The sequence below is a fragment of the Chelon labrosus genome, assembly GCF_963514085.1.
Source record: "Chelon labrosus genome assembly, chromosome: 20".
Taxonomy (NCBI): domain Eukaryota; kingdom Metazoa; phylum Chordata; class Actinopteri; order Mugiliformes; family Mugilidae; genus Chelon; species Chelon labrosus.
The window spans coordinates 10,690,626-10,833,102 of NC_140353.1; the positions used below are offsets into that span (position 1 = coordinate 10,690,626).

Genomic DNA, 142,477 nt, shown 5'->3' on the forward strand with positions numbered 1-142,477 from the left:
GTCACAGCTGAAAAGAAAATGTATATTTATGTACATATGCCAAGTGTTTTTTCTGTTGCTGAGGCCAGTCCCAGTGTGCGGTTTGTTATGGCTTCTCTTGGCAATGTAATTGTAATGGAAACAAACTAAAAAAAAAAGAATAATAATAATAATGACAAAAAACGTGTAAGTCCTGAAGATGCTCGATCAAAACCAACTGTCATTGTGTTGTGTTCAACATGGACTCTGTTTGAATGTTTCTTTTATTTCTGGGGAACGTCTAAACTAAAAAGCTCAATAATACCGTTTGTCACTGTTGTACTGTTTCTGTTGAAATCTGAATATTGTGTCTTGTATTGTAGGAAATCCAGAAAACAAAAGTAGCAAAACAAGCAATAATTTACAGTTCTATAATACCAGTATGTGTATTTCATGTTCTGTACTTATTTCTCGGAGATGGTCTCTGTCTCTTACAGTATCCGCTTCTATTTGTGTAGTATAATAGTCATTTGTTTCACATAGAAAAATACATAAAGACTTATTCTTAAAAGCTACGTTTAGTGTTGTTTATTGTAGGTGATTCCACGCTGGGGGATGCAAACACAGAAACATCAGATCAATTTGAGTTAGGCAGATAGAAAAAGAGAGCTAAGCATCAGTTTCCCTGAAAGATAAAAGTAGGAAAGTCTTAAAAGAGGAATTTAAAAGTTGTCTAGCAACTGTTTTCTTTACAGCTATGCAGCATTGTGTATACACCGACCAGGCATAAGATTATGACCACCTTCCTAACATGTAGGTCTCCCTTGTGCCTCCAAAACAATTCCACATTTCTCATCAGAAAATGGACATGGGCCTTCTGAGGGTGTCCTGTGGTGTCTGGCAGCACAGTGTTGTTAGTGGGAGGCTCTATGGATCAGGATTGTTCCACTGCATCCCACAGATACTTGATCAGTTTGGGCCAAGTCAACACCTTGTGCTGTTCTTCATGTTTTTTGTTCCTAAACTGTTTTTGTGTGTGTGCCTGTGTCAGGCTGCATCCTGCTGGGGATGGCTTCTGTCATTGCTATGGTATATTACTGGTCTGGTCTAGGTGGGTGCTACATGACTAAGTAACATCCACATGAATTAATGCCAGGTCCAAAAGTTTCCCAGCAGAACATTGTAATGTCACAAGATGTTATTTACTTCACCTGTCAGCGGTGATAATGTTGTGGCTGACTGGTGTATATACTTTTTAAAAAAAAATAAAAAAAAGAATCCAAGAGTGCAGCTCAAAATAAGCATTTGCTAAATTTTTAAACCCAAAATTAAAATTTCATTACTGAGTAGTTAGCCAACAACATTGAACTTATTTTCCACCTTGCAGAGAGGTGTCAACGCTAACCGCCATCTTTTTTTTCGACGAGGAGCTGAACTCACAACTTGAAAAAGCGATTTGTTTTTCATGTAGTGGACAAAATATTTTTGTTAAACTAATATGGGGAACGTGTTCGCCATTGGAACGTATTTCTGCCTATCATAAGTACAGAAGAGCCCTTTGTTACTGTGAGGACGTTAGCATGCTAACATTAGCATGTTTTTTCTTGCTAACATACATGTTATTGTGACAACTTCAGAAGTAGAAATTTTCGGACGTTTGTAAGTGGCTGAGGCGAATGGTAAGTTGACATACTGTCATTCAGTTTTATAGAGTTGTAATTGTAATTTCACGGGACACCTTTGAAAAACGTTGGTATTCACTGTATCCTCATAAAGCTACCTCTACGTTAAGATACCCGACAGTTAGCTTGCTAAACTGTTAGCATCGGTAGCTTCCAGTCACCAATGGTCAACTTAAAGTTAGCATAGATGCTAGCATGGTTATACACCCATTTATTTATTTTATTTTTGCTGTTTCCCCCTTTCCATATTCCACAGTTTATTCCATAAAATGTTTGAAATCACTTAGTTTGGTAGGGAGATGTTTTCCCCACAAAGCAATAAATCACAGACAAGCTGTGAGCTGAGCAAATCCTTGTTGCAAACAGTAAAGACACCAACTCTTTTCAGCTAGCAATAGGGAAATTCAGTGTGACTGTGTGGCAATGTAGCTTTGACCCGCAGTTCGGCAGCCTTTTGAATTTTACAGCTGCAGTTTCCCCCTGTCAGTCGTGGACAAAAGATGGATGACTGTTACAATAGATTTCTGTAACACGCTGTCTTCTTCGATTTCACAAGCACGCCTTTTGCACAAAGGAGGAGGGAAAGCATTTATGTACATTGGAAGGGGAATATATGTTAAAAGCAGCAACATAATGACCTATATTATCAATATTACCTGTGCCTCTCCTGGCATGCTTCATGTTTAAGAGGTAAAAAAGAGTGGAAAGCTCTCTGGTAGAGGGCTGAGTAACAGCTGTGAGATGAGGCATACACTCCACCTCCTTGTGTCTTGTTCTCAGTGACACAAAAAGCCTTCTCTTCTCCGTTTGGAGAATGGGGAATTCCTCTTCACAATGACCCTTACTGTTGAACGTGATGATGTGTGTGCACCTGGAGGGGGGAGGGACAGATCAGGTTAACATGGCTCTTGTGGGTGTGAATTGGTCCGGTACCTCCAGATTCCTTGAAAGGTACTCAGTACTCTCCAGATTTAACACAGCACAGATGTCTCATTTGACCAACAAAGACCAAGTGGTTAAACCCGGCTTCCACCGTCAAATTCCACCGAATTTTTCAGAGAAGATCTTTGGGGCTTCTGATGAAATTCAATAGTTGTCCATATTGTCATTGAAAGTTTAACTTTTTCCATGCGACCTGATAACACACTTCTTTTCCATTTTGCTCGTTTCACATGTCTTGTACGTGGCCACAAGATGTCATCATGATTTTCGGTTCTGATTTGGAAGCCAGTATTATACACCGATCAGGCATAACAATATGACCACTGATGGGAGAAGTAAATGACACTGACTGTCTTGTGACAATACAATGTTCTGCTGGGACACTCTTGGACTGTGTGGATGTTACTTAGACACGTACCACCCACCTTGACTAGACCAGACCAGACACCCCCACCCCATAGCAATGACACTCCTTGATGGCAGCAGCCTGACACAGACATACACACAAAAACAGTTCAGGAAACAACAAAAAAAAAAACATGAAAAACAGCACAAGATGTTGACCTGGCCTCCAAATTCCCTAGATTCCTAAATGGTCAGGTATCTGTGGGATGCAATGAAACAAGTCTGATCCAGAGAGGCCCCTCCCCTCAACCCATAGAACCCAATATTCTGTTGCCAGACGCCACGGGACACCCCCAGAAGGCCCATGTCCATTTTCTGATGAGTCACAACTGTCTTGGAGGCTTACACAATATTAGGCAGGTAGTCATAATGTTATGAATGACTAGTGTAATTTCTAAACCAAACCATTTTTGTCCCTTTAAGTCCCTCAGCGTCAGTCAGTCTGTCTGTCTGTCCAGATCTCAACAATGAAATAAATGGAGTGCCATAATTATGATATGTTCTAGACATCCGTTGTCCACAGAGGATGAGCTCTACTACTATGGTGACATTTAATTTAGTTCTATCATCCATCCATAGCTTATGAGCCAAACACTCAGCAGGTTGTTTACACCATCTGCAGTGGACTGAAGCCAACACAATACCAGGATGCCATTATGAAAGCCGTATTCTTCTCTATGAAACTCGACCTCCATCTTTCAGACCGACTATGAAATAGTCCGCAGCTACAGCCGAAGACAGAGGCGTTGGGGACACCATCACTGCGTACTGTATTCAGGCTGTAAACATCGCTTTCAGCCCGTTGGGTGAAGCAGGACAATGTGTGTCTGCTCGAATGAAGTTTAGTTACGCTCTCTCACAAAGGCACAGCACTGACTTGCTTTACAGACATGGGCACCACCTAGCCCCTGGGGGTAACACGAGCCTCTATCGTGATGCCTCGTTGGCACAGCTTTGGGTAAAGCCAACCAGCTTGTGTCATAGGAGAAAGAAGAGGGTCGGACAGTTGAGAAGAAGAGCATCATTACAAGTGAAATAAAGTTTCCTGTTCCGTGGGCAACTTTCTTATAAATGTTGCCAAGTGTTTGAATGAAGCCTTCTGTGCTATTATAGAAGAAAAGGAAAGGCTGTCACACGCTGTATCTTTTCAGCAAACACACCCAGTATAAGTAGTCCACAGGGTTAATTTTCAACTACATACATAAAATGGGTTTGTGTGAAGGTGAAAGGATTTGTGATAACATTGAAACCACATATTTTGTCTGGACTCGCACAAAACGTACGCACATGTAATGTCTCCATAAATGGGAGGTAATGATTTAATTCTTTTGTTCCCTGGCCGTGGCTCACAGAGACGTACACACTCACACAGGTGTGCACGACTGATGGGATATATATATACCGGGTTTTTGTTTTTCCATCCTCTCTGAAGTTTATTCGAGACGTCCCTGTAGATGCACAGACAGACTGATTTCTGAGACGCAGCAGTTGGGGCGAGAGACGAGCCGAGCCGAGCAGACAGATTCTTACTTTTTGATCATTGGCCGCGGCACGCCTAAGGGCCGGGCGGAAGGACCTGAAAAACCAGCTGCCTCAGATTATTACTCCCAGCGAGGAGCAGCTCACGGCACTAAGTGAGCAAGCGTGGAGCCTCCTCCTCCTCCTTTGGAACTCTCCTCCTCCTTTTCACATAAACACTGATTCCCACACAAACCACACAGGTGTTTCTAAAGTCATCCTTTGTGTGCGTCTTGCCCGGTCCGTTTGTACCTGTGGGACTCCCTTTAGCAGGATCTGGGACTTACTTTCTTTGCTCTTTGTGAGTGGCTGACGCTTCTCCACTCCCTCGTTTCTCCCTCCACGGACCTGTCGTGACTGTCAGCCCTCCACTGGTGGACTATGCCCCCCTCGGTCAGCTGAGGGAGGGGGCTCTGCGCTGCTCAGGCACCCGTCTGGAGATAGCTTGGGCTGAAATCAAAGAGCACATGGTTAGGTAAGTCACAAGGCTCAATCACCGCTTTTGAATTCTTTTTCTCGAAGGATTTCATTTTAGAGTATCTAACCGTTGTGAGTCATTACACTGTGAGCTGGTTCAGGCTTTTCTGTGTGTTTGTCTGTGTGTACGTGCGTGTGTGTGTGTGTGTGGTATGTGTGTGTGTGTGTGGGAACGGGGGTTCTCCCAGACAACATGGCGAGACAGCAGGTGAGTCTCAGGTGAAAGGGAATAGCTCACATTCCAAAGAGCTCTGATATTTAGAGGGATCCAGAGTGAGTGCTAAACCAGCGGAAAGATCCACAGAATCACGGGGATTAAATTCCAGCTCAACATCACTATCACGCTCACATCTCCGATTGATAAGTGACTGTTTGATGGAACACCTGCACTTATCATCCCATCTGTTGCCACTACGTTGTAGGAAAATGTGACTACTGTTTGTACAGTCCTGCAGCGCTAATTCAAAGCTCATCAGGTTTTGGAGTGAATATGTTGTAGGTGGCATGAGGGTGACGTGTTAATTAGTTTTGGTCTGTGCAGTTCTAACAATAGAAAGATTACCTATTCTGCTCGTGTTTAACTTGTCTTATTAAAACGTGCTGCAGTTATTTTTGTAGAGGTCAGTCGTCGCGTTTATCTATCCAGATTGAGTTTAAATTAGACTTGAACACTCTTATACAATATTTTACATTAGGTACTGTATTTTGTTTTTTAATTATGGGATAGCAAATGCACAAATGATGCATTAACGAGGCCGTTTTCACATGAATAACTAAATTATCTTCTGGCTCTGTGGACAACAAGTGCAGCTCCTTTGTGTGTACTCTGCTTTGTTATCACACGAGCTTTGTTTGAAAATATGCTTTGTTATCCAGCCTCAGAAAGCATACTGTACATACCGGCAAACGAAAAACACCACGGCAGACATGGCTGCTGAAGTGGTCATTAGAAAGTGTGAGATTTGCATCAGGCCTGATCAAATGTACGCTGCTTGAAAGGAAACTCTAAAAGTGCACGAGCGTATTCTGATTTATATGATGCTGGCATTAATCATTCAGCTTTATGTCAAAAATCAGTCCTATTGTTGGAACGGCTGGTTTATTCTACTCATGAGGGAAATCGTGATTCATCAATCAACGCTTGATCCCAGAAAGTTTGAGTGGCTTTCTGCTGGTAAGACACTTGACTGACAGATTATTAATTACAAAATTTGCTCCTAATCAGTTAAGTACAGCCAGAAAACCTGTTACGGTACGTCACTGTTGCATGTTTTTAAGGTTCCTACTTAGACTAGTTGCAGATTTAATTATTTATTTATTTTTTAAAGGCGATTTCAGCACTAGGCCTCTGTTACTTCACCATATCTGGCTATTTCAGCTGGACTCGCTTTGAAGTGAACTTCACCATGTTCTGCTTCAAAACGCTTTTAATTTGCGCACATATTAGCTTTGACTCGATTTTGGTAATCTCCCAACTGACACCCATCAGACTGGTACAGTCACATTAAATTAGAAATGCATCCATAAAAATGGCTGTAAACATGCATTAAGCTCTTTCACATGCTAACACATTTTTATTTCATTATCGCACCATTTCAATTATGAACTTCGGATTATCTTCTAATACTTTATTTTTAAAATCCTGCTTTTGCAAAAAAAAAAAAAAACCTCTGGATGAATGTCGCACCTCTCTGGATGAGAATCACTGACCCATCAGGATGTGTCGATATATCAGGGAGAGAGCAGCCTATGTAATGGTATATTGCGTCACTACTGCACACACCTTCTTAAATTAGTTTTGAAATCTCTTACGTCACTGTGTCCTTTATCTCAGTCTCAGACGGCTACACTATGTGCGAAATACCCGTCACTGCTGCTGTAAATCCTTCGCTTACTCACTGTAGTCACTGAAGTCGCAGTTAAATCCTTCTTTTGTGTGACATCTGGGGAAAACAAAAAACGACATTTAATATTCACACGTGACGTGACCTCTCAGCTGTGACTTCACACTGCAAGCCTGCGCCTCTACAGGAGCCAGCAGGCCTACCTGTGTCTTATTAACCTGCTCTAGAGTGGCTGCTCAAATATTGACTCAAGACCGTCATTTCATGAAGGTCATACTTTGATTGTGTTTATGGACGTGTGCTCGGGACATGGCGTTGTATTTTATGTGTCAGCGACCATGTGCAGACGGGAATAGGTAGAACAGCTTCCTCTGTTTGTTTTTTTTTTCCAGAAAAGAGGAAACTAAATTGTTCCTGTTCCGAAACAGACCAATAAATGATTTGTTTACTGAGGGTGGAAGAGAGGATATTGAATCGGCAGTGTTAGTGAATGGCTGCAATTTGCGGAACAACAAACAAGCTATTATTACGACGACGAGAGGACAGGACAAGAAGGAAATGGACACCAACGTTAGAACAAAGCGATCTAATTAGATTTAGTTACAAATTCCTGTGTCCGTCAAAATATTGATTGAATATCATGTAGTAAAATAGAAATATCCCATTATTTACAGTGATGTAAACCTATCTTGGAGGGGATCTTGTGTCTCTTTTTGGCATGTTTTGCAATTACAACCTTAACCTTCTTAGACGTATGAAGGCCTGCTTGCCACGGCATTTGAGTCTCTTGTGATTTCACATTTCAAATTGTACGAACAATACTCCATAACTTCTCGTAGGTGCCCCATTCAATCTACCCTATGACAGATTTCATTACTAGTTTGCCTTTGTTAAGTTTGGTTTGGACACTCTCACACTGTCTGGGGCCCTCCACGACCTAGGATCGCCGCTGGTTGATAGAAATCCGTGCAGCTAAACACATACAAAGCGCGTGAAATAATAAGATCTTTCACCTGAATATGAGTTGCAAAACCACAGTTGCAAAATGTTCAGTAAAATACTCCAAACAATGTACAAGCATAAAAGTATGGTTAGACTATTGTTATTAATACTGATTATATACATGCTACCACCATTTAAATATTGCACAGTAGCTGGTTTCACTCATTTTATATGCAGGTGCCTTAATATGCTCTAAAGCAATTAAGATAAGAGGGTAGAGTTGTACTTTACACCACTGATAAAATCCATAATATTCTTGGAAGTGTCCATGCTGACCATGATGTAAGGGATTAATATTCATTATTGTCAACTTTATAGTTAATGGATTGTCAGTATTGTGACATTACATGAACAGGAGCCTTCATTTAAATCTTTTTGGGTTCAGATTTTTGTTGACAACCTGGAAATACAATACTTTTCCTACTTCCCGTGACTCTCGCTTGACGCTGGCCTTTACTGATCGACAGTGAAGGCCATGTTTGAATTTGCCTGACACTGCTATTTCTGCTATTGTAGCGTTAAAGGATGTGTGTTTATGGCTTATGTTATTTCCGATCTGCCACAGAGCTGTTCATATGAATATCCTGTTTGGTTAGTATGCCAGAAATGTAGTTGCTGGTGAACATGCCATGAAATACCAGTCCCATATCCGTACGGTAAATGCTAGCAGCCAGTTAGCTCATCTTACCATGAAGACGGAGGTAAGACTGGGGATTAGAGCTAACCTTGCTCCGTCATTGTCAACATAATACATATACGGCACCTGTTAAGCTCGCAAATTATCATGTCAATTGTTTAGGAACAGAGTGAAAACAATTAAAATGAACGTAGTATCATTTTAATTAGCTTAGCTTGATGAGTAACAGTTTGGCAATGTGCACACCTCGAGGCAGTCACAGTAGACAATGTTTTATTTAACCGGTGCCAAGTACAAGGACTTTAAGTCCAGCTGAAGTAATGAACTGGCTTTAGGATAGTGGGCAGGATTAGCTGCAAATGGATTAGTTCAAGGTGTGTTTCACGCAGGTGTTTCCGCAGCTGAGAGCTCTCCACATTCTTATTTGACCTTTGCCACACAGCACCAAACCAGGGCCTAACCTGCAATCAATCTGATGTATCACCCTCGTCCGTCGACACACCCTATTCTGTGAGGGTTGACACATTCACTAATGCAGCACCTGGCGCGACGCCGCCAGTTCCAAGTGCAGTGATGTTCTGTTTAGATCTCTGAACATACCGTGAAGCTCTTTATAGCTCGGTTTTGCGCCAACATGTGTAGGCTGTGAAGACACATGCGTCTCCTGGGACAATAAACACATTTATCTGTCTATATTTTGCTTACTCCAGTCATACCTTTACCTCTTCTGTATTAAAGCTGGTACACATAATGTGTCACAGAATCATGATCTTTGTTGATGATTGAAGCGACACCCTCGGAAAGCATCTTCTAGGATAGCATCTGTCCGTACTGTATATTAATAAGGGTATAGCAGAAATAATGATAAAATACTATACATATATTCTCCTTTAAAAAAAATTTATGAATCAGCTAATTAACTGCGCCACTCCTCATCAAGCCTACCCAGATGATTTACTGTGCTGGCTACTAGAAATATACAGTATTTTATCAGTGCAAAACCAGTTTGTTCACTTGAAGTTAGCATGAAACAAAATTAATGTATTAAGAGTTTTTGTATGATTTGACTTAAGCCATACATTACTTACGAATTTAATATTTTAATGATATTTTAGAGTTCCTGAAATGCAGATGACTCATCCTGCACTCGGGAGCGTGGACTAATTCTGTGTCCAGTTTTCCCGGTTCCTCCCCATGTGTTGCTCATTCACTGGCAGCGGTGCCTGCTCAGACCATTGAGGCAGACCTACTTTTTGGGTAGGAGCTTGGCCCTCAAATATCAATGTGTCAGCTAAAAGATACAAATGCTACATTTAGCTTCATTAACTCGAGATTTTATTTATTACATTTACTGTTCATACTGTCAACAAATGACTAACTATGAATTCATATAAAGAGAACTGATAACTTCACTCTTGGACCATATAAATGCAATTGACTTGACTATGTACAAATAAAACTGACTCGGCTAGATCGGTTATGTAACCTCACCAACACTAGCTGCATACTGTATTCTCCACTATGTTACCAAAGCAATGGTGTAACCAACCTTAAAGACCATGCAATTAGTCAGTCACTTATCACAGCCGTCACCTGTGCAAACAGCAATCATGATATATGCCATTAATAATCTCTGCGCTTAATAGTATGTCAACACCTGGAGAGCCATTGTGCAATATTTGTAGTTGATAAGACGTTTGGTACACACGAGTGTCCTGATACCATTATTGGAAATGCAGCACTTTTTTTTTTTTTTTTAACTTTCATTTAAGTTAGACTTCATGTTGGGATGAGTGTCACATATAAAGTACTTGGTTGTAAGCTGACCTTTCACAGTGCTTCCAGGATATGCACGGATGGCTGATATGTAAGCTTTTACTCCCCGTCGACGGTCAAAGCTGTGCATGTGAGCCACTTTTTCCCCGCACATTGTATGCGGAAACACTGATATAACAAATAAAGGAGCAGGGAGGAGAAATCTAATCTCAAAACCTCTCTAAAAGGAAGTGGATCATAAGTACACATTCAGTGGAGAATAAGTGCTTAAACTGTGAAGCCTTTAAACAAAATCTTTTAAGAGACCTTTTAGGAAAGACGTTTATCTGTTTCCCTGATGATAATAAGACAAAAAGATTGTGATTTCATTTTACAGAGCTTACAGGCTGCTGGCTGTAGTTATATTTATCATATTGACATGATTTGATCATTTGATCTCATCTAACTTGAAATGCGGAAAATGTACTTTCACTTGTGTAGCTCTTGGTGAAAGTAATCGGACTACTACTTTAAGTGAGAATGAGAGTATCTCTCAGGTGTCAAGTTACTAATCCGCCAATTTTTTGTGAGAATACAAGCACATACCTTGTGACATTTATAATATGTTATTCTGCCTTTGTTTTGTATGTGAGCTTGCTCATAAAAAATACATTACTATATAATGATAAGAATAATTAGCTGTCCAAGAGTTGGGAAATTCACAGGATGCTTTAAGAAAACAATAGAAGATTAATAATTCAGTGTTGTGATTACTTAAAATCTTCTGTCATGATATTGTAGAGACAGCATTGATAGACCTCGACCCTCATTCAGTGGTTTATAAGTTGATACTTCATGCTGTCTAATTGAAGGTTTTGCATTCTTCTTTATAAATTTGACAGCACTCAGCAGATCAGTTATTGTGAATTTGAGACGAAATACTGTGACGGACTGGTTTTGTGTGTGTACGTGTGTGTGAATGTGTGTGTTTGGGGCAGCTCTTCCTTGTGCATGGAGTTTCATTTGTCTTTTTATAGCTGATGCAAATCATGTCCGCTTGTGGCACCTGTTGCGACTGTGCCGCTGCGCTTCACTCCCAGCAGGGCCGCTTAAATGTCAATTTGGCTATCACTCTAAAAAGCCCTAATTGTAAGATGTTCAAGCAGTCTTTTTAATTTTTTTATGATAATTAAAACAGTGTGATCTGAAATTAAACATCCGCCACAACCGCAAACTCTTTTATTTTTCTGGTAATATAACTAATTAATCATTTGTTTGGAGAGGATGGTTTTAGGATAGTGAGAAATATATTTCAATGGGATTTACAAAACAAAGGAATAAAGAAAAAGATGCAACATATTGGGCAACAAATCAGATTAAACAAGGCCCTTGTATTAAATGCCATATATCTACGACACTGACTCAGTGACCTCATTCTCTTTTACATCACACTACGTGAAGAGACGGTGAGGAAGTCCTGTGATGACGCTCGTACAGTTCCAGTGTGACAGAACTGGAAACTAAACATGTCTACGTGGAAATTGCTCCCATAAACCTGCATGCAAATGTAATTTGTTGCTTTTACGAGTCTTCAAAACAAGAGTGACGGCAGATGTGACTGTTTTATGTGGAGTTTGCATGAGTTGCTATCTCTGTACTATCCCGCCTCAGGAGAGATATCAGCTAACGGGGGACAACCCTGACCTAGAGCTGTGTGCAGATTGTTTCCTGAACAGTATCAGGGATCTTCCTACGTGACTGAGGATCTCTGCGTGACGCATAGCGACTGCAACACAGTTGATCAGATGAGGATTACAGTGTACTGAGATTAATAAAACATGGCTGCCCTGATTTCTTGCTGGAAGCGAAGTAACATCTGAAGAGTTCTGACTGAGAGAGGACACAAATACCTGTAAATATCTGTGTATCTGTGTAATTTCTTTGACATTTTGACACTCTACATTACCTATACTGGCCCAGAATTGCAAAATCGACTCATGGCTGTGGCTAAGCAAGACCCTGAACCCAGACCCTGAGTTGTGTGCTTGTATAAACAAATGTGTCATTGACTGTAAAGCATTTTGAATACCATTAGGTACAAAAGCACTATGTAAATACAAGACCATTTACTATTACACACATACACACACACACACACAAGAACAAAGTTGTTTTACAGGTATTCTTGATGTTGACGATAATGATGTGAGTTTCCTGGAAAATTATTTCAAAATATTGCTGACTCATCCTGCACTCGCGGGTGTATACTAGTTCTGCATCCAGTTAAATGCTTACATTTTGGACAGGGTGTGTCCTCCTTAGCTCTGTCCAGCTGTTTCACTGAAAAGATAGGATATCTTTAAGGCAAAGGCTAGTGTTAATTTAAATGGCATGAAAAGACAGTGTCAACAATATGTTGTTCTGTCTTCTAATTACTATCCATACTAGTCTGTGGAGCTCACATTCAAGCTTCTACTGGTTTGATGTTTGGACAGGGGTAACCAATTAATACTGCATTGTTAAAACTGGTTAGTTGGTGTCCCGGAGACTTGGCACTGTAGATCCTAGCAAACATAACTCATACCAGATTAAACACATGTTGCCATGCATTAAAAAGGACTTGGAGCTCTTCAGGCAAAAACATTTACCCTTTTTACAAGTGTTATCTGCTGTGAGTATTTCCATGAGTCTCTGTTAGCTGAGCACTGTAGCACAGCACTGTAATATACTGACATATCTGTACATTGTTTCCACAACTCTGTTCTGCACCTATCTGCATGATAATCTCTAACCTGACCACTAAAACAACAAAGGCGTTCATAAAGCTTGCAGCGGTACGCACACCTGATCTGTGATCTATAGGCCGACAAAGGGAACAAGGACACGTCCGTTTTCTGTCATTTGAATGTTTTGTGTTAGCACACGGATGAATGACGGTGCATCTTTCTGCTTTGATTCTACACAGCATGAACACGTGTTATTTTAAAAGCACGATATCTTTCACATGTATAAAGACGAGGTCATAGAGTCGACACTGATTAATGCTTCTTATATAATACTCTGGCGAGGATCCTCATTCTTGCGGTTCTTTAAAGCGTTCACATTTCACTATCGCAACACCCTCTGCTACGCCTAACTACTGTTTATAAAAATGTGTTGCTCTGATTTGTATCTCCAAATCTGTCTTCGCATGTCATTTCCTCATTCTTTTCCGGTGTAAATTGGCAGTAGGGACTTTTTCAGAAAGTAAATGCTATCATCTCAGAGCTGTTTAGCCATGATTTCGCATATTAATTAGCTAAAATGGTTCTCTCCGGGTACTCCGGCTTCCTCCCACCATCCAAAGACATGCTCATTAGGTTAATTGGTGACTCTAAATTGGCCGTAGGTGTGCGTGTGAGTGTGAATGGTTGTCTGTCTCTGTGTTAGCCCTGCGATGGACTGGCGACCTGTCCAGGGTGTACCCCTGCCTCTCGCCCGATGACAGCTGGGATAGGCTCCAGCAGACCTCCGTGACCCTTAACAGGACTAAACGGGTATAGAAGATGAATGAATTAGCTAAAATGTTTTTTTTGTGTGTCTTGACAGGTAATTTCTGAAGATGCAAGCTTCAACCGTCTCACCTGTGACCAACACTACAGTCCCTTCCAACACAACCACCGTCACAAAGTCCAAAGAACAAATACTCATCCAGAGTAAGGACATCTTTTGTGTACACGTGTGGGCATCTCTCCACATTGTGTTCATAGTTGTGTTTTTTCCCTTTTATCCTCCCTAGTTAGACGTCAAAACACACCCTAGTGATGATGCCATTGTCGTAGACACCATCAGATCATGAGATGGTCCCTAACGGCGGAGATTCCGATCAAATATAATACGATGACTCAAGCCCCATGAACAACAACCTGTTGTGCCATGTTGCCTAATCTACATAGTTGTAGGGGAGTGGCACCTGTGCATTTAATAGAAAATATTTGGTCCGTTTGCATGTTAGTAATTCTGTTGCTAAGCTACGGCACACTATTTTCGCTGGAAGCAAAAGAATTAATTGTACCACGAGGAGTATGTGGAATGTGATGAAGGTGATTTTTTAAAAGAGAGGAACGCTCAAAGGCAACCTGTCACGGTATTCATCCTTCCTCCTTCAGGTTCTGGGGCTATGATTGCTGTCATCGTCTTAGGCATCATAATCGTCTTCGCCGTTCTACTAATCATCCTGAAGACATACAACAGGTGAGACCACATTCTTACCAGACGAGAAAATACCAGCATAAGAAATGTCACAAGCTGTGAAACAGTTGCTATTCTTATCTTATTCAGGGAAGACTAGATACCTGCTGCTGTTCATCTATATATCAGGCTCGGTCTGAGCAATAACCGTATCGTCATATTCTTTGCTTCGTGCCCATGTCCGGGTCACTTAAGAGGCAGGCAATACAACGAAAGAGGGACAGTCCCTTCTCAGATTGTTTGGTTTGAAGTTTATTAGGCAGCCGAGAAGGATACGGTTTCATGTTTCAATAAAATAAAAACGGAAATTAATGGAAAGAATTTGTTTATTCAGGTAGATGTTTTTGAGATAATTCCTAATTATAATGCAATTTAATTACATCTAATGTAATTAATGCATCACAAGCACTTCCTTGGATGTTGTTTTTGTGTTACTGAATTATCCATATTGAGGAATAATTAACCTGTAACCTGCATTAGCAGCAGGTTTAGCTAAGCTGTAGAAGGGTATGTTTAAGGTTAAGGCTAGTGTTCATTTAGATGGCATGAAAAAACATTATTTTGTTGCACTGGCTGCTAGAAATTTAAGAAAAGAGTTTCTGCATAGAAGAGTTTGTTATATTATACGTATAAAATCTTTTTTTTTTACATTACCTATACTGGTCCAGAATTGCATTAGGTAATAGGTACAAAAGTGCTATATAATAGAAGACCATTTACCATTACACACGCACAAGAACAAAGTTGTTTTGCAGGTATTCTTGATGTTGACGATACTGACGTGAGTTTCCTGGAAAATGATTTCAAAATATTGATGACTCATCCTGCAGTCGAGGGTGTATACTAGTTCTGCATCCAGTTAAATGCTTAAGTTTTGGATAGAGTGTGTCCTCCTTAGCTCTGTCCAGCTGTTTCACTGAAAAGATAGGATATCTTTAAGGTTAAGGCTGGTGTTAATTTAAATGGCACGAAAAGACAATGTCAACAATATGTTGTTCTGCCTTTTAATGATCATCCATTCAAGCCTATTAGCTTCTACTGGTTTGATATCCAGCAGAAGCTTAATTACATTTTACTAAAAGAATGATGTAATTAAAATACCACAAGCACTTCCTTGGATGTTATTATTGTGTTACTGAATTATCCATATTGAGGAATAATTAACCTGTAACCTGTGTTAGCAGCGGGTTTGGCTAATTATAAGCAAACTCTCTATTATGTTGTCTTCCCTTTGAAGGTACCTCAAACTCGTACTTAAGTAATATCTATAAACACAAATCAGCATTTGAGTGAGCGGATACATTTAATTAATTACCTTAAACAAAGCCTTTGTAGTGGTTTTAAATTGAGTGTAAGCTGTCCCGTTGTGGACGTCGTCTCTCAATTTCAACTCCATCCTTGCGTCTCTCAAGTTGCTGGTCAGACTGTGAATGATAACAGGTCAGGAAGTCTTGTCTTGATAGTGAACAAGATAAATATTTCTTCTTCTTCTGTTTGTTTTTCCTCTGTTTGTCCTCTGATGAATAAAATACCTCATAGTTCCTTCAGGAAAACACATTAATGTCTGCCTAAAGTAAACCCTTTTGACGAGAAGGCAATGTCTTCTGTAGCTGCAACCAGATTAATTTCAACAAGATATGTCATTTCATTTATCTTCCTGGTCTCCATCTCCAGGCGGACACATGCATCCAGAGTCCTGGGAGCCAGTGGGGGCTCCAAACCTCGTCCGAAGTTGTCACAGTCCACCGTTCAGAGCAGCTTGCCTCTGAACACCATGCCCATCAACTCCGTGTCGGGCAGCATCACCTACTCAAACCCGGCCTCGGAGAACAGCTTCCAGATGCCCGGAGCGGAGCTCAGCAGCGTGGAGGGAAATCACATAGAGCAGTTCAGCACCATCAGCGACTCCACTGTAGTCACCATACACGACGCTCCATCGCTAGGAAACTCGTAGCACCAAGACTGCTGGTTCTGTCTCAGAGCGTGCATTGACTGATGTGCTTTCATCCCCGACCACATACTGTGCTGACTGAATCTGGAGGACATCTGTGACATTAGTGTTTTCACTGACCACCAACTGAGCCACTGCTGGTGACGACATGGACGACAAGGTGTATACAAATACACATTATGAACAAAATGGCACCAGAAACTGTGGATAAAATGAAGGATTTTGTAACGGTGGCAAAACTTTCTTTTGATGAATTTCTCTTTGATTAAAGATGAAAGTGTTCAGAGTATAGATGCCATTACTGTACTCTTTGCTGATATTGCATCACCACTAATGTAAATGGAGAAATGTGTAGTAAAATCTGTAATCTCTCCAGGAAAATGTTGGTCTTAATTGTGTACATTTCTTGTATTAAAGCGATACTTTGACTTTGTGAATAAATAAACAGAATAAGTATAAATTATAGTGAAGAAAAAGATAGTATGAAGGAAATAAACTGCATCTGTGTAAGAAAATATTGCAGATTTATTTTGACAAGTTGTATTTCTCTTACCTTGCATCACTCTCTTTCTTCTTAGTTTTTTAATCTATAAAATATCAATGCATCTTTTTTTTTATTTTTTTTTATTACCAGACAAAGTGAAGAGACCATAGAGATATTTTGTGAAAACAAATGTCAGTCTAACTTACTGATGTGAATCTGTTTTTTTTTTTTCTTTTTAATCTGACACCAAAGTATTTTGCACTTTATTTTCACTACTCCCTTTATTTGTATTGTCTGTGGTTCTTTATTAAATGAGATGACATGAAAATAAAATGTAATATTTCTAACTGTGGGTGGGCTGTTTATTCATTTTTTTATATAAATAAAATAATTTGCATGGAATAGGTTAATAAAAAAAAATAAAAAATGACGGACGTGGAAAAGGGTTAAAGTGATTTGCAGCGCCCTCCGCTGGTATCTTCTGGCCACGCAAGCTGCATTCAAGATGACAACAATTCGTTGCAAACTGTTGCATTTCATTAACATTACTGTCGCCACATTACCTTTCCATAACTGTTTCATTTTAAGTTCTGGGATAGCTTTTAATAACACATATATACATATATTTGAAACTATCGATGTGCCTCGACTATCGATGTTTAAATAATATTGACGAACAACTAAAGAGCGGTCTTGAATGCGACTTGGAGAGCGACTGTTTACATCGCGATGGTGACGGCAGGTGAGTTGCTAACAAGCTAATTTATCCTCACAAATCATCATATTTGAGTTGAAAGACTGAGTTTGTGTTTTTAGCTTGAATATTTATGCATATTTAGTGTAAGTATCTGCTTCCTGTTTGCTGTAAACAAGGCAAAGCTAGTGCAGTATTAGCTAACATCGCCCATGCTAAGGAAGTAAACTAGCTAAAATCAGGTGCTAGCCTCATTGATCTACAGTTTTAAACCGATGATAACAGTGATATGACAATATCAGCAGTATATCCAAGTAGGATATGAACAGATGTGAGTGTGCTGTGTTTCAGTGGAGCTGCTGAGCCTCCTGCTGGTGTCAGTGCTGTGGGGCTGCACCAATCCTTTCCTGAAGAGAGGCACAGAGGGGATAGAACATGTGACAAAGACAAACAGGGTCTCACAGATCCTGGCTGAGGTCAAGTTTCTTTTCCTCAACCTCAAGGTAAATGTTAGAGACCACCTTATTAATGCATGTTCTGAATCTGCCATTCATGTAATCCTTTTTAAAATTGCTCCTTCTGCCTTGTGTCTGCTTGTCCAGTACCTGGTCCCATTCCTCCTAAACCAGAGTGGCTCTTTGGTCTACTATTACACACTGTCAACCACAGGTGAGACACAAAATAATCTAAAGGGTGCACTGGGAAATACAGGGGTTCTAATATACCTGACCTTTAGACTGATGAAAATGATGCATGAGGAGCACAGGTGTAGCGGTAGTGGCATTACAGGTGCAGTTCAGTTTCTATGAGGTGTTTGCCATTAAGAAGTGTTTTACCTGCACTAGATGGTGGTCAGAACGAGCCCAGATTAGAGGCGCAGATAGGATTAATGCATTCATTGTTAATGCATCACAGGCACACAACAACACAATCTAATCTTAGCTTCCACCGTCATTGCTAATCATCTAAGCAGTTAGATCAGCTCAGATTTCTGCAGGGTAGAATTACCGTTTTTATCAATGGAGTCTGGTGAGTGTGAGACAGTTTCCAGAGGTAAAGCTGCAATAACACGCACAATAGTCCTTTTTTTTACAATGGCTGCGTCCCAGTTAAGGGAAATCCTGCAACTGTAAATGCTAGATCTTTGTCATGGTTCACACAGAAGGCAATTCAGACATCATTTATGTTATTTTTTCTGCTGTGACAAATCAAAATGTCAAAAAAACGTTTGATTCTGGAGGCTAAATATAATGTTGCCATCATCAGTGTTCTTGATTATTAAGCATCCCAATGGGAGAAAGTCAGGAAAGAAAGGAAAAGACTTCTAAACCAATATTTTTAACAATAGCTCTGTTCTTCTCAAGCGTCTGAGTACGAAATGGCAGCGTGACAGTGAGCCGGCATGCGCAATATGCTGCATGGAACTCGGTCATTATCCGTTTAATGATTTTACACCTGTGTTAAAAGGCCAGTGGAAGGAAACAGCTCAGGCTTAGGCCGTGTTTTATCACACAAACACTCGAATCCCGGAATAATCTGCAGATTATTTTTTCGATCTTGAAAATGCCATAAAACAGTACAAAGAATGCCAGTCACGATTCTCTGGGGACCAGGTTGACCTTTTTGAAATTGCTTTTTCGTTCAAGCCGAAACCCAGTGATATTAAATTGTGTTAGACAAAGGGGAAGCAGCAAATGTTAATGTTTCAGAATCATCCAGATGCTTCGGATTTTTGCTTGAGAAATGATTTTTGTAATTAACCAATCAATTAACCTCTCGTGGTTGAAGGAGGGGCGCCCAGTAAACTGAGGCTGTAGTCCTCAATGCAGTGATGCAAGTCTGATTCCTTCTTGCTCCCTTTGCTGAACGTTATCCTCCATCTTAATCAAGTTACCTCCTGTCTTTCTCCACCGTAACATTAATGAGAAAATGATGTGGAAGGCGCTTTAACCTGTCAAATTATTGAACCACAATTTGTTACCGTTCTCCAGAGTTATCCCTTGCTGTTCCTGTGGCCAACTCTCTCACCTTCCTTTGCACTCTGCTCACTGGCAAGTTACTGGGCGAAGAGTTTGGAGGCAAACGTAAGTCGCTCACGCTGCCCATAAGGACAGATCTAGCCCCTGGGAGTCTGCAGTGCTCTCGGGGGACTGATCCACTATATTGGTTAACCTTCTTTTTTTTTTTTTTTCTTTCATTCTCTCCAGAGGCCATCGTGGGGATGTTCCTCACCATGGCCGGCATCACTCTCTGCGTTATAAGCTCCATTCATGACACAGACACAGAGAAACCAAACACAGTATGATCCAGCCTGTGCACAAATGGAGATTGAGATTAAACCAGATTCTGTGTAGCAGTTACTGGACCCGGACTGAAGAGGGGGGCAATTTAGATTCAGGCTGCACCTCCTCAGAGCGACGTGGGAGGATTGTGCTTAAATGAACTCCGCTCGAGATTCAAAAGACCTGGTCAGAAACTCTGAACACCGAGTTAAAGAGGAGGAGGAGGAGGAGAAGGAGGAGAGTTCATGTAGGGTTCACCCCAGAGCTAGACCAGATTTATGGTTCCCCATAGAAATCGCCGCTTGTTAAGTTTAAGCGCTCTGCGGCCCCCGCCATGTGACTGGCATCTGCAGGGACGCTACGGAGACCACATACAAATAAGACGGGGGGTTTGAAATGGACCAACACGCCTGAATGAGCTGCACAGAAACACAGTCATATATATATTCTTATCGTCACAGTATTTAATCGATACAAGACACTGTATAGAAGACTGTTCCACGGTCATCGCTAATATTTTCTTAATAAAGTGTTGGCAACATCACTCTTCGTCTGTTATCTTCACATACAACTAGGTGTAACGTTTCCCCCCAACATATGCTTCCCTACGTATGGGATAAAATGCAGCATTGAACATTTACAGACAGTGTGACCACAATATCATAAACAGCTTTGAGCGTCTGGTTGTTAACAGGCTTGAGTCATGTGAGTTTGAGGTGTGCACCACCCACAGATGTTCCTACTAAAAGTCTAAACTCTAAGCTACTTGGATGAGCGGTGAAACATCTTGATTCTGAATCGACTGGTCGTTTTTTTGGGGACAGGTTTACGGCACAGTGCTGGAGTTTATGAAGCTGTGTCCATTTGTGACCCAGACTCTTTCTAAAAGGAAAAACTAAAACGAATGAATGATGTTACTTGGCTCATTACGACAGATAAAGTACTAGCAGTTTAATCAGTCATTCGCTCCTCTCTCACTCACACCCCGGTACTTCCTGTCTCTCTACGCTAATAACTATCGAATAAAGGCAGGAAGTAGACATTCATTTAGCCGCACTGTGGAAGCAGCAGTCGCTCGGTTGTCGGCCGTTACGACGCTGTGACGTCCTGATGGTGGTGGTTCTGTTCTGCTGTAGCCGACGGGGCGTCCTGTGGCCTCTCCTGTCGCGGCAAGATAATAAAATCGGCATTAAAAACGAACCAAAAGATGACTTCAGTAGCATCGGTTATGGCGGCGCCAGTAAAAAAAAAAAAAACGTCATGGTAAATCTTGCCTTTTCTTCCCCGTTCATTCCCTGAGAGGCGGACGACGAAGGCCTCGACTTGGAAGACGTCGCCTCCAGCTCAGGCTCCTTTTGAAACACAAAGATGTGTAAGTGCTTTGTGTTCGTGGGCTTATTGTTTGCTTTTGTGTGGGTGTACGTACCAGTATTTTGTCGGCTGTGGCCTCCTGTTCAGACGGTGGTTGATTTTATAAAACACACACAGAAAAAAGACATGAATTATTATTATTATTTTTACTGTCTAGATGTAAAAACCCACTCAAACGTACTCTACCTGCTCTCCGTTGAACTGGTGTGGGTGTTCTTTGTCGTTGTGCTGCTCACTCTTTATGATTTGTGCTTGACTCTTGAGGACGAAACAGACAGATTTTTAAACAAATGCAGTATACACACCGTTGTTTTTTAGGAATTTACACAGTACAATGTCTTTTTGTTGGTTTTCTTGGCTGGTGATACGATTAAATTCACATCATCCGTCACATTTTACTGAATAAGAAGTTTTCCTGTGCGCTGTTTGGCATTTAACTAATAATTGTGTCTTTTTCTTGGACTCCCAACTTTCCTCTGAGCTTCATGTCACCTTTATGTAACCAGGTCTGTCCCGCTGAGAGCAAAGATCTCTTTTACGAGGGCGACCTAGTCATTATCACGCTGAAAATGTCATGAAAACGTAACATAGAAATGCTCAGGTTAAACATTTGCACACGGACAAACGGGACTCCACATAGCCAGAGCAGAAAACCTTAAAGCTATCTTTCTTAATTCAGTTCGTACCTTAAGAACCAAGTGTTTGGCTAATTAAAACACAACCCATATAGTTTATTCTGGGCAGTTTTACCATCACCATTTTATCGTAGGTCATTGTATGGTCAAAGGCAGAGTCTTGTACTTAATTAAAACCACCGATCACTGTGTAGAAATGCTCTGTTGCAAGTTAAAGTCTCTGTCTCTGCCGTTAACTCAGCCGTTTGTTCAAACAGTGGAGGGGTTTGGATTACAGTTACAAGTGGATTACAATTTGTTGATTACGTTTGGTATCATTAAACCAAATCTGCACATTAATCAATAACATAACTCATCTAAATTAAGGCATCTCTGTCCACAACTTGCTCTCGCTTCTAACCATACTTGAAATCTAGAAATAATTTAATATGTCAGTCAGTGCATGTTAACGTACACTGCAGTATGCATAGAACTTTTGTACAAGCGTCTGTAAATTTACTACATTGATTTTAGGAGAACCAGTGGCTGTGGGAGCAGCTGGGCCCGAGTGTGTGTCTCCATTTAATTAATTTTCTTTCAATCAAATTGAATTTCAACAACATAATATGTCTCAGTGTCTGCTCATTATGTAGTCATTTCCCTCACACTAGACTTGAGAGATAATGGATGTCGTCTTTTTTTTTTTTTATAAGAAAGCTGGGGGTGATAAACGCTGCCTACCTGCTGCGTGCCGTGCAGAGGATCCTCTGTGTCCTTCACTTCCTCGTCCTCCACTATTTCTGCAACTCTCTTTAAACGGAAACAGAGAATCACGTCCACGTTTTATGTATAGCGTGTACGTTTGCGGTTGAGGGGGTATTATATTTAATTATGAGACCAAAGTGACGCAGAGGTGAGTGACTGTAACCTGATCAACAGGAAGCTCTGTAGCTGTATTTTCATCCTCCTGCACCTCCTCTGCTCCTCGAACCTCCTCTCTCCTTTTCCTTGCTGCCCTTTTAAACACGCTGGGTTGACCTGTCATGAAAAAAAATAATAAGATGCTGATAATTAACTTAAAAAAGAAATATATTAAGTTGCGTAAACAGTTGATGGGATCCCTAACCAGATCCGTTGCCTAGCGGCGCTCTCGTTTGCATCCGGTTCTTTCGGACCTTCACCGGCCTGGCGAAGAACACGGAGGCCTCCTCTGCTCCCTCCCTCCTGCTCCTCTGCTTCGAGGCTTGCGGGGCTGCAGCTTCATCTCCGGTCGACTTCACCCTCCGACCGTCTGACTGAAATTCACCGTTGACAGCTGAATAAGCGCACAACGTACAGACTAAACAGCCTTCGGCTCTCTTCTGAAGGTTTGACACGCAACAATCAGTCCCAACGTAGCAGCATGGAGTGTGAAGACAAGACAGTGGGGTTATTTTTTACCTCTGGGGAGTCGAGCAGAGCTGAGTCACTGTACTGGTCTTCGGGACCGCTACCTGCCTTCCTGTTCTAAGGCGAAAAAACACAAAAGGTGCATGTTTGTGTTTTTCAGTTGCTTTTTTCTGACAGCTGTCCTTCAGTCCTGACTTGTGCGATGCCTGCGTTTATTTGATGAGTGACTGAGGGTAGAGAGTGGAATATTTACCTCAGCTCTCCTCAGCAGCCTCCTGTTTCCAGGGTAATATCTACAAATCAAAAGAAACTGCTCTGTCATGTTGAAAAAGTGGAAGATATATTTGCACATTATTATTATTATTATATATCACTTATTTTTTGAATGCAGGACACGTCATTACATGCACGCAGAGGACTTCGGCTCTGCAGAACAATACCTCTCTGCGGCTTTTGAAACCAGCAGCTCCACATATGGAAGTTTCTTGAACCTCTCGGTTCCCACGGCAACGTAGCAGTGGCCAGTCTCCAGCTCCCCAGCTGAGGACACAGTCAGTCCTTCCAAAGAGCACAGCCTGAAAAGGGATATTTACTAGATCTCTATCTCTATGTTTGTCTTCCGCAGAGTGTGTGTGTGTGGGCGTGTGTGTGAGGGTGTGAGGGTGTGAGAGTCGCTGACCTGCGCACTGCCCCGGTCCGTAAGCTGACCTTCTCTGTGATCAGACTCAGGATCTGCTCCAGGTCCTGCTGCATGCTCCGAGGAATGATGAATCGGAATGGCGGACACAGGAGGTCTCCATTACGGAAAACACTGAGGAGACATTTGCATTTTTAAAAAGCCCATAGTTCTGGTTTTAGGTTTTAGAAGTCTGGGCATTGTATTTAACTACACCAAATATTATGGAAAACCTTTCAATTATTGTTGTTGACATATTTCTTCTCCAACGTGTCAGGAGGCCAGGGAGTTAAAGTAGTAGTCAGTAGAATCTATTCTCGCTGGATCAAGAATGTGCTGTTTTCTCACGCTGTGTTCACACTACCAGTGATAAAAGTTACAAAGGCTTGGCCGGCCACACTGTTCTGGAGTCGCTGTAAAAGTGTTTCCCAAGAACTCGCTGACATCGCTCGGTGTCTCCGTCCCTTAAAAAAAATTAACTGGTTTTGACTGATGCATCGCGGTGCGGAAACCACCTCAACGACAGGTGTCAGGCCTCAAGCTCTCTGTTGTCGTGCTAAAGTAGATATCCCTGAAAGGAAGTGTGTCGCCACGCTTTAGGGATTATAAAGCAGCCCATGGCTTATCTAACAAAATAAATGCCTTTATTTCCCTGCATTTCCCTCGTTATCGCACTGAAATCAGAATGTACACCGATCAGGCATAACATTATGACCTAATGTCATGCAGATCTTCCTTCCTGGTGCCTCCAACCAGTTCTGACTCGTCAGAGAATGGGCCTTCTGAGGGATGTTGTTAGTGGGGGCCTTTGGGTCCTATGGGTCGAGGGGAGGGGCCTCTTTGGATCAGGCTTGTTCCAGTGCATCCCACAGATACTTGATCAGTTTGGGATCTAGGGTATTTGGAGGCCAGGTCAACACCTTGTGATGTTCTTCATGTTTTTATGTGTGTGTGTGCCTGTGCATCCTCCTGGGGATGTCTGCTCTCATCAAGGAGTGTCATTGCTATGGGGTGGGGGTGCCTGTCTCTAATAATTGCGTGTGTTTCTGTTGCAGCTTGTCCAACTCACTGTATAATGCAGGGTGCGGGTATAAACTTCCTCCATTTGGCTGACACGTTTGGCCTCTGGATAACTTTAGCCTGAAGGGGAACATTCAGGAAATCAGATTAATCACAGCTTCCACAGAACACCGCAATGCCGTCATTTTCTCGTCAATATATATTTGAAAAAACAAAACAAAAAGCCTCGTCAGATTTACGTCATTCCCGTTCTGCACATCGATTACACCCCACCTCCGTCGCTAATCCCCAACACGTAATGACTGACTAACTATTCCGCTCATGTCAGCTCCGGCGCTGCAGCCATGGAAACTAATGTCACTCCCAGACTCCTCCGATGGCACATTTGCGCGCCCGCGTCTGATCTTGAGGGCCTCTCTCTCGAAGCCCTCTCGCCCGGCGCTGCTGCTGCTCCTGCTCCATATTGATGAAATCTGGAGCCAATATCCGCGTCTGCCTCTGATAAAAGTGACCGGGGCAGAATCGGCCGAGCCAGATAATCTCCCCCTTATTGTTTTTTGGCTTTGAAGTGGCGGACATTTAATTAATTTACAGCGTGTCTGTGTGGAGAAGGAGGGAGTGTGTGTGTGATCATGGGCGGTAGGCCTGCCCGGACATGCACGTAGCCCTGATAACACTGTGTGGAAGCTCTTTGTTTCGCCCGCACGATCAAACACACTTCCTACATTACTCCACAGCAACCACAACACGGGCATGTGAGACTTTAAAAACCGAATACTTTAAAAGTGTGCTTTCCAAGTGGCAGACACCCAAGGCACACACACACTATTACTGTCCTCTGGGGAAAGCAACGCTGACTGTGAGCACACGTCATTCCCGCCGGCTTGTCAGAATACCAAGCAGGTGAGTGGCTTTGAAATCAGTTTGAGTGTTAACAGAGCTACATTGTGCATAATCATATTATCGCACACGACAAAAAGCCCTGCGTGCCTTTCTGTTTACAGCTAAGGATCGGGGGAGTTCTGGTGTGATTCAAAAATAATTATAATTGAAAGTCATGTTTGACGTTCCAATTTACTTGATGTGAGCAGCGTGCAACCTGCTCGGTGGTGCATTCCTCCCGGTTAGACCGGGATTAATGAGTGTTAGGAAATGGAAGCTGGCCGCTTTAGAAAATAATATCCTACCTGGGCTTCTTCGCGGGCAGCGGGCTGCTTTTTTGTCCCTGCGTTGACGTAACTGCACGGAAAAAGATCTAGTTTTAAAGACAGGAAACATACTATTACGTAGTATTGTAGGTAAAGCTAATGAGTTTCGTACTCACTCAAGTTTCTTGAACCTCTCAAAGCCAGCGGCGACGTATTGAGCCCCCGTCCGGAGATCGTGGAGGTCCGTGACCTTGTGGCCCTGCCTGGGTGTGTACAGGCTCCTCACGGCGAGAGGGGCTCCGATGCTCTGGGTCACCTCGTTGAGAAAGGCCTCCATAGTGGCCACCTGACGCTGGTTGACCACGAACCTCCTCCCAGTGTAGAAGGGGTCCCCATTCCTGTACACCACCACGCTCTTCACGGGAGGCAGGAGGCACGTAGCTGCGGCGCTGGCAGCCATCTCTGAGCCGGCCCCGTTGCTGTCCACACACATAAAATTTAAAAACAAAACAAAAAAGTGTTTCTGAGTCCACGTAATTCTCTCCGCTCACTTGAGTTGCATTACGCCACATACACACACACACACATTCTTCTGGTCAACGGCCACACAGTAACACAAACACACAAACGCTCAGCAGCCACTCACAAGCCCCGGTGCAGGATGAAGGAGGGAAAGTGCAGGGAAGCCAAAGGTGAAAAATCTGTCTCCTCTGTTGTTGTGGTCTGCCTGGACTCCCACTCACCACGTTCTGTTGCTCTCTATCCCCCTCACACACACACACACACACACACATACATACAAACACTACTCCACTGACGGCGGTGAGTATTTCCTGGTTGCTATGGCAGCGTGGCCGGCAATGACTGGCTTTGTGGGCCAAACCATCGACAGAAACCACAACAAAAGGGACGGACGGGGGGGGGGGGGGGGGGGGGGGAATGGGTGGGTGTCTATGTTGGAAGCTGAATCAATAAGATAACCTCTGCACTCAGTTTTTGGGATTTCCCCCCCACAAATAAATAAAATGACCGCTGTCAAATATATCACGTGTATCAGCAAGACCAAGGGAAACAATCAGCTGGTGCCAGGGCTGTTATTAAAAACCCTGAGTAGGAATCCATTTAAACATCAAACAGAAACTTAATTTCTTTCTGTGGTTGTTCTGAGGATATTAATACCAAGAGACACGGGAGACTGTCACTCTCATGTGATGAGCGACTGCTCGTTCATTGTAATCCAAGTAGGAAATCTGATCCATTTGATCTATAGCAGGAATCATTACTTCATTACTTTTCATGTTTTTTTTAAATCATTGTGTACGCAGTGAACGCGTAATTGAGATAAAGTACTTGTTGCCACATGGAAACGCCATGCAACAGAGGGCTAAAGTCAAAGATCCTCCCTCGACATCTGCTGAACAAACCTTCCCTCCTGCCCAACTACCAACGTGAGAAAAAAACGACAATATATTGTAGAAAAATAAGATTTATTCATTTTTCACAGTAACATACAAAGTTTACAGGTTCATAACGGCACATATTATAAAACACGATAAATACTCTTTGAAAGCGATTGATTTCACGTGTGATTACATGCACTCATATCACAAACAGATACAAGTTTAGTTGAGTTCAGTCCGTCGATCACATTATTAAGTCCAGCTTGTAATACTTGTCTTGTCGTCAGGATACACTCAGCCTGTTCTTCAGTGATAAGTACTGTAGAGGAGAAGAAAGACGGGGAATAAAATCATTAAAGGTATGTTTTTGTATGCTGCAAAGCTATTCCCAGTGATCATACACTTGTGTAAACACATTCTGCATGCATAGAAAAGATATACGTAATATAGTTGAAGACATGATTATATATATACTATATATATATATGCATACATGTTTCAATATAATTAAAGCATAGTTAATATGTTTTTTGTTACGTTAGGTGATTTGTGCACAAAAGTATTTCCTGCTTCCTCTCTATTCAGTTGCACATTTCTTCATGGAAGCAACGATATTGGTCTCATGAGAAAAAACAATTGCGTTAGAGATAAATCAAAGGATCTGAAAACAGAACACAGCGTGGGGGACAAAGGAGAAGACACCTTAAACTTGCCGTCTCTTGATTTACGCACTTAATACACAGTCGAAGGGTGGAGGAGGAAACAGGCTCAAGTAAAAGTTCAGGACCTGTTGAGATGCCATTAATAAGTATCACCTGACACCTACGGCAAATACACTGCACGTAGCATTTGTTGGAGTTGAAGAAGCTGCTTTTTCGACTTACTGTAGGAGCTATTTTTGGAAATTGACTTTGTCCTGCAGGAGAAGCAACCTTATTACAGCAGGGGACTGTCACTGCTGAATAGATGTAGGGATGCTACTTCTCTTTCTTTCTTTATCTTACCTTTTTCCTGCTGTCAATGGCCTGCTGGAGCCAGACTAGCTCCATGGTCAGGGTGTTTCTATGGAGACGCAGGGCCTGTGGGGTACGGGGCACGTCCCGGGCCGAGCAGTACTGCCGAGGACCTGAAGGAGGGATTGCAAATTATAAATGACAGGACTGACTTGCACACGTATAAAAATAGCACCTGTTTCACGTGCGGCTCTCGCCTTTGTTAGAGTGACTGTAGTTGACGTCTAACTCCAGACTGCTCCAGATGATGGAGGACTCCTCTGTGCTCTCCATCACCCCTCCGTCTTTAATCCCCACGCCGCTCCGCCTCTGCCCCTCTCTGTTCACTCTGGCTGAGCTGCTGAGGAGAGAGGCTTGTGGATCATCTTTCTCTGCTTCTGTCTTCTCAGACAGGACACGGTTGTCTCCTCTCTCCTCTGATGAGGCTGCTGGGCTGTGGGTGCTGACACTGACACCTGGTCCCGGATCTGAGGCCTTGCTTGCAGAGCTGTAGAGTCGCTGATACGGATCGTCCTGTTAAAACATGGAATACAGACATGAGGAAGTGTTAATATGTTTATTAAACCACGCTGCCACAGCAGTAATCGTTGCTTACAGTGTCTGTGAAGTGGGGATAGGGGATGACAGAGTCCATCCATTTCAAATGTGTCAAGCCTCCATCGATCTCTTTCACGATCTCCTCAAAGTCCTCTCGCGCACGGAGGACTTCCTTCCTCACCAAGTATCCGCGTGCGCGTGCCTGGAAAAGAATGAATAGTAGCTATGGAAACGGTACGCTTTAGCTGCGTCGACGCTAACAACAGTAGCCGACGTTAGCTTTTCAGAGTTAGCAAGAGTAGCTAAACTGGTAAAAAAAAAACAAATAGCTGCAGGCTACTGGAGATATAAAGAACCGACTCGCTGCTTTGTGGGCTGAAAGTGCGACGAGTGGACACGAGTATCACCTGAAAATGTGTAAACGTCTTCTCCCATTTGCTTCTGTCCATTGCTATGGTAACGTGACAGCGGCGCTTCCTTCCACGGAGAGCGGGCTTTGCGCTCAAACGTTTTATTTACTTCCGGTCTTGTGTCAGAATCGGTTTGCTCGTCGGAATAGATTCCCCCACGTGGTCCGCCCCCAGACAACAGCGCGCCGTTCAAGATTATGAAATTGTGAAAATGACATTGAATCGACTAAACACGCTTTGAGGCAGATTTTAATTTTAGTATAATGTTTCTGCTTTGATATGGAGTGACATTTGGTCTTATTTGGCGTAAATGTGACGTGATTTTATAATCTAAATAGCCTATTTTTATTGATTCACATATATAATATATATAGTTGACAATATTCTTTATATCAGAGACAACACATTCTGAAGGCTGGCATCGTTACTATCAGAATATGTTCCCTCAGTCTAAATCTGTACTTTATAACAGGGGAAACACATTCGCACGGCTGTAAATTTGACTGAGTCTACATCAAAAAACGTTTTATTCAGTCTTGAATAGATTAGATGAGTTTTTGAATGTCAGATGTCATTGTGCTGCTCAAGCTTCTTGAGTTTTATCAAGTCTTTAACATTAGAAACTTCCTCAGTATTAGAGTTCTGGGTGCATTGTAGTTAGAATGTGTTTCCCTGTTATAATAACTTTAATAACATTAGTTATAAGGCAAAAAAAACCACTTATATGCATGGTGTTTAGTTATAATACATTTAATTATATAAAAGATACTCCAGCAATCTCTAATTCCGACAATTTTGGTCTCTGTGGCTCTCCGTACTGCCTCCGCATGGTACGAGCAAAACATTTCGTGGGCGAGCCTTGCTGTGAACGCGCGTCCACCTTCCCAACGAGCAAACCGAACCTCACGCAAGACCGGCGCCTTAAAAAATAAAAGCACGCCGTTTTGAAAAACAACAGTATGAGTGTACGTTTCCCCCTCTCACGTTGACGTATCATCGTACAGTTACTATTTAGTTAAATATACAAGCAAACTCAAAGTGTATGCGGTTCGGTGAAATAGTTGTTATGAAAGCGGTGTTGTGTTTTGAAAAACACGCTACCGGAAGTGACCCCGCGGTTGTGTTCAGTAACAGTTTGCAATGAAGCCGCACGTCACATGGCACTTTTTCCGTAAAGTTTCTCGCCGAAGCTAATTAAAATGAGCGGCGGGTCAAATCAGAGGACGTTGTTCCAGACGTGGGGAGCCTCCGCTCCCCAAAACAAAGTTGTTCAGCCGAAGAAAGATGCCAAAAAGGCCGCTGGACGGAGCAGACCAGCCCCGGACAGCACTGCTCAGGTAGCAACAACACATCCTCCTCGAAACTCTCTGTGGAGTGAAACTGGTCAGAGGACGTCCACATGCACATCAGACAACCCATTGAGGACAGAGGACACCACCCCTGCTTATGAAGATGAAGATGAAGACGACGACCTCATGGTGGTTGCTGTCTATGAAGCTGAGAGGAGCCTACAACTTGGTAATGCTAACTGTTTTCAAGATGACAACCCTGTAGGAGCGGATAACACCCCCCTCCCTCCAACCCCAGCATATGGGAAGACATATCCAGACTTCCCTGGCTTTGACAGCTCCTCAGCTAGAGTATGGATCTACCCCACTAACTACCCCATAAGGGAGTACCAGCTGAAGATATCAGAGGCTGCACTGTTTCAGAACACGCTGGTGTGTCTTCCCACTGGTCTGGGGAAGACCTTCATAGCCTCTGTGGTCATGTACAACTTCTACCGCTGGTATCCATCGGGGAAGATTGTGTTCATGGCCCCCACTAAACCTCTGGTGGCCCAACAGATCGAGGCCTGTTATAAAGTGATGGGGATCCCACAGGCCCACATGGCTGAGCTGACAGGTAACATGATCACGACACACACAAAAAAGCCATAACACTCCTCTGTGTTAGCCGCCGTTAACCAGTCCGCCTCTAACGATCGACAGGAAGCACAGCGGCAAAGCAGAGGCAAGAGGTGTGGAAGTCCAAGCGCGTCTTCTTCCTCACGCCTCAGGTGATGGTGAACGATCTGTCCAGAGACACCTGCCCGGCCCATCAGATCAAGTGTGTGGTGATCGATGAAGCCCACAAAGCTCTGGGCAACCACGCCTACTGTCAGGTACGCCACACGGCTTAGGGTTCGGTTCAGATTATTGCTTATACATCACCAGTCAAGTGAATAACACTTCATCCGTGGGTGGGATATATTAGGCAGCAAGTGAATATTTTGTCCTCAAAGTTGGAGGCAGGGGAAAGAGGTAAGTTTGAAGATTTGAACGACTTTGAAAATGGTTGTTTGCTAGACGACTGGGTCCAAAACAGCAGGTCTCACTGTCGGTGGATTGTCCATGGAAGGAAAAGTGATGAACCAGAGACAAGTTAATGAGCAGCCAAGGTTCACTGATTCACGTGGGGATCAAAAGCTGGCACGTGTCGCTGTCGCTCAAATTGATGAAAAAGTTATCGCTCGTTCTGAAGGAAAGGTGTCTGAACACACAGTGCATCACACTTGTTTTCTTACTGGGGCTGCGTAGCCGCCTGTCCGCTGCCGCAAAAAGCCTACAGTGTGCGCATTTGCATCATGTCTGGTCCACGGAGCAATGGAAAAAGGCAGCCTGGTCTGATGGATCAAGTTTTCTTTTTACATTCTTTCGGGGCGCGAGGATGCAAGGGACGCTCCTTTTCCGTTGCCATGGGGTTGTGCTTGGTCTGCAACAATGTCTGAGGCGGTGATACTTGTAACCTCCACATAAATGCCAGGGCCTAGGTTTCCAGGAGAACATTACAACCTAACGAGATCATTAATGCCATTCGCTTCACTTGGTGGTTTTAATGTTGTGGCTGATTGGTGTAGGCAGTATATAATAATTTCTCAGGGAGGTAATTTTTTTTGAATTTCCCCAAATTAATATGTGATTTATATCCACATTATGATTTCAGTACACCACAATAAAGACCTTAGTTTCTTTTCTTTTGCAGGGATTTGCATTCACTCATTCATTTGCATTCTAACACTTTTATTTATCCAAACATAGTGCCGACAATGTCTTATTCTCACTCTCCTCTCTCATGCTCAGGTGATCAGACAGCTCGGCAGCCAGTCTCTGCAGTTCCGCATCCTGGCTCTTAGTGCCACGCCAGGAGGAGATGCAAAGGTGACACCGATACATTTTCTGCACGTAAACCGTTTTTCTTGTTCGTTTCAAATATTCTGACCTGCAAATAACCCCCCGCTCCTCCCTCCTCCCCCCCACCACCTCATCTCACTTTATCCCCGCAGTCGGTGCAGTCTGTGATCTCCAATTTGCTCATCTCCCACATCGAGCTGCGTTCGGAGGAGAGCCCGGACATCCAGGCTCATTCCCACCAGCGCAACGTGGAGAAAGTGGTGGTTCGTCTGGGTGAGGTCCTTTCAGCTTACCAGGCACGCTACCTGGAGGTAGGCGCATGCACCCTTCAATTTTAGTTATTTTTTTTATGTTTGAAGTGACAACCAGCAGTGAGGAGATGCAGAAAAATGTACGCATACAATAGGGCCCTTTTTAATCCCACAGCCACTATATTATATTTATATTTTTTTACAGATTTGTCTTAATTAGTCAAACCCCACAGTCAGTCACATCTTTATACTGATTTTCTAGCACTTCAGATGTTTGTCTTGTTTTATTTATATGCATCTTTCTGTATATTATTTCTGGTTCTTTGCTTCCCCCTTGTGGTCATTCTTGGTATTACTCTAAGCCGTAATATTTTTCTCAGCATCACGTCTTTCCCCTGGCTGCTCTGCTCTTTCTGGGTCAGTTATTATTAAAAAAAAATCAAAAATAAAGGTTGATTTATCTTGAAAGCAACACGCTGCTCCACTCAGCGGTCGAGCTTTTGCTGCTGGTCTACCTGGTGGTTCTGGATCATTAACGGACACGCTCCTCTTGTCACGGGTTGGTTCGCCGTCCTCTGCGTACGCTACTGTAAATGTGGAGCTGGACTTCATTTGTCTCAGCCGACTGGACAGCTGGAATGTGACACGTGCATTGGAAAGTTTAGACGCGTTGTATTTTTCTTCTCTTTTTTTTTTTCCCCCCCATCTCTCATTTGCTTGCAATAAGTCAGAGCTCTTCTTCTTTAACCCTTTCCACCCTCTCTTCACGCTACCCCCCTGGCTGGAGGATGTCTGCAACCAGCTTGTTAACCTCCACATCCCACTGCCAAAATAGAGGCACCGGTGTTTGTTGTAAATTGAACATTACTGCAGTCACGCTGGCAGGATTTAAGAACTGTTGAGCAAATCAGAAAAATGAACCAGTCATGCAGAGATGTTTTTTTTTTTTTTTTTGTCTTTCCTTCAGCTTTTAGCTCATTTTATCACAGAGTGGCCAGTATTTGTACATATATAATGTTTCCCCCTTTTTTTTTTTTCTCGTGTGTCCGCATGTGGTTTGGCTTGAGTGTGGATGGAGGTTTTCTCGACAGCACGAACATAACACGTCCGTGAAAATCTAGGCCACAATGTCCAAGCTGTCATAAAGTTCACACCCTGTATTGTGTTGTAATGGAAATTGATGCTGCCATTCAGGGCTTAAGTGTGCATTTAAAAAGTATCCGTGCACAGACAAAAGTTCTGTTTTTGTTATTAATTTACTGTTTCCATGCGTCTCGTTCCCTAAAAACTCTTTTCATTCCAGTCAGCTCTCCGTAAAGTACTGTATAGCGTGCTGTAGCGTGTCTGCGTCCCTCTTGCAAGAGCACATCTTATTATCTGTGATCCAGTAACTCGGCACCAGTTCCTGACAGATTAAGCTATACATTTCACAACTAAGCAGGGTGTGACACATTTGGTTTGCCACATTTAATCCTATTTAAAAAGGAAGGATTGCCTTCAGGGTGTTCTCTGGAAGAACCACTGTTGTTAGTCGCTACAGACTCAGATAACCGAGCCCGCTACACTAGATTTGTCTCTGCTGTCACGGCCGCTACGACGCCGACGTGTTTTACCCTCATAGAAAAGTGTTCAGTCGGTCCATTAGCAATGCATTATGTCTGTGTTTGTATTAAGCAAGGGATGGGAATGAGTTGAAACGCCTCTGTAAAGTTTAAAAGACGGGAGACGAGCACATTTTTTTTATTTAACAAAGAAAACCACAGTAGCTCTTGTTTTTCTTTTTTTTTTTTTTGCACTTGAATTTTCACAGTACATCACACTTTTGCAAAACACTAAAAAAAAATAAGCAAAAAGAAAGGAAAACTAATTAAATCCACACACTTGATGTTCCCATATAACCAGGCTCTTTAAGGGAAAACAAACCTACACGTATCATGGCTTCGCAAGTGTTTCCACACTACGGTTGTCGTAGAGTATCATGTGAACGCTACAATCATTTAATGCTAAATAAATTCTTTGGATTTTGGTGTCAACAACACTGCTTGACTTTAAGACTGGGCGACCTTCCTAACCCAATACTTACTTACTTTCTTAGCTGTCAATTTTTACTTGTCTTTTGAAGATTCAAGAAATTAACTTTAATTAATAGGCTTCGACAAACGTCTGCCTAAACATATCTTAGATACTGTCCTGGTAAAAAAAAAAAAAATCCAGTGATGATGATTTGGCTAGCTCACTTCCAGTTTCATTTCACTGGCACCCAAGCAGTAAACGTACACTTTCAGAGCATAAACATGTCGACATTGCTCCAGGTGTAGCTGGACACTTTGTTTTGTTTTTTTGTTGTTGTTGTGGTTTTAAAATATAGTGAAGGTGCATACTTCTCTGACTTTATAGACTCCTTTTAATCTGTGACAGAACATTGAAATAACTAAAACAATTCTTCTATTTTACCTCAAAATAATATAACCACAGTAGAGATATTATATCTGTGCTCTACTTCTCTTCTTGGTTGCACTGTCTCTACTCAGCAGCAGTAGTATTTGCATTTACATTTGTGAACGCTAACTGACACAAGAGTAGCAAGTAGAAAGAGCATGTCAAAGAGGTACGTAGGCGACTACTCCTGTGTGTGTGTGTGTGTGTGTGTGTGTGTGTGTGTGTGTGTGAATGATACTCTGAACATGAGGAATGCATTACCTTGCATTGTTTTCTAACAAAAAAAAGGATGTGTATATCTGTAGTACTGTATGATTGTCATTCAGCAGTAAAATCTGTGAGTTTTCAGCATTTGGTTTTGTGACATTTGTTTACACCTTCAACCTGCAGCTTTACATTCGTGCACAAACCCACATGAATGCGTTACGTTCATAGGGTGCCTGAATAACCGTTTGCGTCGAGCTTATTTATGGTTGAAGCCACTAGTTCTTGATCTGCCCGGGCAGTGAATACACGCTTCAGATCCTGTTTCCTAACTCACAACACCAGCAACTGAACGCACCCCTTCCATTGGGTTAGGTTAGTGGCCCAGGAACTGGCTTGTCGATTGTGGTTTATCTAATAAATATTGCACTTATTGTTGAAACACAATATGCAGCGTGACTGGCATCATATAGACGTGTGACCTGCAGTGACTTATGCACTCCAGAGATGAAGAAATAATAGATGAACAGCGACGGAGTTGAAATCACCTCAACAAGCTAGATGATGATGGACATTGTGGCTGTGCAACAAAGAAAATGGGAGCGCAGTAAGGCTGCACATCCACCGGGAGCCCGTCTCCTCTGAATGGACAGGCCGCTGTGTTCATCATCTTCACAGAGCGCTCGGAGTTAAAACCACTTCAACTTACTGTGAGGACACTGTGCCCAGGAAAGGATTTTAGCCGCCTCAAATACGAGCTATCTGAATAGCATCTGTATTGTGTTCATGAGTGTGGCAGTGGAGAAGTTCAGTTCATGTGGGTGAAATGAGGCCTCTATCTAAAACGTATGTAAAAAATAATATTAATAATAATCACTGAGATAAGAGTAAGGGCTGTGCTTTTTTTTTTTTTTTTTTTTTTTTTTAAATTAAAACTCGACGGCTCTGGAGTGTGCTAGGCTGGTGGTCGTTTCAGATACTGGTGGTGATTACACATGATGTTGCACCTGAGGCTGTAGCTGAGCTGGGGCAGTGTTGAGGGAGTCTGTATGAGGCTCAAGGGTTGAAGGTAGGACTCTGTGTGATCCCGCTGTCCCTCAGTGTCGCTCTAGGAACCAGATCTCGTTCTGACGGTTGCTGTGAGCAGGGTTGGTGTAGCCGGCCACGATGAAGGAGTTGTTGAAACACTCATCTGGAGAGTCTAGCACCTCGGCCAAGGCGTTGATCTGATTGATGATGGTCACTTCGTTGGTGGGGCCGCTGAAGCCTCTGGAAAAATTAAATTTCACTGTTACTGGAGCAGGAAAAAACACACCAAGCATGAACACTACCCCTACAGTTGAACTAGAAAATGTGCAATAGTATCTTATTCTCTACTAACCTTGTGTATACCGTAGTAGCAGGCCAAACCTCAATGAAAATCTCACTGTCTTCAGCTTGTGGTGGCTGGGCCTGATGCTCAACAGGAAGGTAGTACGCCACGGTGACATCGTGGGAGATCACAGAATGATTCTCATCTGTGCGCACCACTGTCACGATAGGTAGCGTCATGCCTAGGTAGTTACCTGCATGAAGAAAATATCGTACCTGTCAGGCTCATTGGAATGTGTGTGTTTGGAGAATATGACCAGCAAATGAGATGCAGGACAAGGCAGAGGTTCAAGAGGCCAGATCTTGACTGAATGTGTAAATAGTCCCTTGTTGACTCACCTAAGGAGTTCTGCTGGCAGATGTATCTCATTATCCTCATAAAACCATAGCAGATGCTCTGTTCATATGTGTCTTCACGCATTGTTATACAAGCCCAGTTGCCCTTCTCATACTGGCGTTTCTCAAATAGCAGCTCCCCACACTGTAAAGTCAGAGACACCAGAAGATAAATATGATGTAAAAAACACATCTTTACTCACCTTTACTACTCGAAATGAACATAATTCAAGTTATACAGTGACTGAACTGACCAAAAATGATCTTCTAGCCAAAACTGGAGAGAGCTATGTTATAATAAAGCCATTTTATCAATATACCACAAGATACCAATTGCAATTTTAATTGTAATAATCATCAATCAATATTTTTTATGCTGGTCAGTAATTTTTTATGTTGGTTCAATAAAATAACCTGTAAAATGACCTCAGTCTTTGGGTGGCTGTGGCTCAGTAGGCAGAGCGGCTTGTCCACAAACCAAAGGGTTAGCGGTTCGATCGCCACATGCCGAAGTGTCCTTGAGCGAGACACTGAACCCCCAGTTGCTCCCAGTGCGTGGCACTGGTAGAAAAGTGCTATATAAAAGCAAGGCCATTTACCAAAAACAAGGCCATTTGGTCAGTTGATGTGTTATGTCGAGTTAATTACTGTACTTAGATCAATGATCAATATAATTCTTGGTTGTAGCCTTTAGATATACAGTACAACCCCTCTAAGAATAGGGTGAGCCATGATTGTCCTTTGTTCAACTGGAGTCTCCAGCCACGTTTTAAGGAACTAATTAACTCAAGTTAAACCAATTAGCCGTCTTTATTTATACGGTCCTCTAAGGAGTTTAAACAGCTTCTTGTACTGGGTGACACAGTCACCTCGTCGGAAATAAATAGCTGTAGATAATATCACTCATGTTCTGTAATAAAATACAAATTGGTGCATGTAAAAACCTGGACTTTTACTCTTCGGCACATGTACATTTAAAAGGAATACCTGATTTAAAACAAACCTGCAACCAGCTCAATCAAATTGAAAGTGTTTTTGACAGATACCCTTCGGATTAGCTTGAGATGTAAGGTCTTCATCTGCAGCTCTAGTTCCTAGTGACGATACACTCGTTTCCTTTTACTGGGTCACCGATTTGGTAGCTTTTCCATTTTTATGTACAACATGACAACGTAAAAGTCAGTGTGATACCTTCTCTTTGCGTGCAAGGAGAGTAAAAGGAACGTGTTCTCTGTGACTGCGTCCTTGGTTGTTGCTGGTTAGCTGTTGAATGGGTTCTGCCATATCTGTCAACCAGACAAAAAAAAATAAATACATGTGGAGTTGAAACCATGGTCCAAAATAAAAGCGTGCGTGTACACAAGTGAAAACCCTTTCAGAAGATGCCTCATGGTGTGTTTATGTTGGACACTGACAACCAAAACACTCGGTTACAAAACAAATACCTGCATGCCTGAGTTTGCCTGCGTAAGATAAAGAATGGAATGGAATGGATGTTTTTAGCCAGTTATGCTTCCTATTTTTATACCGTTTTGACCTTTTACGTTAACATAGCAAACATATCTTATGCACAGTCTGTATGAAAGATTACTCCAGTAATGCAGACAGTAATGTCTATTAGAGCGGATGGAGAGAACATTGGCTAAAGCTGCCCAAGGCCAGGTATAGACTGGTAATAACAGAGACAGACTATATTATGAGCCAAGGGTTTTGAAACACAGCAGCGTAACTTTTTTTTAACTCTTTTAAGACATTTCACTGTATTTATGCCTGTGTTACAATTACTGCATTTTATTTATTTTACACATGCTAAAAATAAAAGTAGTGCAGACCATACTGATAACAACTCATCCACAAATGGACCATCAAACAAATATTAACGGCTTAAACACACAAACTCCTTTCATTATGATGATGATTTTGTCAAATTAAATAATGGCATCGCGTTGTTGAACCGTTAAATAAAAGACATTCAAGGTGAACCCAATTCAATCACAATTTGTCAATCAATACCATGGAGGACAACTAGGTCAGAGGGACCTGTGGTATTTAGGTGATCGATCATTTGACAACCAACAGAGCTGTTGGCTGGTGTGCGATCAAGTATGTTCCTGATTAGGAGGAGTGGCTCCACATGGACTATGATCATGTACACCAATCAGGCATAACATTATGACCACTTTCCTAATAATGTGAAGGGCCTTTGGGTCCTATGGGTTGATGGGAAGGCGCTCTGTGGATCGGGCTTGTTTTTCATGTTTTTTGACTTGTTCTTAAACCGTTTTTGTGTGTGTGCCATCAAGGAGTGTCATTGTTATGGGGTGAGGGGGCCTGGTCTGGTCTAGGTGGGTGGTACATGTCTAAGTAACATCCACACGAATGACAGGTCCAAAAGTTTCCCAGCAGAACATTGAATTGTCACAAGATGGTCAATGTTAATTACTTCTCCTTGTAAACTTGTAAAATGTGACCTACCAACTTACTTTATATGCCATGAACTAGAAAGACAAGGAGTTGATGAAAACACAGCTCAGCCTAAACCACTGCTGAGTTACCCACACCTGCAGGCAAGTACTTCACGCATGTACAAGCAAGCTCATCAGTTTCTATGGCAGCACCTCCAGATCTAATCACTACAGATTTGTCGGCACGTCCCACTTTCAGTCGGTCTCATGTTCCACTAACCTTTGGTCTATTGTGTTTTTTTTTTCCCCATTATAATTTCCTGAAAAACACACATTTTTACATTTTTTGCCAACATCACTTTAAGCATATTCTCACTAAATTACAATTACGTTTAATATCCAAAATTGACTGCATAGGTTCTTAATGCTGCACCTATGTCTGTAACTTAAATGACATTTAAGTCAAAATAGCGTTTACATTTTATCAGCAGTAGACATTTCCTAACCTCAGATTATGAACAGAACACTCTGGTCTCTATAGTAGTCAGTGGGTGTGCCATCTGCTTATCTGTAAATGTACATAATGTCATGCATGTAGAGGGGCATGTAGTGGGAAATCGTACAAGAAGTACAGCACAGTCAATAATTACCTCTAATTGACTTTCAATACGCAATCAAGTAAAGTAGCTCCATATTAGAAAACCAAAATATTTTAAATACGTCGAGACAGAAGCATGTTGTAATGAACCCACAGCCACTTTGCATGAAGGACAATGCCAGGTGTGTTTGTGTTTTTGCAAGTCATCTTACTCTTTAGTTTACCCACTGTGGAGAAGGTTTAATGTGTGGACTGGCCTGTAATTTTAACCCTTGTACACAGCAAGCAAAACCACTATATACGGATGGAAATTGGAACATGCAAACTTGTTTCCCTTTTTATTCATTGTGTCTTTACTGGCGTGGAGTTGAAAAACACACTGTGCAGATGTCATTTGAGAACACTTTTGGCTTGCATCCTTGTAATTATAAATTTAATCTTGTTTACCAGCTAGACGTCCTCAATGCATCCCCGTGAGTTGATCATATCTGCTCCTCCGACTTCAATTTACTCTTTGCAACGGGTCATTGTGAATGTCCCCTGGAAATAATACCATCTTTGTCTCCATCATTAAAAGTATAGCCTGTAAAGGAACTTCACTGACAAATTATTGGTCCATTGCTAATGGAATTAAATGTGAAAAATGTAGCATCGGCTAACGTTAGCCAAACCAATGCCTTAAATTGCTGCAATCGGCAACTTCTCATGAGGTACAGCAGTCTGCATGACAAGCAGAGCTCCCACCTAACACCATTCCACCTTAATTAGAGAAAAGGAGTTTACTGTGGCCTTGCCTTGCCTCCTAATCTACTGTATTGTAGTGAGGCCACAACCCCAGTACCCGCAGAGGCTAGGAAGCTAATCCCCCAGCAAGTGATTTTGTTTTAAATCCTCAATTAGTACTGTGGTCTGACAGCAAAGGGAGGATGGTGTGCCACTTGGCGTTACTGTATTCCCACAGAGATGATGAATAGTCTAACCAGGCTATTCATTTTGTGTTTAACGCTGCTCCTTTGTTTTAATTTCACATTTCCTGAAATTCCAGTTCACTGCAAATTATGTAATCAAAAACAATTTAAGGTAAAAGTACTTAGTTTAAAACACTGGTGACTTGTAGACATATTAAACTAGCAGCAGGGGGTCACATGTAGAGGCAACATACCCTACCCTGGCCCGTACAGACAAGCATTTACTGTACATTAGTTGAAGTTAACAAGAAGGCACATGAGGGAAAGTTAGATATTTGAAGTGTGTTTTGAAAACAGCGTTCATTACTGTGAAGCAGGAATTAAAATGTCGAACTTAAGCTCAGCTCAATGGGTCCATTGTTCAGGTCTGTGTATCCAAGATCAGTGATTAGCAGTGACATGAAAGGTTCCAGAGTTCATGAATATTGTGGATGTCTCCCGTCGAACACAATGTCTGGCTTTTTAGGGTAAAACTCATGAAGCTACGAGCTGACAAAAATCTAATTCAACTAAAAAAACTGAATTCATGTCATTTTCGAGTGCACCATTGAACCGTTTTCCAGAGAATATAATGTCATGGCAATATACCTCAGAGATGAACCCATAGAAATATCAGTGACTGATAAAAAAGGGGAAGGTGTCTTAATTTCAAAGTGTGGTTTTACAAGATTAATTTAATTAGTTTAAGTGGTTATAACTGTCATAGTCATTGCAAAGGTATGTTTCCACTGTGGATTACATACAAAGAGTCCACATAGCAAATAGGGAGTGCAGACTATTTTACAATGTGTGTGTTTGCATTTTTGTGCTATGCAGGTGCTGCCCAAAGGACGGCTCAACTGCATGCTTAAGTCACACACTTGAATAGTCGGCTAGGCCAGTTCAGAGGTCGAAACCGAGCGAAACCTTGACCTGTTCTGACCACATTCCCTAGAGCTTGCGAACAGATCACACACCCAGATACAAAAATCAATACGTGGACTGTGAACTCAGCCACGGGAGTTAATGTAGAGCATATACACCTGTGGGCCTTCACCTGTCCAGCAGGGTGAATACATAAATAAAGGAAACGCTACTAGTCCAGCTTTCTTGTTTTGTATAATATTCTGTGAGCTACATTTACAGATCTAACCAAATAGTTGCAAATGCAGTCAATTCTGCATTTGTAGCTGCAGTATTAGGCTAAACACAAACCAAAAGCACAATTTGCACTGCAGCACAAGGAAACAAAACATTATGATTCTACTAGTGATTGTAAATAGGGCACACGATTGTCCGATAACAGAGCTGCTACCTTAGATAAATGGGGGTTATTATACTGATTATGCCTGTTACAAAGGGAAAAAACATTCACTTTATTTATTAAAACACAACTAACAGTATAAGTGGCTAATGCGTCCGTCTAATTTGTGCGCTTTCACTTTGTCGTCCCAACGCTTCATTTGATGAAAGTGTCTAGAGTGTGTTTACTGTGATGACATGCATTATGTATTTTTTTTAGCTTATTTTAAAAGTCAATGACAAATTCCATATTCCAGTAAATATGAGAGGCTGTGTTTTGTAGTGCTATTGGACAATATTGAGCCGAGACACGTTTCTATTATTTTGACAACCCCATTTTAGTCAGTGGGCTATGCCAAATAACAGAAACACTTAACGGCACCACAAACTACATCCTCCAAAAATGATCCTACAGTTGGAAGTACCACCTTTCTTACAGTGTTTCAACGTAAACATGACATTATAATGAAGGGAGATTTAGGGCAAGATTATATTAGAATGGATTTACTAGGGTACCTAATAAACTGGCAAGTGAGTGAATAATAAGCCTGAAAATGACACATTTGGGCATGATTTGATTGACTACATCCGAGCAAAATCTGTGTCTTAAACGCAATATATTCCTAATCTAAAAAATGCCACCTCTTATACCTCGCTATACATGCGCTCTCGTGCTTTCTGGCACAATTGTAAAGAGGTCAAATCTCCAGACCGACGGAAAGGCCATGAGCCGAAACGCATCAACCCATTTTCTGGTGTAACAGATTAAAGTGTGACATTACCAAATGTTTCCACTCAAAGGGCCTCAAAAGTATCTGCAGCTGACAAATGACTATTTCGTAAAGTAGGCCACGGGATCACATCTGCAAATATATGTGCTGTGTGGTAGATTCGTTGGAGATTAAAATATCAAACGCGTACAGCAGTATGCTCACATATTCTGCAAACGTCTAGTTACTAAAATAACAGGGATTTAAACCTCGCTAACACTCTGATCTCAACAGAAATCCCTCCAGGCTTCCTAGAGGTCCCATGACCGCACCAAACTTGTGTGTGTGTGTGTGTGTGAGCGTGTTATTGAACCTTATCGTTGTATCCTTAACAGTTTGCTCCTTTGGATTACAACCTGCCTGCATGCAAGGCCTTTTACTAATTTGTCAGCAAAGTTTCCCTTTGCATTTAAATTTGGTTTTAATACCTGTACAGTCGAAACACGTGGTTGCATGAGGGGAAAGGGAATGTCCTAGCTGGAAGTGTATGTGTGCCTCACTGGAAAATAGGTCAGTGTTCATGGTGGTAAGCCTTCAGAAAGTTGAGTAGTCTAAAAGTCAAACGTGTTGTTATTAGTTGTTGTTTTTCTAAAATGAAGTCTATATTACGAAGAGTAAATCTGAAAGTCTGTGGACTAAAACATAAAAGTTACTTGTTAGCTAAGTAAACTAGCTCGTGTAGATTTTACTTATTTATTATTATGATTATTACTGGCATATTTGTACCTTGGGAAACTTCCACTTGGTGTCCCCTGGCTACGTCCTGCCAGTAATGCAGCAGCCGGTCGTCGTCTTCCTCCATGGTTTCTCCTTCCTCTTCCAGGCTGCCGTTGCCCGAGTCTGACAACTGGTCCTCCGAGAAAGACTCCAGGTCCTCCAGGGTGATCATCCCGTGTCGGTCGGGGCTGCTGTTGCTACCACCACCGCCGCCGCCGCCGCTTCCACCTCCGCCGCCACTCATCTGGCAGCCACCCCGGTCCATTTCGCTTCTCAATTCTAGCTAGTAAAACACCTCAAATGGTTGCAAAAAGGAAGTTAAAAAGCTAAAAACGCGTATGAACCGTCGCTAAATTTACGCTTTTTAAAAAAAAAAAAAATATTAAAGTCCGAGTCGTTTTTATTTTTTTTTATATATTTTTTTTTCTTCGGCTACTCCGGATTAAGACAGCCGTCAGTCTCTGGTCAACAAACCAGGCGCTACTGCGCTTTACACGACGCATTTAGCCATGTTTACCGTCGCCGCGTTATGTCTGACACAAGCGAGACATAGTTTTTTTACTTTATATTCGCAAAAAAACAAATAATAATAATAAAAAAAGGCTTCTTCGCTTATTGACGGTGGCGTGAAGCTTCTCTTCTCGTAGCCGGAGGTGAAAGCGTTGTTTATAGAGATGAGGGCGGACCGAGACACCACGTGACACTGCGGGCTCTCACGGCCCCGCCCCCTCCTCCTGGTGCCGTCTGCGATAATAAATAGGTGAGACCCCCCCCCAAACCTGAGACCCCCCCCCACAACGACAAATAAATAATAAAATAATAAAATAACATTTTCTTTACTTCTTAAATAAAACTGAGCTTAATAGCGTCCTCTTATTCAGGAAAACACACATTTGTTATTGACAAAGTGAAAAAAAAGATTCATTCAAAACTGACTCCGTACAAGCTCTAAAAACCTCTATTTCTATTTTTTTATTATGTGTATTTATATCTTTTTATTCTTATTTATACTTTTGTTCTGTTAATTTTATTTCAGTTTGCGTTGTGTTTGCAAAAGAGCTTCAAGTAAGGCAAAAAAAAAAATGCATATTATAATAGTTTGATTTATTTACCACCCTATCAACTGTCTTCTCTTTAAAATTTGACACACGGAATAATCAAAACATTTATTTTTATTTTTAACATTTTATCTCACGATGAAAAGCGTCTCAAAAGATAGATTTATCCTGTGTGAAATTTGGTATCCAGTAGCATCATTACACAGACAGGGCATTCACATTCGGTAAAAGGGTAATAAATAAAAAGTGCAGAGAGGCAGAAATGTATAATAGTATATATTAAATAATAATTATATCCCTGTCTCCTTACAACATCCTAAAATGGCATTTTTTTTTTTTTTTTGAATGAATGTGTTCGGTTACAGTGACGGCCGTCTTATTTGTCTGTTGTGTTGTGTTTGTTTTTCGTGACTGCTCGCCGCATGCCATTGTTTGCATCCCGACGCTTTAAGAAACCGATGAACGTCTTGACAACAGGCCACTCAGTGTGGTGGAGGGCAGGAAGGAGTGAGTCATGAATGCGTACATGTGTCTGCCTGCTGCGACTGGCTTTGTGTAAGTGTAACGGGGGCAAGGGGTAAATTCTGAAAACGTGGGATGATATTGCATTTTGAATAATCGTCTCGTCTGTTTGCGCCGGTAGATCATTTCACGTCTTTTTAATAAAGCTTCTGTTTATGTAGGTGGTGATAGACGACAACAACAACAAAAATCCCAGTTGAAGGATTATGAACAAACATGGATTTGTACACTAGGGGACAGACTACGCAGGATTTCCTCAGTTCTGTGTGTTGCTGCAACAGCCGGCCACCATGTTGCACCCTTCAACATGCACGTACCAAGAACGTTATATAATCCACTATAGTCTGTGTGGGAGCTTGTGTTTAAATGCACACATGCGCTGACACACAGATTATGCTCTATGAGGAGGAGGACCCCTGCATGGCTGCATCCAGCTACACATCCCTCGGGTGTGTCTTTGACCTCAAGTCTGTGGATTAGAAATCGTCACAGCCAGACACAAGTTAGCGATCTCGCCGTCTTTGCAGGGATAGCCGTGTCATCATTTATCACATGATTTTTTTTAATTTCCACTCTCCAACTGAGCACAGCGTCTGGGCTTTTCCTCTCTGTACCGCTCATACTATAACCGTCAGTGCCTCTACACCAATACAGATGCACACTCCATTCAGTCATTCCCGTTGTTGACATCCGGGACTGAGAGTCGAGTTTAGTGTGGGTTCCTGTTATTAATAGCTGCCTACACACAGGCTTTTTCACTCATTCCTCACGTCACTTAGCTCCATGCCCCTCAGCCAATCAGCTGCTGGCGCACACTGAGCATGCTCGGTGAGGCTGAACCCTACAGTGTTGTCATTTGGCCCCCGTCCTTTCCTCCTCCTCCTCCTCCTCCTCCTCCTCCTCTCTTTCTCCTATCCTCGTTTTAACAATCTTACTGGCTTTAGGATGAATCCAAATCTAACACCCACTCCCTTTTCAGTATTTTTTGAAGACCTTGCACAGATTTCATTCATCCCTCGCCCACGACATGCCTCACTGTTAAATATTTCTTCGCCGTCATCATTTTTTACATTATCAGGGTTAAAGTGAAGAAATGAAATCAAGCTGAAAATATTGTTCACGGTGTTGTTTTTAGAAGGTGCTTCTTAGGCTTTTATTTAATCTTATGCTGTCACCTGAAACACAGTAGCGGTAATTCTCTGCTTCAAATAATTGGTGCGTAAAATTAATTAGTGTAAAGTGCTGTTTCTGTCAACACCTACGTTCTTATTATCACTGCACAGAAGACTTCAGCTTTAGGTGTGAACTGTTACATGCTCTCTACTTACTTTGTACTCACTTCACTTAAAAATTCCCATCTGTGACATATACTTGCTTGAGTGTAAAAAAATTAAAAATCAGGAATGCTGTAGCACTCGGACCCTTCGCTTCACTGAAGTCCTTATCTCTGAAAGAGAAGCCCATAGTCCAGCTCTTCAGACATATCAGAATATTAATATCAGCTAGCTTCCAAGATTCAAAGTGTAAAGAGAGTGGATACCTTTTGAGAACAAACTAGCCCTGACAATACGGACAGACAAAGGCGGTAGTTAGCACTTAACAAGTGAGCACAGGCTTAAACGTATCTGAAAGGTGTAAATGAGGGTGTAGCAAACAAAACAGCCGCTACTATTACGCTGTTTTATTATTATTATTATTATTGTCGAAGTAGCAGCACACGCGCTTTTTTCGCTCAGCACATTCTGTTACTCGCTCCCCATTTCGACCAGACAAAAACAGCGACCTCACTAATCTGGTTCTGTGTAATCTCATAATCTGGACCTGACCGCCACACAAAGATTTCCACGTTGAGCTCCACCTGTCAACCAGCTACGGAGAGGGAGCTGAGGGGCCGTAGCCAGCTTGTGGCTTTTTATGTCAGTGTGTGAAGCAGAAATAGATTATTATGATTGAAGGTTAGACGAGTGAGTGGATAAATAAGTGTAGAGACATGTTTGTTGTACTTACTGTATCCTCAGCTAGTGTCGCAAAAAAATCTCATTATGACCACCTTCCTAATACCCCTTGTGCCTCCAAAACAGTTGCGACTCATCAGAGAATGGACATGGGCCTTCTGAGGGTGTCCTGTGGTGTCTGGAAACAGGATGTTGTTAGTGGGGGGCCTTTGGGTCGTATGGGTTGAGGGGAGGGGCCTCTGTGGATCAGGCTTGTTCCAGTGCATCCCACAGATACTTGATCAGTTTGGGATCTAGTGAATTTGGAGGCCAGGTCAACACCTTGTGCTGTTGGGTTGTTCCTAAATCGTTTTTGTGCGTATGCCATCAAGGAGTGTCATTGCTATGGGGTGGGGGTGCCTGGTCTGGTCTAGGTGGGTGGTACATGTCTAAGTAACATGCACACAAATACCACGTCCAAAAGTTTCCCAGCAGAACATTGAATTGTCACAAGATGGTGAATGTTATTTACATCTCCTGTCAGTGGTCACAATCTTGTGGCTGACAGGTGTATATAATATTTGTCCAAACAGTGAGGTGATGGTAAAGCCATGGAGAGTGAGTGGAGCCATGACCCCATCCACCTTGGCATCACTTAAGCCTTGATAATATAAACATGTTCATTTCTGCTGTGAAGTCGAGCATATTAAAATAGGAACAAGATGACTCACCTTTTTAGTTAGTTTCAAGTGGCCAATCAAGAAATGACAGTTTTTGGCACTTACACATTGGCTTTATTATTCAACCCCGGAGTTTGTTGTTTTGCTAAATCAACTGTAATCCCGTCTTGAACTGTATTAGAGTCAACCTACGGAGAGCAGGAATTTTCAGTCGGAGCCAAAGTGCTTTAAAACCAGTTTAAGTTTCTGAGAAATGGCATGACCTTGAGCCTGCAGATCATTATGGCTGCCATTCAGTTGCTCCGCACCCTGTTTATAATTTTTTCAAAACAGTGGCGAACAAACTGTACGTTTTAGCAGCAGGAAATGTGACACAGTGTTTGTTAATTTAGGCAAACACGAGTGTCTTGCTGCCAGGGTTGTTCTTGTCGCTTCATGTGGCGAAGATCTGGTGTTTGAATCAGACCTCGGTGCTACTGACGGACATAATTTTTCCCTTCTCACCAGTCCTTCTCAAACACACAACCACTATGAAGCATAAAAGAAAATGATCTGCTTTAAAGTATGCTATTCATCAGTAAACCTTGATACCTTTAGCTTATTTCAAGACAAAGTAAAACGTAATTTTAATACACTACACTACACTACTCCCTGTTCCATCTTGTCTCTCTTCATCCGTGCCCTGTGTTACGTGTCCAGTCCTGCATTGTGCAATCACATAATGTTTCCATCACTGGCCCATCATTTCCTCTTCACACTGTACGTACCTATTATGTGCATTTATCTAGACGTAGAAAGTATTACTTGCCGTAGCACTTGGTCATCCATTATCTGTTTTGTAACCTTTTTATTTCAGTTTTTTTATGAGCATTCAATCTCCTGTACTTTCTGTACCGGCAACAGATCATCTGATAGTACGTTTTAACTAGGCAAACTTTCAAATACACTTATCTGTGTCGAGCCCTAATTTCCTCAGTCAGTCCCTTTTGGCGATCAGGTTTAAGACGTATCATGTATGATGAGGCACAAACCCTAATCAGATGGTCAGGGCCTTCTTTACACTCTCGTGGGAGGATGTTTAGGGCCAGGTGATATATCTGTTGATGTTTTCCGAAAGGTCAGTGGAATTAAACGTCGTTATTCAACCATTTGCCTTTTGTCATCGTAAGCCCTACGCTCGTAAACAGGCAGAAGTTAGAAGCGTTTACAGTCGACGAGGGAATCCTTATTTTTAATTCGTTATCTAGCTTTTCTTCTGAGTGATTGTTTCTTGTTGTTGCTTAAGTGATTGCCGTGGTTGTTGTAGAACGCTAGGATTAGATTGCAAAATGAGACAGCGGTTGCAGACTGCTACTCAGAGGAGCAGCTCTAGTGTGTCTGGGCTGTAGTCATCACTTATTTTGTTGATTCCGAGGCTCGAATGACCCCAAAACAACTAAATTGCTTTTCATCTGTTGCAAAATGTCATTTTCATACACCCAATTGATTCCAACAGGCAACCCACTTCTTCTTTCTGGGCTCTCTTTTATTCTGCTCACTATGTATAGCAGTACGCCCGCACAGCTGAAATTGAAATTGTTATGAGCCGGCCTGCCATTATCTGCGGCCGTGAGGATGAATAGACGTTGTAAAAGCTGTCTCTTGGACAAACTGCTTTCACCTATATTCCCATTATAAGGAAACAAGGATAAGAGAAAGGGAAAAAGACATTTTTGTGCTAATGTGAAGACGGCGTGCTTGAAAGTGCTCACAGAGTGCATGTGTGGATGCTCCTTTGTGTCAACCCTATTCAGCCTACAGTCGTTAGTCTGATGCATTACCCCTAATGCAGGAAATGGCTTATTATCGATGACCTAGTTTTTTAATCTTCTTGCCAGGTGCTGGAGAAATTCATGTCTCGCCTGGTCCAGAACCGAGTGATGGCCCACAAGGATCTGCGGACTCTCTCCAAATACCAGCTGATTCTTGCCAGGGATCAGTTTCGCAAGAACCCGCCACCTTTCATCAAGGCATGGACACTTATGTGATCTGACGCACAACCTTTTATAAGTGCTGGTTATCGTTTTCAAGATCTACAAAGCTTAGAAACGGCAAAGTGTAGTGAAAGGACAAATCTCACATATAAATACACACATTGTAGCTAATGTTATAAATTTAATCATTATAGTGGCTATAATTTGTATTTTCATTACATAGGAATGTATTAATGGGTCAGTCATAGTTTTTATAAGCTTAAAGGGGAACTAATGTTTTTTACAACCTGGACTTTATTTCTGGCATAAAATACGATCGTTTACTCACCCATATAACTTTTGTGTAATTTGTATTGGTTCGGGAGATATTTAGATCAGCGTATATCCATATAGTGGGAGTGACTGGGGCACCGAAACGCAGCCTCTAAATAACGCATTATCTGCTGTGAAAATCGTTCATTTCACCAATATTTGTTATCCTATGCTAGTGCTACCTGTTGTCATCTTCCGGGGTCTGTAGATTGACCTACAAACCCTGGATGATGACATCTCTGAGCGCCGCATGCACCCGCAACGGTCGGCTTGTTTACCTGTAATTTGCTACTGCTAGTTTTTTGCAACATGGCTGAATATTTTTCCGATTCTGAGGTTGTGGACGAACCATAGCAGTAGCAAATTACAGGTAAACAAGCCGACCGTTGCGGGTGCGTGCGGCACACAGAGATGACATCGTCCAGGTCAGAAGACATCATCCAGGGTCTGTAGGTCAGGCTACAGACCCCGGATGATGATAACAGGTAACTCCGGACTTCACGGGGAACAGCACTAGCGTACGATAACAAAATATTGGTGAAATGAACGAGTTTCGTGGCAGATAATGCGTTACATAGAGGCTGCGTTTCGGTGCCCCAGTCACTCCCACTATATGGATATACGCTGATCCAATTATCTCCCGAACCAATACAAATTACACAAAAGTTATATGGGTGAGTAAACGATCATATTATATGCCAGAAATAAGGTCCATGTTGTAAGAAAACAGTAGTTCCCCTTTAAGGTTTATTTAAGTCTAACAGGATTGCAGGCAGGATTATGAGTTACAGAAATACAAATCCATCTTATCTCGGTCATAATGCATTCGTCACAATATCTAGAACCCAATATCCGTAATTTGCGTGATTAGAAATTCATTTAGTGAGGTCAAGTTTTTGTAATCTTGCAAATGGCTCCAAGCAATGGGAGCTGCAGACTTAACAGAAATAGGTCCCTTCTTAAGGCTCTGAATCTGTTGGTAAAATTGAGGTTGACTGCGAATACAGTCATAAATAGGAACGTACCAATGGTTAAGCATATGTCTGGACAAGGCAGACCACCCGAACTTGACACGCAAGGGCCGATGGAGAATAAGGGAATTAATTAGTCTAATTTTGGACTTGAAAGATGGGCGAGACCTGTAAAATAAAAACACAGCTGACTACCTGCTCTGGACCAATCATCCAAACAGACAAAGCATGAAATATGGTAGAGGTTTTAGCAGCACAGGAGCAACATACAGTAGTTCCCTCTGGAGTTGGTTAAGACCATAAGAAAAGCTAAAAGAGGATGAATATTGGACTTACACTCACAGGGAATGAGTTTTATACCCTTATCCTGTAGCTACTGGATATCAGAAGCTAAATTAATTACATTTGTCAATAAAAAAACAATGTGTTAGTACAGTAGAAGTAGTACAAAATATGGTATTTGAACAGTTACTATATCTTAAGCTTATACAAAGAATATTTTCTTTATTTTAATAAAATAATTTTATTAAGTTTTTGCTTCTGTTTCAAAGTGACAGCCTTTTACCATTTTGCCTCTGGATTTCCTTTATCTTCTAACAATATTTTCCAGCATGGTCGAATATTTTAATCACATTCTTGCTGCTGGTCTCACGGACTCACATGCCCCGTTGCGCTCTGCAGGGTCCACAGCAGGGAATGCTGGAGGGCGACTTTGCCCTTTGCATTAGCTTGTACCACGGCTACGAGCTGCTGATGCAGATGGGCCTCCGATCGCTGTTCTTTTACATCCAGGGGATCATGGACGGATCCAGAGGTCAGTCACTTTACCCCCAGCTCTTCAGCGTATTTCACTGAGCATAACAGACAGCTTATGCTCTAATTAGGGAACACCGGTGCCTCTTGTTGCTTGTACACTAAATAACGTGCGTATGAGTTTGTTCCTGTATCTGTTTTTTTTTTGGACTCAGAGATGTCCAGGGCCAAGAATGAACTGCAGAGGATACCCACGTTCTCTGACCTTTACCGTGAGATGGAGACGATGTTTGTGAAGCCATCTGCTGGTACATGAGCTCTCACATTCATACCACAAAAGGAAAAAATAATATTGCCCCGTGCATATTATTTGACTATTTTCTCTCTATCTGTGATGAATATTTCCAGGTCCAGATGAGCCATTCATTTATAGCCACCCCAAACTGGAGAAACTGGAGGAGGTGGTGCTGCAGCACTTCAGACGGTGGGCTGAGAGCTCCGCGAACAGTGATGGTGATTTATGATGTTACACATACATAAAAACTTTCAGGTTAAAGCTGAATTTGTGTTTAAAGTGTTTAAAATCCTCTGTTATTTTCAAAGCATTCTCAAACCATCTAAAACCAAAGTAGATCATTTAGTGCCCTATACACTGAGCCAATTATTTGACTTTGAAGCAACGACCAGACTGAATTTAGATGTGGGTGTGTTTTAATTGTCAGAATACCACAAGAATCTACTCGGTTTCCTCGTTTGTCTCGTTAACGTCCAGGTTCGGGTCCTCGGGAGGTGAGCACGCGCGTCATGATCTTTTCATCGTTTCGGGAGAGCGTGCAGGAGATCGCGGCCATGTTGGACCGCCACGCCCCGCTGATCAAGGTCATGACCTTTATGGGCCAAGCCTCAGCTGGGAAGGGGGTCAGAGGCTTCACTCAGAAAGAACAGCTGGAGGTAGGCTCCCCTTCTCAGTCAAAATTACCCTCGCAATAGCACTTGCGATTTAGTTCTGTTGGTATTTTGGATAAGTCACCATCAATTTTACTTTTACTGTCTATGATTCACATTCAGTCTGATTAATGTTCAGCTGTAATGGTACAGTATGATCCCTGGTTTCCATAGCAGACCCTCTTTTGGTAATACGTGTTTAGCTTGCTCTGTCATGCTGTGGTTGTCAGTGGCGGGTAAGAAGATACGGGGAAAAAAGAACAATTGTTTCAGCCAAAAATGGAGCAGGGCTTTTTTGCTGCGAGACGGAACACGGATGCGTTGCTGTTTTGAATTTGACTGGTATCATTTACATCTGTTTAGTGTCGCAGTGTACCTTATAAAACAGAAGAAAATGTTCTGCACGTATATTAATTTCATTGCTGTTTTCATTTTCATTGTTGTTTCTCCCTGTGGACTGACATGCATCTGCACAGTGTGTCCCACTGGCCGTTCTGTATATATTATATAATATAGCATAAATAGATCCGACGTAAATGCGTGAAAGGTCTATAAAAGGGTGGAATATGTAGCACAGATATATGTTTACACTCTACAGTTATTATGCAATGCTGCAGGTTAAATAGAAGCTTGAATAAGACGGAAATGTTAACACGCTTTTACAATTTATAGCCTCCTTTCTGCTTTTCTTGTGTTGCAGGTGGTGCAGAAGTTCAGACAGGGAGGCTTCAACACACTGGTGTCGACCTGCGTGGGGGAAGAAGGCCTGGATATCGGAGAGGTCGACCTCATCGTTTGCTTTGACGCGCAGAAGAATCCCATCCGCCTGGTGCAGCGAATGGGACGTACCGGTCGTAAGCGGCAGGGACGCATTGTTGTCGTCCTTGCTGAGGGACGGGAGGAGAGGGTGGGTGTTCCTCTCTTTTTTTTTTGGTTTTTACACCTACGAAATAAAATGCACGTAACATTTTTTAAATGAGACATGATGCCTAAACTTTAGCCTTTGTTTTCCCTCAGACGTACAATCAGAGTCAGAGCAACAAGCGCAGTGTTTACAAGTCCATCCTTAGCAGCAAAAGCGGGTTCCACTTATACCCCAACAGCCCCCGCATGCTACCCGAGGGGGTGACCCCAACCCTCCACAAGATGTACATCACCTGTGGGCAGTTTGACCACCGGGAGGGCAGCAGGAGGTCAGTTAGGGGTCGAAGGTCCAACTCCGAGGGACGGGCCTCGCTCATCCACCCTCAGAACCTGAGTAAGTGACAATCTAGCTGGGTAATTGGAACGTGTGTTTCGGGATTTTGTAACCCGTGTGCGCATCTGATGGCAGTTCAGCAGGGCCGCGCGACGTCCGATGGATTTCTGAGCAGCGAGGAATATTCCCTGTGGGCGTCCACCGTGAAGCTGGAAGAGCACGAAGCTCACCCGACCCTGAAGCAGTCCCGCTTCGTGTCTATACCCGGTGACCCTCCACCTCAGGTTTCTTTATTTTTGCTTTCTCAAGCATGCAGAAAAGTGAACGCATCCCTGTTAACCAAGCATATTTTTGTGTTGTAAATCATGTTCGAACTTTTATACCCTTACTTTAAAATATACAACCTATTTAATGTCACTGAGAACCAAAAATGAATACATGTCACATTTGTTTGAAAACGAAATTATTTCACATCACAAAAATCTATTCTCTGTTATAATTCTTGTTGTCAGGTTTCATCCTTTAAAATTACATGTAATGACCGCTAGTTTTCAAATCAAAATGAAGAAAGACAGCGTAGCCCATAACAGGAAACTATTATAGCTGAGAACATAATAGGAAAAAATGACTAGAAATTACGAATGGTGTGTGGAATAGTTCCCTTCCAGCATTTGAAAGTGCAGCTGCCGCGATTTCCGATGGAAAACCCTCCTGCCCACAGCTGGAAAATGATGCCTGGAAAAGCCAGTGTGTCTGATTTTACATTGGCTTAAATCTAAGTATTTCTTCTAATGCATTATATCTTATGTAAGGAGGACGTTTCCAGAGGGGGCCCACCGTCCAGAGAGCTGTCTTTGTGGGAATGGAGACACTGGCAGCACAAAGCGCTTCCTACCCATGCCGTTGATCATTCCCTCCGCTGCAACCACTTCATTGAGCTGATGCAGCTCATAGACCGCATGAAAGAGGAGAGCGAGGTGAGAAAAGGGACGACTAGTTAAATGCATTTTTGTTTTCTGTGAGGATATGCTGTCGACTAGATAAATTAAGGAAAATCAATTTAAATGAGAAGACAGTTTAACTACAAATCAATCTGTTTCCAGTCTTCAGTAAATCAGGTTCCTGCTGGTAGGAAAGCAGTTTTTTCTTTTTTCCCCCCAAACATCTTGCATAAATCTTGCTCCATTTCATAAACGACAAACTGTAGTGTGTATTCGCCCAAGGGCAAACCAAAGTTTATAAACTTACGAGGCTGCAAGGAGTCAGCTGAGTTGCATGTGAACACACAATTGTGGTTTGTGTCAAGTTACTAAATTCATCGTTTCGACCTGGAAGGCAAATTCCTTTCGTGACGTGACTGTGCCTTTAGGAAACAAAAACTATTAATTAGTTTTATTGTTTGTTTGTGGTTTAGTCCTCCTCTCGTCTTAATTGTCTCGACAACATCTAACTGATTGAAGTGATTTCTATGTGTGTATATATAGTCTTTTTCAAGGTTTTTCTACACCGGAACGCAGCATGTTTCATTATTTCCAGTAAGTAAAGCTGCTAAAGAGCAAAAGTGGATGTTTACTTCTTCACGATCTTCCAGCTCATAATTCATCTTTTTTTTTTTTGGTCTTGATCCGGCTGCAGCTCGGCTTGTGGTCTTAGCTCCCAGTCGACAGCGACCTTGTGGTTGTGGTAGCTTCAGTGAATCGATTTAATCAGCGAGGTTCACTAGGTTCACTCGAGCTGCTCACACAACAGTTGTTGTCATGGTGAGCCCGCAGAGCGTATGAAGAAGGGATGATGGGCATAGTTCTTTTAACTCTATTGAAGGCTATGTTGTTTTGGCGTGATGTAATCTAAATCAGGGCCAGGTCGCACATCCACACTGCTCTACCGCCTCTCTCCTCCCAACCCCGTTTACATTTAGAAAGTGTATTCATATCACAGACCTTATCGCCTCCAGATTCTGCTTTTAAAGGGTGTTACGGGGCTCCTCGCCTCACCATCTGCTCTTGCACAAGATCCTGCCATCGATAAGAACCCCCGCATTTGTTCAAATCCTCGAAATTGGGTCAGAGATTACGATAAAACTGAATATTGGCTGAAATAACAGGTCGGTTCTTATTACTTTTTTTTTTCCCTCTCTCTTTTTGTTCACTGCGGGTCTTGACCGTACTCAGGAAGGAGAAAATGAGCCCACCTGTAAAAACGAAACAAGATTACTGGGCAAGATGGCAGCTAACGTCTCACATGCCTTTGTGGAAATATTCGGGTCAAGAAGCAATGAGGACATTACAGCACATGTATTCACACTTTTAATTGTATGCAGTTATGACAAGACAACAGTGTTTAGTCTACAAAAAGTGAAAATAAAATGTATTGAACTGCTGTAGTGCACAAAACCCCACACGTTGATTACACTATGTAAGTCCAACACTGACATTTTTTAATCTCTGTTTTGGTCTTTACCAATTATTGAGGGAAATATTAAATCATAGTCTCTAATTGTGTCAAATTATCACAATTATCTCTACATAATCAATTAATGTGCTGTATATTGGGCCTTTCAAACTTGAGGGAATCAGAGAGACTGCACCTCCCTGAGTCTATAGTCAACAGCAAATGTGTAGCTGTGTTTTTTATCCATTTGAACGTAATTTGAGAGAAATGGACAAAATTAAATATAAAACCAAATGTTAGGAAATTTAATGAAAAATGTAATGAGGGATTTGGTTCTGCTTCAAAAACGTAACCCTAACCCGTCAAAGACCATTTCTGTGATCCCGACACACTCAGTGTCTTATCGTGCGTCTCCAAGGTGACCGCCTGTGTCCAGATTTAATTACCCTCTGTGTCACGTCTGCTAGGAGGACACAGAGCCCTGTGCGCAGCTGTAACGTCAGGCAAAGGCCAGATTTGCGCTAATGTGATGTACGCACACGTACAACCCATTCCAAAGTACATCGGTGCTCCTTTTTCTGGGTCGTTGTTACGGTGCCGCCAAAACGACCGCTCGATCCTGCATCGATGACGTGTTTTTCTGTTACATCCTCGCCTTGAATGTGTCAGGGCGCATTAGCCATTGAGCCACAAAAAGATATCTGGTCAGATCGTCCCAGACTACCTCTGTAACAGTGGGTCTTGTGTCACACTGTCCGTTTGTGATCCGATCAGTCAAGACATACTTATGAATAAAGTGTAACCAGGGTTAAAATGGGTCAAAATTTCACTTTCACTTTTCATTTTCGTTCTTAGATTAAGTGTCTTTTTTCTTCTGATTGTTCATTCATTCTTTCATTTCATCTTCTGTAACCGCTTGTCCTGTGAGGGGCCGCGGGGGGGCTGGAGCCTATCCCAGCTGTCATTGGGCGAGAGGCGGGGTACACCAGGGTTAAAAGGTCGCCAGTCTATCGCAGGGCTAACACAGAGAGACCATTTGCACTCACACCTCACCTACTTCCAATCTAGAATCACCAATTAACCTAACAAGCACGTCTTTGGACGGTGAGAAGAAGCCGGAGTACCCGGAGAAAACCCACGCAGACACAGGGAGAACATGCAAACTCCATTTTAAAGACAGAAACCTCTTTCATGTATTAGCACGTAAGTCGCCTCTCTTGCGGCCGTGTCCTTCTCCCATTTGAGTTTGCAGAGAGGCCCTCTGACTCTTTGCTCTTCCGTCCCCCTCTGGACACCAGAGACGGAAGAATAAATAAAGCACTTCTTCCCACTTATTTCCCCTAAATAGCCGCTCACTCCAGAAGTCATTATCCTCATTTGAGGACATTTTCTGCCAAACCATTTGGTGTTGTTCGTGGTGTGCCTGCTCTGTCGTTACAATGATGAGACCCACGCTGAGCAGACGGGCCTCCTCTCTTGTGATTATGTAACGGTTCCCTGAACTGTTACATAAAGCCAGGATGCTGGAAATAGGTCGCGTTGTGATGACCTACATGTATAGCTACAGGAATGAGCAGGAGAGAGCGGGGGATCAAAAAACTGAAATGGCAAAAAAAAAAAAAATTACTTTAGAGTCTGCGTTTTTAATCAGTTACTTACTTGTTGCTATTAGCTGTTATTTACATGCAGCATATGTGGTCCAGTATCTGGCGATATACTCATGGATGTGCTGTTTCCTTTGCACTATTTTTCATTAAGCAAAACTGACATCAATGCACCGGAAATTATTGTGATGCCTATGCCTGGGTCAAAAAGTCGCACTCCTGGTAACTCTTCATAGATTTAGCCGTTAGCTGTTAACTGGGAGGCTAGGAAGAGTTACAAACTGTACAGACAGAGCTGGTCTCTCCAGAGTCCTGCTGATCAGCTGATCTGCATTCCATTCATTCTAGACGATTGTGTGTAGTTGTGAAAGTACTTTTTCTCTCCTCTTCCTGTGCACTGTTTCTTTAAGATGAACAGCCAATCAGAAAAATGGCTGAAAAGTTAGCCCTGGGGGGTGCGACTAGCGCTTGTAGAGTGGGGCGCGCCTGAAAAACTAGGGCCACTGATGCTCGCCAACGACCCGACACTTAAAAACAGCCAACCGTCCGCTTGTTGTGTCACGCCACTTAAACTTATTCAGATCGATTGATTTTTGAGTCGCAGAATGACTTGAAATGCACCTGCAAATTCACATTGTTTGCAGCTACTTTTGCAGATGATTTAAACGCCTTCAACCTGTGCAGTTGGTGGTGTTTGCAGTGAAGCAACACTTGAATTAGGGCAGCTTCTGTTGTCGGCGGATTGCTGTCCACCAACCTGGGAACAAAGGCACCCAAGGACTTCTTATCCTAAGCTGTAGTGCGTTTGGCAGCGAAGGCATGCACAGTGATTAATGAAGATGATTAATTCTTTGTGCAGCCTCATGAGGAACACATTCACACCGTAGTGCAATGAGTTTACCAGCAGAGAGGAGTTTCCACTTTCCTGCTTCCTTCATCTTGCGGTCTCTGAAACAAAGTGAACCATCCGACCCATCCAGCTTCTGCAGCGCTCTCTTGCCAGCTCTAGCCGTCAAGGTTATTTCTGCCTGTGGCATCTCTAGATCTGGACTTAATCTGATCATTAATTAATTGTGCACCCGGGGGTTGCAGGTTAATCCTGTGTGAATCAAGAGCGTTGCAGTATTTTTTAGCAACAAACGCCGTCGGAAAAGCTTGTTTTCTTCAAGGGGCGAAGCTGATAATAAATTCCCCCAATGTTCGGAGTGACTAAATCCTTGATTGCCTAAAAGCCGTTGTTCCTTTTTTGTTATTTTTTTTTTTTGTGAAGATTGTTGAAAGCTGCAGCCTTGGTCATTTTTTTCAAAATGGACTGCATCGTGCAAAGCTGCCTCAAAGAGATAGAGGAGTTTTGATGGATTTGTATAAGATGGATTACCCTCAAAGACTGTGATTCAGTTCTCAGATTTATTGTAGTTCTTTCATAATACAGGCTTCACAATAGTACGGAAACATCAAGAGAACATGTTTTGTCATTATAACCTTTCTCTGTTGTCGACAGCTAATAACGCCCTACTTACCAATTCAATGTAATTCTCAGAAACACCCAAGTTGATAGTCACACGTACACCGATCAGCCACAACATTAAAACCACAGACATGCGAGATGAATAACATTGACCATCTTGTGAAAATACAATGTTCTGCTAGGAAACGTTTGGACCTGGCATTCGTGTGGATGTTACTTAGACATGTACCACCCACCTAGACCAGACCAGGCACCCCCACCCCGTAGCAGTGACACTCCTTGATGGCAGCAGCCGTCCCCAGCAGGCCTGACGCAGATACACACACGAAAAACGGTTTAGGAACAACTCAAAAAAAACATGAAGAACAGCACAAGGTGTTGACCTGGCCTCTAAATTCACTAGATCCCGAACTGATCAAGTATTTGTGGGATGAACTGGAGCAAGCGAGATCCACAGAGACCCCTCCCCTCAACCCAAAGGACCCAAAGGCCCCCCACTAACAACATCCTGTTGCCAGACGCCACAGGACACCCTCAGAAGGCCCATGTCCATTCTCTGATGAGTCACAACTGTTTTAGAGGCACAAGGGAGACCTACACAATGTTAGGAAGGTGGTCATAATGTTATGCCTGATCAGTGTACATGTTTCAGTAGAATAACTGGCAATCAGTGAGATCAGTTTGTCCCTTTCCCCTTAAAAAAAATGCTAAAAGTATTATTTGCATCCTGTTTTAATTTACAGTTATTATCTTAATTGTAGAAACCAAAGTTAGTCATTTGACCTCCATTGGTTAGCCATGATTTCTAGCTCTGAGCCAGAAACATAAATAGATGAGCCGTTCTTCCGTGGGAAGCCTCGCCTGTGGCAAGTATGCGTCCCTCAGCGTGTTGAAAGTTTAATTAGAGTGTGGTGCCTTCGGTTTCTCGGCGTCTGCCTGACAGTTTGCTTGTTTTGTCAGAAAGATTAAGGGAAGTAGTCGTGTGTGTGCGCAGAAGTAATGACAATAAGGTGTCAAGACAGTAATCGCTGTCATCACCTGTTCTTCCTTATGACAAAGTGGAATGCAAGACACGCTTTGAAGTGATGTGGCTCTTTGCTTTATAAATCTATTGAAACTGCAAACATAGCACGATTCTGAGACATTATAATGGACGATGTTTGAGGTACGCAAATTGTGTGCGTTTCCCAGAATACATACTCTGAGCTGTAAACCTCTACCGCGGGGTTCTTCAACCAGAAAGCCGCCGATCAAAAAATCTAAATGATTGAGTTCGCAGCTCGTAAATAAAACATGGCCACATTTCTTGTAATTATACATTTAATGCGAAAACCACCTGGGGATGCCTGTTCGCCTGCGCTGTCGATTATAAGTGAATTAAAAATTAACGAGAAACAAACAAACCAAACGTCTTTCTGAATGTCAGTTTGGAGTCACGACGGCAGCTCGGCTCCGTGAGTGTCTGCAAGTGTCGGACTAAAAATCTTGACTGAACAGCTGTTGCATGGATTGTCATAACATTTTAGACAGTCACGGCTCCCGGAGTGCCTGTATTCTGTCGTAGCATCACTGTGAGGTTAAAAGTTTTGTTTTCTAATCAAGTGCCAGAAAACCATTATCAGCTGCCGTGAAATTTGTTCTTCGTCACAATCGATTCCCATGGAATTTGGTACAGATGTTCATTGCTGCACTGACTTTCCTCTAGAGCAGATTTTGTTCAAACATTCAGAAGGAATTGTAGTAACTGTGCTGATATATAAGACATACTACACCGATCAGCCACAACATTAAAACCACTGACAGGAGGAGTGAATAACATCTTGTGACAATTCAGTGTTCTGCTGGGAAACCTTTGGACCTGGCGTTCATGCGGATGTCACTTAGACATGTACCATCCACCTAGACCAGACCAGGCACCCCCACCCCATAGCAATGACACTCCTTGATGGCAGCAACCACCCCCAGCAGGATGCAGGATGCAGCCTGACACATGCACACTCACAAAAACAGTGTAGGAACAACTCAACAAAACAAAGCACAAGGTGTTGACCTGGCCTCCAAACTGATCAAGTAGCTGTGGGATGATCCACAGAGGTCCCTCCCCTCAACCCGTAGGACCCAAATCCCCCCCACTAACAACATCCTGTTTCCAGACACCACAGGACACCCTCAGAAGGCCCATGTCCATTCTCTGATGAGTCACAACTGTTTTAGAGGCACAAGGGAGACGTACACAATAATAGGCAGGTGGTTGTATTGTTATGCCCGATCGGTGTATATTTAACAACAACTTGGAAAACCAAATGACAATTTTTTGATCCCATTTAATTCTTTTCATGAATGACAGAAGGTGAGAAAGCACCCTTTAGTTTCCTGTGAAAGCACTCACCTACATCTCTCTAAGAACTAAATTGTCTCTTGCCACAGGCTACTTTAGTTTTCACGTTGTCACGGTGTGGCCCTGTGAGAGTGGCCTTAGTAGGTGAGAAATAAGCCTCAGAATCAATCATTCAGTTTAATTCCTTGTACACTAAGTGTGAAGCAGTTGGGGTAATTTTGTTTTATAATGCAGTTCAGAGCCTTGCAGTTGCATTCTGTGTCTCTTTCAGGTGTATTAGCATTTTCCTAGACAAAAATCTTTTCCCTTCTACTCCGGGTTCACTGAGCATTCTCCTCCCGCTGGTCACAGGTTCGATGGCACCCTGCCGACCCGCGCAGGATACCACTTTAGATGAATCACTTCCAGGTCATGTAGTTTGTCCAGATGACAGGTGTTAGATGATTACTACGTGTTTGTTCTTGTGCGTACAAGACAAGAAGAAAGAGATGGAGATCGAGAAGGCTTTTTAAATTTTGGGAGGATTTTAGTTCCTTGAAGCTGCTAGAGAAAACTATTATTATATTTCAATTACGACATCTCTTTCCAGCTGTTTTCAAAACAGCACTGAATTAGAGACTGTTACATCAGACTCCATGCGTGGCTCTTCATGGGACACTTCCTGATTAGATTACAGTATGATCTTGAACAGACAAAGCTGTCTGATTCCTAAATACCAGTTCTGTTACAAAAGGGTCGGGGCGTCCAGGGGTTGGTGTGAGCTCCCCGTCCTTGGTTTTTCTTACACAACCTTCTGTGTGTTTTTTCTGCTCAGGGGGAATGTCGTTACGAACAGGAGCTTCTTCCTCATCTACAGAAATCGGACGGTGTGAAAAGTGGCCAGAAAAAGCAGAAGGCCACGAAGATCCGCACCAAAACGAAATCATCTCGACCGTCTTGGTCCGCACTGGGATTCATCGACGAGGAGGAGGATACGGGAACGGAGGGGTTTGTTTCTGTACCGGCTGTTATGAAACCTCCTATTGAACATACTACTGAAGCACCTCATGGTCACGTTGAGGAAGAGGCCGTTTGTTCTTCTCCGCCAAACAGCGGCTGTCCGGTTGCTGATATCGATGACGATTGTGTTTTTGTCAATGAGGACATCGCAAACACTGATAATACAGAAAGAGATCCTGAAAACGTAGACATAAACAGTTCACGGCTGAACGCTGAAAATGAGGAAGATGTCGAACTTCAGGCAATGTTCTACCTTCCTCAGTGGGATTCAGCACCGCTCCCCCATTCTGACAAACTTATATCAGAGAGAGATGAAAGTCTGAAGGTCATCTTGGCCAACGTGGCCGAGCTCCTTTCCAGATCTCCGACGTCAGACGTCTTAGAGCTGGAAAAGGCTGCTCAGTCGCTTCCCCCCTCTCCTCAGCCTCCTCATCAGCCATTCCTGGTTAGCTTCAACTTGGACGTGGACGACGACGATGAAGACGATGACGTGATGGTGAGAAACGGCGACAGCGACGCCTCCCGTACGAGTGAAGCGGGCCTGAAACTGTCTCCCGTTCGCCCTCCTCAGAAGCAGCAGACCGCCAGCGTAGCCGCCGCCCGCAGTCCGACCTGGGATGAAGTTTTTGAGGACGTGAATGATGATCGTGATATAGGGGTTGACATGAAGGAGACGGACGATGAAATGTGCGATGACTTCACGGAGGAATTGGTTCATGTGGAAGAAAACGTGGAAATAAAAAGTGGCGGCACGGGCGAGGAAAATGTCAACTGGGACGGGGTGAGGGAGGAGGAAATGCCGGATGGTGGAGGTTCTCGGTGCGGCTCTCGGACGGACGAGAGCATAGATCTGTTCGGGGATGATGAAGCCTTCTTGCAGGTGTCTATTCCAGATATCCCCACTCCCGAGGAAGGTGTCACACCCAGGACGTCGCCCAATGCTAAAGACTCTTCTAATACCAAAGAGACGACTGTGGACACCTCAACAAACCTATGCACACAGTCAACTGCACATAGACTGAACACTAACAAGACTACCTCCAATCCCAAGTTGATAAATCATAACACTACAGAGACAGATCTTAATACACCAGCACAAGCTAAACCTGCAGCCGATAACTCACTGACACGCAAGATGGTTACGCCTCAGTTGAAATCTTCCACAGACTCATTTGATGCCTCGCATGACTTCTTTTCTGTCAACTTTGACCTCGGCTATTCACTGGAAGACTCAGAGGACGAGACAGAAGTAGAGGTTGTTCCTGCCCCACACATCCCGGCGCCTCTAGCACCTAACAAGCAGCGCGACTCCATTTCCTCTTTGCCGGCCGTCTCTAATTCTTCTACTCCCTGCAACAGCTTCATTAGACAGCCTGTACGGAGCGGCGGATCCAAATTATCCACGCCGCAAACGATATCAGAGCGGCGGACGTCAAAAAGTGGCGCCCTCCCATCTCCGATCACGACACCGAGGGCGAGGCGGACCCTCTTGCCCGGTCTCGCCGGGGCCGCGTGCTCCAGCTTGAAACGAGGACGACCGGGAGGCGTAGCTGTAGCGGAGAGCGAAGGACTCTGGTCGCGTCCGGATTCCGTTTGCGTGGTTGACTCGCCACCTCATCCAGGTTTGCTTCTTCTTCACAAAATATGATCCATAAATTTAGCTAGTCCCACTCTGTTGTAGTTTGAATCCAGTTCGAATCAAGATACCTGCATGTTTGTCTTGGCTTCTTTCGTAGATGAACGCAGCAGTGACAGTGAAGAAGAGGTCGTGCTTCATAAAAGAAAACATCAGAAAAAGGTCAACCCCTTGTCATCCCCGGAAATGGTGAGTGAGGTTTGCGGAGATTGAGGCCGCAAGTGATGATTATCTTAGGTCTATATCGAAAAACAAAAGCAACTGGAGGTTTCCTGGAGATGTTTCACAGCTCAATAAGTGGCTTCTTCAGTTCTAACTGAGTAGTGGGGCTTTACCCACCAGAAAATCGGTTCTTTTAGACTACTGCGGGACATAGACACCGTAACCTACGTACGTAGCCAACGCCGGTGCGAGCCATTTGTACTTGTGCACTCGTCAGCATGGCTCACTCTGTAACAACACCACCCAAATGCTAGTAGGCGCTGTGTCTTTTTTTGCCAGTCGGGTTATTTTTTGTTTCTACTTCACTTTCAATAATGTCGACTGAAAGTTTTGCCGACATTTTCCTGAAATTTCGCTTTAGACGAGTCATCCAGATGTTTCCGAACCTCCTCAGTTAACCTTTCCTCGATGTGTTACACCTTTTTTGATCCAAAACAATCAATTTGATAATTGCAGAGATGGAGAAGCAACCAGAAATAGTAAAGTGGAAACATGCTACTACCAAGCGGACCAATCACAGCTCTTGCGGTCTGCGTCGCCGCGGCGCGTAGATACATTTCTGGGGAGGTGCACGTCAGCTACGGCGCTAGGGTCTGCGTATGCTCTGTGCTGTTGCCGTAGCTACGGCGTCAAATTGACGCAGAGGTCGAAACCGCCTATAAGGCCGCTTAACAAGCTAATACCTGAATTCCCAGGCAAATGGTTCTCCATGAAGGTGTGAATGCCGGTAAAAGTACTGTCACCTGTGGGCACCACTTACAGATGTTCTGAAATATAAACTCCCCACCAGTTTGCTAGATCGTGAACGTGACCAGACCTCAAACAAGTTGCCTTTGTTTTAGATATGATTATTTTAGATCATCATTTCATTTTTTAAATCCCCAGTCCACGTTCAGAAGATAATTAGTTTACAATCATGGAGAAGATTAATGAAACCATTTTTTCCCCCATACATGCCACTTAATTAATATTCTCTGCGCACAGATGTCAAGCACCAAATAAATAAGTGTGACAAGTTCATTTCCATGCTGTGGTATTAAAAAAAAAAAAAAAAAAAGGGCGAAGATAAGAGATATTTGATTCAGACGCCTCTGTCTACTTCCAAGGTGCTTGCGGTCGTCATGACAACCAGCATCTATGCAGCGGAGAATCAGTTTTAGTTTTTGAAATGTCAAACAAAACACACCTTGATTCAAACGCCCTGACGAACTTGCCGTGTGGAGACGCAAAATGCTTTGTATAAAAAAAAAAAAAATGTTTTGTTTCTGCTAGTCCAAGATCTGCAGTGACGTGGACTCCCCGGTGGTGGTGAAAAGGAGACGTGCCGCTGCCCTCGACACTGTAAGATTTATTTGTTAAATACTTTCCTCACGTGCAGCACTTATTTCTGCTCATCGTTTAGTGGCGCGCAGCGTTTGACTAATTTCGTTCTCTTGGCTCCAGTCTGAAAAAAGAGACGCCGGAGCCGTTTCAGATGACGACTTCCGGGACGAGCCTGTGTTGGCGCGCAGACACGCGGAGCAGGAAGCTGGGAGGCAACGAGTCCAACACACCAAAGCCAAGGTGTGTGCATCAACAGATGGCCGCTCAGGAGAGGCCGTGATCTGAATCTCAGTGATGATGTTTATCTCTCAAATTTTCATATCGCTTCACACACACACGCAAACACGCCCTGGCTGATGTCTGATTGTCGCTGTAAGGTCCAGAACCTCAGCAGACTGATAATATGAGCGTATATGTTTTTAAAAAAATAAATAATTGACTTTTGGAGCAGTCAAGGGAAGCAGATATAAGTTGTAGACACAACATTGACTCTTTTTTTAGCTTTGTTCTTGGTCTCTACCAACCCATTTGGCACACAATGACAACTGTGCACAAAGACATCTGGCTGATAGTCTGTTTCTGGGCTGCAGAACCTCACTGTGCAGAAAAAGATGTTAAGCATATGATCACATGTCTAAATCTGAGCTGTTTTAGGTCTTAAACTTGAAATAATTGATTCTTTGGCCAATTACGAGACCAGAAACAAGTTAGAAACACAATATTGACTCTTATAGACTTGTTTTAGGTCTCTACCAACTCCTGAGGCAAATATCTGGCAAATATCTGTCTTCCTCTGCTTGCCTGTAGTTTGATGATGAGCATGTAGTGCTCCATGAGAGTGACGCAAAGGTTTTATCAAGAGCAGAAACCTCCGATAAAGAGAGAGGCAAATGGAGTGACTCCTTTAGAATTTTTCATTCTAGTTGCTTTTCTCCAAACGTGAACTCTTTCAACTTTCAGCAAAATGTCAAGTCATTGAATGTCTCTCGGTTGCGCAGACGACGTCGCCCGTCAGTCGACGCTGACATTTTCAATTTCTCCCTTTCGTCAGCGCTCTGACAGACGTCGAAAAGGCCGCCAGTTCTTGGACGAAGAAGCGGAGCTGTCCGTGGATGAGGAGGGGGAAGACGTTTCATCCGACGAAGAGGACGGGGAAGAGCAGAATCACTCCCTCGACGGCTTTGTTGTCGACAACACGCACCTCTCCCAGGGACTGAATGGTACGGAGGGATTGTTATTCTGGGGACACGTTTCGGTCTTATAGGCGGCTGAATGACTTGTGCTGTGACATTTACGCATCTGTTCTCCTTTCTGTCAGACTCAGAGATGCATGGTGTTTACTTGAAGTCGGTGAGAAGCCCTGCTGTCCAGGGCAAATTCAAAATGTCCTACAGAAACCATCACAACATGGACATCTTCTCCCAGGTATATTTATTTCATTTAAAAAGCAACAAAATACAAATTACTTCAGTTGTTGATGTTTAATCATTGACTCCATTCATGTCCTTAATCTCTGGAACCAGGTGCCTGAGATGGATGAGACGTATGGGGAGGACAGCTTCGTGGTGGGCAGCGATGAAGAAGAGCCGGAGAGCAGCGAGGAAGAGGCTGAAGACGTGGAACTCATGCCCGAGGCCTCGTTTGTGGACGGGAGGAGGCAGTACGCCACCAGGCGCCGCGTTTTCCTGCACAAAGCGAGGTCAAGAGCCGGCGCTGAGACCAGAGCCGAGCCCGCACCGGAGCGGGGAGCTGGGGCCAAAACCAAACGCACCCGGGTCTTGCGCATTAATGATTCTAGCCAGGAAGAGGCAGAGGAGGTCGGTAAAGAGACGGGTCTCCCCGCGCGGCCGAAGACGGCACAGCCAGACCGCAGCAAGGTCCAGGGGCAGCAGACAGCCGCGTCCTCTGCTTCTACAAGTGTAGCATCTAAGGTCTCGTCGTTGATTAAAGCCAGAGGGAGCTCAGTGAGTGAAGGAGAGAAAAATGAGAGGTAAAGAAATCCACATATCAACAGTTGCACTCATGTATCAGCAACAACTTAAGCATTGTGCTCTTCCTCCTGTAGGTGTCGCCAGAGGTTAGAAAATCAACATCTCCTCTCTGACGAGTTAGACTTTGTGGACGCAGAGATCCCTATTTCCTCAAAGAAAGAATCCCAGGTATGAACAAATGGTTAATAAACCGATTAGTACGACCTTAACTTAACTACACTGAGGTTTTGTTTTCCTTTGTCCAGACACTCCCTGCCCCTTCAGCTCATCAGATGTCCACATCCCGTGCTCTATCAGTCAGCGAGGCGCCTGCTTCGTCCGGGTCCGTTTGCATCCTGGTGGACAGCCGATGCATCAGCAGCGGAGTGGAGCTCATGACCAGCCTGCGCCAGCGCCACGCAGCCACCGTGCACGTCTGCTCGCTGGACGGCAGCTACTTCATCGTCAGCAACCGCATGGCAGTGGAGAGGCACAGCCAGTCGGACGTGGCGGCGATGCAGAACAGGAAGCGGCTGGCCGAGAGAGTGATCAACCTGCAGGGGCTGTTTGAGCGCGTGTGCCTGATAGTGGAGAAAGATCGGACCAAGACAGGTAAGATTTGAGAGTGTGGGTCTTCTACTGGGTATTTTGAGGCATGACAAAGTCCCATTCGTCCAGCAACACCTCAGTGAAGTATAACAAAGGTTAAGACAACTTCTGTGTGAGATCATATGTTCCTGATGTGAACCGTTCCAGGCGAGGCATCGCGTCCCTTCCAGCGAACGCGTTACTATGACGGCATTTTGGCAGCACTGGTGCGCACAGGGGTCCGCCTGCTGTGGAGCGACGGCGCCGAGGAGAGCGCCGGCTTGCTGGCCGACCTGGCTCGGCTGGAGCACCGCAAGGGTCAGGGGATCTCTGTGCCGCCGGAGGTCAAAGGTCAGCACATGGAGCAGGCCCTGCAGCTGTACTCAAGCCTGCCGTCAGTCAGCTACGTCCACGCCCTCAACATGAGCCACAGCTTCAAGTCAATAGCACAGCTAATAAACAGGTAAAGGAAGAGCGTGAATTCTGCTGTCGTCAGTATGGGACTTCCTCTAACATGCTCGTCTCCTCCTGCAGCCCCGTCGAAGACATCCAGAAGGGAGGCCGTATGAGTCGATCCAGAGCCGAGGAGGTCTACCGCTTCCTGCGCTACTCCAGTGATTCCATCCTCATGAACACTTCCAAACTGGGAAAAAGCTAGCGGATACCGTAGGAATCTCACAAACTGAAACATACCTCTGGCATTTCCTTTGTGTTTCTTTATTTATCTGTCTGAAATCAGTGAGACAAGAGCCTCAGGATATTGGTTCATGCTTTTTGCACAACATTTTGAAGTGTTTCCCTTAAGACTCGCACGGGCAGTCATCCTGTCGAACAGTATTAAGGAGCACTATGGGACCACGTAACTTATTGTGAAAATAATGGGTGCATTTGATTGCAACAGGAACTGAAATATGTCACATTACTTTAATAAACAGTGATATTTTTGTACACCGTTGTGTTTTTGTGCCCGTGTTGCACTGTTAAGTGAAACTTGTGATGTCCACCTATAACCACTAGAGGTCAGGCTTTTGTCTCTTTAACAGAACATGGATTTTACTTCTTTGATGCTAAAAAGCAAATCATCCAATTATTCATCCTCTGATCATTCTGTTCAGTGAATGTGGAAGTTTGAAAACAACAACCAGTTTATAAAACCCATTCATGCCTGACTTATTTCAGTAAAAATACTAGTAGCAGCTGGGATAGGCTCCAGCCCCATTGAGGACAAGCAGTTATGGAAAATGAATGAAGTGTTTCAGAAAGAAAAAAAAAGGTTTTATTTGACAGTTCTATTAAAGAAGTACATATAGTGCTACTTCGGTGCAAGGTATTGTACAGAACACAAAAGCAACCTATTAAAATCTGCCCTTTTACAAATATATCAATATCTAAAGACAAACTCATAAAAAAACTAAAACAGACAAATTCAGGGTTGCAATTAAGATAAATCTAAAAACCTAAAAACCTCTCACGTTGAAAGACCAACAGGGAAAACCAAAAACACCTAATTCACAGTATGTACATGATTATGTCTTTGGACAACTCCCAAAGAAAATTCAGTCCCTAAAGCCTCCCGCGTTAACCTCATTAACCGTGTTAGCCGTGAAGCTGTGCGCCATCTTCATGCAGGGAAAGTAGTAGTTTCTGTATTTGTTGTTCGTATTACAAATAAGTAACAGAGCAGTGTTAATCCTACAAATGTATTTCTGTTGTGTGCAGGTTTGTATGTTAAACCTGAAGAGTACGGAGGTCACGTTGCTCAGAGAGGCACCATGTGGAGAGAAGCAGATAATGTAACGGTTAGCACAAAATGAACTTAACCATGCACACAGAATGTAGTAACATCTGCAGCTCAGGATTTCAGTTGTAGGAGCCATTACTTTGCATTTAAGTGCCACAAATTTGTTCTTACTGGTCTGACAGCGCCCCTGTGTGGAGAATGTGGAGCCCATCATGCCGTGCTTCACACCCGAGGACCAAGAGCGGGCGTTTAAAAATACCTTTCAGGTTTTAAAAGTGCTTTTAACAAGCCGTCCCTTTCGCTCAACACTGTAAAATAATCTTGCATGAGTTAGTAGGAAAATACTAAATCTATGGGATTTTTTTTTAAACCGTACACATGCTTAGGATCATACCATAAGGTGCTTTTTCGGACACTTAATCATGTCCAGAATAATCCAAAATGTTATAAAAATAACATTACAATGCGTCAGATTTGGCTCCAGCAGACTGACCTTGTCAATCGCACATTTTAAAGAAATGACTTTTTTTTTCTGTGTCGGTTCATGTCATACTGCAACAGGCCAAGATCTGAGCCCGTTAATAATTTCATTGTAGATTTCACATCCAAGGCAGATAATTACACATCAGACAAGATTTAAAAAAAAAAAAAAAAAGACCGGTGTAACCTCAAACCTTAGACAGCAGCCATGATTGGGACTAAACTCCTATGGCTTTTCATAGGAAAGTTAAAAACACACACACACACACACAGTTAAGAAATGTACACGTAAAAGCATCTGTAGCCGTAACCACAAGATGCTAAAGTGATGTGTTCACGTGGAGGTAAACTTGATTGCTTGACTACTAAAAACGAATAAATTAAATTGAAGAATCGTTCATTTAACGGATTCACGAGCATGCCTGACTTTCTACTTTTCTGGTAATGTCTCAGTAAATACAAGTTTGGGCATGTGTGAGAGAAAGGCTGGTTGTTAGCATGAATTCCAGAAAGTTTCACTTATGACCTAATGCACCAAATATAAAAACATGTGTCTTTTACCTTTCAGGGGCCTCCTGTAACTGTTACTTTATGTACAGCAACTGTCAAGTTTCCTAAATGACCTAAAACTCAAACTATGTACAAAAGCAAGGCTGTTTAAAAGGAGCCCATATATACAAGTGCAGCTTTTATCTTAAAATATATATAATATATATTATTTAAATACTACATCTGGACACTTGGCTGAAGCTTTGTTGACAAAGAACTAGAATCAGTTGTCATTAAGGACTCTAGTTAAGAGATCGAGTGATTTGACTTTCTGATCACTGTAGTGACGCTCGCTGTTGCGCAGCGGCTTACATGCTCGTTGGCTGCGTCTGCGGCTGCAGAGGCTGCAGCTGGACAGACTGCGGCTCAGAGTCCTGAATGCTACACTCCTCTCCCTCACGCATGTACAATAAAAACAGAGTCACGGTGGCAAACGTGGTAGCATTTACCGGAAACGCACGGAGCAGCGTGGACGTGAGTCCACGTGTAAAGACTCTCCACCCTTCCTTCTTCAAACTCTGCCTGACACAGTCCATGATGCCATTATACTGGTTAACGCCGCCGACCCCGTCCGCCTGCAGGCGCGACTTGATCACGTCCACCGGGTACGTGGAGAGCCAGGAAGCGATGCCCGACATTCCCCCTGCGAACAGCAGCTTGGGGATCATGTATGGATCTTCCGGCTCACAACCCATCGAGCGCGTTAAAACGTCATACGCGAGGAAATACACACCAAAGCCGGGTGTCTCGCGTATCAGGGTGGTCACCATGCCACGGTTGATCCCTCTGATTCCCTCCTTCTTGTAGATTCTCACCAGACAGTCCAGGGAGTTCTTGTACATCTTCCTCTTAGACTTCTTCTCTCCAGTTCCTTGCATCTGCATGCGTGTCTTGGCCAGCTCCATCGGGCAGCAGATGACGCACTGGATGGCACCAGCGGAGGCTCCAGCCAGGAACTGGTTGAGAGGCGTGTCTTTGCCAAGCTTGCGCATGGCGTTGCCCTGGACACCAAATACGATGGCATTGATGAAGGTCAGCCCCATCATTGGAGAGCCGATACCTTTGTACAGGCCGAGCCCCTACGGACAGAAAGAGACCAGGATCAATGAGGGAACATCACTGAGTCAGATCAGGACTCCACAGTAGCACATAGGAAAAGTTAAGTCTTTAATAATTTGTATGAACAAAGAAATAATTTCCACTAATCGGCTTCAACTACTAAGTTCGTACATGCAGCAGTGCAACTTTGTTTTTGATATTGCAACCCAATGTTGTTTTGTACATTTGAATATGACTGCGGCTGGAATAAAATCCAATTCCTCCATGTCAAACCGCCACGAGGCCGGGCATGCGTCACTTAGCTCAGATGAAATCCAAAGCTTTATTTAGCCCACACGAGAATAAGGTTCTCACCGACCCCAGCTATGAAACACACCTCCTCTCCCGTCAACACCCCATGTTAGGAACATATGGTCTCATGCTGGCATTCAAAGGCGAGACGGTGACTTGACACTTTAATTGGTGCACAGACCATGGTTCTGAGCAGCACACGGTGAGATCTAGACATGTTACTCGACAACGGTGAGAGAATTTAAAGCATCGTTTCAAAGATTTTGCCAAATGCAAGGACGAAATAATCACCAAGCCTATGACCCACTGATGAAATTATATTTAAGACCTAACATTTACAATATTTGGAACATTGGAAAGTTAAAAAATGCGCCTGTAGTTACCATTTACTGCCATAGGGGGCGCCAAAGACAAGACAACAGATCTTTCATTCCTGCTCTGTGCACCCGATGACTGTTCTGGCACCATGTAACCTGGATTGATCGGATACATTCGCTCGCACTGTATCACAGCACCAATTATCTTTGGCTAGCTATTAGAAGAAGCTTGTTCGGTACTCCAAGTATGGGTATCATGGTGGAAGTAAAGAGACTTGATAGGACATCTGAAGCCAAGAAGGGTGGACAAGAGTAAATCATAGACTTGGTTTTAGCTGTTGGCGAGATCTTTGCTACATAAAAGACTGCCAAATAGAAACGGAGTTAGCCTTCTTAGTTGGCTTGCCGTGTCTCGTGTTGCTGCACTTATTTGATGTTAAGCTGTGGTAGTAAAGTCAGGCCGTTTTGCTGCTAGCTAGAATTCCTTCAGCAGCGACATTAGAGTGATTTATGCTTCGCAACTCACAGAAAATTCCAGTTCTTGTGTAACAGGTCAGCAGGAACATGAGCACAAATTCACATACTTACCGACTCCTGGCGTATGATTGACTGGAAGCAGTGATATGTCCCGCGGTACAGTGGTTTGTCCACATTTTGAACTTGAAGCCGCACCTGTGGACGACAACCCCCACGTTAGAGTCGCGTGAAAAAGTGTTAAGACCAAAGAGGACCCTAGTAACTACAGGACAAACCAAGGATACAGATTTACAGGGAAACAAGCAGACAACAGATTCTGAAATGTTTTCTTTAAAGGTAAAACATTTTTTTTTACGGTTTAGGGGATGCAACAAGTAGGAGAAAAAAACAACAACAACACATTAACCGAAAATGTAAAAATAAAAAAAGTTTCTTCTGTGTTTTACATCTCTATAGCTCAAGACAGGACATTGGGGGAGAGAAAGAAAGACCTTGACCATACTTACTAGGTCACATTTCCGTGGAGAGGTTGTTTATTTCTCTCTCTCATCTACAACACAGTGACACTGTTGCTGTTAAAGACAACCTCCCCCAGCCCCAAGCAGACACCAGCTCAGGGAGAAATGACACTGAAAGCAAGGTATGACAAGAACCAGAACCAAAACCATTCACCATATGTGTGCCTCTAAAGCGGCTGCATACAAGTGGATAGATAAAAGTGCAACAAATTCACATAATTATAAAAGTGAAAGTAAAAACTTCCTCACCTTGCCACCATCTGAACAAATAAGTAGGCGGACTACTTCATTTCCTAACTAAATGCGCCAATGACACTTTGGGGAATAGACCATTTTCACAGAAGACATTTTGACTTGTCACAGAAGGAAAAGCACAGGTGAATTAATTATGGTTCACTTTTATTAAGTGTGCCAGTAAACCACGACAGTGAATCAGAATATTAAAAAATATCTAAATGTACTACACACCAAGGGTTGTAGCAAGGTGCTGATCACTACAGTTTGATTTAAGAGTAGGTTTCTGGCTCATATCCTTTTTTCTTTTGTTCAGCTATACGTTTAAGCCTGAACCAAAGTGGTAATTACTGGCGTGTAGTAGGTGTGATTACAGCTAGAGGGCACTTTGCATACAAAAAAAATTATGCGTAGATATGTGCTAGCTACAATGACTGCTCGCCAGCTTCATCTTGTGTTTATCCTGTGACTTGGCAGTTGGTTTGCGCAACCTCTTGGCAGGTTTTTAACGTGCTTACCCTTAAAACGATGACCTCGCCGATGCAGCGGTGAAGGCCACCAACTGTGACAGACTTCACGTCAACTTTGTCTGTGCCAAAACGCTGTTAAAATATTCACGTACTGGAGTGTTCAGATGAAATGAAGAGGAAAGCTGAGCCTCTTGGCGTCATCATTTGGTCCATTTCTTTTATCTTGTTGTGCACTGGGTCACTTAGCCCAACAGCCAGTCAGAGCAGTCTCTCTCAGAGACGATCTACACCAGTAACTCGACATCCTCACTCGTCCGGAAAGCCACAGAGGGGAGTCTAAAATAGTGTCAACGGTGCAGTACACCTAGCCAAAACTAGAGCAACAGATGTGCACCAGTGGCCTGATGTTGGCCAGTGGTCTTTTACCAAACCATGTGGTTACACGGTCTCAGGCCTTCTTCAGAGTTCAACAATGATTATTAATTTGGTTGATTGTTGAAGAAAGTCTTTTATATAGCTTTTCCTACTTTGACATGTCAATATGTCTGCTGTGAAACATATCTATACAGCTAATGGTTGCTAGCAACAGTTAACCCTAAATACCTTTGAACTTCAACATACACACTCGTATTAAATTAAGCTAAGAGGCTAAAGTTTCGTCTTTTATAAAAAAGACTTCTAACTCTCTCTGAAGTGGTTGTCGTTGAGAAATACTGACATTTAATAGAACATGGATACTAGAAAACACACAAAAAAATGTTTAATAATCTGTACATTATCACTGATGTAACTGTACAGTAGTCTGACGGTCCATTCCTATTGCTCAACTATGTAATTCCTTTCGTAGAGTCAATGTGCACATTTGGGTTATCTGGTGGACGTCAAGTTCAGGCAAACAGCAAACACAGTGGTCTGATTTACAACATTTTAACAGCAAGGCACTGAATCATGTAATTGCCTAACAAGAGTAAACAGATGGGAACAGGGAAGAAACGCCCACCTTTACAGTGTCGAATGGATGTCCAACCAAAACACCAGCAGCACCTAAAATAAAAAAACAAAAAAAAAAACAAAGGATTTAAAATCTCATCATGCTGAAAAAATGATACCTGTGGATCGAGGTGACATTCTTCCATCAGGGTGCTCAGCTAGAGCGAGCAGATGGTCACTGCACTGTAACCAGTGACGAAAGCTCCACGGTGGCCTGTCCTTGACATATGTCTGTGTGCCAAATCTTGCAATAACTTTTTTTTTTTTAGCGATATGCTCAAACGTACGTCTTATTAGCCAAACGACAAGGTGTTTTATCTTCAAATGCTGCAACCCAACACTAGGAAAACAGACAATATGCTAGTCATAATCTATAGATGTTTTGCTTTCTATGCTTGTGGGAAAACTTAGATGTACATTCCAGCTCAGCCACCGTTCTCATACGTCAGCGACCCCGTCATCCTCCATGACCTGGAGCTGGGTTTAACTGATAACCACTGATAATGGGCGTTTCAGTGGAGTCATGACATTGCAGGTCTTTTTTTTTTAAAACTTAAATACCATCCAATCTGTTGTTCCATCATTGAGGACAAATGCAGTGATATAGAAAAGAAATCTACTACTTTGAGGGTTGTGGCAATCCTAAATGGATGTTTAAAAAACTGGATAACGTGCCTCATGTATTGCGCGTCAGTAGCTTGTACCTCCACAGTAGACATGCAAGTCTGGTTAGCACTTGGGTGTACTTTAGGGAAGACAAATGTGAATCCTTTAATGAAAAAAAATGGGTTTTTTTCCCCCCAGATGATCAGTGCCAGTCCAGAAATTAGTTAAATCTTATTTAAAATCTACAGAAAAAGGCAACAAAACTAAAATAATCCCGGCTCTATAGATAAAACTGTCACCTTAAGGACTCTCCTCTACTGTACAGTTTTTTCGTGCACCTTTCTTCTGTTATTTTATGATCGTTTATTATCCATTACTACCTCTGCAATAACATGCAACTCCTGTTTACATTTACCCTGTCTGCACAGAACCCACACTTATTCACTTGTTTACTTTATTCATACAGCCATGTTTACATTCTTTGTTGACAGTATAAAAGGTTTTCTATATTTACGGCATAGTTTTTAGGCGTCTATTGTGCATTGTTCCAATTTTGTTGTTACTGTTACAAGTCATGTTTTCCACGTCGCGCTGCTCACATGTGTCTCAAATTGTCCCCCCGGCCCTGGGTACAAACAAGAGTTTTCTGAATCTCAATCACACCAAAGCGAGTCAGTCTATCTGGGGAACCTGATGTGCCCGGTTTGGGAAGACCTGGCCTTGGGCTGGGTGAAGACAAAACAGATGACGAGATTCCCAAGGGTGTGTGGTGTGTGTCAGCTACCTCCATTCAAAGAAGAAGAAGTAGTTCAGTTTTTGGTTTCTAACAGGGCTACTCAGGGATAATAAATATGGAAAAGGTGATGATGTCTCAGAGGACATGTTGGAACAATTGTGGAGTTTGGTAGGAAGTTTAAGTCACAAGAAATCCACTAAAGAGTAGATATGACGACCACTCCCAGTGTGTGAGTTACAGGTGTGGAATGTTAACGTTACATCCGGGCATTTAACATAACTGTAAAAAAAAAAAAAAACAGAAAAGCCGTTAAAGCTTTACTTTTAGCCTCTAGTCTGCCCCCTTTCTTTCGCTTATAGTGTCTCTCAGATAAAACAGCGAGTCATAAATCACCGAATCGCAATATAGCACAGGATATAGCACAATAAAACCCGAGTTGTCCGCGCGTCCAAACTTGATTTATTAGCTTTGCTAAAGCTAAAGCTAACAGCTAGCTTCAACTAGTTAAACGTGGCTAGCCTGGCTAGCTCGCATCCTACTCACCTCCTAAACATCCAGCGGCGAAGTCCAATGCCATTCCTTAAAAAATGTAACGGTTGGAAGGCGTCGATGTAACTCAGTGTGTGACAAAATGTGTTTAACAAGCTCTAAGTGAGTAGTTTATGATAAAATATTGTTGCATGAACTTGGTTATTCACACCCGGCTTAGGTGTTCAGCCAGGCTGCTTAGCGCTTGTATTCTCCTTTAAGTTGCTGATGCTGAGCAAACGGAAGACACGGATCTCCTCCAGCGACGCGCGCTAATAATAATCACCCGGAGCTCGAGCAAACCCGTTAACGGACCTATTTCTGCTGATGTGTCCTCCGTCCCACTACTAGAGGTGCTCTTTCTGCCAAACCCTTTTCTATTTCTGTGCCGCAAAAGCTGCAGGAGGCGGGGGGTACAAAGTGGAGGAGAAGAAGAAGAAGAAGCGTGGATGTGTGCGTGCCCTTTTTAAGGAAGCCCAATCGGATTACAAGGAGGCAGACAACTCCCCTAGCGGGCACCCTCCGCCCCCCGCACCCATTGGCTGCTGCAGGAACTCAAAATCGTCAAACGTCAAAATCAACAATGTTATCGCTATGTGGTCCCCGTCGACTTGTGTGTGTGTGTGTGTGTGTGTGTGTGTGAGTGTCCAACTAGGATATTTAAGCCAGGTGATTGGAAGGCCACGGACACAAGATCAAGAACCCATGTGACATGCAAGCGTCAGTAATTTGAGTACACATATCCTGCCATACTGTATAATATGAAATAACCCATTCACCATCTGGTGAGAGAAAACCCGCACATCCAGTTTGCAGCTCCCAACGTGCAACAGGTCATTAAGAAGAAGTTAAGTCAACAGAATCCAGAAGAAAGCCTCACATAAAACTACACGTGAGCTGGCAAGACACGTCAAACCAGCAGCTGGCAGGAAGGATTGGCTGACACAGAGGTTGCGGTGCACCTTTTCCCTGTGCAACATTGATAGGCTCAGGCTCAGATCTGCAAAGAAACCTCTGGATTAGCCGGAGGAGTTGAGGTTAAGGAGTTGTTCGCAAATGATCAAAGCTGTGTTTGGGGAAGATGTCGGATTATTCTTCACTTTGCTCTACCCAACTATTTCTTCTTGATAACGGTTTCTCCTTTGTCACAGCCGTGTCTCTCAGCTTCTGCGTGGCTGGTGTTTGAGCCCTGCAGGAATGTCCTTCAGATTATCTGTACAGTGCAGCACAGGAGTCGTGATATGTGGCCTCCCAAGTGCAACATAGTCTTTGCAGGCTCGGGTAAGGGAGTTCAACTCTGCCTGCACACTATAATACTGTCACTGGATGCCTTACTCAGACGAAAACAGCGAAGACAAGTTTTAGAAGCACTCAACCATTATGGACTCATTCAGACCTAGACTAAATGACATGCATGTCATTGTTGTTCTCACATTGTTAAAGCCTGCTTTTATGCAAATTAGGTTAATATTTATTTCCCCTTACCTTTATTTGCAAACTCTCATACTGTCCTCCATGACATTTGTCATATATTTTAATATTGTGGTACATCTTTTCTACACTTGAATGCGTAAGACATTATGACTTGTCATTCTGTAGAAGGAAAAGCATTGGGATTAATAACAATAATAATTTTAACCCTTAATTGTCCCGCAGTGGTGAAATTGCAATTCCTGCTGTTTGACCCATCCATTTATTCACACAGTAGTGTTCCCGAGGAGCAATTTGTGGCTTAGATGCTTACACAGGGCACCACAGCCATGGAGGCGAACCTGGGACCCCTCTGTCCCAAACTGCACCTCTAACCACTACTCCACAGCTCCCTAATGGCATTAACAAGGATTCACTTCTGGTGTCCCTGTAATGGCAGTGAGTTTGCACACATAGTACCAGGACTCTGAATCTAAAGCAGGTAAATCAAATTCATAAATTTTATTATTTAAACCTGCACCCTTTCCAATCCTGTGGTGCAGTCATGGTGCAGTATTACTAATGTGTTTAACGTACAGGATATTGTGGGAAAAATCTGTACTTCTGTGTGACCACATACTGATGAATAGAAACCACTATTACTGACATTTAAACCAACGTATCCTCACCAACGTATCCTTTAGATTTAGTTGATAAATCTTTTGAACAACACCGCAATACTATAAATATAAATAAAAGTGATTTAATCTTAAAATAAAACATGCTTTCAGAAGCTTTTTTGCTGTTCCAGCATAGTTTAATTTTTACTGAGAAGAAGTTGAATCATTCATTTAGAGGAGTTGCCTAGATTTAGACTTCCCTTGAGCAACGCACATACCCTCACACCGTTGATTTGTAATATAATTCATGCCACCACACTATGCTGGTTTTGATAGATACAGTTAAGAAGTCAGCTTCTAACAAGTAAAATGAGACTTGCATGGATGAGGTGGATGCGTACAGTAGCTGTGTTGATGTTTGTCATTAAGCAGGTTTTGTCAGAATACGTGTTTGTACTCTGCTTTATTGGACTTCTGCTCCTGAGAGGACTGTAAATGCAAACGCCTCATGAAGATTAACATGTGCATTTGATGCAGTGTGAAGCTGACAAGTAGCAAGACAATTATTTAGCACAGACACTGTGGCAATGCCATGTTTTTCACATAGAACAGAACAACTCCACTTTTCCATTTTTCTCCAGTTCTGAGGTAAACTGTAAAAGTCCATCTTCCCATCCCAAAATAACAAAGAGTTTAAATGGTGCGGTGTCTCTGGTGCTGAAGCGAGCTAGAATTTAAAATTTAAAGGCCTGGGTGTCATGAACTGCTGCACCATCTCGTCTGTGACTTGTTTGCGTCTCTCTTGATGCTGGGCGATCATCGGCTGCAAAGTCTCGATCAAGATCTTCTTCAGTTCTCCTGTTAGGAGAGCTCCACTTGTGTAGTCCTGCGGAGAGGGGAGATTACATGAGTGGGAGTGGAATTGGGAGGGAGGGCAGAAAGACATTTGAAAAGGAGGGTGAGAAGCCAGAGAGGAATGACAAACAGTCCAAGATAAAGAATTCAAGGAAAGAAACGAACAGCATGTTCGAACAAGTAAGAAACAAAACAGAGATAAGAGATTAGCAAAACAAATGAAGCCTAAAAAATCACGTTTACTCCCTCACCTGTCTGATCTTCTCCAGCTGTTCATCATCCTCCAGGAAGAAGGTCAGGTACATGAAGGCGACGTCTACATCGGGGTTACCGCCGTACTTCCTGTGCTCTTCCACTGTGTCTTTTCCTCCCGAGAATGCGTGTTTGTTGACCTGTGAGGAATGATGACAGCCAGTCAGCAAACACTAGCGACAGAAATTAGACTAGCAACTACTGATTAACAGTAACGGGTAAAAGCAGCACCTTGTTTTTGATCTGCTTGGGCGTGTCAGTGAGGAAGATGGACGAGTTGGCGTCACTGGCGCTCATCTTGGTCTGTGCCCCCTGCAGGGCAGGGAAGAAGGTGGAGTGCAGCAGGGCTGGCTTGGGATAACCGATCCTTGGAGCAACATCGCGGGTCATCCTGAAGTAGGGGTCCTGGGTGAGTGAGAGGACAGATAAGAAAACATATATCGTTAATAATAAATAACCCTATGTACTATTGTTTATTTCTGCCGTGAAGCCGATCTGACCTGGTCTATGGCACAGGGGATGAGACACTGTATATCTTTTTTGCCTCCAAAGATCTGTGGGAAAGAGTTACTGAAGGACGGGGCTGCCTGGATGGCTGGGAAGCTGATCTTTCCTGTATGAATAAAAAAACATAATTAACAACAAAGTGTAACAAGGAATTATCCACCTAATAATTTGGGACAAGATACAGCAAATACACGCAACTGCACTCTAACATGGGACATGTGGTGCAAAAGACTGAATGGAAACTGTTCAGTGAAGACTTTTCAGTTGTCTTACCAATGCAGTCGCTGTCTGTGAAGCCGAAGATGCCTTTAACCTGGTTAAACGTCACGTGCTTCTGGATCTTTACCACGTTTCTGTAGAATTCAGGGGATGCACTGTGGGAAAAAAGTTAACAAACGCATTAAAAAACAAAGCAGGCTGCAACAGGACATTTTCCACTCCAAGGTTTCAAGCTCAAGTTTTTCCATCTCCCCTCAAAAATGTATCTCATTTGTTCTCATTGATGTTTGACTTTCACTGCGCAGAATGTGACACAGATCCTAAAGATAGTACAATGTCTTCAAAGTGGAAAGTTTCATTGTGCTAGCTGAAAGCCTGTGTATAAATAGTGCAACGGGATTTGTGACATTAAAACTAGCCTGGAAGCCAACAATATGTTACAATGTGGAAAACCAAAGGTCTTTAAAGAGGTAAAGAGGAAAGAGGTTTAGGTATTAGTTTAAGGAAACTTTGGAAAAACCATAGCAAAAACACAAATTATCCATCAAAGTGTATTTTTATAGGAATAGCCATTTCTAGAGGTCATTTTTGATAAAAATGGCAGGGCTTCCTCAGCAGTCAGGTCTACCAGATAGGAATATAAAGATAGTTTCCGGTCATATTTTACCCCATGTAGTCGAGGTCAGAGAAGATGAAGGTCTTGTTGACATCAAAGCCACATGCGATGATGTCCCTGGCATTTTCCACAGCGAACCGATGACATTCTTCAAGTGTCAGATCCTTCCACAGGTACTTCTCGTCATCAGTCAACTGGATCACCAAAGGGATGTCAAACACATCCTGAAGCCATCTGGAATAAGTAAGTATTATTCAGCTGATATTTTTCTCAACTTTAAATGTTCCCTCTGACGTCAGGCTGAGAGAGCGCAACCTTTAGACTGACGTGTCTGTATTCATACATCAAAGAGCGAGTACTCACTTGGTGAAGATGAAGGGGATGAGGTGACCAACATGCATGGCCTGGGAGGACGGACCTCTGCCGGTGTATAGGTAGAAGGATTTGTTCTTCTCATACGCATCCAGTACCTGATGCATATCTCTGCCAGAAACAGTTTAGAGAAGTAATTTGTTGAGGTGTCACATCTCCATGAGCTCATCACACAATCATGTTTGAGACATCTATTCACAAATGGTCAGTAAATCAGGAATAACGTGACACATGAAATGTTACGGTGTTAAAATATTGTAATTTTCTAATATGCTAACCTGTGTGAGAAGAAGATTCCTCTCCGTAGAAAGCGATGAGGTTTCTGTCCCGAGACTTTTTCTATTCTGTCCACCAGCTCCTTGTCAATTTTACTGCTGCCAAACCTCACTGAAGAAACATACGATGAATTTTAGTCATTATTCAAAGAAAAAATGTGTGAAGACCATAACTTACTTGATTATTTAATTCTCACCTATGAGTTTGTCATAATCTACTCCTTTGGCGTTGGTGGTGGAAACGTTCCACGGGTCAACCGTGTCTTCGTCATCAGCGCCATCTGCTGCTGGCCCGTTGTCCGGGGCAACCAGGTTTTCTGGAGGCGGACATCCTGCTTTATAATCCTGACCTGTGACCTGTTTGTAGTCCACTTTCAACTTGAGAAGCTGCTGGACGGCGGCATCGATTTCAGCCTACAGGACAGAAACACTGCTGTCAGATATCGCACACTGACAAAAACAGTTAAATCTCAAAAGGAAGGACGTGGCAAGAAAAACTTTTTTTTTTATTTAAATGGACCAGTTAGAACTAAAGTCAAAACTAATAACCTATATCCTCACAGGATTTGTTTTTACCGGACAAATCACCTCTGACATCGGTTGATGAAAGATTATGTTAAACATATATGTTACTTTGACTTACAATACTTGGACATGATGCGTGTTTTAGGGAAAATCAATAGGAAATGATTAATTTTTAAAATAGCTAGAAAATAATAACACCATTGATGGAAAAATCTAATAAATGTATATTTTAACTGACTATTAAATGGTTCACCTTACTACAGTAACTCCTAAAGATTGCTCTAAATGATGTAATACACCCAGATAACTGGATCGCTACCATGGTATAAACAATATGGTAACATATCTGATTGGTGACACATTTATTTTGCCTCATCGTATACACAGAGTATTGTCATACTGAAACGAAGTTGAATTTCTCCACATTTCATATGAGATTTTCCGTATTACTGGCAGGAATCTAAGCTTTTGTAAATAAACCACTTACTTTCTCTGCTTTAGCCGTTTTCAACGACCTGACTTTATCTCCTTGTTCATTTAGCTTGTCGTACAGCTCCATTGGACTCTTGGTCCCTTCCACTTCTTCTTGACAATCTGCCATATTCTTCACACTGTATAGTTAGAACTAGTTAAAATCATAGCAAGTCAATTACATATATAACATTATTTAAAGTTACAGGTTCTGACAAGCATTAGATATAAGGTTAACAGAATCACTGACACTTTATCTGCCCGTAGCTTTTCCATATCTCCATGGGAAGACTTCCATATGTGTGCTAATTTACAGCTAGCTAATCGTCTGATACTACTCACTACCTACATTAACCTCGAGCTACCGCATTTCATAAATGATACAGTTACTGGGACTACGCCGCATAATTTAATATCTAATGTAATTCATGATTAGATATAGTGAGCAAACAAAAATACCGTAAAATATTCTTCACATGAAGCTGACAGCTCACTCATTCAACTTGCATCAGCTGCCTGTGCGTTACAGTGTTTGGATCAAATTATTCCCAGTCAAACGAGCTCCATCGAAGGTTCCGCAACGAATGAATCCGAGCGAAAGTGCTACATTAGAAAATATTTTGTGTGAATTTAAAACGTACAGAGTTTTATATGTTTTATCAGCGTAACTTCACACACAATCCAACAGTTCAGTTTTGTGTAAATACATTTAACACGCTATATGTCTGTAAAAAATGCTATGGTCGGAAGAGAAGGAAGGACGCTACGGTACCTACAGGATGTTTTCAAAATAAAAGTTTTCACGCTTCACTACACTCGGACGGAAGTGGATAAATCGAAACAGTCCTTTTATTCTGAAAAGCCCTCCTTACTCAAACAATTTTGCGGGATGTTGTACCTGATGTCAAACAGTGTCAACGCTGAGAAGTCGGATAAATTGGTCAGTTGTGCAGACTGCAGGTGCAACAACTAACGGCGGACTCTCCAGGTAGATTTCCTCCGTCCATAGTCTGTCGAAGGCTTTTGTACAGACATTCAAACGGTCGTGGTTAGCTAATTTTGCCATGTTGCTGGTAGTTAAGACTAATGTTTTGCACAAACGTCGCGATTTTGACTGTGGCATATTGTAAACAAACACTCAGCCGTCCAATAACGTCAATAATCACTGTACAAGCATGAGCTAGAGTGACCTTGCTCTGTCCGAAGTTAGTAAGTCCACTTAGCTTGCTGTTGCTAACTGTTTGTAGTGCATGGTCTGGATAGCTCAATTATATAATTAGTGTTAGCTAACGTTTAAGGCTAACTGTTAGCTGTAACTCGTGTAGCTGCCGTTTCTTTCTCTTAGTCCTCCTAATGAATTAAATTAGCTGCATTTATTTCTTTGCTAGTATTCCCCCAGTCTACTTGACTTGTGTGTAGGGGTGACTGCTAAACATTTCCTATAACATGTTAAATTAATAAAAAAGATTTGTAAATTAGTTGTTATCCTTCTGAGAGGTTATTTTAAAGCCCAAATTACTGTTTGTGTCAAGCCTACCCACTACCCTTAGGTGTAGGAATCCATGCATCCACTAGATGTCACCATCGGGCCTTTAATGACTTTACAGTAATCACAGCTGATGTCTCTTCATTTTCAGAGTCATGTAAAGATGTCTTCATTAGTGGCCTATGAGGATTCAGAGTCAGAGGACGATTCCCTGGATCAAAGGAAGGAGGCCACTGCAGCTTCTGTCCAAACTGCATCATGTGAACAAAACAAAGAAGCTGTGGTTTGTAATAACTCCAAGGCAACTCTCAGCCCCAGAAGTTTTTCTCCTGACCAGACAGTGGTGGAGTATCGTGGAAATATCTCAGAGAGAACCAGTTCTGACTGGGGGAGAAAATATTATAGTAGCGGCACAGCAGAAGACACGCTTTTTAGAGTTACTGCACCTCCTCTGAGTTCACCTGTGACTCAGGGGAAGATCGCTCTTCCATGCATGCCACTAACCTCCGGCAGTGTTTCAAACCCAGCGAAAAGACAGCCAACTGTCCCATCTGGTGTCAGGCCGTATATCCCTAAGAGGCAGAGGCTTGCCACTTCAGTGGAGACACCGGACTCAAAGTGCCCAGCAGAGCAAGTCCTAGGGAGTCAGACCAAGGAAGGCCAAATTCTCTCAGATGTGTCAGCAAGTCTGAAGCCGTATCTTGCTCAAAAGCCCAGCGCAGCAGGAATACCCAGGAGGCTTCTGATGAGCCTGGGAGGCCACCAAGGCCCGGTGAACACAGTGCAGTGGTGTCCTTTGCCTCATCTCAGTCATCTGCTGCTGTCAGCTTCGATGGACAAGACGTTTAAGGTAATTACAGCTACGATACGACTATCCCTCCCTTCAGAAGTGAAAAACGGGGTTCAATGCATCTGTAGTACAAGGCTTCAGATAATTTGTTTATTAAGTTTCTGTATTTCAACTGCCTGATACAGTTAAACAAATCATTTTATTTGTCATGCTTATGTCTCATCCATATAATAAAATGTGGTATCCCCTCTCAGGGTGCTCACTCAGTTATGGCTGACTGGTACATGCATGTTGTCATCTCGACAGTTTTCCATTTATCAGCATGATTTCAGGCAGGTGCCAAGTGCATCGGGGCGGTCTAATGGGGAAATCACTTACCTGACATTCAGTGTAATTGGCTCAGTGTTACAAGCAGAGACATAATATCTGCTCTGCTGCCTCAATTTATAAATGTACCACAAACCACTTTCTTTAGAATCATATCTGTCACTGTCAGTTGAATGTGTGTCAGGACCCATGGGACCCGCTTGCGATTTCTCTCCGTCTCTCTCTCTCTCTCTCTCTCTCTCTCTCTCTATCTGTCTCACACCTTCTGATTTACCCTCCCCCTCATTTTCTTTATTTCACACCTGGAAAACAATCCCCCATTCCCCTGTTGTAAAGGTCACGCAATGCCGCTATCTGCCTGGCAGTGACTAAATATTTCTACCCTAGTATGAAATCACGTACGCCACCAATATCCTGTGAGGACTCTGAATAATTAATAATTTAAATATGAATGAGTTCATTTGCATAATCATACAAGTGCAGCAGTATGGCAGCCACCTCTTCTGGCACCTGGAAAGGGCTCCGAGGAGCAGATGGTGGAGACTAGCAGAGGAGGGGAGGAGAGGACTTGTTTGTTTGTATGCAAGGATTACCTCTTCTTCTCTAGCTCAGACTGCTGGCCAGGTCTTCTCTATGAAACCAGCAGAAAGAGGAGCATATGAAGCTTGCAAAGTCATTTCAATTGACTGAACATTTCAGCCATACAAGTTATTGGCAGTAACACCTTCCCCTTACTGAATTCAGACATTTACATCATAAATATAATATAAATCTATTATTTTACTCAGGTTTTTAAGTTTTTTTTAACTAGAGCAGACATTATTATTCATTTAATCAATTATCCAAAAGAGTGAAAATTAATTAGCAACAAGTTTCATCATGGAAGAACAAACAAGAAAAAAGCCTAATGCTCTCCTTTTCAAGCTTCTCAAATATGAATCATTTCTGTTTGAACGTTTAGTTTAGTGGGCAATTTTCGTTATTTTATTTTATTAACATAGCACCAATTGCCTTAGTCTAAAACTGTGATAATAAAGGAATATCCTAGCAAAAATGCTTCACATTTTATAGGCATAATATTTCATTTGTCAGTCAAGGAAATAAATGTCAGATTTACCTGAAATAAAAAACATTGCCTCGATATTGTGTAGATGTATCAAATAATCATTTGGTCTATAAAAAGGCAGTCTGGGAACCCACTGGCTATCATCTGATAACGACCTGTGATTCTGTGCCTTCAGGACTTATGTAAGTCATAAACATATGTTTATGCGCCAGGAATTGTTTACAGTCCGAGTAGCAACTTGAGATGAGAAAATGAAAGTTAAGAAACACTGCAGCAACTTTGTTTAAGATATTTACTTGACAAATGTGATGTGTCTGCTTGCTTGCCGACAGGTTACGATCCCCACAGAGACCTGCATGCAACTAAAGCCGACTCAAACATTATTGGTCTCTACCACTCGGACTACAAATAGAAACTCTGTACCAAATTTGTCCCTTACCTGCAGATACAGCATGTTCAGATATAGATATTTGCTTATAGGCATCAATAAAAAGGTGGTACATGTTGAGAATTTGAAATTTTCTGTCCAAACAACCGTCTGAAACCAAAATAAATTTAATGTACCATCACTTGAGTTAAGGAAACTACCAAATAACAAGGTCCGTATGTAAAAATGACATAACATACTGTGCAACTACATTCATTATGGCTTTTAGCACTTTGTCTGCAGCCATTGTTTGCCATTCTCTGTGGCTGGAGATAGAGGGACGACATAATCAATGAAGTCTTAACACTCCCCTCTTTTGTGCTTGTGTTTCTTCACCGACGCCCTACAGGCTTTTCGACTTCTCTTCCTCCGTCCTGCCTGTCAGACTATTATTATTCCGGCGTGTTTGCCGCTGTTGTCACCATGGATACGGCAGGTGTAAAGCAGCAGTTTTAAGTTGATAACACGAATACCAATTTAGTTTTAATTACCAAGAGTCATTTAGGAAGCAGATTACTCCAATGAGCCATTTGCAGGGATCCGCTCTGCATGTCTGTTAAGTGGCCGGTGAAATTAAAGGGGGTGCAAATAAACAAGGACTTGTTTCCAACGATGCTCAGGTCTCGTTTTGTGCTGGATTACTGCAACTGTGAATGCACGGAATGATTTGGCTATAGTTAGTTATCATTAATTATACAAAGCCGCCTTGGAGACAGAGCTTTGTCAGACTTGTCTCGTGGAAGACTGATTAGTTGAATATTCTTGAAGTCTTTGCAGCGATGCTATCATCAGTTAATTTTTAAAAAGGTTTTTGTGGTACCTTGAGATGGCAGTGTTTCCCTAGGCCAAATACCACACAAAGAAGAGGCATATCCTGTTGCACAATTAATTAAACTATTCCTAATAGATGTATCGCTTCAATATTTAGCTTGTCGCAATTAAAATTCTTTCCCTCTCCGTTACTTCTCTCACCCCGGAGGCAACTCTGGCATTCTGTTTGTGAAACTTTCTTCCTGCCATATTGATGTGTCACTCTTCCCTGTCCATCTATCTTCCCCGTCTCCTGTGGGAGCTGCGGTACAGTGCTCCACATTGTGTTTAATATGCTGCATAGAGGAGTCGTATTTAATAATGGAACACAGAGAGAGGCAGAGAGGGGTCCCGCAGTGCCCCACAGATCTTCAAAGTTCCTCTGTGGCCCTCGCGAGGCTGGGGAAGCAAAAATACTTTATCATTAGTGTAATACCGCACCTCCGTGGGCGCCAGACCCACCACCTACCGGATTTCAAGCCGGGCTTTAGGGAGAAGCCTTTATCTCGGTGTGTCTAACAGAAAATCATGAACCCTCAGTAGAAATCGTGATGAAAAACACGTCAAAATACTGACCGGCATGTTTGCCAAATGATCGTTTTGAAGTCCAGTACAATGAAGTTGAAGACTAAACCTTATGGAGTAATCTGGCTGATTAACATCTCCTTCATGCAGGCCTCTTATTTATACTTTATTTGTATCGCATTTCAAACGGCACGGTTTTATAGTTATGGCTGTGACAACAAACAGAAGGCAGTTATAGGATTTTTTCTTCTCTTATCAGAGAAACTTCTGACAATACAACACCATTAAACTCATTACACCGCCCCATGAGAGCTGATTTATAGGCACTCTCAATGGTAATTCATTTGATTAATTAATCAGAAAAGCCGATTTGAATTCAGGCTGTACTTTTTGCTGAATAATTTTCAGCCATCACGGTAGAATTTAGATGAGAGCCGCTCAGATTATATCTCTTTTCGGCTCTGACAAAGGGAAGCAGACAGACTGTGTTCCCTCGTTCTCATTCACACACAGGGCAGAGTTTCAGCAGGACACACTGCATGATTTATAAAGCAGGATTTTCCTTTTTTAAATGCGTTTTGGTCGGCAGAGCAGTGGCCTCCAAGTCAGACCTACAGTCTCCGTAAACTGCCTTGAAACCTCATTGAAAGCAGTCGGGTCCTTTTTTCTTGTCAGTGTGAGGGAAAGCGCAGCATGTCAGGGCCGTCTGATGTCTCCCCTTTTCCACTGCTCCTCTCTTTTGTATTGCATGATACATGAGGTTATTTAGAGGATGCAGGGGTCAGTGTCACCCATTAGCCTGCCTGTATTTCTCTCTATTGCGTGTACCGGTTATGCGATGAGTCGAAGCAACTCGCAAACTGAGCACAACTGCTATAATGAACTCATTAATCAGTTTCTCCCGGATCGAGTTGTTTCCGCAAACTTTGCACGTCACGCTGTGAATTCAGAGCTGCAGAAGCTTTCCTTCAAAACTGTGTGACTTTGTCGATACGGTCGAGGTGTATTTGTGACTTTGGCTTGAAGCTGTGTGCTCACGTCTGGCAGGTGTGGGACGGAGTAGAGAGCGGGCGATGCCTCAGGGTTTACACCTGCCACTCGGGAGCCGTGCGTGACGCCTGCTGGACCCCCTGCGGGCGACACCTTCTCACTGGCTCATTTGACAACACGGCTGTGATCACAGACGTGGAGACGGGTGAGTCGCTGGCAGCACTTCTTTCTGTAGTTTTACAAGCACCGGATTTACTTTGTAAAAATAAGTCTCCGTGAATTAACCTTGAGCAGAACTCAGCATTAGGTAAAGCGTGCGTGTCCGCGTTCTCATTTTCACACTACACCAGCGATTGTATTAATTTCAGTTTGAGCTTATTTTCTTTAAACGTCTCTCTCCAAGCACACCACTGCTGGTGGAATTTGTGACAACAAAACATCACGGCGCGCTTCTCTTACTCAAATTTAAAGTTGGCATAATCATTTATGTGTGGAGTGAATTTAAATTTCCTTGGGCCCTTAAAGTCTGCTATAAATCCCTTGTATGAATTGCAAAGCAGCTTCGCTCTCAGTCTCTCACGCTCTCCCCCTCTCTCTCTCTCTCTCTCTCTCTCTCTGTAGTCGTGACTCATTTCAGTGGCAGCCGTCAAAATCTGCATTTCTAGAGCAAATGCATAATAACGGGTCAGCTTTTCTCCTTCGGGTGCATCCAAGAAAAGCAACATCTCACTCACTTCCATGGTTATGTATGTTTATTATTTTAACTCTATGAGTGAAGTGAATAGCAGATTTATTTTGTTAATAAGTAAATTAACTGTTTTTTTGTTTTTTTTTTAACTATTATCCATTATATACCAGGAAACCTGCATTGACGATTGGTAATCTGTACCCTGTCTAATTTAGGTAGGAGGTCAGTCTGTTAAATTAACCTCAATGGAGGCTTCACATCCGCGTCAATGGCGACAGTCCCTAAAATAGGACAACCTCCCTCTTTCTCTCTCTTTGTACTTCACATGGAAACAAATATACACGTCAAAGAAAAACAAAGAAAACAATGATTCTCACTTGTCCTTATTTATTGGCATTTTCGTCTCCCAGCAGTAATGTCGTCCTCCTTGAGCCAATTCTGCCGTCTCTTTGTTTTTTTTGCTGGCCCTTTTGTGCGGTCATACAAAGCATTTTCAACGTGACATTTACAAAAAAAGATCAATAATTTGGTTTGCTTTAGAAATGGTTTTTGCTTTCCGGCCCAGTGCGCGTTTAACAAGCACGGCAGAAAAGATGAGAACAACCCATGCAGACGCTCCGCCGCGGAAAGACTGCGTATTCAGCAGCCCGAAACAACTGATGGATTACTACACAGCTGTGAATGTTTGTGAGAAGAGTTACCGGGAATAATCTCAAAGTCCTTGTATCTGTCAGAATTTAATAGCGTTTGTACGTGTGTGAAAAGCCGTATATACAAAGAGAGCCTCGACAGAATGAGCCAACAAACGAAAGACATTCCTTTGAACCGCCTGTAGCATCTATATCTGTAGGGTCAACAAATGACTGCGATGACTTGCTACCGTTTGCACTTCCCCTCTCAGCGTGCATGTCAATACTGCCAATAAAGCCTACGGATAATAGCTTGGCCAGCCCATTAAACACACAGGCAGCTCCAGGAAGGCGATCAATAATGGATACATCACCACAGGAGCAGTTACCATGACCTTATACTGGGACGTCACTAACCACAACCATAAACAAACAAATGCTTACGTGGTCGTATAGTTTGGTCGCCTTGCTCACCGCTGTCAAAGTAGGCTTAGATTAACAGCTTTGAAGTCAAACTTCTACAGAGCCCTCGCGCATGAATCCTGCATCAATCTTTACTTTTTTTTAAATTATATTTTACTATTCTTATTATCCCTACTACTGCTATTGTTTATTTGTATTCAGAATTGAGTATTGCTTTTGTGGATGAGGATCTGCATGCGTGTCCTGGCACGAGAGAGCAATAAGGATGCATTCCTACAATGCTGTGAGACGAATAAAATTCAATTTAGTTGCATATTAATATGTGAGTTGGGAATTCCAGCCCAGTTTCTACAGGGTTGTAATGCATTTTAATATGGCAGCGCTGCAACGCTTTAAAATCAATCATGATCTAATGCTGAGAAGAACATAGGGGGGTGAGCTACATGCATAATTACCATCATAATGATTTAAATGGAGTGGGTTGGACCCATCATCATAACATGGAAAGGTCCAGAGGAACCGTTTTTACAGGGGATTTCACTCACAACAGGGTGACGCCAAGGTGTTGGCATAGTTATTACACTGATATTTGAAAAATTAATGAAGCCTTTTATGCAGGAACTAGATTGGGAAGGCTGAGCGTATGCTGTGTTAAATTGTAATCAGGGTGAATGTGATCTTTACGCCCTTCAGTGCTCTTAACCAGGAAGCCAGCTAAGTATATTCTGTTCATCTCTCTTTGCAGGGGTGTGCACGGCCTTTAATGATCAGCAGGAGTCTTGTAGGACATCTAACCCCCTTTATTTTCACCACATCATACCTAACTCAAATGCTCCACGGTTGTGTTTACAGTGGAAAGGAATTATAGAGGAGCTTTCGCATTCAGAATGGTGTGTGGGCCCGCTGTCCTTGCCCATCTTCGCCGTTGTTCCTGTGTCCAATTTAATTTGCAGCATCTTATATCCATTCCCAGTGGGCCACACGGAGGCTGTCACAGCTGAATAGCAATAGCAGAGTGGGAGAGAGGGATAAAGCGAAGGAGAGCAGGTTAAGCGGGATAGTGGTTTTCATACTGTCCTTGTAAAAGTTGATTGGCAGAGGTTGGTGTAGGAAAATACTGTATGTCGATAGTGTGTCCACATTGTGCCTCAGGTTGATGAGTCGGTCAGTTCGTGCACGAGCACGTAGAAATTCTGTGCAAAGAAGGTAAAAGAGAAATCTAAAACATATAAATATATATGATTGGGTTGAAGCTTCAGCAGCTGTTCAGTTGTGAGATAAAGATGATGAGTGCAATAAGATGCTCCATTTTTTTTTATCTTCAAGCCACATGTACCATATTTAGTCATACTGGGAGGTTATCCAAACAACGTTTGTTTTTGTTTTTCCCCAGCTATTCGCTCTATCGAAACATGCTATTAAATACAGTCATTTAATCAGACCAATATATTATTGCGTCGTAATCGTCATCAGTCGTTAGAACTAAATAGATGTTATCTGTTACAGTGCATATGTTAAACAGACTAACATCCACCGAGGAGGATTTTACCCACAAAACTAAGATCAGTACTTTTATATAGTCAAACCTTAGGTTGGCATTTTTGAGAGTGATTAGAGAGTTTCAATTACTTATGCATTTTTATCAGTTTCCACTACTCTGGGTGATTGATAAGTTTGACGCCTAAGGTAGAAGGAGATGAGTTATGCAGCTTTTTATTACTTACAGATACAGTTCAGCTCTTTGAGGGATTATGCCGAAAGTTTGAAGTTAATAACAAGTCAGCACTGTCTGAGAAACTGGATAACACTGGCCTTCGTGCGGTCATCTGCTACCTCCCTCTCAAGTGTGCTAAGGAGGTACAAAAGGTCATAGTGGCAACGCTAGGGAAGGGTACCCTTTCTTATAGAGAGGCGAAGTCCCGCCCCCTCTACTTCCGGGTTATGGGACCTATCGTTCGAAAAAATATGAACGGCAGTCTATGGCGAAAGATAAATTATTTTCTGGTCCCGATCGACTTGTGCCTTGGATTATACATATGTTGTTTTTCAGAATAAAAAATGATTTTACATGTCAAGAATGTCACAGTTTGTCGCAAGATAGTTCAGTAAAACGCTATGGAAAATACGTAATTAAACGAACTACAAGTCCCGCATGCTGGCGCGTACAGAACCGACCAAAACTCCCTTCGTGTAACTAAAGCTCTCGACATGACCCGATTTATAATGATTTTCACCTCGTTTCATGCTTCTGCCTTCGTCCTGGAAGAAGACGGTAAAGCTCAACAAGGAGACAGCCATAGTTCTCAGACGAGAGATGTAGTTCACTAAGCGATCTCATACAAAACCTAATATTGTTCAGCTTATTTACGTCAAATAATTTATCTCTTGACGTGAAAAATTATCTTTTAAATCCACACACATCATATGTGAAATTCATGCCACAATTCAATCGGGACCAGAAAATAATTATGATCTCGCCATAGACTGCCGTTCATATTTTTTCGAAAGATAGGTCCCATAACCCGGAAATGGGGAGCTAAATACGAAGGTTGGCAGAGAGAGCCTGGAAGATGACCTCCATCCTGGAAGGCTCCCCACTAGACAGGATACCATTGATAAAATCCCCAACAGATCGATGGTTAGTATACTCTATACTATAAACTATACTTAATACACTGGGTATGTCTCAGCTCCTTGTGCTCACAACAGTTGAAACAGAAACACCAAAGGTCTTCAGCTAACAAGAAAGCCAATTTGGTTTCTGAGGTCCAACAAGGGTGGAGGAGATCCTCCACAAGAAGAATGTTGAAAAGTAAATGTGGTAGCTTATCGAATTCCCCTTGTATAAGCACTTAAACAATGAAGCACTGTCATAGTTTCTTAAGTAATTTGCATTTTCTTCTCACTTGATTTGCATGTTCCAAGAATAAACCACTACATTGTGACTGTATAATCAGAAGAGCCTTAAGCATTGCGCACCAGGAGACAACGAATGCAGAAGCACACACACAGAAGCATTTACTCAAAGAATGCCACCGGCAAGCATATCTGCATCCAGGCTTCATTTTAGAGTGGTAACCTGCAAGGTTGACACAGTTTTTATTCTATCCTGTGACAGAAAACAAAACAGACCATTTTTTTCCCCAAAAGGCAAGGAACGACGAAATGATCTATAGTCATTGTCACATTTCTAAATTGCATAAAGGCGCACGCTAGTTAACAATTAAGACATCAATGGTGTTATAGCATAAATGGTTCTCAGAGGTCTAGCATGCAGCGTTTGGCTTGATGCTTGAATTCTTTCTACTTTTAAAACAGTCCTGCCTCTCTTTACCCTCGAGCAATTCTGCTTCAATTCCCCGGCGAATAAAATATTTTCACTGAATATAAAATATTCGCTACAGTTTGCAGTACTTACTGTATGTTGTCAACAACTCATTATGGGGGGAAAAAAAGTTTAGTAAAATCTAAATATGCAAATTCTGTTTTCTGATTATACTGAGTTGTCAGTGAGAAGGTGTTAATTAAACCTCATTTAACACGGGGTGCCTGAAATCCATTCAGGGAAAAATAATCAAGGTAAAGATGCATTTACAATGGAGAAAATGCTCGGAAAACCGCTTGATTTAACTTAGTTTTAGACGTTATTCTGTGCATTTGTAAGGAACCTGATCGCTTGGCATTGCCTCAGATTGTGAATTTTAGCTGAGCTGCAAGAGCATCTTCCTTTATTCTTGACTGGATGCAGGAGCTTGACAAAAACACGACCATAAGGTCTACTGCGTTGTATCTTTGAAGCTTTTAACCACATCTTGTAACCATCCTCCTCTTCTTAATGGATGGAGCTGCCAAGTAGTTGTCATGGAGATGGTTTGGTTGCTAGCTCGTAATCAAGCATGTACTTTTTGTTATGTCAAGTGAGATTACAGTTGTTCTTTTGCACTTTCACGTTGCAAATCTTAAGCACGATGATCATTAACTATACAGTAGCACAGTGTGGCTCTAAGCCTCAAACCCATCTTGGTTTTTGAAACTTGCTGTACTGTGTCAAAGGAAATACATGGAAAAAAAAAAAAACTTAATTAAGATTAAATTACGATTCAGTTATTTTAAGCTTTCCCACCTCCTTATTTATCAAAACTAAAGACATGCTTGAAGCTAAATATCCAGTTCCAAATATTGCTTTTTTTTTAAAAAAAAGTCTGTATCCAAAACACGTTTTGGATATGGCTTGTCAAAACCAAGTAATGTGCGTCTGCCCTTTGCTTATGTGCGGTGACAGCACCCTGCTTTGGTGGATCCCGTAATGAGGCGGAATAGCCATTTCATCCCCGCCTCTCTCCTCTCTAAGGAGCTCATCCCTCTATCCCAATCATCCGTAATGTCCTCTGCTCTGTAGTCATCCACTGTGTGTGTGTGTCAGCTCCGCAGCGTGATCACAGTTCTTTCAGGACTTCCGAGCAAACTGTCACGCGGGAGGGACAGATCGCTGCAGTCCTCCCTTATCTCCCTGCTCCAACCGGGCTAATTAATCTTGGTTAATTAAAACATGACGGGGCCCTATTTATTATGAGGAGAATGTTGATTTTTCATTGTCCTCACAAACACCAGTTTTAAATCTGGATGACAGATCTTCTCTGTATCGCTGCGGGTAAGCCAATTAAGCAAGGAAGTGTGAGCCTGATGAAATTGCCTGTTAAAACTTTGGATCAAATCAATGCGATCACATTTCAGAGTGGACCAGTCCCCCATTAAGTAAAATAAGGTCCGTGTTTGGTACAGTTTATTAGCTGTGACTCATTCCTCTGTTTTAAAAAGGCTTGGTAGGAACACCCTGGAAGAAATGTGTAATGAAGTGCCTTTTTTTTGTTTTCTGCTAACTGCCTAAGACTATTTTGTACGGGGTCTTTGTTGTTTGTTCGTTGAATTAATGAGCAGCATTCGAACCCTGAGGTTTTCCACTTTGCTTAGCCTTTGACAAAGTTGCTGGCTCATAGTCTGGCTTTATCGTTTTTCCCAGGAAGCAATTTTTTATTTATTTTTTTGTCGCACGCTGTCAGGCCTAATTATATTTAAGCCTGTCAGTGTTTTTCTTTTTATGTTTAAGTGTGACACTTTTAAATTGATTTAGATAAAGCAGCCTCTAGCCAAAACATTGCTGTTTTCTCTCATCGCTACAACTTTGTCAGTTTTATCTTTTTGTCCCGAGTGATGTTTAGGTCTTCTCGGAGATCGATTAATTACAGTGTGATGCGCTATCTGGAAGTCTAACACACAAAAGTTGAGCAATCTTGCAGATTCTTGGTCAGATCCTTTACCCATTACCTCATTAAAATAAGTGAAAAACAGACTGTTCTGGGGCATTAGAAGAAACTCTCCATGGTCCAGATTATGTGAAGCTTTCTTTACGAACAGAAAAATGTGATCAAGGTTACAACTTGATGAATGATATCTGACGTATTTTCTTCTTTTTACTTACTACATCCTTCACGAATTTCAAAAAGCACAAGAAGATGGCAACACCGTCTTTGGCTCCGACTTGCCAGTCGATTTACTGTATCTTTTATTAGCGAGTTTGTTTTTGAATCACGGCGTTTATCAGCAGAGGCAATCGCACAGTTTAATTACACACAGTGTTTACTGCGCAGAAATCTAATGCGTGCTTCACAGGGAGGATTGCATCCTCGCTGTGTGCTCAATTAATAAACCAAAGAGAAGTTTCAGGAGAATTTGCATCTCGGAGGTAATGTAAATTTATGGTGTGTTTAGTTTAGCCTTGACAGCTGGGAAAGACAAAGTGTCTAATCAAGCCTCTCATCCAGCTCTAATAGCAACAGTCGGTATGTAAAACACACACACATACACAGTGTATTACTCTTCGTTTGTTTAAGCAGATTCAAAGTATTTCAAACACGTGTATGCTTTCAAGGGGTTTTATAAAACCAGCCTCTCTCTAATACGCTGTTGCACCGAGAACCGTAGCTGTCTCTGTACAAGGGCCTTTTACAGAGCAATCACAGTGTTTTATATATCAATCATGTCTCCAACAATCAAGGCTTCAACATGAAAGCCTTCACAAAGAAGTCTTAAATGGTCATGATGTCTGCCTACAGGAAATCACATAACCAAGATGTTATGTCAAGAACGTCTTTCATCATCCACAATACTGCCACTTGAGGACATGTCTTGCATTATTAAAGACTATCTATGACTGTGAAATGATTCTGTTTCATACAGTAATGTAAATTGACAGCGTACAATAGATTTAACGTCAAACATTTGTTAGTTCTAAGTGTTGGTCCTATTGTGTTCGTTTGCTTGAGTCCTTTGGCTGTGAATTTTAACTAGACAATTTACAGCAATCGTAATGAAGAGCCGTACAGAAACCCGAGGGAAAAGTCTTGATGTTATTCCTGTGATTGTGACCAAAACCAAAAATCAAAGCAGCAGCTAAAAATAATTTTCATTATTGATTAATCTGTCCATTTTATTTTTGAATGAGTCATGAATCATTATGTCTCTGAAGTGGTATTGATAAATGATGAAAAATGGTCAAAGAGATGAAGGTGCCCTGTGTAAATGTCTTGTGTTATTATGCCTTTACTAGATATTAATATATTTTGCCTTGTTTTTTCTTAAAATAGTGATATTATCTACAGGTGAATATATATTATCTATGAATGTTGGCCAGAATTTTCAGCTAAAATAATGAATCAATAACCCAAATGTCAATAATTAATCAACCAACTGATTATTTTTGTGATGGTTTCTGAGCACTGGCTACCTTATGAGAAGCAAGGACTAATGTTAAATCCTAATGATAAATATCTAATGCTTAGTAATGCTAGTAGTCCAACACGCTCACAAATTAGCAACAATTGTGAAAATGCATTTTTTGATGAAATCCCTTTTTGGGCTGTCAGAGGTAACGGAATAATAACCGATAACGCACATTCCTTTTAATGGCACAAAGTTCTTGGATGCATGATTGACACCGGGGAATCAATAGGCGATGTTGTTGATTGCGAGCAGAAGCAAACCCTGCTTGTGCAGAGATGGATAAAGAGAAAGGTCTTTCGAATGATTGAGCGTAAATGGTTGAGCTTTTAGTTGGTTTTACTGTCACAGGGAGCTGAGTTACCACTTGCTGCCAAAGCCAGTACAACTTCCCACCCCAGTTTTTTGTGGCCTAAAGCTGGTCTGGAACCGTTCTGTTGGGAGCTGATTATTCTCCTGCAAGGATCTACTGGGCTAATCACATCATTTGGGTGGGCTTTATGCAGTGATGAACATAAGAGTAAGAGCGATGTAGCAGTACATGTCATCTTAACGCCATGGAGTTGAGTTTGTTCACAACAAAATGGCTCCGATTGGTTGTAGGACTACTATTACGTGCTGAACCCACATTTGCATAAAGCGAGCATACAGTCCCTGACAAAAGTCTTGTCACTTATCCATTTTGTAGAAACAACAGTTTATAACCTGACTTTTAATTAATCCATTGGTTTTAGAAATGGCTCATATGAAAGCTAAAACCCTCCCAAATTATGTTTGATATACTAAAATAAATTTGCTTCACTGAAGAAAGATTGATCATTTAATGAACACAGAAAGGTCAGATTTTGGCAAGACAAAAGTTTTGTCGCCTACAGAAAGTAATGTGAAAATTGAACAAATCATTTACTTCAAATACAAAAATATGATGCATAACATCAGTGAATTAAGTACTGGTGCTGTGAGATCCATATTTAATATCTTGTATGACTTCCATGAGCTTGAAGGACTGCATCCATGCGGTTCGACAATGATTCATACAATTTATTGATGAAGTCATCAGGAATAGCAAAGAAAGCAGTCTTACAAGAATAAGAAAAAGATTTGAAGAGACTGGAGATGTTTTTGACAAGCCCAGGTCCAGCAGACCCCGCAAGACAACTGCTCGGGAGGACCGTTTGTTGGCTCGAAAATCCAAGGCCAGCCCCTTTTCCACTGCAGCAGAGCTCCACCAGGCCTGGTCACCTCAAGTCCCTGTGTCAACCAGAACAGTTTGTAGAATCCTGTCTCGAAATGGCCTCCATGGTAGAATCAGTGCCCAGAAACCAGCACTAAACAAAAGGCAATTAAAAAAACGTGTGGCATTTGCCAAGGCCCACAGCCTGCTAAAAGGATGGACGCTGGAAAAGTGGCAGAAGGTGGATTTCTCAGATGAATCTTCGGTTGAATTACATCACAGCCGCCGCAAATATTGCAGGAGACCTACTGGAGCTCGCATGGATCCGAGATTCACCCAGAAAACAGTTAAATTTGGTGGCGGAAAAATCATGGTCTGGGGTTACATCCAGTATGGGGGTGTGCGAGAGATTTGCAGGGTGGAAGGCAATATCAATAGCGTAAAATATCAAGAAGTATTAGCTACCTCTTACATTCCCAACCATAAAAGGGGTCAAATTTTGCAGCAGGATGGTGCTCCATCGCATACTTCCATCTCTACATCAAAGTTCCTCAAGGCGAAGAAGATCAAGGTGCTCCAGGACTGGCCAGCCCAGTCACCAGACATGAACATCATTGAGCATGTCTGGGGAAGAATGAAAGAGGAAGCATGGAAGACGAAACCAAAGCATCTTGATGAACTCTGGGAGGCATGTAAGACTGCTTTCTTTGCTATTCCTGATGACTTCATCAATAAATTGTATGAATCATTGTCGAACCGCATGGATGCAGTCCTTCAAGCTCATGGAAGTCATACAAGATATTAAATATGGATCTCACAGCACCAGTACTTAATTCACTGATGTTATGCATCATATTTTTGTATTTGAAGTAAATGATTTGTTCAGTTTTCACATTACTTTCTGTAGGCGACAAAACTTTTGTCTTGCCAAAATCTGACCTTTCTGTGTTCATTAAATGATCAATCTTTCTTCAGTGAAGCAAATTTATTTTAGTATATCAAACATAATTTGGGAGGGTTTTAGCTTTCATATGAGCCATTTCTAAAACCAATGGATTAATTAAAAGTCAGGTTATAAACTGTTGTTTCTACAAAATGGATAAGTGACAAGACTTTTGTCAGGGACTGTATTTGTCCACTCCCATGACAAGAGTATTATTACACAATTAACATTTAAAACTGATTATAAAATGTACAATATATGATTTGAATATAACAATTATGCGTTCAGTGAACTGATGCACAGATATTGCACAAATATTTTATTCCAGTGTGTAATCCCAGTCTTCACTATGAACAACAGATGTAAACATTTCAAATTTCACGAAGAAATTGATCCGTGTTTTGTGTTTCTCGCTTTCTCTTCCAATTCCTTGTTTTCTGTAGGGCAGCGGTCGGTGAGATTGGACAACCAGTTCAAGGTGATGTGTGTCGCCCTGCATCCTAGCAACCCAGAAGTATTCCTGTGCGGAGGTTACAGTTCATCAGTCAAGGCCTGGGACTCGCGCATCTGCAAGGTCAAACTTATTAACCTCCTTACAGTAGATTTACCATTTTTATTGACTCCGGTTCTTTGGCTGCTATTTGACCTTTGTTAATCTAAAGCGGGTAGGACTTGAACACATGCTTCTTGCCCACAACTCCTTCCCACTTAAAGATGCACACTAGTACAGTCTCATAATTTGCTTTGCACAGTGACCCGCGCTTTATTTCACTCGATAACACTCCCGCATGCATAGGAGTGACACTACAGGTTATATCACTAATTGTTCAAAGCAAATTTTAATTTCGCTCAGGCCGCATTAAATTGTTCCCGTGAAGCTGCAACCTAATATTGCTATTAAGCTTAATGGACTGTTTTATATGATAATCCTATTCACTTCCTCGAAGTCTGAATGCACACATGTAATTTTACCCCTCAGCGAACTGAATCGCTCCCCTGCAGGGTTTTAGATTTAGTACAGTGGAGATGTTTCTGCCAGTAAGCGTCACTATGAGTTGTAGACGTGTAGAGCAGTCCTCAGAAAATAAATTGTTAATGCTGTAGCTTTCTGACTACCTGTCAGTCATGTACCTGAGCTGTCTTCCTCTGGGGTGAAACTACCTCATCGGTTGGAAAGGAACATGGCCCATCCACAGGCTCAACTTTAAACCATTAGGCTAAAGTCTGGCCAAATAGACTGAGGAGGCTGAATAGAAATCATGACATTGCCCTGCCATGTTTTGTTAAAACTCACTGTTCAACAGTTACAGGTTATATTTTCTACAGCATTTAACATGTTGTGTCGAATCATGTTTCCCTGCTCTTTGTTAAATTCTCTTTGGCGCTTGGTGCTTCTGTGCAGATTTGTATAAGATGATGAACATCTGCGACGTTAATTCTCGCTAAATGAAAATAGTCTAAATGTAGTAATTGTGATCTTTCACACAGTGACATTCTTCTGTGTGTGTCTGTGTGTGATTCCAGGTGGTGAAGGTGTACAAAGCAGGCATCCAGCAGACCTTGGACATCCTCTTTCTTAGAGGTGGAGCAGATTTTATAACAAGCTCTGACTGCGTGAGCAGAGACTCTGCAGACCGCACCCTCATCGCCTGGGACTACCAGACCACAGCCAAGGTCTCCAACCAGATCTACCATGTAAGAACTTTATGTGAATAATGAAAAAAAACAAACATAGGATGTGATTGCTGTAGGATGTTAAAGTCCTGGAATCAAATAAATGGATCAAACTAAGTCTTAACCTCTAAACAGCTCTTGGAAAGCGGTTAAAAATTAAGGGTTGACCAAAATGTCCTCATTCCAATGGTCTTACAGTCAAGCAGGTCCTCATAAAGATAGTTGTACAATAATATTCATACTCAGAAAACTCATGGCAAGGTGAATATATGCCCAGTTGTGCTCACAGCTGGCAATTATCAGCTAAACAGCTTAAAGAAGTTTTTGAAATTTAACAGGCAGATTACATTTCCTATATGTGAGAACCTCCTGATTAAGTTGGTAATGAGGCACTGGTGTAATTTGCTCATTTTGACACTTACATAGAATTGGACCATTTAGTACACAGTGGATTGATTTGTGTTTTTATTAACTATTTCTGTTACTCTGTCCTCCACTTGCAACTTTGAAGCTATTTTCAAAATAACAGACTTACTGATGGAACTAGTAACGGCAATTAAAAAATGTTCTCTCCACTCATATGGTCACAAGGAGCGTTACACGTGCCCAAGCCTGGCTCTCCACCCGCTAGAGGAGTCCTTTGTTGCCCAGACCAATGGGGACTACATGGCAGTGTTCTCCTCTCAGCAGCCCTATAGAATGAGCAAGAGGCGCCGCTTCGAAGGACACAAGGTCAGTAACGACTGTGGCCTCGGGATGTGGGATGTCACTCCGGCGTAATCAATAGAGAAAAGCGGAAAAAGACACACACAACTTCAGCGACATGCCACAAAACTGTGAAAAGGCAGTGGAATTAACCTATAAACGGAGACCAAGCATTCATTGTATCCTGAATGACACTGTCATGCAGAGCCATAGCCTGCAGTGCTTCCTCTACAGCACCCTCCATCAAAGCAAACACACCATGCACAATACAATATTTCCACTGAGCCTGACTACCAGAGGAGTATGCGGCTTTAGATTGTAAATCCTATTCATAATTTGCGGAGCCGCTCGAGTGGCGTCTGGATTGTTGATTCAAAAAAGGAACGGGGACTAATCCCCCACCCCAATGTTATGCAAAACACTAAATCAACAAAAGAGAACAGCATCTGAAAAAATTTATAGAATTTTTTCATATTTTCATTACTTATAACAGTGTACATGTATTCAAACAGAAAGTTTAACACAAAGCATTTACTGTGATTGAAACTTAGTATTCATCTGCTACTGCAAAATCTCCAGTAATAAGACATTGTGATCAAAAATGTTTAATTTGTTCCGCTCTGTCTTCATGAAATGACTCGAGCCCAAACTGCACCAGCACCAGTTTGGGTCCTGTCAGCTGTCCATGGTGCTGAAACCATGCCTTCTGTTGTTGCTGGCCCTGAACAGTTTCCAGACTATTGTGATTCCACTGGAATAGACAGGAGACAAAAACCAAGGTCTTTTTTTATGGAAAATGTATTTTATAGTTCACTGAAAGCTCAGCAGTCTGAGTGAATATTTACACCTTACAGAGAGTATAGATATAACCGTACTTCGTTTTGTCAGACCAAACATTTGGGTACTTGCCCGTCCTAATAATAACAATACAGTTCACGTGACTTTTTGCAGATCAGACCTCCTTTAAAAATTAGCCTGATCCAGTCTGGACGCTCACAAAATACTAATAATGGTATTTATTATTGACTTTAGGTAACAGGTTAATGCATTATAACAGACTTTATATTTTTGTTTGAGGTGGAGGGATACGCGGTACACTGTGACTTTTCCCGGGATGGAACTATCCTGGCCTCGGGGAGCTCCACCGGCTCCGCTCACTTCTACGACTACCACAACGCTCGTATGCTGCACACTCTCCGCGCTCACAGCCAGCCCTGCCTGTGTGTGTCTCAGCACCCTGTCCTCCCCACGACCGTGGCCACCTGTGACTGGGCTGGTGAGATTAAAATCTGGCACTGACTGTGGACTAGTAAATATGGACATAAAAAGCAGTTGGCTGGCCATGAGACGGAACGCTATATTAAACTCATAACTCATGTGCACATTCATCTTCAACACTTTAAATTACTAATATAATGGGAGAACGGTTGGTGCATTTGGGCTTTTTGTATGTCTGACTAATCCTTCACCTACCCCAAATCCCCTCATGGTTCAGGAGCCCAGCATTTGCATAAAGTGTTTGTTAAATTATTAAGTTATACTTTAAGATCTTATGAATACTTGGCTTTTTATTGTGGAGTACAGAAACCTGTTTTCAAAGAGGAAACTTCTATAACCCCAGTAACAAAGTTTTCCACTGAGGGACAAGAAAAGGAAGAAACCGTAGACGAGTTAAGCCCCGTTTAGACCACCTTTATATGACGCCTTTAAAAAAAAAAAACCCTGTCTGCGAGTTGTGATGCAAAAATGTGAAAGACTGGTGCACACTTGTGAATCACTGGAACAGTCAGGTAAGAATTTTGACATTCATTGCTGAGTTATTTGCAGTTTGCATGCTAATACATGCTAGCTGCTTAGCATTTGTGATTTACGCTTCTTCCACTTGCTCCGGTTCACATTATACAATTTGTTGTTGCCATATCATTGTGTTTTAAATAGCACCTTTTTAATACTTCTCAATGATCGATATACACAGCAGATACCCAACCAGGCTTTTGAAATGCACCACTTAAATTAGAGCTATGACCAATATCTTCCCTGGTACTGTCACGCACTCAGCATCTGGATAATTGAGTATAAATGTATTTTATAAACTGAGGTTGTACACATTTTTTAACATGTATTTGTTGTAATTATGTCTTTAATATTATTTTAGTCTTTATTTTTTCCCCTGATAATGACCCTCGATTGATAAATATATAGTGTGTGTGTGTATATTTACAAGAGATGTGAAGGGTTTTTTGAATTGTACACTTAACAAATTCAGTGTTAGGATCAGGGGAGGCCTGGGGTCAAAGCGATGGGGAGGGCTCGGGTATAGGAGAGAGGTCAAGGAAACAGGATGCTGAGCCTAAAGGATGTTTTGTTCTCGTCTTCCGTAATCTCTTGCCGTAAGATAACACAAGCTTGGCAAAAAAAGAAAGAAAATGCTGGAGGTCAGCAGATCTATTATCTGCTAATGCCTTTGAAGAACCGTCTTTGACACTGTGTGTCTTGCAAAGCTTTCACGTTTTATTAAAAAAAAAAAAAAAAACACCCTTATTTTCCGTCACCATTGTGTATATCTCACTCCAAGAATGTTGTTCATATTTGTTCGTCTTCGTGAGCGAGATAAAATCAGGCGACTGCATGGCATCAGCTGAGGTTTCTTTACAGCTCAAAGTCTGACCTATTGTTATGAGTTTTATCTGAAGTGGTGGGAAATCAGTTTAGCTGAACCCCCACACACAGCAGCACAACCTTAATGCCTTTATAGTCAGCCTTCCCCTCCAAATACAGCCAGGGACTTTGTCATCATGACATCCTTCAAGGTTTTGTCAAAACCTAAAGGAAAAAAAAATAATCTCTCTCTAGGCATTTTCTAATCAAAAAGTGTTTTTCATTCCACATTCTGCATACACATCAGTTTTCTCTGTGCCTTTTTGTTCACTCTGGCTCTGATATGACATTTCCTTTCACACTGACAGCTTAGAGCTTCACAGAGAGACGGGCAGAGGACTACAAAAATATGCCATCATCCGTCAAAGCCTTGCCAGTTTCTTCTAAAATGCTGCCAGTCAACAGAACAGCATTGAAGTACAGATGTTTGTGATCTTTATTCAGTATATAGTAGGCAAAAAAACTTAAAATACACATAATAGTACAATGAAAAGCAAGTTGTTGCAAGGGAAAATCTGATGGACAGTTTTCTCTTTTTTTGCACCCCCATACAGTTGTTCAGTTAATAATAGTGAAAAAATAGTGTCTTTAAATCTACGCTTAAACGTTTGTGAAGAATACTGCTTTTTTAGTCAGGTACAGATAATTACTATCAAAAAAATCACAAAGGATGAAACAATGAGGCCATCATCCATCCATCATCCACAAGAGAAAAGAAAAAGAAGAAACTTTGAGCCTAGCAAGAGCAGTCTGCCAACAGGTTTAAGAAGCCACCGGAATCAATAAAAGTTAACAACAACCTACAATAAAGGGAAAAATGTTGGGCAGTGGCAAAAGGTAGACATAACAAAGTCAAAACAAACTAATCGATGAATAGCATATCTTGAAAGAACGGCAACAATAACAGCGGCAGCAATCAATCAAGGACGTTGCGGTGGTATTTTTAAAACTTCATTTTTAAATTTTACAATAAAGTAATAGTCTTGATCTATCTAGACTGAATAACACATTGAATAAACTTTTATGAGAATGTGTTTGACAAAAAAAAAGCAAAAAAAGCCAGAAGTAGGCATTTAGAGAATTTCAAAGGTTTAAAGGGTGCTTCAGTTTTTGTATTAGGTACTTAGTCCATTTAGTCAGTGTATTAGCGATTATAAGAGGTGGTGGTTGTCACACCCCAGTTTGGAGAAGTTGACAGGAGTACCTGCAATGAAGCAATTTAGGCACTTTAAAATTTTAGGCACTTTAAAATGTATGCCATATTTCTAATATTATCACTGCATTATATGACTGTCACACGGCCTCTTCTCCCCGGGAAGTGAAGCCATTATATTGTTCTCTTCAAAGCCACTAGACCACCAGAACTACAGAGTCACTGGTCTACCGCTGTTTGACTGTGTTGTTTTACCATGATAATTTGGATCCAAACTGATACGTCGACACACAAAAGTCAGACAGTAACACCAAAAAATAAAAATAATAATGCAGTTATGAGACGAGGAACTCCTGTGTTCTGCAAAGTGAAATCAGTGTTTTTCTCAATGGAGTCTGGTGGCTTTGAAGAGATTGATGTATCAGTCCCCCATTTGAGAAGGCTGCTTAAACTTATATTGATTTTTGTTTAGGAGGGTCGTATGGCGTGGCTGACCTAACCACAGCAGTTCATTTCTTGGGTACTTGGGGCATGCTGTCCACCATCTATTATACAACAGTACTACGTTGAATATATGTAATAACGGCATATTAAAAAACATCCTCCGAGTCGGCGGTGTATTTCCCAACACCCATCTTTATTAATTAAATAAAACATACAGCAAAAATATATAACCATGCATCAGTCAGACAAACATGTTGACATTTAGACAGCTGGCCTGTTGTTCCTGGAACAGGGCTGGAGGTAGGACAGGACAGAACCACTTCAGCCTCGTCATTCAGGGTCAAAACATTCAATGAATATTAACATCAACTGAAACTAGATAAAAAATAGTCATAATGTAATAACATTTGTGTACGTAGCATCTCTTTTTATACATATTATCCACAACAAAAATACCAGTTATACTCTCAATCCGTCTGTACAGTGGTTACATTTTAATCCAAACCCCTTTTCAGCCTATTAATACCTATACATCATACCAAATAAGAAAATGGTTTGAGACTTCGTGACACAGTCTTGCCTTCATAAACGTGACGAGGATAAAAAGAAGAGATGTTGTCTGAAAAATCTTTAAAACAGCCTTGAGCCAGTCCTTAGTTCTGCAGGAATGGAAGAGGTAGAAGCATGGAATTACAAAATAAAATCTATCCATGGTGACTCAAGGACGAAACTGAGATCCTGTTATTTTTACATTTACATTCTTCCCGTCACCGTTGCTCTCGAATCTGCAAGGCTACACGAGCAGGAGCAAATCCTCGGTTCATAGATGTTGAAACATTGTCATTTTTTGTACTTTGTGATACTAGAAATAGGTGGTAGCGGGACAACATCTCTGCAGCTCTTCATTGAGATCTTACACTGAGAGGGTTTTTTTTTTTTGTATTCACCAACAGGACAGCATGTCTTTGCCACTTTCTATGTATGTATATATTTACGCATCGTCACAGTAACTTCTCTAACGTAGCCTAACTGAGCATGCCGGTTTAAAACAACGCACTGTACATTTTCTCTCATCTTTAATCAGTTGTTTCTTAGCTGCTCACTTTTGCTTTATGTGCATATGTCCTCAAACTGCCAGCTTTCACGGAAAATTTGAGGAAAACTTTTGTTTTTTGTTTCAAATGCCAATTGTATTAAAAAACGTTTTTACCACGGGAGAAAGTTGGCTGCAATTTTCGGGTTTACCAAAAACTACAGCCGTCATCTTTAGCCGAAATCAGATGTCAACGGAGATCTCCAGTGACACGTGAACAAATTCCTCCTTCTCCTCCTGTGCGTGTTAAAGGAAGAACATATGCTGTAACAGTAGTGTATACATACAGTAACAATGCAGCAGCTATACAGTATGTACACAGTTCGTAAATGCTGTAAAAGAGACCATTCTGCCCACTGTACAGAATTAAGGCAAGTGTCCTGGTGTAACGGTAACTACTGTGCAGTACAACCTCCTATTTATTACCTTACTTTGATAGAAAAATGTCAACTCCAGCTGAGTAAAGTCAAACATATTGCAGCACTGTATTTTTATGATTTAATTTATGTCTGTGGAATCACTTCTACTGAATGTATACATGGTTTTCCTCTAGCAGTAATTTTGTAATCTAATATATATATATTTGTTATCAGTTATAACTCGAACAAATTCAGGGAATTAAAGCTTGTGTTTAATACGTGTGAATTCAGGCTTAAAGAACAAAGTCTCTCTTGTTTAGCCAGTTTGAAAATGCTCCTGTCCAGTAAGTGGTGCTTGCAGATAATGCCCCTATGAGAAACAATTTAACTAGAAAAAATGTATTTTCCATCTTATTTATATGCACTCTACGACATGCATTTAGTTTACGAGAAAATAGAGATTGGATAGATCTTTTTTAATAGCTTGCAGTCAGCACGGTCCACTATACATAATGGATAACCTCTCTCAAACACGGCTAATTAAATCACTCCATTACACACGCTATAGTCCATTATCAGTACTTTATGTTTTAGAGCAATAATTGATGGTCTTTTGCTGGTTTTACTAACAGTACTTAACACCAAAAGAAGAGCAAGTAGCACAGTATCTTCGTGTAGCTGGGAATGTGGACGCACATTAGAAAAAATGTTGCAGACTGCGTGAAACGTGCCTTGGCTAAGATACATAAAACAACAACATCTTAACACCCCATCACACCAAGTATGCGTTTGCTGCAGGTAGACATACAGTACAGAACAGTACAGTAAGTTAGGAATCATCATCATCATCATCATCATCATGCATAAAGTGGAAAGCTGTGTTTCTCCACGTCAGTTCAGCAGTGTACCGTACAGCTGTGCCTTGGTCAAGCTGTCCTTTCTCGTCAGTCCCGTGCTTCCAAATTTTTGGTATCTTGGAGAGGTCTTCTTTGGGAGTGCGGGGCCGACGCTGAGAGCGGAGCTGGAGCTCGGGCGAGGCCGGACGCTCGGCCTGGGGCTGGGGTAGTGTTGAAGACTTGAGGCTTCGAGCGAGCTTTGGTGTAAGGACTCGGCCGAGCTATCCGCGCTCAGATTCACGTAGTCCTTCTTGCCGCTGCTTGCCGCGGTCGCTCCCCCGCTGCTCTCCTTGTCTTTAGAGCTCCCTGAGAGGAACAGGCTGCACTCAGAGTCCTGACTGTCATCCTTGGCTCTATAGAGGACAGAAGTTTTCTCCTGCTTACGATGCTCCATAGGTTTAGGGCTGCGGCTGGGCGAAGGGGAACCTACAGCGAAACACTGGTCCAGCGCGCGGCTGTGGAAGACGTCATCTCCTTCTTGGAAGCTGCTGTAGAGAGTCCCCTTGACTTTACTGGAAGGGCCCATAGCAAAGTGGCGTTCAGAGAAACTGTACGGAGACACCCGCCCAGTGATGTCGCGATAAGAAGATGAGAAGGTGTTGATGTCTTCCACACTGAGCTGTCTCCAGCGGTTGTTCAGGTCATCGTCAGGGACCTGGACGTCACCTCGGTTGTCCAGACCTCCTCCACGTGCCTGGCCCAGTCCAGTTGTGGAGCCCATGCTGTGAGAGGAGGCCAGGCGAGGGGAGCTGGAATGGTATGGTTCACTGAAACATGAAGCTGTCCTTGTGTACGCCGGTGAGGTGCCTTTTTGCGGGCTCCTGGGGATCACCATGTGCTGGATGCTGTGGGACTTTGGGAAGCTTGGGCTGTCTTTGTCATAAGAGGACATGCTTTTGCGCTCATAGTCCCCACTGCCCCCATCACGCCAGTCCATATAGAGACCCTGGTGGGAAGAGGATAATGTGCTGCTAGCGGTACGGCCGCACCCACCACCAACTCCTCCTTTCTCATCTGACGCAAGGCTGAAGCTGGAGTAGGAACTGGAAGCAGGGAGGCTACCAGTCCCAAATTCGTCATGGTGGAAGGAGGACGGTGGCTCATGGTGGGAGAAACTCCCAGAATGGAAAGCCTCTTCATCTGGGTTGCTGTCCGTGGAATTCTGAGCATGAAGCTGAAGCAGGCCAGTCCCATGAAGGTCGACACTCTGCCTGCGCTCTGTGTCTTGCCATCGTTCAGGGCAGTAGAGGGCTGTGTCGCTGCAGTACAGGTCAGAGGTCTTATAGGAAATGCGTCGGTTCAGGTGGTCAGTGCTTCCCGTTCCTGTAAGAAAGTCTCCATCCTGTGGCTGCGGGCTAGGTGAGCGCGTTACCGGGCAGCTGCTCCCTGGTTCAGGCTTTTCGAGGACCTTGGCAATTATGGCTGTGGGGACAGCGTCAGAATAATTGGAGTGACACATTGCAATGGTGGCTCCGCCTCCCCGATTATGTTTCTCCATGTGGGAACTGACACGCTCCTGGAAATCCAGTGGCAGCTGAGCCAATGAGGACAAACATGCAGAGAGACAAAAGAGAGGTTAAAACTTAAATTTACACAAATGTGTAAAATGACAAGGACACATTTGTTTATGTTTAATCAGCAAAGCTCTCTAAAAATGAAATACATTATTTTCCTATTTATCTTTTTCAAACATATTATGTGCTTTTTGTATCTATAAGTCATTATTCTCAGAGATTTGAATCTCTAGGTTTCATTTAAAGAGTAATTTTCTTGGCCCCGTTAATGAAATAGTCAGAAAATAGCACAAAATTGAGCGTAATTTAATTTATTTGCTTGTTTGGTTTAAAAAGAATATGTCTTAAATATTTTTTTTTTCATGTACAGTATATACAGTAAATAATATATAATATAATATAATATAAATTCCCACTCTCCTCTCTCTTTTTCACACTCTTGTATCTCAGCCTGTCTTGGTTTCCTTTTTTTTTTTTTTTTCTCGCCGTCTCTTTCTCACACAGACATACACATAATGTCTTTGACTGGCTCATGTTTGAGGAAACTGTTCCCGTCAATTACAGACTGGTTCTTTGTGCCTATTAAAGCTGGTCAGGGTCAGTAGGAACTGTTCCTGCCACACTGAGCTCTCTTTCTTCTCCTCCCTTTCTTTATCCTTTCATCTTCCTCATCTTGCTCCGCTGTCTACTCAACCAAAAAAGCTCCCATCCCCTACTTCTCTCTGTCTTTTTCTTGGTGTCTCTTTTTTCTGTGTAAGCATCAAACACGTATCAGTTCTACAGGGAATGGCTCAGATTCAAATTAAACCAGTGCTCTAGGTCTCCAGCTGGGAGAGTAAAGGAAAAAAAAGAAAAGAAAAGAAAAATACTGTCTTGGCTTTGTTAAGAAATTGAAGCTCGCCTTAGCATAAAATAACTTGCATCTTTTAAGTCAGGGCTATTTTTAGCAGCTGTTGCCTCTCCCTAAGGGAACAGAAATGGAAAGTAGGTGAGGCTGTGGGGGAAGAACAAGATGATATACAGTGTGTGCTCCAAGTTAGCAAGCTCAGCATTAGCTGCTATCTGAAGCGAATCTTAATTAACTGTCACATAGTTCAGCAGTGTTAATCCGCACGACACATCTACAGGTCATGTTTCATTTATTAAAATACGCGGTGGACTGTAATAGCACATGTTGGAACGGACGCTTATATGTTAAAGCTTAGTAGCAGTTAATTCTCTCTTTGTGTGAAGAGTGTTTCTTTAAATTCACAAAACATATCAAACATAACCTTTTTAAATTTCATCTTGAATTCATTAGCAGTAGACCACACTCATTTTCAGATAAATACTGATAAGCCACGCTCACTCACTTTACAGTTGCTACTCTTATACACACCTTTTAATTTCTAGCCACGGAAAATGGATTCACAGGTCATGGTATAGCTACAACAAGACTGAAACAAGGCGACTTGACATTGACAAGAATCTGACATTTTAACTGAACTGAAATGAGACTAAAGGAGAAACATGTTTGTGTATTACAGGGTAGAGCTAGTTAGCCCTGCTATTAGGATAGTATAGTAGGATCCTTTGCTGCTCAGTTTACATTATTACACCAAGGATTTTGGCTGCTACATCTTAATGTGGCCCAGCATGACCATTAGCCTCTTATTGATGAGGTAACTTTAACATAAGTTTTCTTATTCTTAAGACATGTTTTCTGACTTAAAGGGGAACTACCGTTTTTTACTACCTGGACCTTATTTCTGGCATAAAATACGATCGTTTACTCACCCATATAACTTTGTTGTCATTTGGAGTCATTCGGACGATATTTAGATCCGTGTATATCCATATAGTGGGATTGATTGGGGCACCGAAACACAGCCTCTAAATAACACATTATCTGCCTCGAAACTCGTTCATTTCACCAATATTTTGTTATGATACGCTAGTGCTATTCTCCATTGAGTCCAGAGTCGCCTGTTATCTATTCGCGGACGCGCAGCGGTTTGTTGTTCTTTGGCCAGCTGTTCCTCTCTCTGCATCCTCATTTCAACGAGGCTGCGTTGCGGTGCCCCAGTCACTCCCACTATATGGATATACGCGGATCTAAATATCGTTCAAATGACTCCAAATGACACCAAAGTTATATGGGTGAGTAAACAATCATATTTTATGCCAGAAATAAGGTCCAGGTTGTAAAAAACGGTAGTTAGTTCCCATTTGATAATGTTTCCTCTTCCTTGCTTTGTTTCTATAATATGTTATAAGCATTTAGTGTTATCACCTATTGTCATTGGGGGTGGGGCTGCTCTGTATAAGCTGTATTAGCTTGCTGTAAGCTAGTCCAGTTAACCTCCTCGCTGTGTTTGTTTAAATTAAATCATGATAAGAAAATCACAGATTGTTAGAGGTTTAGCAAGTTCAGTTCATCGCCATACTATTTCGCGTTGACAACGCAACTAATGGACGCGGAGAGTCGAATGTATCTCAATATATCGCAAATTATCTCAAACCAGCCATTCATTTATTCATTATGCGCCTCCAGGATGCAGACAGATGGCACTTCAAACAGCAGACCTTCATCAGCCTGACTGGAGAGGCCACGAGCACAGTGGATCGGTCTTATTGTAAGAACCCACTGAGCAAGGCTTTTAATGGTACACCAACACAATATGGGGGAGCTTTCTTCATTACGAGATTAATGCATGAAAACGTCCACTTCATTAGCACACTAATTACATCCTGCACAAGTTTAGCGATGGAAAATGATTGTCAAGTAGTCAGTAGTGGATTTCAAATGCTTGGCCAGTGTCTGTATTCTTTGAACAGATATCAAGCTTGCAATGTTTAAGACTTTATTTAAAAGCATCTTTTAGAACATTGTGTTTCTATGAATAAAAAGGCTCAACACATACAGCCTGTTGTGGACTACTAAATAAATTGGTCTCGTCTTATTTGGAATACCCTCCGAAAATAACATCTTTGCTAGTCACATTTAAACTGACAGGGATGCAGTTGGAGCGGCGGCGTTGGGGAGCTCACCTCAGACATCTTGTGTGCTCTGTAGTGAGACTTGGAGCACTGCAGCAGCTGGGCTGCCAGGTTGCAGTCTTTCCTGTACAGGTCCTGTTAGAGGCAGAAACATTACACTCAGTCATTAAGGTTTTTTTGGCAGCTCGATGGTTTGTATAAAGCTTCTTACCAAGGTGTGAGTGTAAATGTCCCCTTTAGATTATGAACCTATTGTGGTTTATAATTAATCTTCATGTCCAAATATAAAATGCATCAGTTTATGTGACATTTATAAATGAGTTATGGGTTACTGGAAACAAAAATAAGAAGCCTGATATGACTGGGGCAACTATTTCTTTTATCGTAAGATTCATGATGTATATTCCCTTGAAACATTAGGATGTCTAGAACTGCTGTATGGGCCAATTCATTGATTTAGTATTCCAATGAATAAAAGGGACAAATTTATTCTCTGAAGCTGCTAGCATTTAATTAGTTAACACACTTGTTTCACCTTGGCAACCCATTATTTCACTAAGTTGCCATTAGGAGTTTGCAGGATCTTAATAATACCACCCAACTTTTTTCATTTGCAATGTATCTGCTATCTGTCCAGTGCAGACTGTGCTAATTTTATTAGAATCGTCTGAAACGGTGTATTCGCTTATCTGCACCTTCCAGCCCAGGAAGTGGGTGCAGCATTATTTATCTCTTCCCCTGTACTTTCTTTCTGAGATGAAGGTTTTTCAGATTTTTACGTAAGTGAGTGAAGGTGGCTCTCTGATACTGTAGATGCTTGGTTTTGTCGTCCTTTGTGCATGTGTGCTTAACTTTGTGTTTGTGTGGCTTCCCTTTCCTCTCCCTGCTCTGTTAAATTGGTCGACTTCTAAAAGGGTCGGTTCTCGCTGCTCTGTAGCCTCCCTGTGCCCCCCTAACACCACAGCCCTGACAATACTTCTAGTGGCATCAAAGCCTTCTCTTTGACAGTTTCAGTTCCCCCGCCATTTAACAGTGACTGCCTTTTGAATCGCTTTTATTTCATTTCAATTTGGCGTGAGGGCACAGTTGGACTAGTTTCCGATGATGGTTAAAATAGACCTCTTGAGATCTTGGTGATGTCTTGGTTGTAATGTGAGTTGCATGGTATGCTCCTCCTCCCTGTTGTTTTTTCAGCTGGTGGTCAGCGAGTTTTTGTGAGGTCTGATAATGAAAATTGAACATACTTTGTACATTTAAAATGAAGGAAGGGATGGTTTTTGTTTCAGCTCTGAAAATGTGAATAGATTATTGCCAGATTTGTACATAATATACCAGGTGTTCATATCTAGTAATACCAACAAACAATCATAAAAGTCGTTTCAAACAGAGGCTCCAGCTCAAGGTAAACACCTGACTTTAGCAATTCTGGTCTGTACCTGGTGTTCAGTTATCCATCCATGGTGATATGTAGAAATCTGTTGTGGATTGTACGGGTTTATCACTTAAAATTAATACAAGTGTGGTACATTTTCCTATTAGGTCTCAGGCATGACACAAAGATTATATGCTTTCCATGCATGAACCTTTAAGGTTGCTCTCTGGAGGAAATTACTAGCCCACTGCAGGCGCTGATGGGACAAATTCTCCACCCACTCCAAGTGAACCTTGACTCCAATCAGCTCGGCCGGATCTGGGGATATTGTCAAAATGCTCTATAGCTCAGAAGTGCTGAAAACTGCCATGGACCAAAGAGGACCAAAGTCTAACCTAACCTGGAGCCCCCACTAGGACAACCGGTAAAATCACTTCAAAGAAAGTGAGGCGCAGGATTGCCACATGCCCTTGAGCTCAGGTTAACCCCGCCTCGTCTCCAAATCCTGGCAGCCCCGAGGATGCCCATTGATTTCAGTATAATCAGTGTAAAACACCCCGTGGCTTTGAGTTAATTCCTGTATCTGCTGTGACACCTTGAAGCACAAATTTCCAGGATGCTGCAGAGACACAGTGGGAGTGACTTTTAGCAAGAGTGGGTTGATAGAGGGGGCTGACAGGCGGAAGTGTTTCCCTCAGGAAAAAATGATTTTTGAAGTCAAGCCTCCAAAACCAACTTTTGTTTTGGTGCTAACAAGGCTGGATTTCTGACCAAGAAAGAAAGGCAAACGCCCCAAGGCGCTAGGTCTTTGTGCCCTCGGATGCCCAAGGCTACGGTTTAATTAGTGGGCCTGCAGGCAAAATATAACTGGGGTATGTCCTCAACTAAATCTCATCATACAGAAAAGTTAAGAAACTGTACAAACGGTTACAATAACCTTGCTTTAGGTAGATACACAGTGCTGACAGTGATGTTCACAGCTCATAGTGTGCATCCCTCAGTACTCACGTTGTCCTCTCTGAGCTTATTAATGGTGATCTTCGCCTCCATGAGGTGGTTGTTGAGAACAATGATTTCCCGGCTGAGGGCTCTCTTTTCCTCTTCATGGTGCTGAGACTGCGGGATAAGAGGAAGAGTGGACATTTTAGAAAAGAAATTGGAGAAAAGCGGTGAGAAACCAAGGATAACAGCGTTAGACCGCGTATGATGAGATGAGGGGCAGGAAATAAAGGGTCAGTGGAAGGAGTTGAGATAGCGAGAGCGATGAGGGAGCCAAAGTTGGAGGGGCAACACAGGAAAAATAAGATGAAGAGGGCAAGAAAAATGAGAGGAAGAGAGTCGTAAGTCACTATGAATCTGAAGCTGGTGCCAGCAGCAGGTCTTAATTAAAAGAAGATTACACTTGCCAGAGCTCATATCATATCAATTACTATGGGAGTAAGAGAAAGAGACATAGAGGGGGTAGAGAGCAAAAGATGAAAAATAAAGAGGAGGGAGCGAGAATGACAAATGAAACACTCTTTTCATTTTCAGTGATTACTGTCAAAGAAATTCAAAATGACTGTGAAGTCACAGTGTAGCCCCACTAACGGGCGTATAATGATGGTGTTGTCTGTTGATCTCTGTCTCTTTGTCCGCCCACCTTCATCTTGACTGTCTTTGGACACTGTACCCTGCAATTTCTCTATAGTTGTTCATGGATTATTGTTGATGATTTTGTGGCCTGACCTTTTGCTTTATGTCATCTGACTAAAATCCTTGCTTGTACACAGACTTGTTTTTTTTTTGTTTTGTTCCTACATTCATGCCCCTCAGAGGTTTAAACCTTTACAGTTTAGCTCAAATGTAAGCACATCATACATCATACATAGCTCAAAAGGTCCCTAGCTAGCTTCACAAACTAGCTATCTAATAGCCTCACATAGACTTAAATGAAATTAGCTGAGCACTATCATACTCCCAGAGATATGAACCCCAATCTTAATGACAACATTGACTTGAGTATTATCCTCAGGATGACCTGGAAGTTTTCACTACAGTGATCTACATCCACTTCGCGCCTTTACAGAAATGAATATGCTCTTTATGTAGAGAAAAGGGAGATGTCCTATGGGCATGTAGTGCCATGTACCGTTGCCCCATTAACAGTGGAGTTTAATGATGATGTCATTTGGTCTATCTGTCTGGTTTTCCGCCCACTTTCCTTCATCTTGAGCGCTACTGGACACTTTACATGGCAATTTGTTTCATAGATTATTCCCAATGTTTTGTTTGTGGCCTATCATGTTGCTTAAAGGGGAACTACTGTTTTTTTACAACCTGGACCTTATTTCAGGCATAGAATACGATTGTTTACTCACCCATATAACTTTGGTGTCATTTGGAGTCCTTCGGAATATATTTAGATCCACGTATATCCATGCAGTGGGAGTGACTGGGGCACCGAAACGCAGCCTCTAAATAACGCATTATCTGCCACGAAACTTGTTCATTTCACCAATATTTTGTTATGACACGCTAGTGCTATTCCCCATTGAGTCCGGAGTTACCTGTTATTCCGGGGTGTGTAGATTGACCTACTAACTTCTGACCAGGATGATGTCATCTCTGAACACCACGCGGCTTGTTTACCTGCACGTCCGCGAATAGATAACAGGTAACTCTGGACTCAACGGGGAATAGCACTAGAGTATCATGACAAAATATTGGTGAAATTAATGAGTTTTGTGGCAGATAATGCGTTATTTAGAGGCTGCGTTTCGGTGCCCCAGTCACTCCCACTATATGGTGCTCCACTGGAGCTAAATCTCTTCCAAACATCTCCAAAAGACACCAAGGTTACGTGGGTGAGAAAACAATCGCATTTTATGTCAGAAATAAGGTCCAGGTTGTAAAAAAAACGGTAGTTCCCCTTTAATCCCATCTGGCTAATATATTTGCTTAATAAAAGCATAAAACAAGGAAATGGTACAAACTGCCACAAAATCTTTTGAGCACGTTCATGTTCCTCAAGTGCGTAAGTCCTTCAAGTGCAACTCAAATGTAAACACATTATGAGCTTTCTTTTCACACCACTCAAAGTTCAAAATGTCAGCTCTACAAATGAGATTTATTACAGTCTAACAGAGATATCTGGAATCGGCTCAGCACAATCATACTCCCAAAGGGATAAACGCCAGTTTTAATTACACTGTGGACTTGCCACTACTGTGATTTACATCCATGGGTGACATTGCGCAAATAAGCATTAAGTATTTTTTCAGCTTCAGTCTGCTTTGTGGTTCAGTCCAAATGATTAAATAGATTTTAAAAGAAGAAAATATCCATTTTGAGTTTAACCGTTCAGTCCGTCATATTTTCTTTACCAGTCAAGGGTTCTTTTGGCAAAGAAAATGTTTTCCTCTTACTCTCTTTGTCACAATCACACGCGCACACAGTTGTAATTGTGAAACCTGCCACACAGCACCAGCTGACGAATGATGCACTCACTCGGCCTCCAACCCTTCTCTCTTCTAATCTCTCAATGGCGGTGATTGTTTTGAAATACAGGGGTGCAGAGCCAATCTAATAGGTGGCAATTAATGTCAGTTTAAGCAATAGGCCAACATTGATATTCAAATCCAATTCTGCTACGGTCTCATTAATCAGCTGTTGAGACATGCTGCTCCCTGCTGCTCTTTCTCCAGCTCATTACTCTGGGTTTCTACTCAGATTTGGCGATAGCGACAATACAGATGACCACATTAGGACAGTCCTTTTTTTTTTTTTTTTTTTTTTTTAACGTGATGCTTTGTTACACCTAAGACAGTTTCTATCTCAGTTGTTAACACGTGAACATGTTCATACAGTCCTGTTTTCATCCATTGCATAGCATAAATGATGAATGGAAAAGAAAAGTACATATATTACTCAAACCGGCTTAAACTGATTTTACTTTCTTTTTTGTGCAACTTCTGGGCTTCACAATCTGTAAACACTTCATTTATGCATTCAGCGCACACAGAGGGAAATCAGTATTCCTTTGGAGATGCGTTTGTGCCAACCTGGTGAAAGTCCAATATTCACAATGCTTTTACTTTAATCTCCGCCAACTCTTGAGGGAAACAACTGTTTAGCTGTTAAGTGTGGCACTCTGTTCACTGGCTAGCCGCTAGCTGCGCCTTTGTGCCGCGTACCACTGGGTGCTGGTCAGGCAGTGCTATGGGTCTATCTGTTTTTTTGTTGTTTTTTTTTTTTTTTAAGTGAAAACAGCTGCCTTCTCCATCTGCAAATTTTGATAGTGTAGTGAGAGTAAATCAAATAAACAATAAAAAGGTACAGGCTGTAAACCCGAAACATTAAGCTAAACGACTAAAACGATCTGTAGAATTGAGAAGAGCTGTATAGTCAAGTGATCATTTAATAACTCCTTGCATATCACACATAGCTTTAATATGAAAACATATTCTTCTAATATCTCTTTCGTAAACATATTTCAAATTGTTAAAAAAAAAAAAACTGCTGCACTTTTTCACTCACTGCTGACTTTTATAACTTTCACGTACTAAGCAATCTATTCAATCTTCTAATATACTGATGCTGTGCTTGCATGCAATTTGAGGAAAATTGGTTAGTCCATCTATGGATAAACACTGAAGGCGATCTTAATAGGCTTAGAATGATGAACACGATCATGTACTGTATTTGGAGAGAGCGGGAAAATGTGATTTTAACTGCAGCGCTATGGCCAGCGGACTAATCGCGAGCGGTGCGCGCTAATTTTTGCTATCTCTTCCAGTCACACTACGTCGGATGCACGTACTGTCACCAAGACGCTCTTATCAGTTGGTGCCACACATACAAGAGAACGGCATCAAGGAAAATTAATATGCAAATTTTAACAATTATATCTTAAGGAGATTGGCCCAGTTGAGGAGGGGGGATATTGTTTTTTTCCCCCCACCTCATGACAGTTCAGAGATTCGAAGCACCTCTTTTTGTGTACACTAGTTCCTTCTAATTACAACTCTGCAACTAGGTGACCGTGACATATAGACTTATAAATAAAATTGTTTTAATTATTGATAATTTAGTAAATGGCCTGAAATGGTGTACAAAATGAGGGGGGAAAAAATGGCAGCTTTTCCTAGACACACTATATGTTTTGCTTTTTCTGCTGGAGAATCTGTCTCTTCACTGGGCAACAAACGAAGCCTAAATCCCACGAGATGCAATTACCGAAGACTGAGGTTCATGGAGGACACGGAGGCAGAAAACCCTACCCTATTTTGAATGCAGTCTTATTTTAAGGGGGAAAAGAAGAGAAGCTTAAAGTATATTTCTGAGCTCATTAAAGAAGATTTTCAAGTAAAGACACCAAAGCTAACAACCGGCCTGTAAAAAGCACATCCTTGTGAACAACACTTTTCAGAGACAGAAGAAGTCGGTCAGTGGACTGCTGTGTGGAATTAACACTGTTAGTATAAGAAGTATTTGACCTGATTGAGATAAAGGATGAAAGTGAGCCGTACAGTCACGACCTTTATGGTGGTATACAAATTGCAAATACCTAGCCACCTAACCCTAGCCACTAATCCAGGTCCTGTACACTAATGAATAAACTGAAAAAGCATACACCTGGCCGGACCTACAGCAGATAATCCATCATAATGAACATGCACTCCTTTTTATTCTGGGGGTCCCGGAGTTATGTTATTGTTCCAGGTGTTGCAGTGATGCAGGGTAACTTTTATTCTGTTTTCCACAAATCTGATGAACAAGCCAAAACTAAAAATGTGTGAAATACTACCCATATTCCCTACCCTGCAAACACTGCAGTTCCTTGAATGGCCACTTGTGGTTGGCTCCAAAAGTGAGTCAATCCCCACAGACCTCCATGTTAAAAAGCCCTGGTACAAAATTAGTTTTGGTCTGTATTTAATTTCCACATTCACACATTCATTTTTACATACGTAATCTGTTTAAAATCTACTGAGGCTTAAAGTTACACGTAATGAGGGCCGTGGTCACTTTGATCACCAGTCTGCCGGCACAACCAGTGGTGACAACGCCATACTGAGCTTATACTATACTAATACTATAGGTGACCTCAACTGAAGATGCAAATGTTTAAAAATAAGTCACACAAATTCAGTACTGTTGTAACTAAGGAACACCCAGAAGTCAGATTTTATTAAAATTATTTTATCAAGCTGTGTTTTAATAAAAATCTTCTTTCTTAAAAGTAGGATTTCCAAAAAATACACACAACAAAGTCAATGTTGACTATAACGAAGGAAAATCTTCCAACTGCATTTGTGTAGCTCATGTGTAGCTTAGTCATTTTTGGACAATGGTGATGCTCTGTGGCTCAGATGACTGAGCTTTGTGAGGCTCTGACAACGCAGACAATAGCTGTTCATGTCGGATCAAAACATTGCTGGTTTCGGTCTTTTCATTGTGTTTGCTGACTATGAGAAAAAACACTGAATATCACGAGGATTCTCTTTTAAATCTAAGTTTCTTAATGAATTACCTGCACTGTTGCTCGTCACCCGGCTGAGCAAGAATGCGTGAAAAGCAATGTCAATATTAGCCACATATATGCTAAGCTATGCAATTTGTTTTAGTATTATAGGCGGTTTAGACTTCTGCGTCAAATTGATGAAGAAGCTACGGCGATGGTGCCGTGGCAGCGCAAGAGCTGTGATTGTTCTGCTTGGTAGTAGCGTGTTTCTGATTAAGTACATCCAGCTGCTCCTCCATCTCTGCAATTTTCAAATTGATTGTTTTGGCTCAAAAAAGATGGAACACATCGAGGACAGGTTTACTGAAGAGGTTCGGAGATACAAACATTTGTTTGACTCGTCTGCTGTGAAATTTCAGTGAAAGTTTCAGTCGCCGTTGTTGAAAGTGAAGCAGGAAGTAGAAAGTGTAGCAGGAAATAGAAACAAAGATTAACCCGACTGACCGCAAAAAAGAGACAGCACCGACTAGCATTTGGTATAAATGGCTCGCTCCGGCATGGGTTAGGTGCGTAAGTTACGCCGTCTATTTCCTGCAGTACTCTAAAAGAGCCTTTAATGTGTTAAAGTTGTCTGTTTTCTCTTCTACGAGAGCTACTCTTCTGCTGTTAAGTCACTGTCCATTCATTGCTCTTCTACTCCAGAATCAGTAGTACATGATTACATGCATCACATCTGTGGGGCTGCACCACAATGCTGCTCCCCCGTGCGTAATTTGCACTGAAGAGTTATGATTAACGTCTGTGGTGTTAACGGCACTAATTGGTGCGCCACAAGCAGGCCTTGATGCTGCTCAATGAAGGGCGCAGAGTAACGCATACAAAGGGGGTATACAAATACGGTACAACACAGGCTTCCTCACGAGCGTCTCTTACTCACCACCAGGCCATTAGTCATCTAACACCTTTCACACTTGTAAACACAGATGGAGAAGCCGCTATTTGTTATTTGGTCATTCTTCTGGGATCCCATGACTACTGAACAACAATTCTCTGATTCAGGTTTCTATGACTACTATCGCCAACCACATACTCCTCACAGAAAGAGAAAAAAAAAATATTATCAGAAACTCTTACATCCTCTTATAATTCTCCTCTTGTCTATTTATACCACCATGTTAAGTGCGTTTCAGATTTAGATGTCGGGTAACTACTACTTGAACAAATATTGCTGTGCTTGATAAATTATACCGCTAAAATGAATTGATTGTGAACCAAGTCATATTGATCACCTTACTGTTTTTTGCTTGTTTATTTTTCAGATAGATTCTTAGCTAAAGAAAAAAAGACAATGAGGGGCTAAGAGATTAGACTGAGCCTCTGGGTTCATAAATAAATTCACAGATGACCGATTATGACGGGCAATAAAATATAATTGGATTGAGATGTACTACATAGGGTGACCAAAGCCAAACCACTTGGGAGATTATTGACTAAGCCACTAAGCAACTTTTCAATTGAGAAATTGTTTATTCAGTCTGTAAAGTTATGACAAATGCACACCACAGGTTATTAGGTCCAGGGTAATGTTTTATAAAGACCAGAATAAACCCACTACAAGGGTCCTCAATGCATTTTAGCTATAAGACTGTTAATTTTAAGGTATTATTTTGTTGTATAATTATTATTCTCTCCATCTAAAGAGAACTTAGTTGATATAAAATAAATATGTATACTTTACACTGGCACCATGCCCCTCTATTTAATATTTATAAGGAGAATTAAAACATTTAACAACTAGTTTTGTGACTGTAAGCAGATGGGTGAATCTTAATTTATAGTATATCTCCATAGGAGAAGTTATATTTATAATACATAAATAAATATTTTAAAATGTACTCATATTTACAGCCAAATAGATTACAGTGTGTAAAATGTTTATATACCGCCTGTAAATACTAAATAGAGAGACTCATAGTAAGGCGTTACTCAGTTTACAACATAAAACTGAGAAAGCCCACATATACTGTAGCTGACCAACTATCACTCAGCCAACACCTCATGTTTTAGTCTCAACAGCCGATCAGGTTTCTTCCAGCAGATTTCCAATAACTCCTCTGTCATGAGATGGAACATGTAGCACAGTGTTTTACTGGATAGGAAGAACTGCAGGGAGAATCATTCAGAGATTGATGAGGTACAATGTGTTGGACATCATACCAGAACAGGAAGCCATTTGCCATTTGTTGAGGGATAATGAAAAGCTACTTGTTCACGTTAACAGTGAACTGCACTGGAGCGATGGACTGAGAGCACAAACGTCAATAGAGGAAGCTTGTTTTACTTGAGAAGTGGTAGAGGCTAGCATACACTGACCCAGGCAGTGGTGGAAGAAGTACTTCTGTGCATTTACTTGAGTAACATATTAGCATCAGAAAGTACAAGATTTCATTAAGCAAAATGGCACAATATAGTATATTTAATATTATATTGTTGGATTATATTAAATGATTAATTAAAGAATTCCAGTTAATTTGCAGTTAATTTCAACGTGGTGTTTTTTCCCATTAATGTGGCTCTATTGCTCTTACTAAATTTTCATGCTTCGTCACCTAGTTTGTCGGGGTAACCAGCAACGTATTCATAAATAAATTCCTGTGGTCGTTTCTTTGTTATCCGACCAAATAGGGAAACCTTCGCTGCAATAAGCGGCAACTCGTGATGACAGACTTTGACAGAAAACTTTGTCGTGTCCACGGATGAGCACAATCCCAGCAGTGGAACTACAATTAATGCATCTGTTGTTGACTTTTCACCTCTGTAGAATCATCTGGAAGAAGAGACTGACTGAACTGTTAGTGCAGTTAGCAAAATGACCGCTCCAGTTGACTAATTTCTGGTTTTGGTTAGCATCCAAAAACAAACTTCATGTAGAACTCCCAGTTTTTGAAAAAAGCTGCTCCTTTTTCCCGAGTGAAAGTTATGCATTAACCAAAGTGATGCAATATCTACATTAATGGGAAATAAATACGGCAGACAGAGATATTAATCTGCACACAGTATATGTTACAGCTGGTAACGGTAGCTCTAATTTTAATTACTTTATGCAGCACACTGATTGGCAGCTTGATTGGCTTGACTGATTGGGTTTCATCCTAACCCATGATGAAGAATACATTCTCAGCTGAATGTGTTTTATGCTATTCCTGTGTCCTACTTAACAGCCAAACAAGCGCTAATGTTCATATTTTTAATAGAATATAACAGAGTTTGGAGATAATAATTAGCAATTCACAGCAGGACTGTTTAATGGCGACACCTCCTGATGAAGTGGACATTATCTGTCCAAGGAGGGCAGTTATTGAGTAGGACCTTGATTTCCTGCCAGCTTCAGAGCGGCTGTTAGTTAGCTGACCCTGCCAAACGCTCTTACAGGGATTAAGAGAAACAAAGACTTTCAGCACCACGGACAGCTCCTTAAGTATTTGAGCGCCGTCACACAGGATCTTCAGACCGTTATAGAAAATCATGCATATAAATCAGCCGTTTTATATGAAACATTAAAAAGTTATAAATAACAGCAGTATTTATGGTTTAGTTTACTAGGAATCGCTGACACGGCCTGTGTCCGTGCTGAATCTTTGAATTTTCATCTATTCTAAAGTAGTCTGCTTAACTGACTGTAACAACTGTATGCAAATATTTTCTGCTTGCACCAGCACCGTCTCAGAAGAGGATCAATCATTAATTTGAAGCCTTTCTAAACAGTCTCTATAACAAGCTAGATTTTATTATTTTTTTATCCCAGTGAAGACAGACAATGTATTACGTCATCTGCACAGGCGGCTCCACCTGCAGCACTGCTTATCTACAGATCAAAAAAACATAGACGGCACAATGTCATCACGGCCCTGCGTCTTGTCAGTCTCTCCAGGTGTTAATCTCTTTATGAATTAGTTTCATTCTCGGCTGTTTTTCGGTTGCCCTTGCCGGTTCGGGCCCCTCAAAACTTTTTAATTACGTGTCTGAATTGATTGGAGCTGCCTTTGTCACCGCCTGCCTTCCTGCCTGCCTGGGCTGTCTTCTACAAAGGAACATATTCCCCCTCCCTTGAAATGCCATTCCATGACAGGACATCAAAAGAAATGGCAATCTCAATGAGGCCTGCCTCTAAAAAAAATAAAATAAAAAAATAAAAAAATCCCATACTGTCTCCTGCCATGAAGACCGATTTTCTACACCAAGGCCCTCTGCTTGAAAGACAATCCCTTTGAAAAACTGAGAGGTTTCAGAATCATTTTCGCATGACTAGAATACGCTGATGTGTGTGCACTGTGCGCAAAGAATCATCCATGATGGGAAGGCATTTCCCTCTGTTCATGGTATGACAAGGGAACAAGGATTACATCGGAGCAATAATTGGCTGCAAATGCTGTGACATGGGCATTGTTGTAAAAGTAAAAATGTAAATTTTATGAACATACAGTACGCTGGTTTGTGACGATTTTAACGTTTCCACTGGTCCACCACTGTGCACGAGTCACAAATCCAAATATAGCCATTTATGGTTGTGGCAACGGATGGAAAATTATCACAAGTAGCACTGAATATGAGAGGATTTTTCTGGACTTTTCTGGAAAAGTAGGAGATGTATTGATATTTAACATAAAGAGTACCATTCACAAAGTTTTTTGTAGCCGTGTGAGTCTGATCAAGCCACTTTTTTTTTGCAGTTAGTCGTGTTTAGGAAGTTTCCAACAGCTTGGGTATGGTTTTACTTCCATGGCTTATATGGGAAGGAAAGGGTTTGAGTTTAACAGCCAAGAAGGGCTCAACATGTAATCCTTGGACTTGGTTCCAATACTCGACCACGGAACCAAGAGATAATCTGAGCCACCAAATATGGATTTAAAAAAAAAAAAAAAAAAAAAAAAAATCTCTCTGACAACTCAGTCCAAGACAACTTGGCAAATGGACTCTGATGAAGACTATACGATGTGATCGGAAGCACCAAAACAACTACTGAAACTGCACTTAAGCTGAGACTGTAACCACCCTGTAATAAGCATTTTGCCACTTTTTTTGCCATTTTTTTTTTTAATCTCCCAATTTAGCTCACTGTGGGTCAATATCTCAGCTGCTGGCTCTCTAATAACTGTCACCCAGTCGTCACTCATCAGTGTGTGTGTTGGCCGGACAGGCTTCTGATGAGATTACAATCCATCTTAATCAAGACACTGTAAGTCGTAAGGGTGGGCCTCGCCCGTCTGCCGACACGTCTTCTGCACTGACTCAGGCTGATAAGTCCTAAAGCTGATGCTGCGACGAGGGGGGTGAAAAAAAAGAAAACACTCCGGGGGTGAAAAAAAAAAAACACTCGGGGGAACCTCTCAACCTGATGTGATTGGACAGCTGCTGCTGAGGTGACCAGAACAGCAGTTAGCTATAATAGTTTTCTAACAGGGTTGCATGGCAGCTAAGACCAATTACTTTGGACATTGATTGTGCTCCCTGTCTTTGATCATGTAATTGCTTCGAGAGAGACGAGGGCGCCTCTGCCGCTGAACAGGTGTGTTCAAATCGATTATAGCGGGTTTCTCGTTTCTAAGACGAGAGCGAGAGGGAACAGAGAGCGCAAGTGTCATCATCGCTCACGAATTAGGGAGGTTGTATCACACCGTAGTTTATCACTGTGTCAGTCATTATGATCACTGTATTTGAACATGTATTTGTGAGTGTTTTTATCCCTTTCAGCAAAGACTTCTCAGCATTGCTCGGGACTCGTGATAGATTTATACGCATTGGTGTGGATTACTAGATTACATTACACTTACAGTGTATGACATCCAGAGAGTGTGTCTACAGCACGAGGAGGCTGCAAAGCCAGGGGCCTATTTTGGGGTGAAATTGATTTTGCGTACACAATTTTAGGTGAGTGACAGTCGGAGCACTTCACACACGCGCTCCTGGCTGGAAGAAAGATGAGCAGCCATGTTAAAAGATGCCGCCCTGTCTTCGAGAAATTGCATTCCCATATACATATGACGGCAGAAATTGTAGTTTTTGTGTTGTAACTTATTATAACTTCGGTTAAAAATGGAGATCCTGGTTTTGAATAACCGTCATTAAGCATTTCTTGTGCAACAATCGCTGATGAGTTTCCCACAGATGGCCGCTGCAACTCGAAACAGTCAATCATCAGGTTTTAATTATGCTAGGTGGCTGCTAATGGCGGGCTGAAGCTAAAGTCTGCGCAAATGTGATAATGCGTGCATTCATCTTCGGGCTTTGAGTCCACTTCGGATGAATCATTAACTGGTGTGCGGTGTTTTTGATGAGGAATTCAGAATTTGCTTCTCCTGGCTTCTCCTCCACAGTGAATGAGGCTCTTAACGGCTATAACAAGCAGATGAAAAGCACAGTTTCTCAGAAAACAAATGAGGCGTGCTTTAAGAATGAAATATTTTAAAACCCGGAGTTCACAGCGGAGAAAATATGCATCAAGTAGCTCTGCTGCATATTTATTTATTCATTTGAAAAGATGTGACCTACTAGTTCTCAGACAACATTTTTAGATTTGGTTTTAACCTAAAGCTTAAGTGCAGAGCTCGGGAAGCAGTCGTTCCCGAGACAACAACTCTTTTTCCTTGATGCAGTCTAAGATGGTGAGATACAAAAGCAAACTTTAGGTAACAGTTTCCTAGTAACTCCAGGATTTCATGTTCTCTAGTAAATGATTCCAGGTCTAGCTTTGGGTCAAAAAGCTGCTTAGCTCTGTGCGTGTTCACAGGTATCTGGTCCACAAATCCCCACCACCTCCATACATCTTTCATGAGAGCCTGAGTGAGAACTCTGTGGTGCTCATAGGAGCCATTAGGATTCTGCACTCCTTGTTAATATCAATACAAACAGACACCGCGGTCAGGAAATGTGAAAGTGCAGAGAGACAGAGAGAGGGGCTGGAAATGCAGTCAGACCGTGGTGGAGAAAGCACACGGAGCAGAGACCTGAAGGTCGGACTAACCCATTTAAATTTATAGAGAGAAGAAATACGCACATCCTGTCCTTAAATTACGACAGAAATACCAGGGAAAAGAAAAATACTTGCAAGTAAATGTCATCCACTCGAAATAGCTACGTTATTGTGTTACAGTAATGTATTTGATATAATTAAATTACAATTACTGATGTATTAAAGTGTAGGCAGCATTTTTATATTGAAACGGGGTGAAGAGAAAATGATGCCTTACATAGTTTGATCTCTGTTTCAAAGTGAAGTAGGCAATAATACGTCCCGCTAACATTTAGTACAATAGAAATACAAAGCAGCACTAAATGGACAAATTTAAGTAAAATTTTTCCAAAGCTGCTAAAGGGAAATACCACCTTGAGTAAATATTTCGCTTTCTGCCACTGGACCTACAACGCTTTAGAGAAAGACATAATATAAATAAATAAGGCTATAATCTCATTATTTAGATGCATAATCCGTATTTCATGTCCTTATGAAAACACTTAGTATAAGTATAATCATTATTAAATGCATAATCCTATGGCTATGTTGGAGTTTTATGCTAAATTCAACATTTTTTGTTTTGATACTGTTAGAATTAGTAATATAATGTTAAATCTGCAAACACTTCTTGAGGGGTATTCTTACCGTCCTGTGCATCTTGTCTTCCAAATCCTGGTTGATCCTCTGAAGAGCTGCATAGCTGCTTTGGATCCTGAAGACAGGAACAGACAACAACAGAGGCCCGTTAAAGATGCAAAATGCGACACATGAAGAGCATTTTACAGTTAACAAGGTCTAATAAGCACCAGCGATCCCTACATATATTTAGATAGAGAAATAAATAATTTACTGGCTCAAGGCATTGATGGAGAATCTCGGAGGAGATCTGCAGGATATTTTAAGTTCTGACTCAGACTTGTAAATCACTGTGGATATAAATCTGCTGCGCTGCAACGCGGCAAAAAAGGATTGATGATCTGCTTAAGTGCAGCATCAGGAGATACTAAGAGATAAATTGTGATCATAAAATAAAGTTTTAAATTCTTAAATATTTTAAGGAAGGAATTCAGTAAACAAGACCACAACGTAAGGCGAAGGTCTTTTTTTTAATGTACTTTTCTTCATTTGAAAATTATGGCTTCTATCTTTTTCTTCACTTTCATTTCCGTCCTTAACAAAGAACAATTCTTTGTTAGACTTGTGGTGCATTTGGAAGCTTAACGGAAGAAGACCTCGACTCTCTATTTGTGAAGTCGTTCCTCATGTTCCGTCATGTCACCTCTCCGCTCAGTGTCACATTGTCGCATTAGCTCTCGGGCCTCGGAGAGCGTTGACAAACTAGCATTTATGGCTCCATTAACCAGACGGATATGGAGTGCAGACGCATCATAAAACAAAGGTCTGAAAGAGATTTGGAGAAGGAGCATGAAAGAGAATGTGTGAGCAGCACTGGAAGAGAGTGATTCACTCTGGAGATGGAGAACAAATAACTGTAGTACAACTTGCTGCTTTGAGAGGCAACGCTGTAACTCACTTTAGTGGAACATGAAGAAATTGAGCTTTCCTTTTCTGATCTAAGTCGGGCCAGGCAACACTCTCTGTCTTCACTGAACTCTACCAATCGGTCAATGGTTAAAACCAGGTGTAGGGTTGAAGTTTGGGTTTTGCTCTGCCAATCATAATTTAAAAAAAAAATTGATTTATGAAGGGTCTGACAGGAAGTTGAGCCTAAGATTAGACTCAGTCCCCAGGTAGCCACAGCGTTTTCAAGTTTATTTAAGTAAATACTGAACTTGCATTCATCATATTTATTTAGAAGGTTTACATACAGTACATTGCACTCAATCTAATTTCTCTAAGGTTATCATCGTGCTGCTGAAATAAAACCCATAGCTTGACGGGCCACTAATGTGTTCCAAAGTTGTCAGAGACAAAACCAAAACGATGTTTTTATTGCAAGAGCGTGGCACGCTAAAGTAAAAATTAACTATTTCACGGCGCGAGGCTGTAATTCACTTTATCTCGTGCAGTGATAAAAAAAAGTAAATGCTTTTTAATAACAACATGACGTGAATATGGAGTTAAAAGGCAAGTGTGTGAATGTGTAAACGGTGCATTGGAGAGGAACAGAGCATCTTTTTTAATTTCATTCCTAATACAAGTTATGGACTAAACAACCTTTATCTCGTACATGTCACAATAATAAAGTTGCACATTCTGTGTTTACACACACACACACACACACACACACACACACACACACACACACATATACTGTAGATGCTAATTACACTAGGTTGCCTAATCAGAGAACCAGTAAAATTAGAACTAGTGGCACTTGCAATCACATAATTCAAAGTCAAAAAGGCTACAAACGTCCTATCTGTGGTCTGTGTGTGGATATTAACACAGGCTAATCAGGGGACAGTTAATTTAAGGTCTATAAATCTTCCCTCAGGCTAAACCTTCAGCAATCATGCTCATTTCAGGTAGAGATTGGTCAAGTGCGTCACAGCGCGACTTTGCCGTCCTCCTCCCTCCTGAGAGAATTACACGTCTTGACACTGCATGCGTACACAAAAAAGGCATACGGCCCACAGAGCCGTGCACACGGGATCACACACCTGCGTAGCTTCTCTGTAAACTTCTCCAGTTCCTCCTGGGCCCGGCGCAGCTCTGTCTCGAGGTACTGCCGCGTGGAGTCGAACTCTGTCTCCACCATCTCTAGTTTGTGGGTGGTATACGACAGGCGCTTGCGGAGGTCGTCCTTGTGGTCGTGGAATGAGCTGAGCGGACGGCAAAGAGAGATTAGAGATTTGGAGAAGCGCAGTCACAGCAGCGATGCGCTTCCATTGCAATCAAAGTTTTGTCAGATTCAGAAGAGAGAGAAAACGGGGACAAGCAGAACAAACACTGGAGTAAAACGTGTTTGTGTGGGAGGGAGGGAGGCGAAGGCATGGAGTGTAATTCAGTCTGGAGTGAGAGAGGTCCCAGGCAGGGAGGCCGATGGGGATGAGGAGATGGATGAAGGAGGAATACTAATCATTTCCCATTCACAAGGAAGTAGCAGAGCTGGGAAAGGAGCTCCCATCGGTGTAATGGTGAATTTTCATTACACCATGGCCCCATCAAATCTCTGAAAGAATAGGAAAGGATTTTTGCCCCCAGACACAGCCCATAGGTGATTCGCAGAATAATGAGTGAAACCATAGAATGAAGCATGGCTCTGTGTGTGAGTGAGCTTTAAATGAGAGGGAGAGGTTGAGTCAGAGTAGCACCGTTTCAACGCCACCACTATCAACAGCAACGTAGCAGCAGTGTTTTGGTTGCACGTTTGATGCAGGTTTCACGCGGGGGATGAAAACACACAGACGCGGCTGACTGAGGGAACAGACGTAGTAATGAAACGCTAGAGACCGGGAGCAGAAGCACTGCGCGCTCTGGGGGATTTAGCATTTTGCCAGACTGATGGATACTTGGCTCACGGAGAGGTTCGATGGCTCGGCGCAACCAACCAGCAGGCGCACCAAATGCACCTTCCAACCTCGGCCCAGCGCCTCAATTACGAAGCGGGCTCTTAAGAAGCAGAGAAAATAGTGTCCACAGAAAAAACTTACAGACTGAGCTGTTTAAATACACAGGCCTTGTTGAGGAGCTCCACTAATAATGCTCTACCCTAGCGCTGGAGTAGTAGATAAACATGCAAATTTGTGCAAATTAAAAACATATTTAAAGACAATTTTAACATTTTGGGAAAAACACTTTTTTGTGAGAGTTTGAGGAGATGATTCACAACGCTCTTCGGCTTCTTGCACTCCTCATTCTGTCATTTGTTTGGTAAAAAGCCTAAAAAAAGGATAGATTTTTATTAATTTCTCTTATCTGCGTAATAAATGAGATTATACCGAGCTTGCAACATCGTAGGTCGTATGTACAGAGTGTTTGGCGTTCAAGTGATAACATCATCCGTACATGAAGCAAACGTCACCACTGGGTAACTGTTGCTGCTCAGCAAGCTAACAACCGGGTAACTCAACTAAGGAAATACTTGACATAATAACAGGATGTGGCTGTTGGGAATATCAACATCTCTTTCGGACATATTATAAAATTACAATGAAAAAAAAAAATCATGAAAATTGCCAAAAATATCTACTCGCAAGCCGTCATATGGTCTCTTCTCATAAACACGGTAAACATGACCCCATTTAAAGGCAGCAGTAGTTACACCGTGTAATTCCCACTAAAATCTAAAATAAGTACAACTTTAACAAACTAGACAAATGAAATAAATGTCAATAATAAGTGAGAATTACAGGTGTTGCTAGGCAGATCTTTTCGACGATGGTCAGATCCAGTCTTTATGCTAACCTAAGCTAAGCTAACGCTAACCTAAGCTAATCATGCCTAGGACTGAGCTCTGCCGTTAATCTACAGATAATTTATCTTCTCATTTAAACCTTTGCAAGGAAGTGAATGAATGCATTTAACAAAATGTTGAAATATCTTTTGTCGTATGAAGTTGGAGTAGCGGCTAACTGGAGGAATGGGGAAGCGGCTAGCTTGACTCAGTGTAAAGTGGGTGAAAAAGTGTGACCTTTACAGAAACGGATAGACGGATCACATCGTAGATTCCAGCCTTGCTGCTCTCTAACAGCTGCGAGTGATGTTATAAACTCGCATGGCCAGCAGCCAGAGAGCTATTGTAATAGGGAAATGTGAATGTGAAATTGCTCGGACGTCAGCTGACACGTGGAGAGACGTGAAGACGAATGATGGGGATGAATAGATGCAGCGATATGATTTTAATGGCTTTTTTTAATGGTCATGACCTCCCAGTGAGAATCCATTTCCATTAGTTAAAATGAATGAAATGTATTCACCAATAATGAGACTGATGTTTGGAGTTAAAAAAAAAAAAAAAACACACTCCCCACACACTGACTCATCTTACCTTCTTTTCGGATGTTTGCAACCATTTCTCTGGGTTTTGAGGGCTGTTTTGCCAATATATATCTTTTTCATATTTTTCTCTGTGCCTCGCCTCTCATGTGTGTATAGCTGTTGATGCTGCTGCTGGTCGGCTGAATGTTGAAGCCAAGTTTGAACTCTAACCACAAACCAATAGTCAAAGCTTTAAGTCTTGCCTGGGGAGGCAGATAGGAGTTGGCTATCTGTGATGACCCTGGCGAGAGAGCAGAGGAAAAACAGCTTTGAAGTTCCACACATTTAGTCATGTCGACTCCGGAGAAAAACAGAGATTTTGCGTGCATTCAGAAAATGAGATGCGAGAGAGTGTAGCCGGGGTCCCTATTAGACGAGTTAAAACAAACATAAAAATAGTACACAATAACATGAATTGCTGCACCTCCAGGTGAACTTTGCACGTCCTGTTCAAATGTAGATGCAAAAATATGTTTTTTCATTTCTAAAATGAAACCTTTCTGTCAGACCGTTCTGTGATTTTCATCTCTTGAGCTACCCTTTTTTCAGTCACTGTTTACCTCTCCGTCTTGTTGGGAGCAATTAAATGCGGTCGCCACAACAGACAAGACCCCCTATGGAATAGCGAGTTATTGACCAGCTGACCACTGAGGTTGCTCCTCAATAAATCAGGGTTATGATGAATGCCCGTGTTTCCATTTCCATCCCTCATCATTGCTCTGCGATGCTGGGGCTTGAACTCCGGTCTCCTGCACTTAATAACCTGCCACTGGTAAGCGTGAAAATGCCAAAATAAACCTTTCCAGCAGTGCACATCTCTCTTTATGCCGCCCGTGAGTCTCGTTGGTGTCATTGTAAATGCGCATTTGTAAGCGATATGAAGTTAAAGATCATAAAAACTAGCAAAAAAATAAAAAAAGATCTTACTTTTACTAATGGAAGTTCTGTTAAAAGAGCAAGAGTCCATATGCTAAAAGCCTCCTTTTGAGTTTAATACATCAGGTCCAACGACAACAACAACTTTTCTCTTGTAATAATTAGAGAAAAGGTAAAGCAAGAAAAATCTAAGATCAGTAGCCAAATTGGATTATGCTCAAATGATGTTTTATTTTTTTCTGTATTATAATGCCACTGATAGCACCGGGCTGTATTTCCAGCTAGTCTACACGGCTCATCAATCTGTGATGAGTAAGTTTGCTTCAGCCTCAGTCTTTTAGTGATATATTAGTTTTGTAGCCGTCATCCATCCGTTATATTTACCCACTTTTCCTGTAGAGGGTTGCGGGGAGCTGGAGCCTATTCAAGCTGGCACTGGGCGAGAGTCGGGCTACGCCCTGGACAGGTCGCCAGTTCACGGCCAGGCTAACACGCTCACACAGAGAGAGAAACAACCGATCACACTCAAATGCACACCCAAGGCCAACTCAGACTAACCTAACAGGCATGACTTCGGACTGTGGGAGGAATCCTGAGCACTCAGTGAAAACGCCACGCAGAAAGGCCACCGCCGGTTAGAAGCGAGAACCGGACCACCGCACCACTGTGCCGCCCTGTAGCCGTCATATGCATATATTAAACCATTTCACACATTTCTGTTTTAAAAATATCTTCAGAAATTTAAAGTCTGGAGGTTATAAACCATCAATCATGATATCTAGCTACAACTGACAGAATTAACTATTTTTTAAGTTTTGTCTCTAGTGAAATCAAAGAATTTATGTTGAGACATAAATGTGCCAACACTGTAAACTGTATATATATTATATATATGGCCTGTTTGACAAGCAGTTAACAGTAATGGCTTTGGGGTTTCTACATCAAGAAATATCTCTGCCAAATATATCTGACTATTACCAGAGAGCCACCATTTCAATAAGCGTGTAGATTTGCCATTTATAAACCTCTGTGTCCTTAAGTAAGCATAAATAGAGATGGGTTGCCAGCAGCATTACTTTTATCAGTACCCACAAAGTGGCATGGTAGCAGTTCAACAACAAACTCGAATGAATGTTTTGTCGCCCTGCTGCCATTTCTAATGGCACCACTACTTATTATTTTTAATCTCCCTTCAACATAGGCTCAGGAAACAATGGCAGGTTCTGCAAACACTGTTAACACGGTTGCTACAGCCGCTCTCTTATCTGCAAGTCACAGAGGGAGAGAGTGAGAAAGAAGGGAGAAATATTGGCTGAATTTGTAAAGGAAGTGTGGCCGTATGGAATCTGTCCTCACATACACACACATTCCTGCATACCCCGCAGTGCATATGAAGTACTGCACCCTTACTGTATCATAAAACCTCCCCCAGGGGGATAAACAGCAGATCCTGGCGCCTCAGGTGTTGTTTGGGAAGGTAAACACTATCCACATAACAGAAGAAGTCCACAGAGAACCTCGTGATAGGCGTGCTGCCTACATGAGGAACAAGAAAAGATAAGATGTAAATCAAACGCGCTCTCTGCTCTTCACCGCTCCCTCATAAGTGTTAAGAGGAGTCCATAGTGTGGATGTGAACACAAGTAAACCCTGCTTACCTGAAATACCTTTCCAGAGTGTGGCAACTTGTCACAATCAACAGACAATGCACACCGTAGGGACCACAACAAATGGTTGTTGTAATGCTGCAGACCTACATCTTGCAGACAGGTTCCTCTTCCCACTCAGACTTTCTCTCTTTCACAAGAACAGCTCCAGCAGCACTATAAATTCAGGGGGGGAAAAAAAAAACCTTAATGCAAAACCACCTAAAGGTCACTAGCAGCCAGCATCTATCTTGGATTTACAAAGGGGAGACCTTATGGTGCCTGCAGGTTGATTTACTAGTAATGAGCCATGGGAGGCGAGCGAGGTAGAGCTACCGCCTGCCACATATGCCATTCACAGTGACCAAATAGGGGCATTAAACTTTAATGGCCACAGTGCCATCTCTCCTGAAGTCTGCTCTTTAGTGAGCATTACGCAAAGACACCAGACTCTGCTGTAAACATAAACCTGCATGTCCCAGAGAGGGGGATAACTCAGTTTTGTTATTATCGTTTCTGCTGGTCATCGTGGCATGAGTTCAGAGAGATTAAAACTGCTTAGCCAGTACGTCCTACAACCAGCAGAACAGATATTGTAGGGAAAACATTGTGCACTTTCGATAAGAACCGTCGCTCGTTATGTTGATAAAAAAAAGCAGAACTGCGTTTGCATAATTTTTACGAGGCATCAACGGATGTCAATATGTTGTTATATACGGTCTCGCCGCGTTGTGTGTAAAATCAAAAGTCAGGTCACTGCCCAGTCCCTAACTGCACCGGGTGCCTACATTAATATAGCAGGTCAAAGCTGAAACAGGAAGTTGGTCTAGAAAGCTGTGATTGATGTGCGCAACCCACAGCGGGCGTAATGATTTATGTATTCGCTTGTGTTTGGCCTCTGGGGATTGCGTGATTGAATGACAATGTTGCTTTGGCTGTTTTTAAACCTTACAAAGAACCCCACGCAATACAGTGTTAATACAATATAATGGAGAGACAAAGCAACCAACCAAAGCATCAAGAATAGAAGAACAGAAATCTACGGAGGGAAAAGGTTACACCAAAGATGGTATTCCTCCTCTTCAAAAAAAGACAAAAAAGCAATCATGTACCAGCCAAAACACTGACGCAAGCCAAGACATGAATTTTAGGCTAAGGATGTCTTTGAACACTAAGTATAAGCGTATAAACTTATTGTTTTTCTTGGCTTGCTGACTGCATGTCATTGCGAGTGTTATTCACTCTGGATCGAGCTGTAAATGAAGCTGGTACAGGGAAGCCTTTTGCATGTGTAGTAGAAGTATAATAAAGCAAATTCACCAAATGCATCATTAAAGTGTGTTTTATCTGATTTGACTGGTGCTTCTATGCATGCACTTTGTATGGCCTGATGACCATTTGAATCCCTGGTATAGTTAGCCCCTAATAACTTTCCAGGTGGGTTACCAAGATGGCTGCTGAGTGGTACGGTCGACCAAAACCAAGTAAATCCAAAGTTCTAATGGACCAGAATTATCCTTCAAGTGTGTTTTTAGCTGCTCAACTCAACTGTGATCAGAAACTTCTTTCTTCATTTTATTTTCTTCTTTTACCCCCCATCCCGTAATGCGCCACGGCAGCTTAGGCTGTACTTGAGAACCACAAGTTGTACGTTTCTTCTGATGCAAGACTCCAGAAATACAACAGTCTTCTGTGCATTCTCCACTACCAGCGGCCAGAAAAACAGCTCTGTGGATTAAGTTGCCAGAGCGATGATGATGATGATGATGATGATGATGACTCGTCAACACAATTTGCTGCCTCAAGACAAGAAATGCAACTGAAGAACGATCCCCACAGTGTTTTCTTTTTCTCTGTTAATTCCTATCTACATATCAAAGAGAAATCTTGTTGGGCTTGAAACTAACAAACTTGTGAAAGGGGAACTACTGTTTTTTTACAACCTGGACCTTATTTCTGGCATAAAATACGATTGTTTACTCACCCATATAAGTTTTGTGTAATTTGTTTTCCTTCGGGAGATAATTAGATCATCGTATATCCATATAGTGGGAGTGACTGGGGCACCGAAACGCAGCCTCTAAATAACGCATTATATTTTGTTATTGTACGCTAGTGCTATTCCCCATTGAGTCCGGAGTTACCTGTTATCATCATATTGGTTGATGGTTCGTCCACAACCTCAGAATCAGAAAAATGTTCAGCCATGTTGCAAAAAACTAGCAGTAGCAAATTACAGGTAAACAAGCCGACTGTTGCGGGTGCATGCAGCGCTCAGAGACTACATCATCCAGGTCAGAAGACATAATCCGGATGATGATAACAGGTAACTCCGGACTCAACGGGGAATAGCACTAGCGTACAGTAACAAAATATTGGTGAAATGAACAAGTTTCGTGGCAGATAATTCGTTATTTAGAGGCTGCGTTTCGGTGCCCCAGTCACTCCCACTGCATGGATATACGCTGATCTAATTATCTCCCAAAGGACTACAAATTACACAAAATTTATATGGGTGAGTAAACTATCATATTTTATGCCAGAAATAAGGTCCAGGTTGTAAAAAACAGTAGTTCCCCTTTAAGCATCCCAACTTCTTATAACTTCTTGAAGTACTGAGCCAAAATAAAGCCAAATGAAAGTGTCTCTCACAACACATTTAGGAGTATAAATTAGGAACAGTGAAAACTTTAAGACCTGACTATATTCTTGCAGGTTATGTCTAGTGTAGTTCAGGGCCACAGAGTTAAGCTTCTTGAAATCAGAGCCTGGTTTTGTAAACGTATTGCTTTCTTCCAGCACAAAACGCTCCTGGGGATAAATTAAGTGATAAAGAATAGATTCCCCTGCTGTGTGTTATGATTCAAGAAACCTCCCCCAGCTCCTTTATCTGTCCTTTGCCCTTTCAACAGCATGTCAGTCACAGCAGCGAAGTTTTATTTGTGCGAGCAGAAGTGTGTGTGGACATGCGTCTGACACGCTTCAGAGGAAGCAGGGAGCGCTCAATCAGTTTTGACAATTTGTAGGCAGAATTCACGCTATTCCCGATCAGATCGGATCACGGCAGGGGAACACAGCAGGAGTCACTGTTGGGGATCTTCCCCTGCATCATGCTGGGGTATGTGAGTGTTGTGCAGTTCGGGGCTGGTGTGTTGCACTCTCTGCACTTGTGTGCGTTTGTTTGGTTAAGACATCAGGAGTGACAGAGGTTCATTTACCAATAAAACATTGTCCCTTATTAGTGCTCATTTCTTTAGCTGACATTTTCCAATAAGCAAGTCAATACCAGACCACAGAAAACTATTTTTCCTGGATGGAGGGTGGAGAGAGTAGATTTTGAGGTGACGTACTGGACCTTTAAATGGGCAGTAAATTGCATTCCCATCTGTACTTTGTTCCTGCCAAACCACATTCTCCACAGTGTGATAACTGGCAGCTTAGAGCTCCTTATTGTTTGTTGAGCTAAATAACGCAATATATCTTTACATTAGCCAGATCACTATCTGCCACACAGCAAAGCATAAGATGCATGACCTCAGTGATCCCAAGACAGAGGCTGATCACCAGCTTTGCAGTATTTAAAGATGCCACAAATGTACAGATTTCACATGTCAAGGTCAATTTACCAGTCACAGGGAGTGACCTGCTTCCTAAGGCCAATCAGTGATGGTCTGATAAATGCAGCTGTTATTGCATTATGGGAAGAATCGCTAGCAATTCACACAGCTCTGTGGACACATCATGTTAAATTGCTGGAGTAATCCTTTCTTCTCAGCTCTCTGACCGTAAGTTGATTTCCCAAATGCTGTGCAAACTGCGTTTAAGAAATCAGTGTTCAGTTCAAAGGTTAAAGCAGCAATTAATTCAAAGGTTAAAGGACCGATGTGTACGATTTAGTGGCATCTAATGGTGAGATGGCAGAATGCAACTTTACCGCACCTCCCTGACCTTTCCCTTTCCAAGCATGTAGGAGAATACCCTATCTAGAGCCAGTGTTTGGTTTGTTTGTTGAGACTACCATTGAAACGTGGCAGCACGCAATATAACAGTGAAGGACCAGAATTGTTTAAATAGTATTGTGAAGGTCTGCTCCAAAATTATTGGAATCCAAATGTGCGACTTGAACTCTCTTTGGGAGAAACTTGTCCTCAGAGAAGCTAAAAGTCTGATGAACCAACATCACACTCTTGGAAATTAATTCGTTCTTATGCTGCCTCCCAGAAAGACAAAATGCTATGCAAGATAATTTATTCCTTCAGCCATTACGTTGTTAAATACTCAGTTAAGAACATGATTATTGACTGATGTGTTCTTGGCACGTCACACTTTAGGTATAACGGCTTTGTGCAATTCATTTATCCATTTATTTATTACTTATCTTTTAACTTGGCACTTTCTTAATTTTTTTAGTCTAATAAGCACATATTACCTTTTATTCAGGGCTGTTATTCTTATCTTCTTTCATTCTCTCTCTTTTTTTAAATGTATTCTTTTTATCACTATTTATTCTGCTTTCTGCCATATATTGATTGTACTTGAACCCAGGCCATATCATGCTACTCCTGCTATGTATTATTGTTGTGTGAATGGTAAGTAAGCTAGTAAGTGTTCTGTATTCTGTATTCTGTATTCTGTATTCTGTATAGCATGGCGGGCTTTGCAAAAGACCACCCTCTTCCTTTGTAGAGCTCATTCTCAGCTAACAGAACACATCAGTCCATGGCTACAGGTGATTATATACGAATGAAAACACAATTATGAATACTATATTCAATTTCCGCTAATAGAACTTCCGTAATCCCACACACTTGAACCTTCAAGGGGAAAATTTACTTCTTAACTAAGATTCATAAAGATTTCTGTTGTCGCTGTGTTCAGGATCAGTCAAAATCACTGTTGTTGTGAAGTTAAGCTCCATGGCTGTGCCTCTGTAGCTTTCAGTCTTTTGCAAATCGCAGATCTGACTGACCACAGTTGTGTCAAACTAACAATCTCCCAAAAGTTGACTTTGTGCTACCAGTCCTGCAGGAAATGTCAGCATTTTGTTTATAGTGCAGTCATGTTTACTGTAGCCCTTAGTGAATTAGAAAAGTCCTGACCATTGACTGTACTGTATATACAGACGGACGAATGCAACCCACAGGATTCCTGAAGAGCAGGCTCGAAGAGCTTAATGTGGTTGGCACTGGATGTTGCCGTCTTGGCAGTGCCTGACTCCCGGCCTAAATCTTGGCTAATTTAAAGATGTCTAGGAAGCTAACAACCTGAGATGGCACCTCTTTCATTCAAAACATAAACATATTTCTGTTGTAATGTAAAGGTCTATGCAGATCAATTCGTTTTTGAAACCATGTCTAAGTGTCCATTCAAGGAAGCCATGTTGGCTTCAACTTTCAAACCCAGAGATTGCCGCTTGGTCTTGATAATGCATCTTCTAAGTTGGATGAATTCATGCAGTTTTGACTCTTCAAATAATTATTTTTGTGTCCTATGTATATGTCAAGTAGATGTAAACATCTGCTTCAGACCATGTGCTCCTGGTCCAGGTCTCACCCATAAAGAGCTTCAGTCACTGCATATGCAGTCAATAGTACGGGCTCCTCTGGCTAAAGCACCAGCTTCATTTATTTATTTTTTTCTGCGCAGCTCAACAAATCTGTCAAATCTCAACAATTAAAGTATAAAATATAATCTAAC

General features: G+C 42.0%; 10 protein-coding genes across 13 annotated transcripts; 4 read left to right on the forward strand and 6 right to left on the reverse strand.

Moving 5' to 3' along the window:
* Window positions 1–4,648: 4,648 nt before the first annotated feature.
* On the forward strand, window positions 4,649–17,184 carry ncmap (non-compact myelin associated protein). Its single transcript, XM_084569516.1, has 4 exons — window positions 4,649–4,980; window positions 13,809–13,915; window positions 14,369–14,453; window positions 16,125–17,184. The coding sequence occupies exons 2-4, from the start codon at window positions 13,822–13,824 to the stop codon at window positions 16,402–16,404; spliced, it is 459 nt and encodes a 152-aa protein (XP_084425642.1). The 5' UTR covers window positions 4,649–4,980; window positions 13,809–13,821; the 3' UTR covers window positions 16,405–17,184.
* Window positions 17,185–17,600: 416 nt separating this feature from the next.
* On the forward strand, window positions 17,601–20,405 carry tmem234 (transmembrane protein 234). Its single transcript, XM_084569755.1, has 5 exons — window positions 17,601–17,627; window positions 17,931–18,082; window positions 18,182–18,248; window positions 19,571–19,663; window positions 19,787–20,405. The coding sequence occupies exons 1-5, from the start codon at window positions 17,615–17,617 to the stop codon at window positions 19,882–19,884; spliced, it is 423 nt and encodes a 140-aa protein (XP_084425881.1). The 5' UTR covers window positions 17,601–17,614; the 3' UTR covers window positions 19,885–20,405.
* Window positions 20,406–20,526: 121 nt separating this feature from the next.
* On the reverse strand, window positions 20,527–26,589 carry dcdc2b (doublecortin domain containing 2B). Its single transcript, XM_084568514.1, has 13 exons — window positions 26,256–26,589; window positions 26,119–26,170; window positions 24,981–25,051; window positions 23,915–24,046; window positions 23,676–23,810; window positions 23,489–23,528; window positions 23,287–23,352; window positions 22,973–23,141; window positions 22,775–22,884; window positions 22,588–22,656; window positions 21,419–21,490; window positions 21,114–21,213; window positions 20,527–21,072 (listed from the first exon to the last, which is right to left on the reverse strand). Exons 1-13 carry the CDS (start codon window positions 26,570–26,572, stop codon window positions 20,951–20,953), a joined length of 1,455 nt encoding a protein of 484 aa, XP_084424640.1. The 5' UTR covers window positions 26,573–26,589; the 3' UTR covers window positions 20,527–20,950.
* A 974-nt stretch (window positions 26,590–27,563) lies between these two features.
* iqcc (IQ motif containing C) lies at window positions 27,564–29,485 on the reverse strand. Its single transcript, XM_084569467.1, has 5 exons — window positions 29,437–29,485; window positions 29,088–29,231; window positions 28,690–29,005; window positions 28,484–28,605; window positions 27,564–27,798 (listed from the first exon to the last, which is right to left on the reverse strand). The coding sequence occupies exons 1-5, from the start codon at window positions 29,476–29,478 to the stop codon at window positions 27,763–27,765; spliced, it is 660 nt and encodes a 219-aa protein (XP_084425593.1). The 5' UTR covers window positions 29,479–29,485; the 3' UTR covers window positions 27,564–27,762.
* Window positions 29,486–30,638: 1,153 nt separating this feature from the next.
* fancm (FA complementation group M) lies at window positions 30,639–69,508 on the forward strand (the record flags this gene model as incomplete). Its single annotated transcript, XM_084569137.1, has 24 exons — window positions 30,639–31,344; window positions 31,431–31,603; window positions 32,562–32,639; window positions 32,765–32,923; window positions 50,024–50,155; window positions 52,084–52,216; window positions 52,371–52,463; window positions 52,564–52,668; window positions 52,928–53,106; window positions 53,801–54,007; window positions 54,118–54,358; window positions 54,434–54,582; window positions 55,111–55,275; window positions 62,914–64,720; window positions 64,835–64,923; window positions 66,229–66,297; window positions 66,400–66,519; window positions 67,331–67,499; window positions 67,598–67,704; window positions 67,803–68,269; window positions 68,345–68,438; window positions 68,516–68,861; window positions 69,006–69,300; window positions 69,372–69,508. The coding sequence occupies 24 exons, from the start codon at window positions 30,639–30,641 to the stop codon at window positions 69,493–69,495; spliced, it is 6,207 nt and encodes a 2,068-aa protein (XP_084425263.1). The 3' UTR covers window positions 69,496–69,508.
* Window positions 33,324–44,599, reverse strand: soul3 (heme-binding protein soul3). The gene is made up of 5 exons (XM_084569136.1): window positions 43,962–44,599; window positions 38,405–38,499; window positions 37,217–37,358; window positions 36,888–37,071; window positions 33,324–36,775 (listed from the first exon to the last, which is right to left on the reverse strand). The coding sequence occupies exons 1-5, from the start codon at window positions 44,215–44,217 to the stop codon at window positions 36,604–36,606; spliced, it is 849 nt and encodes a 282-aa protein (XP_084425262.1). The 5' UTR covers window positions 44,218–44,599; the 3' UTR covers window positions 33,324–36,603.
* Window positions 69,509–70,004: 496 nt separating the features above from the next.
* Window positions 70,005–78,339, reverse strand: slc25a29l (solute carrier family 25 member 29-like). Its single transcript, XM_084569135.1, has 4 exons — window positions 77,849–78,339; window positions 75,974–76,017; window positions 73,863–73,946; window positions 70,005–72,686 (listed from the first exon to the last, which is right to left on the reverse strand). The coding sequence occupies exons 1-4, from the start codon at window positions 77,880–77,882 to the stop codon at window positions 71,916–71,918; spliced, it is 933 nt and encodes a 310-aa protein (XP_084425261.1). The 5' UTR covers window positions 77,883–78,339; the 3' UTR covers window positions 70,005–71,915.
* Window positions 78,340–80,307: 1,968 nt separating this feature from the next.
* Window positions 80,308–84,478, reverse strand: wars1 (tryptophanyl-tRNA synthetase 1). 3 transcript variants are annotated; one of them, XM_084569520.1, is made up of 11 exons: window positions 84,415–84,478; window positions 83,972–84,109; window positions 83,157–83,373; window positions 82,963–83,071; window positions 82,676–82,795; window positions 82,364–82,546; window positions 81,751–81,851; window positions 81,471–81,583; window positions 81,202–81,375; window positions 80,970–81,110; window positions 80,308–80,749 (listed from the first exon to the last, which is right to left on the reverse strand). In XM_084569520.1, the coding sequence occupies exons 2-11, from the start codon at window positions 84,083–84,085 to the stop codon at window positions 80,591–80,593; spliced, it is 1,431 nt and encodes a 476-aa protein (XP_084425646.1). In that variant the 5' UTR covers window positions 84,086–84,109; window positions 84,415–84,478; the 3' UTR covers window positions 80,308–80,590. The 3 variants fall into 3 exon arrangements, with proteins under 3 accessions (XP_084425646.1, XP_084425647.1, XP_084425645.1); XM_084569521.1 differs by having other exon boundaries at window positions 83,972–84,095; window positions 84,415–84,474; XM_084569519.1 differs by having other exon boundaries at window positions 83,972–84,095; window positions 84,206–84,441.
* Window positions 84,479–84,667: 189 nt separating this feature from the next.
* wdr25 (WD repeat domain 25) lies at window positions 84,668–106,755 on the forward strand. Of its 2 annotated transcripts, XM_084569518.1 has the most exons (7): window positions 84,668–84,943; window positions 85,593–86,291; window positions 90,434–90,581; window positions 101,454–101,584; window positions 102,535–102,705; window positions 103,276–103,416; window positions 104,467–106,755. In XM_084569518.1, exons 2-7 carry the CDS (start codon window positions 85,605–85,607, stop codon window positions 104,686–104,688), a joined length of 1,500 nt encoding a protein of 499 aa, XP_084425644.1. In that variant the 5' UTR covers window positions 84,668–84,943; window positions 85,593–85,604; the 3' UTR covers window positions 104,689–106,755. The 2 variants fall into 2 exon arrangements, with proteins under 2 accessions (XP_084425644.1, XP_084425643.1); XM_084569517.1 differs by lacking the exon at window positions 84,668–84,943 and having other exon boundaries at window positions 85,265–86,291.
* A 3,232-nt stretch (window positions 106,756–109,987) lies between these two features.
* begain (brain-enriched guanylate kinase-associated) lies at window positions 109,988–134,438 on the reverse strand (the record flags this gene model as incomplete). The annotated part of the gene is made up of 6 exons (XM_084568783.1): window positions 134,269–134,438; window positions 131,939–132,100; window positions 129,960–130,026; window positions 116,866–116,973; window positions 114,537–114,620; window positions 109,988–111,526 (listed from the first exon to the last, which is right to left on the reverse strand). The coding sequence occupies exons 1-6, from the start codon at window positions 134,337–134,339 to the stop codon at window positions 109,988–109,990; spliced, it is 2,031 nt and encodes a 676-aa protein (XP_084424909.1). The 5' UTR covers window positions 134,340–134,438.
* Between the last annotated feature and the right edge of the window lie 8,039 nt (window positions 134,439–142,477).

Coding starts and splice junctions, on each gene's coding strand:
- soul3 (XM_084569136.1), bottom strand. CDS start 44,217: ATGGACCGGGGTGGCTGCCAGATGAGTGGCGGCGGAGGTGGAAGCGGC. Junction 38,500..43,961: donor CCAAGTGGAAGTTTCCCAAG/GTACAAATATGC, acceptor TCTGGTTGACAG/ATATGGCAGAACCCATTCAA. Junction 37,072..37,216: donor CTGCCAGCAGAACTCCTTAG/GTGAGTCAACAA, acceptor TTCTTCATGCAG/GTAACTACCTAGGCATGACG.
- wars1 (XM_084569519.1), bottom strand. CDS start 84,231: ATGGAAAAGCTACGGGCAGATAAAGT. Junction 83,374..83,971: donor AAACGGCTAAAGCAGAGAAA/GTAAGTGGTTTA, acceptor TCTGTCCTGTAG/GCTGAAATCGATGCCGCCGT. Junction 82,796..82,962: donor GGAATCTTCTTCTCACACAG/GTTAGCATATTA, acceptor TGTTTCTGGCAG/AGATATGCATCAGGTACTGG.
- dcdc2b (XM_084568514.1), bottom strand. CDS start 26,572: ATGTGTGTGGACAGCAACGGGGCCGGCTCAGAGATGGCTGCCAGCGCC. Junction 22,885..22,972: donor GCCGCTAGGCAACGGATCTG/GTTAGGGATCCC, acceptor TTTTCATGACAG/GTCAACCCAGCGTGTTTAAA. Junction 22,657..22,774: donor CAGAGCTTCCTGTTGATCAG/GTTACAGTCACT, acceptor TTCCGTTTAAAG/AGAGTTGCAGAAATAGTGGA.
- iqcc (XM_084569467.1), bottom strand. CDS start 29,478: ATGGACAGAAGCAAATGGGAGAAGACGTTTACACATTTTCAG. Junction 28,606..28,689: donor CTACAGTCACTCTAACAAAG/GCGAGAGCCGCA, acceptor TCCCTCCTTCAG/GTCCTCGGCAGTACTGCTCG. Junction 27,799..28,483: donor CCATTGACAGCAGGAAAAAG/GTAAGATAAAGA, acceptor TCTCCTCTACAG/TACTTATCACTGAAGAACAG.
- slc25a29l (XM_084569135.1), bottom strand. CDS start 77,882: ATGGCATTGGACTTCGCCGCTGGATGTTTAGGAG. Junction 73,947..75,973: donor ATCCATTCGACACTGTAAAG/GTGGGCGTTTCT, acceptor TGTCGTCCACAG/GTGCGGCTTCAAGTTCAAAA. Junction 72,687..73,862: donor CAATCATACGCCAGGAGTCG/GTAAGTATGTGA, acceptor TTCTGTCCGTAG/GGGCTCGGCCTGTACAAAGG.
- wdr25 (XM_084569517.1), top strand. CDS start 85,575: ATGTCTCTTCATTTTCAGAGTCATGTAAAGATGTCTTCATTAGTGGCC. Junction 86,292..90,433: donor CGATGGACAAGACGTTTAAG/GTAATTACAGCT, acceptor CACGTCTGGCAG/GTGTGGGACGGAGTAGAGAG. Junction 101,585..102,534: donor GGGACTCGCGCATCTGCAAG/GTCAAACTTATT, acceptor GTGTGATTCCAG/GTGGTGAAGGTGTACAAAGC.
- tmem234 (XM_084569755.1), top strand. Junction 18,083..18,181: donor TTCTTTTCCTCAACCTCAAG/GTAAATGTTAGA, acceptor CTGCTTGTCCAG/TACCTGGTCCCATTCCTCCT. Junction 18,249..19,570: donor TTACACACTGTCAACCACAG/GTGAGACACAAA, acceptor ACCGTTCTCCAG/AGTTATCCCTTGCTGTTCCT.
- ncmap (XM_084569516.1), top strand. CDS start 13,822: ATGCAAGCTTCAACCGTCTCACCTGTGACCAACACTACAGTCCCTTCC. Junction 13,916..14,368: donor AGAACAAATACTCATCCAGA/GTAAGGACATCT, acceptor TTCCTCCTTCAG/GTTCTGGGGCTATGATTGCT. Junction 14,454..16,124: donor ATCCTGAAGACATACAACAG/GTGAGACCACAT, acceptor CTCCATCTCCAG/GCGGACACATGCATCCAGAG.